Below are 144,179 nucleotides of genomic sequence, written 5' to 3'. Positions count from 1 at the left end.
CAAAATACAAACAACAACAATAACAACAACTTTGTCACATGAGCACATTGGGAGAAGACAAGGATGCTTGGATGTAATGTAATTCACACCGCCCCCCCCCCCCCAAGAAACTGACCTGCTTTAAGCATGCTAGGGCAGTTCTGTTTATGTATGTTAAATTAGTATGCTACCAGAATGTTTAACTTCATAATTCCCAGGCATGGACAAGCAGATGCCCTACCACCACCATTTCCAATTCTGTAATAAATAAAATGAATTTTGTGACTCAAATTATTATTATTAATTTCCCATCTGTCCTCCTGTGGAAGCGCAGGTTGGCAAACATTCTAAATGCAATTTTAAACATTCTAAAAATAGTTCAAAACTGATTCCAGGATTGCCAGAAACAGCGTCGTTTAGCCACCAAATGCCTGGGGAATGTTTAAGAATCCCTCCTGAAAGTTAATAATGAGGAAGACAGATGCAGCTCACCAGACTCACTAGAGAGGGAATTCCACAAATGGAGAACCACCACTGAGAAGGCCCTATCATAGGTCAACGATAAATGGGCAGCCCCCAATGGTGGCACGACCATGGTTCAGCAAGCGTTTACTTTCCTGTTTTGTCCCACTGACTTCAGAAGCATCTAAGATTGCACAATTTTGCCCCACTTTAAGGATTTTATTTTTATTTTATGCATTATTGTTGTTCATAGAATTGTAGGGTTCTATGGGGTCCAAGGGTCATCTAGTCCAACCCCCTGCAATGCAGGAATCACAGCTAAAGAATATCCGACAGACAGCTATCCAACCTCTGCTTGAAAACTTTCAAGGAAGAAGAGTCCATTCCTACCAAGGTAGACCATTCCACTGTCAAACAGTTCTTACTGTGAGAATGTTGTTGTTATTATTAATTTTATTTATTTACTACCATTCCTCCTTAATGAGCTTATGTATGTAATCATGTATTTATATGTATTTACATAACTTTATTTATGTATTTATTCATAGCACTATCAATGTACATGGCCCTTTACAATGTACAGGAGAACAGATTCCTGCCCTGAGGAGCTTACAATGTTAAATTTGATATGGCAGGCACAGAGGAAAGAAAGAAAATGGAGCCAGGCCAGATAAGGAAGGGGGCATACATTGATTTCTGGAGAACTATGCTCAAATGAATGGAATATTAATAGATTGTTGAAATTCTTTTTCACCTACTCACCAAACTGTTTCCCCTCCCCATCTTCAAACATGGAAATCTGCATTTCATAAATGTCTACCCTCATTTCAAAGCAATGATTTACTGAAATAGTGTAATTCAGATACAAGGCTCCCCACTCCTCTATTGACACATACGAGAAAGAGTGAGAGTGTGGGATAAAAGAGTGAAAAAGCACATTAAAAAACTGAAAAGAATTAAAATATCATCCACTTCCATTAGGCTTGCAAGCATTTCTTCTGAAAAAGAATAAGCTTGTAAATTGTGGAATGACTAGCTGTGACCAAGCCCAGGCTATTAGCATTACAAGAAGCAATTTGTGGGAAGACAACATCTTAAAGTTTATTGGAAGTGGAGACAACTCAAAGAATCTCAACGATAATAGAATTTAAGAATATGTTTATCTCCTTACACTCTGTCACAGTCATCATGGGCCACTCTTTAACATTCAAGAAATGACAGAATGAATGCATAGCAGTTATTCAAAGGTTGCAAGAGTGGCACTTCATGGAATGAATTCTTAAATATGCATGCATTTAAATAGGTTAATTAATATGCAAATTTTACTGTGCTTTTCTGCACCTGGGTTTTTAAATTTTATTTTCACTCATTTCATTTCTGCAGATGAAATGATTCCTTCTGGAAAGGTTTTTCAAGAAATGGAAAGCAGTAATTATTTACCCAATAAAGGCATGCTATATAACCTATGGTAAACAGTATTCAGTTACAATGGCAGCACCTGCTTCTCAAGAAAACCCTACTTTTCCTTCATTTTGTAGGTTGATAGTTTACGTAGTGCTGTAAACACCAATTGGCAAAGTCTAAGTTTTAAGGTCTTCTCTTTGCATGAGCTCACGGGAACCACTGGTCACGTAAACACATTTTCTAGTTGTTAACTAAACTATATTATGATTCTGCTCCTCTTTGGAGAGAAGTGGGAGTTAAGGGACCATTTACACTCCAAGGCTGCCAGACTTTTGAAGCACATTTCCCCCCAAAGAATCCTGGGAAATTTTAAGCTCCTCGCCTTGCCTGGGAAGCCAGGCCACCTCTGTGTTCTGGCTTTAGATGCCCTAGGACGCGGCTGCGAGTTTTCATGGGAATGTGAAAAGCTCCACAAGGTCTCACACGAGGGCGGTTCCAAGGGTATGAGTAGAATGTGTTTTTGCAAATCTGGGGGTCCCTTAAAGAGGGCACGTTTTGTGTTGAGACCTGGCAACCAAACCCTGTGTTGTGGGTGGGTCGCTTGATTAGCCACAGCACCCAATTGGTAGGTCCCTTGATGCTGGGTTTAATCAGGCCAATGGGACGCAAGCTAAATGGATCGAGGGACCTATATATACTCATGCACATGACCCAGAGCTTCCTCTTTTGGTGTGTGCTTCGGAATACCCACCCACCTCCCCCTACTTTTAGGGCTTTTGCACTTGACCTTGCTATGCCATTGTGCATCGTCTGTCGTTGGGACAGGGGCACGGCAATAATTTTCCCCACTTGGCTGATTGGCTGGTGCCATTTGGATTTCGCCTGCCATGTAGCAAATTGCCACAACTTGTAAGGTTGCGGATAGGCTCTGGTTCAGGTGATAGCGATGGGAGAACGCTCTCACCATCCCTATGTGAAGGGTATTCCGTTAAAAGAATCCAGGGATTCAATGGTTTGGTCAACCCCTGAGAGGGGGTTGTTCCCGTGCTTGAATCCAGGAGGACATTTGGGTGGCAGAGATAGCCTGTTCCCGGCTTTCTGCTTATCCAGGTGTTCACCCTTGGCTGACCTATGCTGGAACCCGGGGTGCATGGCAGGGAGCTAGTCGAACCAGAGCCTATGCAACCAGTCACTTTCTGTAAGCAATAAAGTTGTGGCCTAAATTCTTCCAAAAACCAAACCAAAATTTGAGTCTTGTCTGAATTTATTTAAGGGGGAGGTTTAAAGGTTTGAACATGCAAATAGGCAGAACCCTTTTCACTGAAGCCCCACATCAGATGTTGTATTCAGAGGCACCTTTCCTCTCACTACATCCTGTGGGAGCTAATTCCATAGCTCAACTAGCCACTGAATGAAGAAGTACGGTACTTTCTGTTCTGAATCTTCCAACATTCAGCTTATGAATTACACTGCTATTCATTCTTTGGGGTTAAAGATGCTAACATATGTGGTGGCATTAAAACCCATCCTTCAAGACAAGTTGCTTTATTCTGGTTTGTGGCTGTTGTCTTACAGAGAGCTGATTTTTGACTGTGATGATCAGGAGATGTAGGCAAAGAAATGCAAAAATGGAACAGATTGTGATACAATGATCTTGTCTTCAGCACTGAACTTACTCTTGATAAAATATGTTGTAAATAGAAAAGGATAAAATAGATATGCCCTCCTACCATGAAAGCATTTCCAATGAATTATCTTTGTTTTAATTGTCCATGACATGAGAGTAGGTGAGTGTATTAATGTTTTAGACTGCATAATTCCACCCGCCCCCTTGGGTTTTGCATGGAAGAAAGCTAAAATGGTTGCCAAAGAAGTAGTTGTTTCAATATATACCTGTAAGAAAAGAAGAGGAATTAAAGTTTAATTACTAAATGCATTAAAACCTTGGTATTAATTAAGTGGTTGCTACTCATGGCAAATCAGGCATCAGCACTTTTCTCTGCTCTCACATTTTGCTGACTCCAGGCAGTAATATGCTTTCAAGCTCAGCACAGGCACAGTGAACACTCAAAGCAACCAGCCAGGAAAAGCAGCCAACAAATTTTGTCGATGTTAAAGACTAGGGCTCCTTCCCAATTATGTTAAAAGTCAAGTCTGCAATTGCTTCTTGACTATCGAGAAAGCAAAGTAAAGTGGTTTCTGTGGTAGAGTTTTTAATTAAGGGTTTGGAACATCATACCTGAAGCCCCCAAAGGTCTATAATCAGCTAGATCTCTCTCTCTCTCTCTCTCTCTCTCTCTCTCTCTCTCTCTGATAGCAAACATGAATTAAGAGCTGTGCAGGCAAGATGCCCAGTGCCCAATCAAAGATGGCATCTGGGCAAGAACTCATTGGTTGATTGACTGGCTTTCCAAAACAGCTTTGAGATTAGGCTGGGAAGACTGGCAGAGATGAGTTTTTTTATCTGGCTGGTCCAGCTTTTGTTGTAGTCTTCCTAGGATGCTCCCTCTGTTTCAGTCTAGACTCAAAGGTCAAATTAAAATCTGAATTTTTTTAATGGCAAAAGTAAAGAACAAATGAAAAAGAGCAGACTGTTTTAGAATCTCAGAGAAGCTCATGGATGTGAGATTGATGAGGAGCTTCCAGGATAAGCTTTTTCTCTGGCTTTTCACTACATTCTCCAACATCTGTAGGCTTGTGCACTTCTATTTGGACTTTCACATATTCAGTGCAGAGGTCTGAAGAGGAGCCCACAAATTTATGGACATTGAGCCCCTACCCTTCATTCATTCATTTTATTCATATGCCACTTTTCCACAAAAAATAATAATCACTATGCTCAGAGTGACTTACAAGAGAGATGCATTTCAAACAAACACTACAAAAACTATCTCATAATAACATTGCAAAAAAAATAACATAGAAAGTAACATAAAAAATGCATTTCAGTACTATAAATATAACAAGATTACATAACACGGAGCATCCAATAGCAAAAATGACAAGGGAGCTTCACAATTTCGCCTTAGTCCTAGAAACATCCCTCCCATGATGTTGCTCACAGTCCGTCTTCTGCAGCAGTTTCTTAAATGGCTTCCAAGAGCAAAGAGTGAGGTAGCTGGAAACCCCCCTCCCATGATGTTGTTCCATGGAAAAATTTCTGGGGGAATAGATACAGTTCTGAGTTTGTAAGTTCATCATTCCTGTTCTGCAAGTTGTCTGGGTACTAACTACAAAATCTGCCATCATTTAGCTCTAAAGTATGCTTTTTCAATTTCCACTTTAACACCATTTACCGAATGTACTTCTTCCTTCTACCTGTATCCTCCTGAAAAGTACACTCTGTTGCTGTTGAGCTTTGTATTCTGAGACCAGAGATTTTTTTTCAACAGCATTTTCACATACCCATCTGTCAAGACTTGTACATTCTGCTATGGTAGGTGGGATAGTGGTATTTGTAAATATCTTCTTCTAGTTTACTGGTTCTTTACATATCCCCCCTGGAATATATGGGGTGTTAGGGAAGGTAGAGTACCTCTGGTGAAGGACATGTCATTCTCCTTCTGAGGTATGTTTGTCCACCTTTGGTCCCCACTCTGTACTCAGATCTCACCTGTGGATCCTAGAAGCTGTCAGCATGCGACAGTGGCCACACCCCAGGAAACAGCTATCAACTGGTGGTCTAAACCAGGTGAGAGGGGCAGATGGGGGTCATCAACCTGGGAAAGTATTCCATCTAGGAGAACGAAACTTCTGGTTGTAAACCTCCTCTGCTTTGAAGCTATGCTCTTTCAGGCTTCAGGAGTGAACCTCAAGGAAAAATCCGCAATTGCTGCCTTGCTAGAAAAGGCCGACAAATAACCCTACACAAATCTGGCATGAGGTCCCTCAGACAGTTGGATGGTGCTTTGTACATGGCCTTCTGCCAACTCCCAGAACCAAGTTGGTACCAAATGTATTGTTCTGCTTTTCTTTGGACCACACCAGCAAGGCCAAGAGGGGAATCTTGTCATCTGGGCAGCCCAGAACCTCCCTATATACTGCCCAGGTTTGCACGCTGGAGTGGTCACTATGTGCTCCCTGGAGGTGCACTCCCTTGTCGCTTGAGATAGATGGATGTCAACAACCAATGACAACATTTTTTCCAAGTCATGGACCCCTTTGAGAACCTGATGAAAGCTATGGACCCCCCTCCCCAAAAAATATACACACAAAAGTTTGCATGAAATTTATTTGATTGCATTGGGGGGTGGGGCCTTTTTCCAGTTGACAGCCCCCTGAAGCCCATTCATGTACCACAGGTTAAAAGCAAAGAAACTCAATCATATAATGTGCAAATACAAAGGCTGATTTCCTTTTATTTTTTTAAAAAATGTTTCACATCAGGAGTCTTGAAACAAAAGTGATAAAAGTGAGAAGAGTCATTTGCTTACTCTTGAAATTTCTGCAGCTGGAGGCAGATAGCCAAAAGAGATGCAAAAAAATTTCTCCTCAGTTTCATCTAGCAAAGCCATTCTTTCTATCTCCTTTGACATTTTCTGTAAGGCAATTAAATATAAGTGGTGACTGGCAGGTCAAACCGGCAGAAACAGATTGTTTGTTTTTGAAGATGCATTTGCAAAAATCAATATGAATCTATTCGAGAAAGGGGAGCAATTTAGAGAAATATCCACTTTCCTCATTTTGGTTCTGTCCATTTACCAAGTATACCGTGTGAAACAATAATGAAAAACACCAGGTACCACTAAACATCTGCAATGAATAGCTTGTCGGACAGAAACATGATTGTGCAGTTATTATCAAACCAACGTTTCTCTCAGGTTTGGTCATTTCCTCCCTTTATACAAAACTCACTTGAGGAGGCATTTAAACAAAACTGCCTTAAGTAAAATCCTGACATGATGTGGTGAAGTTGACTCTGTAAACTTTGGCTAATTGCCTCCAACTTTAGTGTTCTGTTAGCAAGCAGCCTATTGGGACTTAACAGAAGAGCGGTTGAGGCAGATTGGTTGCAGCCTTTATGCACTGCAATAAAGTCTTTTAGATTCACACTTGAGACTCTTACAACTGCAAGATTAATATCAGCTCTTTATAAATAAATAAAAAATCCTTTAGTAGAGATTCATGTGGAGGCTGAGCCTTCCCCAAAGACCATGCAGAGTCTGGCTAACTCAACTCATTCCTGGGATCAGATTGATCAATGACTTAAAAGCAATAACAACAAAACTCCCATGGGCATTTTCTCCCTGACCTTTCAGATCTTATGTTTCTTCACTTTCCAAGCCCTTCTATCCAAAAGAGATACACTCCCACCCTCAATGAAATGAATTAGATATATGCCCACCAATATGACCCATCCATAATTTCAATGTTCATGGCTTTATCTGCAGCATTACTGACCATGCAGTGTTTTCATTCATTAATCCAGTCAATTATTTCACACCGTTTGAGATATTGTCATGTCAGGCCCAGTTTGCATGTTCTAGCTGCCATGTGGAGGCCACTTTAAAAGGTTAACGTTTCCTGGAGTGTGCAGTGGCACACAACACCCTGGCATTTTCATGGAGCAATAGCTTGTCTTAGGAAAAACTATCCTGCTAGCTTCTGTGCACAACCTGGTTATCACCACAAAAAGTCACCCACAATTTAAAGTGGCATGTCCACTTTCTTGGCAGCTGGAATGTGGGAAAAACAGCCCTTGCTGCTTTGTTTTGTGCCATATTCTCTGAGAACGGCATCATTTAGGAAGTAATTTCATTTGTTTCCCCCCTCACTTTTTGTTTTCAATATTACATTATAGTTTCAAAATAAATTGACAAATGCTCTGTACGAATAAATAGATGAAACATTAGGTATAAAGTTACAAGAGCTGTAATTTCACTTACAAAATTAAACTCATTTAAAACGTTTCAGAATAATTATGAATAACCGCAGTAAATCTCTTTCCTTCATTATTCAGGTTATATCCCACAGCAGTTCTTCTCTTATATATGAATATTGATCTATATTTAAGGGGCTTAGGGATCCTTCTCTAGGATCTGCATAACAAATAAATCAAGTCAAATTAAATTAAAAAACTGAAACATTTACCATGTCAATGTGAGGGAAATGGGGCCATTTTCCTGTGACAAGAAAATACAACCATAAGTCTTGTAGTATCTGCAAAGTTCTATTTAGAAATATAGGTAGGGAAATTTTGTTCCCTTTCCCTTTTCACTGTGCTAATATTGATGCCTAGTCCTTGGGTCAGTGATGTGCAATGTACTTCCTTAAGTTTCTTTGGTTAATGGGTGCTTTTCATGGGGGTTGAAAATGTTTCCAATACTGTATATTGGCTACTTTTAACATGTGACTAATCATTTGTTTGGAGCATATGGACAACTGGGTTTCCAACAGGATACAACCACAGTTTTTCAGGACTAGTCCTATCATATAACAAGCTGGGGGGGCTGCTTCTGGTGGCAAAATTTTGGGGCTCCTTTTTCAGGGCAGTGCTCTCGCAGGACAGCAGCCATTTTTAAAGTTCTGCCAGTTAAAAACCACTGTCCTCCAAATGTATAAAATATAGGAGAATGAGAATTGATGTCTGGCAAGTGTTAGCCCTTCCATGGTGGCTTCTGGCATTAACTATGTGGTACAGGTGTAGGCAGCATCTACAGATGTTGTGGACCATGGATTCCAGCATCTCTGAGCATCATCTATCCTGGTTGGGGCTGTTGGGAGTTGTAGTCCACAACATCTGGAATGCATCATGTTGACTATTACTGATGCAGTCACAAGAAAACCAAAAGGAAACACACACACACACACACACAACAACAACAACAAGGAAGCAGCATCCCAAAGATGCTGGAAAGGATGGATGTTTATTCTGATGAAGTTAGCCCATTTAGCTAATTTAATAACAAACACTAATTCTTTCCAGCAACATTTCTCTTTTTTGTGGTGCATGGCTGTCAGAAAGAGAGAAAGAGAAAAGATACACAGATAAACCTGAATTCCTAGATCAGCAGTAGGAAATGATCTTGGGTTATAGCTCCCATCAGCTATAGCCAATATGGAAATAGTCAGATGGGAGCTGTGTACAAACATCATCTGGGGGGCAACACATTAGCTATCCCTGTAGATGGATGGTCTGTGGGGAGGTGGGCTGAAATATCAGCACATTTTATGCACAATAGCCTGGAATTCTTGTGTTGCTGGGTCGAAGTACTATCTATCTGGAGAAGCAAAAGCAGGGGAGGCAAGCATGGGATGAGGTTGTCAACTGCAATATGGTTCAGCTCCATCTGAATGCAGATGTCTGTCAGAGAAAAGGAGGAAGTTAAAATTATAGTATGCCTGGGCTCCAGTTACCCTCTCAGTGAACCTGTTCAAAGTAATTACTTCTTTTAAAAATAGTCTGTTGGGATCTGCTCAGCAAACAGCGGCTGAAGCCTCTCCTCCCCCGATTGTAAAACTGTCTGTACAGAATGGTCTCTACTAATGAGGTGCTTATGTGAAAAAAGGTGAATGATGAGGTCTGTTTCCCTTTGCTTGTTAAAAGAGATCCTTGGACATCAATCAACACTCCCATTGTTTGGCTTGTGTGCTGCTTTTAGCTGTATCTCTGAAATGGTCAAACATGCAAATGTAAAACAGGAGGTGAATAAGTATGCAGAAGGATGCTGCTTTTGTGATATCAAGTTATAGCTTGATAGGGTATCATATCCTATCATGAAGGAACTTTTATTTGCATGTAGGTGATTTGAATAGGAGCATTAATATAATGTTATTGAACAAAATTGCACAGTGAACTGTCCCAGGCTGGCTACCAAACACCCCTCTCCATCCTCATCTAGTTCTCACCGCTTGTGAGAGAGTCCCTCTTTTATACAGACACAACACTAGGCCGTATCTCTATCAAGCGCGCTCTAGCAGTCTGCTGCTGTAATGGAGGCTAACGTATCAGACTTACATTGTATTATCAGGGTTCAAGGGCATGCTCCAGCCAGGCAAAAATATTTCCCACCACTTTAATATCTATTCCATATGCATGAAAGTGCACACATGGAAGGCATGGCTTCCAAGCACTTGGGCCTAGAGTTATGATGGACCATGGGGTACACCTGGTATACCAATACAGGGGGCGGACAGTGGAGAACAGCAATAGGACACAGACTCTAACTTGGATAAAAATGAACAAATAAAGGTTTGTATTTATTGAAAAACACAGAAGCAGTTAGTAGATAGTTACAGATATACATGCCAAGGTTTCATCTTGATAACATTCTGCCTGGTCTACCAGCTCAACTGACCAGTTCTATGGAGAAGAGGAGAGAGAGATGTGTATGGAGGGTATTACTCTTGTCCTATAGGAAGAGAGGAGGGTACTAGGAATTCAGCAGACTAACGGAGACTTAAGTACAACTGCATAACTAAAAATGTAAATAACTTGGGTATAAGCCTTACGAGGTTTGAATGGTGAGATCAAAAAAATGAGAAAGAGAACTGGACAGACTGAAATGCCAATAAACTGGGCTTCAGGTTCTTAGCTCAGACAGAAATGAAAAGAAAGAAAAGAAATGGAAAGCAGACAAAAGTGCAGGGCCATGGGTTTGCCGAATGAGAAGGTAGAGGGGCATCATTCATAAAACTGAGCACGGAGCCTAAGTTCACACTGATCTTGACCATTAGCACCTGTCTAATGCAAAAGTACTTAGTGCAAAAGGGTTCTTCAGACCTGACACGGAAAATCCTTAAGAAATGCAGATCTGTTGACTAAATATAGTCGAGGTAGGGACAGTGCTTGTTGGAAGTGCTTTTGCTCTTCCGAGGGCCAATAAATGACCAAACTGGAGAAGATACTTGTGGTGGCTGTGTACGAAAGGAGAAGGGTGCAGAGTAAGTCACTCACATATGTCTGGACTCCTCGAACTTTGTAGAAAAGAAGCGTAGGCGTACTCCAGCCACCTTATCCTAGAGGACTAAACCATGATTTGCTTCCTCTGTCATGTTGGGCTGCTATCATATGTAGAATGAAATGTCAGGAGACTATTTTAATTAGGAGATGATGATTATTAATCATTGTATTTATATCCCACACATTTCCTCCATGGAGCTCAAGGTAGCACCCATGGTCTTTCCCTGCCCCTCCTCCCATTTCATAGTCACAACAATCCCAAGATATATGTTATGTTGAGAGATAATGACTGACACAAGCTCACCTAATAAGCTTCATGGCTCAGTGCAGATTTGATTTTGGGTCTCTTCAGTCCTGCCACTGGATCTCAGCTATGATCTGGCTAGTAAGAAATGGTCTGGTCTTCTCTTTTGCCTTTAGATCAATTATCAGCTGATTGATCTGAGGATATCAGCAGACAGAGCTTTTCATGGCACAAATAATACACATTATTACCTCCTTCACACAATGCACACATGATGGAGGTCCACAAATAAGGCAGGGAACAGGGGAATGATGCTGGAAATGCTACCTGAAATTTCATGCAGAATTCATCCCCCTCCCCTTTTATTGTCAGGGAAAGATTTTTCTCTAATGTGGCATTGCAGCATAAATGAAAATGCATATGAATAAACCTCCAGCTCCTTTATTAAGACCACCAATTTATTAACTTCACCAATCACTATCCTGTATTGATTTTGGATGATCTTGCACCAGGGCAGTGCCTTGTTGTGATTGTGTACTCATAACTAAACATATTAAAAATAATTTGTCAATTTAAAAAGAAATTTAGATTGATTAATCTTCAATCATGTCAGCAACTTTATTCATATTGGAGTCAGCCTTACACTTTGTAACTCCAAGCAAAATTTGATGGGTCTAGGCCTCTCAAACAGCTGGCCCACATTTTAGTATGAAATAGGCAAGTCAATGCACAATGTTAATCAAGAATGTTGACACATATTTCTAAAATTGCTTTTTTCAACTCATGCTCAAATGAAATTGGCTTTAATTTCAATGGGTGTATGGATAGCCATTTTTATGCATGTTTCCAAGCTAAGCTCCCCAATGGGAGAAAGGGCCAAACATAAATCAATCAAACAAAATTCAGTTGTGCACTGAAACACACAACCTGTGCCCAATGACAATGTAAAATAGGATAGCACAATGCAATTTTATTTCTCCACCCTTCTCTTCTTCCTCTTATTGATCTTCTAAACAGATCTGTGCAAATGCTGTTATACAAGATCAATAAGCCATGCTCAGAACATGTCACAAAATATATTGACATTTTCATCTTGGCAATTATAAAGAAGCTGCATAATAGCAATCAGAATGATTGGCATCAAACAAAGAACTGGAAACACAATTGTGTGAGGTTTATCATCTGGTATGAGGCTTATTGATACATTCTTGGCTGTGCTTTGTTTTGTTTGGGATGTATTGGCTAATTGCTCATGATGCACAAAAAAATGCTACAAGTAGGTAGCATACCTGTCCCATTGGCCCGATAGGATAATGTAACTGTATGCTATATCTCTGTGCGGAAAGACCAACAGAAGTATGTTTTTGGAGCAGAGACTGTAATAGAGAGAGAGCTGAGATGGGAGCTGTAAGCTAAACAAATCTTGGGGTGCAAAAAGGAGCCATTTCCCAACCAACCAATAAAAGTCTATTGTATTAGCCACAGAGCATTACAGTACATTCAATAGAACTAAATTCTCTACTTTTAAATCAACATTGTACTCTTGATTCACTTCAATTTGTAAAGGAAAAGAAAAGAGGGAGAAAGGAGACATATTATTAATTGTGTAGATTACCACTTTTCTTAATACTTTTAGAATTTAAGCTGCTCTGGCTGTGGAGTAAGTCTATTGTTTGAAATATATGTCACTGGGAATGAGAGGCTGTACATTTAATATGACCTTTGCAACTTTTGAATAGTTTCCAGCTGACTTCCAGTCTTCAGCAATTTCTCTGAGAAAATACCTCCTGCTTAATTAATTGAAGAAAGTGTTAAAAGTAGCCAGTTGCTTGACCCTCAGTTTTAGTAGGTTAATACACCTTCTGATAAGAACCACTATCTGCTTTTCTGGTATATCAATTTATGGTAATAGCACATTATATTCAACAGTTTTCAAAATTAATCAGAAACATTTGGTCAACACACATATTTCAACAGATTTCATTATTTGATTGCTTTTCTAAGTCAAAGTTATTGCTGTACTTTTTTGTTTTAAAGATCTTTAGTCTGTGGCTGTAGTTACTAAGTATGGTACTGTACACCATATTTTTTGTCATTATACTGTCCTTGAGAAATTCGGGTGCCTATTTGGGGTCATTAATGTACTCCATTTATGCGGGGAAATTTTTCTTCAGTTCATCCAGTGTTTGTTTTCCACTACATGTGGAAATTGTGCAATACACATTCAAGTGTCCTTAAAAATATGAATATTGGAATATTATGAGGATTGTCTTTGTGTCTGTCATTCAAGGAAGACACTGGAAAAACTAGCTCATATAGCACTGTCCTTTGTCCTTTGAGACAAGACAATGCCATTGGTTAATACTTACTGTGGATGACATCGATCTTATCTCTTTCATAACCAAAACTTGCATTTTGGGTGTTAATCCTGGAGAACCTGCTTGCTGCCCTGACTTCAGCTACAAAAGCTGAGGCTGCTGAACAGAATATTGGGCAGGAGTTTTGTTTATGGGTTTTTGTTGTAGGGTCATTGTTAATGATGTTACTTTTTGTATCTTTATTTTGGATCTTATCTTGATTTATGTGGAAGCTGCTTAATTTGGTTGTGTACTTTTTCGTGCTTTGTTTATCCTTTTGTTATATTTGTAGCTATGCATTTTTTTAAAAATATGTTGTCAACTACCTTGGCTTCAACTTTGGAAAGATGGCGTACAAATAAAATGATTGATTGGTTGGTTGGTTGATTGATTGTTTGATTGACTGGTCTACTGATTGACAAAGATTCTGAAAGCACAAGATGCATGGCATCCTTTACTATGACAATGACTAGAATTAAAGCAAAGTGTGAAATATTTTGGCTATTATTTCCCAATTTATTGACATTGTGACAGCTTTTGAGTTATTGGGTATATCATTTTATTTTTTTTAATTAAATTATTGTATGCGTTGATCATAGTACATATGGAACAGATTTTTGAAAGTGCTGTGAAGTGTATTGTTGTGGTTTGAAAACCCTGAAGCATGAGTTGGAGGATAAGATTAGATTCAAAACTTACAATTACCATTTGTATATAGTCCTCACCTATGCAACAGGTTAAAATTTAAAACTTTGTGTTGGAATTTACAAGTTGAGAGCTCAAAATCCAGATCTGGATTTTGAAGCCGAGCCCCACTCAAATACTGTTAAATACACATCTTGGCATTGATTAGGAAGTCAAAGTATATTCACATTATGTGTGCTGAAAATGGAAGGACTGGTGTGTTTCCATTATAGCTCACATTTCTTCAAAGAACACTTATCATATAATCTCACTCACACAGTGATGTGAAGTAAGAAAACAACACTCAATTAGATATATTGTGTAAAGAAGTGGAACATGTTTCATATAATTTTCTTCCCTTTAATTTTATGGCAGGAAGTTTATCAGCCTCTGATGGGAAATCACTTTTAAGTCATATAAAATCTGTGCAAATAATTGACTCCCTTCAAATTCCTTTCTGGAGAAATCTTTGTGTCAAGCATTTTTCTCACAATATATTCCATAAATTAAAAGTTAAGTGAACTGTATGTGAAGAAGCCCTGAAAACACGTGACCATCAGTGTCAAGTATTAATTGAATGGTTTCTGTTTCCTCGTAATTTGATAATAAATCTCCTGGCTTTTAAGTGGTACAAGCTAATATCAATGGAAAAATCATTTAGTTCTCAATAAGGAGAGGTTATTTCTTCTGCTCTAGGAGGTAATATCCTGACCAATACAAAGAAGGTAGTAAATATTCTTCTTTGTCTATAAAGCTTTAGCAGACCAATCACTCATTGTCAACATGCGGACTTTGAACACCAATCTTGAATGATACATTATTCAACTGCCAGGAAAGGAAGACTGTACCCATCATGGGCTGAGTGATTTCCACCTGCTCAGCCTTGCTCCCTTGCCTCAGAAAATTTTGGTGGAAGTTGCTGCCTTGTATGACATTAGGGAACAGCAAGGATGAGTTCTGGAAATGCCACAAGTTCCATATGGGCACCATGCAATTTTTGTTCCTGTGCTAGATCTGAGTGCAATTTTATGTTAAGAATCTTCTGTAAGTTGCTTTGAAAGTCTCTAGAGGCTGTAAAACAAGCTATACATGTTTTAAATAAATATTCATTCATTTCCATACAGCTTATTCAGAACCAAGAATTTTCTGAGTTAAGCAATTAGTCAAATGTTAAAATCTAGCTATTCGTTTTTAGTATAGAATATCTTGTACTGTGGACACAGGCCCATGTTTAGGAAACTATACCAAATCACAAGAGATTAGAAAGCATGTATGGGACGCGGGTGGCGCTGTGGGTAAAAGCCTCAGCGCCTAGGACTTGCCGATCGAAAGGTCGGCGGTTCGAATCCCCGCGGCGGGGTGCGCTCCCATTGCTCGGTCCCAGCGCCTGCCAACCTAGCAGTTCGAAAGCAGCCCCTGGGTGCAAGTAGATAAATAGGGACCGCTTACCAGCGGGAAGGTAAACGGCGTTTCCGTGTGCGGCTCTGGCTCGCCAGAGCAGCGATGTCACACTGGCCACGTGACCCGGAAGTCTCCGGACAGCGCTGGCCCCTGGCCTCTTGAGTGAGATGGGCGCACAACCCCAGAGTCTGGCAAGACTGGCCCGTACGGGAAGGGGCACCTTTACCTTTACCTTTAAGTTATATTTGGGCATGCCACTCATTTGTAAAGACTACAAATGAGTGGGGCTGAATGTGCTAAGGTCCTGCATACTATGCCTGTCGCTCTGCATGACTTGAAGAGCCAAATCTGAAGCTCAACCACTTGTGAAGTATCCCTATGTGATATAGAATCCTATTTTTTCAGGCAGTTCCTCACTTCAAACTTCACTCAGCCACTTGTGGAGAGCACCAAGTACAGCAACATAGCAGGGTGCGGAACTTAGAGCACTTGTCCCCACTTGGTCTGTTTGTGTGCAAACAGCCTTTACCCACAAGTAACATACCCAAATAGGGCTATATCTGGGGCCTAATATGAGGGCTGTGTTGAGGTGAGGCCTGTGTGCCCCATTCTATGCATGGACCTCCTTCACACGAGTAATATGTGAGCTTTCCATTCTTATAAGTGTTACACCAACAAATAGTCTCAAAATCTTCTTGCCAGCAATGAGTGATCACTAAAAATAGTCCCACGCTTACAATATTTGACACCCTGATTTGCCCAGCGTATACTGGCATTCAGGGAACAAGAGCACATTGTAAGGAAACTCTTCTCGTTGGTTCCCATCAGTTAGGGTCCCAAATAGCTCAGCTGGTTAGAGCATGGTGTTGATAATGCAAAGGTTGCAAGTTTGATCCCCCTAAGCTGCATATTCTTGCATTTCAGGGAATTGGATTAGATGATCCTTGGGGTGCCCTCCAACTCTATGATTCTATGAAATGTCTGCTTACCAATTGAAGAGGTTAGATCCAAAAAAATGCTTTTGCTGGCACAGGCAGAACACGGATAGGTTCATCAGTTTAATGCAGGACCTCTGTGGATCTGACATCCACTCTTTTCATATTGGATCATATCTTAGCCGAGAGACCTAGCCAGCCACTGCCTGACACTTCTAGCATCCCAGTTAAATGAAGGGGTGGTGGAAGTTGTTCGGTAATTATAGTAATGCAGGAATGACCAAGTTGTGACTCATAAGAAGTATTTCTCTCAAAATGGAATCAGCACCCTATTAATCAAGAATGCATTTGGGTGTATTTAAATGTTGCAAAAAAACCATTAATTAGAACGTTACTGCAAATATGTAGAGGAATTAATTGGTCTTTTCTCCTCAAATATACAGACAATGTTTCTCGTTCGCGTTTCAAGGAAATGAAATCATTAGTCTCCTATGCACAGAATTATATATGTGGTTTACTTATTACAATGGTTCCCAAACATTTCCAGCCGGCAGCAGGCCTTGAAATATGGCATGGAAGATTCCTGAGCCACTTGGCTCCTAAGCAATTCGTCTTGATGTCTGCTCAGATGTCTGCAAATTCCAAGTGGGAGTTTATGGCTGGAGTAGGGAATACATATATAATACGTTTATAAGGCAAACTATGCAGCAATCTTCCTTCTCATCCCCTGTTGTGACACCTCAGAGGCTACAACAAATTGCTGATTGATTATGGCAGAGGAAGGAAATATTTGTTTTGAGGGAAGAGAGCACGGCCTGTGGGGACATCTGTCTACCCTATTCTCAATAAGTTTAACACACATTAGGGTTGTCTTTAAGGGACTTGTCATGACACACAATATCTGAACTTCTTTCAGTCTCTGATCTGTCACATTTTCATCTTGCTCTTTCTCCATTTATCTTATCTCATTACAGCCTTTTGAGGTTGCTTAAGATATATTCCTTAAGCCACCAGGAAGATCTATATATGAGCATGGAATTAAAGCCAGTTTTTCCTAGCTGACAGTCCCCACCACACCTTTTTGTGGGTGTATTCTGCACCATGTCTGTTAAGTTGTGGGTGAACATATCAGACGACACAGTGATTCTCCAAACAGCTCTTGTTTATTCACAGGTCAGAACAGAACTGAACTGAAGGGTTCAGCCAGCCTGCTTATACAGTATAGAGCTCCACTAGAACACAACAGTAACCATTTTCTGTAACTATCCAATCACTGAACGTCACTTTCGATCCTTTATTTGCATATGTGGACCTGAACTATCTACAGTATCCCCCTGCTGACCCAGGGTGAGAACTTCAGTACATAACAATGTCATTGACACAAGAACGCTACATGGCTACTGGACTGTCAACACCCTATTCCACTTTATTAATTGTTTTGTGGTGTTTCTGCAGTGTTACTGCATTATTGCTGTCTGGAGGGGCACTCTAGGAAAGATTCGAGATTTCAACAGGACGCTACAGGACATACACCAATCGGAAATGAAGCAGTATGACCACCCAAAACTATTGTAGGTGCAAACATTATTTATAACTGGATTACATATAATTGCCCCAATATCATTGTGAGAACAAATCATTACGAATGCACAATAAAAAGGTTGTCTGGAGGCTACCCAAGCTCAGCTCCCCATCTACACTTATCAAGTAATTTCAAGAACTGACACAGACAGACAGACAGACAGACAGACATACTATTTTTAGGTCAAATATTTCTTTTCAAGCCGGCAGCGAGATTTAGCCAAAATGTAAATGCTTACTGGTCACACATTAAAGTGTGTTCAGAGGAATGGACATTAAATCACTTTCATTTGAGCCACAGCTATTCCTTTGTTGGTAATATTTAGTTATTGAGAAACATGATTCAGCTTAATATTAGAAATCAGCATCTCTCCTGCCTCTAATTATTTACATGAGATTGATATTTTGTTTCTCTAAACTGAAGTTATAAAAATGCAATCTCAATACAAGTTTGAGCTAGAGTTGGATTAAAGTCATGACTATAAATCCTAATACCTATGTTTAAGCAGACTTCAACTATCAGGATGAACTTACATCATGCAATTGTCAAAAGAAAATGCTGAACAAACACCTGTGTCTAACATTGTTATATTTATTGCCTGAAAACAGATGGTCGATATTAGCCTGCACATTAACTAATAGCACCAATGATGCCCCTGCCCATACAATATCATAGTTAATAGCAATCATAATGTCTTGCTACCACAATAATTGGCTTCCTCAGAAATCGATGGACTCCATTTCTGACGCAGACAGAACAGTTGAAAAAAACATTTTGCATTTAGAAACATTTTGAATTTAGAAAAAAATAAGATGGATTTATTGGGCCGTCTGTATGTGTGTGTATGTGTGTTTGTGTAAATTGCTACAACATTGATGCATGAAAGCCAGTAGCAGTGCAGAAGAGTCTGCTAGGTTGGAAGTCCTGAAATACACTGAAATCCAGGCATACTTTGTTGCCCCATCTATTAAAAAATCATTGTTGTTTTAATAATATACTGTTTGTTTTAGACCACTTAGAGATTCTTGAAATATTTTAATATTTTTGAAATATTAAGTGGTATATAAGTGCTGTGCAACAAAAAATAAACCAGAATTTATACTTCTTGGGATCTAAGGTCTGAATTGACACAATTTGTTCTCATTCAGGTTTTGCCTACTTTCCCTCTTTCCTTTTGGACTCATGGCAGCTGAAGAAAACACAGAGATACTTAAGTGTCAAGAAAGGGCTTTCTGTCTCTCAACTCTGCCTGTTCATCTAAACAAAAATTCCTAACTTCTCATATACATTAAGAAGGTATGAAATGATGATAACTAACCAGGAATGAAATCTTGGGGTTGGGTGATTAGCCCAATGAAAATGTTCACCTAGTGAGTGACATCTGTGAAAATGGTGAATTATGTGTTCCATAAAACTACCAATATCATTATACCATTAAAGAAATCTATTGTGTGACCACACCTGGAAAATTGTGTACTGTTCTTGAAGAGCTGGAATGGTGCAGAAAAGGTACTGAAACAACTCCCTAGTGAAGATACCTTACAACATTTTGGACTTCTTAGATTAGAAAAAGGCAACAGGGAACACGATGGAGGTGTGTATGCACGATATAGAGAAAATTGATAAGAGATATGTCCCTCCCCACACCCTCACAACACTAGAAGCTGGTCCTGGGGTCATCCAGTGAAGCTGAATATTGGAAGATTTTGAATGAAAAAAGGAAGTACTTCTTCACACAGCACAAACTGGACTTCTATACCACAAGATTTAGTGATAGCTACCAACTTGAGCAGCTTAGAAGATTCATGGATGGTTAATCCCCTTGCTTAACAGCCATGAAAGCTGTGTACTGGAAGTGTTATGCCTCTGAACACTAGCTGCTGGGGAACATAAGAAAGAAGAGTGTTATTGCCCTCATTTCCTATTGGTGAACTTCTCATTAGCATTTGGTTCCTCACTGTGAGAACAAGATTTTGGACTAAGTAGGTCTCTAGTCTGATCAAGCAGGGCTCTTTTGATGTTATAATGAATTTGATGCAAGCTAACTTATCCATACACATTTAGAAATAATACACATAATTTAAATGGGGAATGCTGAGTGATCGCTTGGTGTGTTGTTTAGATGCTAACTGTTGATGGGCAATTTCCAGGCCTATGTTCTCCCTTCTTAGGGATCTTTATCTGGAAACTGGGCTTGGACCACACATCCCTTCAAACTGGGGACTATCCTTTACAGATGGCCACCCTCTAATCTTCTTGAAAAGGAAATAGGACTTACAACATGATGTGGGGAGAAGAGATTTAACATAAGCGAGTGGGCATCATCACCAAGCTAAATGATTTATTTTTTTAAAAAAATTAGACCTTAAAATGTTTAACCTATCTGACATAGGAGCATGATTTTTATAGGATGCTTGAAAAGATCATTACATTCAAATTAAACCATGCAGTCTTCTGCAAACCTTAATGGACAGGCTTCAAAACAGATGATGGATCTGAAAGACATGAAAGACTTCCATCACTATCTCAGCAGCTCTTTGCAGATGATGATAATAATTTGCTAACTGACCACATTTTAAAGTTCCGATCATCTTCTCTTATCCATGTTTCCACACTATTTATTGAGATCTTAATTAATTAAATGCTTTAAGTGCTGAAGTAAATCGACATTGATTTTTAAACTGGAATAGTAATTCCAAAAATAGGGGAAAGGGGATATTTATGAAAAGCCATAGCTTGATTCATTTATAGGTACTTTCTGGCACCAGCTCGTATGCAAGTTGTTAACCAGCAGTGCTTTGATTATTGATAGTATTGGGAAAAGAAAGCTTGCAGCTTTTTAAAGAATAAGTAAATGAGGTTTCTCTGGCATAAATACTAGCAGATTTTTTTTAAAAAAAGTCATAGGGCTTGTCTATATATACATTTTAGTCAAGATGATCACTCAGCATTTTACCACCAGCTGGTAATCATCCAAATGCAGCAGTCCCCCTCCCCACTTACTTGTATTACTGAGGCCCAGTCCTGGTGGACTTTTTTCTTTTACAGGTGCAGAAAAATATACATAGACAAAATATGTACAAAATTTAAATGAAACACTTATTCAACAGAGCTTCCCCCCTGTCCTTAATATCCTCTCCCCATATTCTCTGGCTTGGCCTCTGTTGCACAGTGGTGGATGCTGCTTCTCCGTGGTGTAGATTTCAGCTGGACAACAGCAACAGGCCAGCCAGATGCCCGCCTGCCCCCTAGAAGTCATCTTAAAGTGAGAAGTTAATGTCAAATGGGGTGGCAGCTGTCTAGCTAGGAGCTATTCTTCCTGTTGACCCAGCTCTCCACCTAACCCAGATATGGCAATAATGAGGAACAGCTTCCCCAAATAAGCACTCCTTCCCTGGTTCAGGGATTCAAAATCTGATGGGACAAACTGTTCTGTTGAGCTTAGCAATCTTTGGCCATGATGCCTCTCCATAACACCCTGAGACCTCTGGATATAGGGAGGTACAGTGGTACCTCGGGTTAAGAACTTAATTCATTCTGGAGGTCCGTTCTTAACCTGAACCTGTTCTTAATCTGAGGTACCACTTTAGCTAATGGGGCCTCCCACTGCCGCCGTGCGATTTCTGTTCTCATCCTGAGGTAAAGTTCTTCACCCGAGGTACTATTTCCAGTGGCGTACCGTGGGGGGTGCAGGGGGGCCGCACCGGCCGCAACATCTGGGGGGTAGGATTAGGGGGTGCAAATCCACAGGTTAGGGGGTGCGAATTACTTGCCTTGCCCCGGGTGCTGACAACCCACGCTACGCCACTGACTATTTCTGAGTTAGCGGAGTCTGTAACCTGAAGTGTCTGTAACCTGAGGTGTCTGTAACCCAAGGTACCACTGTATATAAATTCAATAAATAATAATAATGATAACTTACTACAGAAGATGCTAAGGGATGGTAGGGAGAAAATGAGGAATGCCTATTTAATTAATTAAATATTTTGATTGACTAAGACTGTATCTCAACTAATCAGGCAGCAACTTCTTTTTAAAATGATAATAGACAAGTAGTTATAAAAACTGCAGGTAGCGAATACCATTTTAATCAATGCATTTCCACTTTTCTCTCACAATGGAAGAGATGCCTTTTCTAAAATGATGCCTGGTGTGACTCATATGGATCTCACTTAAAAATAAATATGTATCTGTAATCAGAACTAATGTTTTTGCACACATGATTGACAGATTAAACAGTTCCATTGCAATCCCATGCACATTAAGAAGCAAGCCCCAATGTGTTCAGGTTTACTCCTAGGTAAGTTTGCATAGGATTGCAACTTTCATCAGCTAAAACATATATGAATGATCAACTGATGTGTCATTAATCGGGTGACAGCACTAGAATAAAGCCATTTAGTCACATGAGCAGTGGAAAAAGGTGACCATTTTTTGTAAATAGAAAATGCATAAATTGTCATCTTTTCGTGGCAGAGAAGGAGTGATTTTGCATTGAGTTTGTGCATCACACATCACATTGTTTATATGAACAGACCTCTCTTGTGAACACAGCCCCACAGCCATCATCATCCTTGGCATTTGAGCAGAACCAAACTCTCAGTAACCCTGTCTTGAAGGATGGAAAGAAACACTGACATGTGCACTTTGTTCATGCAATCAAGTACTGACCCTCGTGGAGAACAAGCTTCTGGGAGGCAAGATAAATCTGAAAACATTTGTATATAGTATTCATCCCATTTTCTCCAGGTATATCACAAGGTCTCCCATGGTGTATGCAAACATCCCATGTGCTGAGAAACACTTTCCAATTCTACATGTCCCATTGCAAATATTATGCACTGCAAGAGTATTATCCTCTTTGCTGCCATTTAGGCAACTGCAAATGGAATGTGCAATTTACTTCGCCAAAGCCTGGCATAAATCACCAAATGGAAAAGACAGAAAATTATATTTATTGAAATCAGGATTAAGCTGCACAAGTGCCAGATTTCTGGAAGCCTACAGAAACTGGCCAGCAGCCATAGACATTGAATTTCTGCTGAATACAGTTTTATGTGACCACTGCTGTAGAAGTAAGCTTGCCCACAGTTACTGTATATCATCCATAAGACTGTCAGATCTGTTTCTTTGCACACTCTTCACAAAAGCATCCATTTCTCCCATCTTATACTTCTTTCTTTTAAAATAGCTGATGTCAGATTAAGCCATCAAATCTGGTTCATTTTACCCCTAAGAGGGCAACAAAGATCACTTCTTTGCTTGTCAGCAACGAGACTCCATAGCAAAGTTTGAGGCACCTGTAGATCAATGAATGTAGCACATCTAAATATGAATGACTTGTTATCATAGCAAGAGAAGTACATCTTTCCTTTCTTTTATTACATTTGTACACTTCATCCGTTTTTGGAGTAATCTGTTGAGAAAAAAATTTCCATAAAGAGAAGCAGTCTTGATAAGCATGTCTGATGCTCATAATTACAGTGATTTTTCAGGATCATTCATGTCTTCTCTCACTTGCACTCATGTTTATTTTGCCATATTCTCCTTCAGCTGTAGTGGCAGATAGTAAAGCTCCTTAGCTGAAGGTAATCTTATAAACAAAGTATGTGTTGTATGACAGTAGAAATAATGCACAGTTACCACTTGAATGTTCTTTTTCCTTCCACTAGAATAAAAAGCCAAAGCTGCAGAAATAGGCCAGGGGTGTGGATTGAAGATTAGGCTTTGTATCTTGCTGATATAGTCCCTGAGATTCCTGCATCCCAGGGGTTTGGACTAGATGACCCTTGGGGTTCCTTCTAACACTACAACATCTGCCCTAAAGAATTTACACCTAACAGGCTCCAGCAACACATTCAACAAACTTTTTTTTAAAGCACCTCTTATGGTCTTTTCCTTTCTAATTTTTTTAAAGCCATCAGTGCATATCAGGGAATGACTTGTACATCTGCTAAAATGTACAGACTAGCCCTCAAATGTTTGTATAATAAAGCCCATAAGCAAACACATAGGGAAGGCAGAGTGATGTACGCAAAGTGGATGAATGACTGAGAACAGCCCTCCCACTAGGCAATCCACAATGATTTGTCCTTGTGTTTGGAGTTGGAACATCATGATGTGAGTATATTTGCTATTGCAGCAACATATGGAACCGCCCAATCAATACAATCGACTCTTCATAAGCTATTTGTTAGATTTAAAATTTCCTTTGGGGATTTGATTTCCCTTCACTACAAAATTTGGGGCTCCATGAATATGCTTCTGTCAGACAAAAGGTAAGCGATCTTGACATAAATTAACTGCTGCCTGTCATTGCAATCCTACAGATCAGCTTAACAACACAGTGCTACAAATAGTGAAATGCGAACCATTCCTATGTTTAGCCAGGCCAGCATCAGCACCTGGTATCCTTAGGCGGAGGTTGAGGCTTCTACACTCTCATGCCCCATCATTGATGGGTGCCCTGGGCTTCCCTTTTCCAGTGCTCTGATGAGTGCTGGGATGCCTCAGAGTCACAATGTAAACATCCCACAATGCCCTGGATTGCCCACATTGCTCCACCCATTTCCAGGGAAACCTGCCAAGGCTCATGGAGGGCACTGAAATAAAAGAGACCTACCAGAGGACACGGCTCAGAGAGTTTTCTTCAAACTTCAGATCAACTTGCTGCCAAAGAATCAGGGTGGTGTTAGGCAAACAGAGATGGGCGAAGAATTCATGGGGTCTGAATTCACCGGGGAGCTCTCCTTCCATACTAGTGTGCTGATTTGGATGGAGTTCACCTGAGGAATCTGTACCACAACAAATAGTTTGAGGTGGTCTAAGGCTGCCTTTCAAACCTTTCCATCTTTTTTTCCAGTCAGGGACACGGGTGGCACTGTGGTGTAAACCACTGAGCCTTGGGCCTGCTGATCGGAAGGTCAGCGGTTCGAATCCCCGTGGTGGGGTAACCTCCCATTGTTCGGTTCCAGCTCCTGCCCACTTAGCAGTCAAAGTGCAAGTAGATAAATAGGTACCACCCTGGCAGGAAGGTAAATGGCATTTCCGTGCGCTGCTCTGGTTTTGTCAGAAGCGGCTTAGTCATGCTGGCCACATGACCTGGAAAAACTGTCCGCAGACAAACACCAGATCCCTCGGCCAGTAAAGCAAGATGAGCGCCGCAACCCCAGAGTCATTCGCGACTGGACTTAACTGTCAGGGTCCTTTACCTTAATAACTGCATGGAGCAGTGAGCATTGGGGTCTTGGGTGGCAGCTGTCTTTCCCTCTATGTGATGCTACAGTCCATCATATCTTCCCATCATGGACCAGGGACATGTTGAGCCCCCATTTTCAGGATATGGCAAGAGCAGTGCTTGCTAGTTCCTCCAAGTAGCTGTTAACTGCTTTAAAAAAGTAAGAAAGAAGATGTAGAAAATAGACCACTATGTAAAAGTGAGTGATTCATTTTGTTTTGGGAGTGAGAGGGGCAGAATATAGTGTTGTTGTTATTTTTTTAAAAATCCAGCAACTATAAAAATACAGTACACTGCTTGATCGTAAAAAGCCTCAAAGTGGTTTATAAAATCAAGAAAAATTCACAACCACACTTTAAAACATACTAAAACATATTAAAATTACCTCAACTTTCTAAGCATCTGGGTAGGCTTGTCTAAAAAAGAATGTTTTTAGCAGGCACTGAAAAGATTAGTGCAGTGGAACTTCTTTGTGGGTAGAGACTACACCAAAGCCATGTTCACGTCCAGACAATGATGTGCAGGGATGAGCTGTAATGGTCAAAGAGTCATGGTTCAGTCCTCAAATGACGAACTTCAGAACAGCCACACTCCAGCTAGAGCAAAGCAAAGCACAGCACTTTAGCTGCTATCGTTTTCCTACACCAAAGAGACTGAATTAAACATGCAGCTTGCCAAACGTGTGACAGCTCTGAACACATCTTGGCAATCTTCCTAAAACATCACTTGCATGTTTCTTCTTTTTATGCTCTGATTTATTTATTTATTTTAAATAAAATCTAGGTGTTAACTGCATAGCTGTAGAGACCGAAAATAAAGAACAAAAGGCAATGAATTGAAGCATTTTCACCAAAGGGATTTACCATAAAATGGATCTGATAATTGCTAAGGAATATATAAGGAATGGGGGAATCATATTAAATAAGCAATAAAGAGTCCCCATATGGTCTTAATCTCCTGTCCCAGTAACCTACTGCAGAACTGAGAACTCAAATATCTTGTCTTTGGTGTGGATCCAACTAAGGCCTCAGCTACACCATACATTTAAACCTGAGTCATAGCTTCTCTCAAAGAAGGGTGATGTGAGATGTTAGGTGACCCCATTCCCCTCACAAACTACAATTCTCAGAGCAGTTTAACATTCAATCCCTTCTCTCAGGAAACAAAATTTCTGCCTCTGATTCCCACTTTCTCTTATCTGAGAAAAGTTTGATTAGTTCTTCCAGAAAGCAGCCTAGTAACATGATACATCATAGGTAGCAAGTTTAGCAGACAGAGAGCAAAAAACTCAGAATGACCCATGCAGATAAAAATTAGGTACCAGTGAAGCTCTCCAAGTTTGGGCTCAGAAATTAACTTGGGAGGCTTATTCCAAACTCTTATTCCAGCTCTGATTAAAATTGCAGAAGCCTTGGGAATACTATATCATATAGCATGTTCTTAGCCAGTACTGTTAGGGTGATAGAAAGTAGAATGTCTCTTTTCTATGTGTGCATTCACTGTTACACCTGCTACTATTGATTCAAGGTAAGGAAATATAGGTTTGGAGTGTTTTGGAGGAGTAAGGAATAATGAGGGTTGTGGAGAGAGGCAGCGTTTGTCCAAGACCCTGAGACTGGAGTGGAAAAGTTATCTGAGAACTTTGTCTCCGCCCGCCCCGCCCCTCTCTCTAATCTTCAATAATTGCTGAGTTAACCTGAAGCAAGTTTGAACTGCTTGTCTGATTCCAGCAAAGAAATGCTCTTGAGAAACCTATATTTATTTCAGTGGACCTTGTGTGGGAGATGGCCAAGTGGCCTGACCCTGAGTGAAACCCTTTGACAATCTGTCAGTTTGTTAAATTATTCCCAGACTATGAAAAATAGATTATAGTGATTTCACCACTACATACCAACTTTATGGCTCATAAGTGCTTGATACAATGTCAGCTGCTTCTGACTTACTCTAGAGGCTTTCAGTTCCTTAGTGACACGGTAGGAACATATAATTGGTGGCTGCTTAAATGTTGAAGAATGTCAATGAAATGGAAACCGCTTTACCATATTGATTTGCTTAACAAGAGGGTGGCACAACATTAATAGTACCCCATTACATGTGACAAGATGTTCAGAGACCAGATGTTACTGTAAGGCTCTGTCACTTCGGCTGTAATAAGATAGGGGCTTTGAGCATTCTAGCTGTAGAAACTGGCATGGTAACTATTATATTATCCTTCATGGAGAAGACCTCGTCACCATTTCCCTTCTTGAATATGTCTGGCAGGGTAGATGGATTATAAAGTGGCTGGCTAGGAAGGAACAGGACTTTCAGACAATTGGTTTTCAATTGGACAAAGCCTGGACCCAAGAGTGGGCAAAGCCTGCCAAATTACAGGCAGCTAAGCCCATGGACTGCCATGCTAGCTAGGCATCTTGAAAAATTGCCTGGGTGGTGTTCAACTAAGTTTTACTCAGAGTAGGCTCATTGGAATTAATGGATGTGATTAAGTCAGGTCCATTCATACCAGTGTGTCTACTCTGAGTAAAACCTGAATTTGAACCATACATATTGTCAAATCCACAATATTTTACAGAGGGTGCATTTGGTTTGGAAAGCTTTTTAATTCTAGTGGCTTGAAACTGAACAATTCTTCAGAGAAAATGTCAAGAAAATAAAGATTTTTTTAAAAGCCTATTACTTAAAGTCCATAAAAGTGTAGAATAGAATGGAAGCTTTCAGAACCATTGAGAGTGGACAGCATGTCTCCTTACATTGCTGATTTATAAAATAGTGCAAGAGTTATTGGTATTTTACAATCCGTTAACCACTTTATTGTAGTAATAGCAGGGATTGTACAATCCTCTGTGTCTTATAGCAGTAATTAACTGAAGCCTATTTTAAAGCCCCTGTTACTAACTGCTCGTACAGGCAGCTCTAAGTGTGATTTTCTATATGAATGCCTGATTCTTTATATTTCACTGGAGCTATTAATAAGATTTGGACAATAGGTACTCTAGAAAATCATTTGGGGCATGCATATTCAAACATTTTTACTCACAGTTAATGCCAACATGTGTGTAGCAAGCAGGGCCATGCTGAATGACTGTTCTTCAATGTATAATACAAACATCAGAAAATGACTCTGGGTGTCTACATGGCTCTACTTGATCTGGAACCCTAATCAATTGCTCATGGTTGAAATACTTCCATGGAAGGGCCTGTTCAGTAAGTCTCCACTTCCCATTCATATTGGTTTTAGCCATGTGTAGACCATGTGTCCAGGGCTTCCACTTGAGGTATAACCCTCAGTCATGCAAACTGGATGGAATAGCAAAAAGGGACCAGAAAAGATCAATGCAGACAACGTAAATCATGCTAAGGGGAAACAAGCTAAAAGCCCCAAGAGCTGATCAGATCTGAATTTGCTTTGACTGCTGAGGAAAGAGATATCTGAGTCATGATAGTTCACTGAAAGTGTACAGTGTTCAGTGGTAGTGAAAAAATGTGGAGTAAAACCTATGTGCATATGAAAGTAATTGCAGCAACACTCAGTGGGACTTACACCCAATTAAGTGTAGACATGATCACCACCTTAATGGAATTATTAGAGAAAAGACTGAAATTAATACAAGGATTATTTAGCTTAATTAAAAAATGTAGCCAAAAAGTGGTATACTGTGTGCAGTTCTAAGGGCCCCATTTCAAAAGGGACATTATAAAGACTTTATATGATCAAGTAGTTCCTTCCTTTTGCTTGTAGAGGCAAAGTATTTACTGCAAAAGAGCAACCTGCCATGATCTCTTCCATTAGACTAGTCAGTGTGCAAGGCAATATGGAACTTCAGTATGTCAGATTTAGGAGCAGCAAATACATGAGCTGTCACATCAGGAATCCAAGGAAAAGCAGCCAGAAACAAATATGACCAAAGTTGGATTCAACATGTCCTTAAGATATTAAATATATCGAATTTTAGATGTCTGCTCATTAAAAAGATTTCATCAAAGAACTTTGAAATACAAATTTGTCTCAGCTCCCACATTTCAGGGGATCTAGATGGATGCCTACAACTAACCAAAGTTGAACGCTAAGTTGAAGGCTATGGGTATAAAAATAGACATTTTGTCAAGGCCACTGAACAACATTCCCATGGATCCTTCTTTAGTGTGTATGAAGGCAGTGCTGTAACGGGCACCCTAGTTCTTTAGTTCAGTAGCTTGAATCCTAATATTCTCTCCCCTTTTCTTTCCCACATTGCTCAGGGAGCTCCCCTGACCCTGTGGAGAGGTGGGTGACTCGGGTGCAGACTGAGGTTTGGGTGGCTTGGGCTTATAATAATAATAATTCCTCAGCTCAGGCTGGCAGTGGCTCCAGCTGCCTCCTTTTTTTGCTCTCCAAGATATGGCAACCCTAATATATGTAAGATTTTCTGTTTTTTTCTCATAATTCACAGATTTTAATAAAAACTTTTAAGAATGAACGACGAATGGGGGCTATTATCATAATCTGCTCCTCACTGACTGTTGATTTCACACCAATAATGGCACAGGAAAATGACACCTGCTTTAACTGACATTTATTCAGGTTAGTTACAAATGTATCTGTTTCAACAGCCACAATATCATACTGAAAAGAGCAAAGCAAAAATCACACATGTTCCAGGCTGTCTTAAGAATCACTTAAGGCTGAGTGCTGCTTGAGGATTGAAGAATGCTGAATTTGAAAGAGGGTAATGGATGAGTGCTTTATCTAAACACCTGAGGGGAGAAAAAAAAGGTGTCTGTACGCTACCTAAAATGCCCTTTCAGGTGCAGTGGATAGTTTCCTTCACTTCAACTTCTCAGTTGAAGTGTTCAGTGCAGTGCAGTGCAGTCTCAGGTTCAGTGCAAGACTATGTGTATTGTTAGAGTTAAGAATTCATCTTCTAAATAAAACAACTTTCAGAAGAGAAGAGTGGAGATTAGGGAAGTTAATTCCATAGTCAATATAGTATGTTCCGTGCAGTATCTATCCCTACTGGACAGATGTCTATAACCCAATTGGAGAGTGGTCCATTAAAGCAGGAACTGAGCCTTTAGGGCTGCGACACCTTCCCCACTGGAATTCCTTCCCCTTGACTATTAGACAGGCACCATCTCTGTTGTCTTTTCAGCACCTACTGAATATCTTCCTCTTCCAGAAAGCAGAGATCTTTCCCTCTCTGCAACTGTGTTGGAATGATTGTCTGTTAACAGGTGCGCCAACTCTAGGGAGCCGAGGCACCTTCAGCCCCTTCAATATTTTTTTAAGGGGGCCTGCCCCCCTCAGTGTTGATGGGGCCCAGTTTGACATCACAGAAGGCTGCACTGGCCTGCTCAGCATCGGGAGAGGTGTGTGACTTCCCATGTGCAATGCACACTGGGGGGCCCCCAGTCTTGGGGGCAACCTGGCCCCTCTGCCTGTTAAGGTGGCTGTATTGTTTTAGCACTTGTTTACTGCCCTGGGCTTCTTTGGGAAGACGTAAGAGATATAAATTTAATAAATAATAAAACAAGCAATAATAGCTTTCTTTGCTTTACTTAAGAGTATTCTTATAAGTTTCCATAAGCATACTGAGATCCAATTCCCACATCCAGAAGACTCCACAGAAGACTTTTGTAGTTGACTCGTACTTTCAAACAGTGCCTTTAAACCCCAATTCTGCAATTCCCTCAGAGGCAAGAGAAAAATAGAAAATGGGTGAACGCAAGCAGAGTTGTGTGAGAAAGAACAAACTTAAGATGTGTAGACAGAAGATTTGCTGAATCCAAAAGCTCCCCCTCATATAACATGGCTGTTATCTCTACAATTTATCCTCTGAACCTTCAATGCTGTTCTTCGTTGTTGGAATCATGGCACTATTCAGCTTAATAATTGAGGGGCTAGGAGGGCTGCAATGTAGGACACATCCCTCAGTTACTGGGACAGGAGTCAGAGGGACAGGCTGTGTAGTTAGTACTGAGTCCAGGGCCTCCACAGTTCTTGCTTCAACATCATGGCCAGCATCCTCATTGGCCAGTGAACAACTGTCCTTTGTTTGCAGTGGCTTAGACTTTTCAAATCTCAGGGCAGGGCCAGAATAATCGTATTCTATTGTATCATCCAGGTTATCCTCCCCAAGACGGTAATGTCTCTCTTTCTTTGTAGAAATCTGAAAACAAATAAGAAGTTAGGTAAGTTCCATTTACCCCAGTTCCAAGAGCTAGAGCATAGATACCAGCACACACTCCATGAGAAGTGGAGACCACCATAGTTATTCCTCTCCTCCCAAGCACCAGGCGAGACATTTTAGGACCCAAAATAAAAAGGAGCTGTTGCCCATCCCCTCCAGGTCAAAGTGCATAGTACCCAAAGGTGGGAAAGTTTGGCATCCAAAGTGGAAAATCCAGAAGAATAACTCCCTGGGAGTAAAAACACCATAATGAACTAAACAACTAAACAAAAAACACCATAATGATTAAACAATGTCATGGTGCCAAAAATCAGCTGCTCTTTCATGACACCCAATATCAGTTCTCAGAAGTGGTAAGGTCAGCCCTGCAGGGCAGTAGATGGAATAACATGGGAATAGAAGAACTTCACAATAAGCCTCGACTACAAATTGCTGTATTTGCACATTATCCTGGCTTTCATTAAAGAAGTAGATTAATTTTAATAAATCTAAAATAAAATAGGATGGGAGTCCAGTTGATGTCCACAGGAAGGGCATTTAAGAGAAGTCTCTGTCTCTTGTACCTGCACATCTGATCTCATGTCAAGACAGCACAAAGAGCAGGGCATCACACATGGATCTCAATGTTTGGGAAGGTTTGAATGGGAGAAGGTGGTCCTTGAAGTAACCTGCTGCATGAGCACTCATGGCTTTAAATGAAAAGGATACTGCTTTAAACTGATTTGAGAAATTAGCCAGCAAAAGCAGAAGAAAAGTGCTCCTGGTTACAGTTGCTGCCAGGCCCAGGTGCCTCTTTAAAATGCATACCTGCTTCTTCAGGGGAACATAACCCTATCCAAAACACGTAAGTCTTCTCCCACATCACAAGAACCCTGCAATGCCTCTAATTTGTCCTTATTAACTTTTAACACCAACCATCAAATTATCACTCAAAACAGAAGCAACCTGGTGGAGTGGCCCTGCTTCCCTTCTCTCCCTCTGCTTCAGTTCCATGGAATGGCTACTACTGTGCAACAGATGAGGGAAAGAGGAGCTGGTATCATATTATATGTTTTCTGGAAAATGTGTGCCATTTTTTGTCTTATCCTACGGATGGTAAAAAAAGATGACCTAGAGCACAATTTTATCCCAAGTGAATGATTACACTTCCTTTTACAACTGCTAATGTTGGATAATTTTTTTCCTGGATAGGATCCTGCATGTGGCAGGCAGAAGTTAAAGCTTTTGCTACTGCTGCAAATTTTAATAGATGAATGTCTGTTTTTGCCTTATGAGGATATACTAATAGCAGATCCTCTATCCCAGTCCACTAGCCAGATACCCCTTCTATCCTAGTCCTTAAAGAGACCCGTTAATCCTTGGTTCAAGAGGGAGGGAGGAAGGGGAGAAAGGATCCTTACTTCTTCATCTGATGAAATATAGTCTGAATCCTCCATTTCTGTTCAAGTGGAAGCAAATTCTGAGAAAGAAGAATAAGGATAATTAGGAGGACTAGAACCAGGGCTTGGTTTCAGCTGGAACTCACCGGAACTCAGTTTCGTCACCACTCAGGTGGGTACCATTGTCATTACAAGAGAACAAGGGAGGTGTTCATGGTTTCTAGAAAAACAGCACTGCCTAGAACAGAAATATTAAAACTCAAACTCTCAAAGCATATCTTTCAAATTCAGTACTCAACTATTTAATATAAAAGTCCTAATAGGATCTAAGGCTCCATAAGAAAGCTTTATTATAACACAATGGAGGGTGGGGCAGGAGAGAAAAGCAGGATTGAAATAACAAGGATAACAGGTAGCATAAAAAGCCATCACAGAAATGTGAGTAACAGTGCCTGCAGAACACCCCACTTTTAACCTAGGCCATTGCTTTTTAGTGTAAGTAGAATAATAATTTCACCCATACAAACAACTAAGTATAAATGCCACAGGAAGGCTAATACCTTTACTGAGAGTTGCTGTCCCTTCCTATTGGCTTGTAGCTGTTCCACAAGGTTAATTATTTCAGTTGTGTGAAGTAATAACTGATCGTTCCTTTCACAAGAGGAACCTACTGCCCACAGATCTTACAAATACTTATACACTGAAGCACCATTTAAGTTAAATGCTTCCACCTGTTGTGTGCTCCCAGCTCTAATGACTTTCACATTCCAAACATCCCACAGAGTTCTCTGTACCAAGGAATCAGGCATGTTCAAACTAGCACGTACACCTCAAGACATCAAGGCAGGAAGAGGTTGCAGCCACCAACCCTAGCCTACCACACCCCCTACCAGTCACACATGTGTGAAAAAGCCAAACATGGGTGGACTGATGGACAAGGGTGAGTCTCCATATTGGAGAGGATCCTGCAGCTATTCAGATTTCCCCCTTCCTTATGTAAAGGTACACACATAGGTCCCTACCCATGCGTGCTGGCTATACAGCCAGAGTGTTTCTCATCTGGTGGACATGTCAGCAACAAGGGGCAGGGCTCACATGATATTTTAATGCATTATGGGGTTCATCTTAATCCTCCTCCTCAGACAACTAGCTTCCATGGAGAGATATTCACTGAATACATTTGAGACACTTATGAGCAGTTTGCCTGCAAAAAAAAAAAAAAAAAAAAAAGGATATGGTCAACAACTATAACACACCTGTGTGCTGTCAGGCTTGGAATCTTTTGAGTATTTAGCTCATCCCAAGTTTTCAGCCTTTTCTTTGCCTGCATAAAGTGAAATGGAATGTCACGGATTCCTTGCACCTCCATATTGACTGCAAACCACATGATGTGCAATGAGAAGGAGATGTTGTGAGGTTACAGGATTATTTCCATTCTGTTCCAGAGATTCTTTTCCAGCCTTGACTTTCAATACTATTAAAAGGAAACATCAGATAAGGTTAAGATTCATAGAACTGCAAGCTAGAGCTGAAATTAAATAATCTTAAAATTTCCAGTTTGACAACTTTACACAAATCAATTTTTTTATCTCAAAATATTACTATTTTTTTTTTATCTCTTTAAGGTTGCAGTCCTGTAGACATAACTTACACTCAAGGAGACTTATTTTTGATTTGACATGTATTTGATTGTTCTGTAAAGGAATGTTTCCCAAATAGCTAAATTGGCTCCAATGCTGCAATCCCAACTCTAAGTACTTGGAAGTACTCTCTATTGAATTCAATAGAATTTATGTCTGAGTAGACAAGACTAAGTTTGTGCTGTAAGGCTGCAGTCATAACCCTGCTTGCCTGAGAGTAAGGCCCACTGAATTGAATAGGGCTTACCTCTGAGTAGACATGGCTAGGATTGTGTTGCAAAATTAGCACTAAAGACCACTTTCACAAAAGGCTATTGCATGTCAGGTGTCAGATACTAAATAAACCTCAAGTGAGCTATTTAAAATGTTAACTACAAAGTATCGATGATTATTAGGTATAAAACATTGACATGAAATATAAAATATCCTTAGATGTCACAACAGCCAGAAATAGAATTTGAATGAACAGAACTTATCAGACACCAGCATGTACAGAGTTAATGCGTCGCCATCTACAAATGTGTGAAGTGATGTGCAATAAATACAAGCAAGCAATGGGGACTTTTTAAAATGTTGTATGCCCTGTGGATAGATGAATGAGGCTGTTCAGTGACTTTGAGAATCCATCTGTTCGGCTATTAAATATTAAACTATTAAGGATTAAAATCTCTGTGCTGGATCTTGAAAACTACAATTTGCATTTGATATTAAAGCTAGGTCTAGACATAGATATAGATATGCTATTATATAGATTATTTAAGAATCAAATTCCATAACTCATGAGATCTATTATAAATTAGAGTATTCCCAATAGAAGTGCAGTATTTTAAAGTGTTAGCGAAGATGCCAGGTATTTGTGAGTACTGTTTTCATATATGGTTCATAACGTATTAATGCAGAAGGGAGGACAGCCATTTTAAGATTGAAAATGGACATTCAGTTCAATGTGCCACTTCATTTAATTTACAAGCAAGGCGAATGGGGATACAGATTTTATTGTTGTGTGTCAAAAGGCACTGGGATTGGCTCAGCCACATAATTTAGCTTGTGTGAATTTTTTTGAATAATGTTATAATGCTGAAACAGGTTAAAATTACCTCAACATGCTAAGCATCTGAGTAGGCACTGAAAAGACTAAATGGAAGGCACTTGCTTGCTGTCAAGAGGCAGGGAGTTCCGAAGTTTAGGCACTGCCACACTAAATGTGGAGCAGGTATTATGAGGCACCTGCAGTAGTGCCAGTTCCTTCATGGCAGAGGGCTGTTGCCTTTCTCTCCTGCCTGTGGGCTTCTGTAGGGGATTTTGGACCAGAGATGGACTTTAGTCTAATTCAGCAGTACTCTTATCTTCTGCAGGCAGCATAAAGATGGTTTGTGGTTACATTCCTAAGGAAGGTTCACTAGAGCAGGCATAGGCAAACCCGGCTCTCCAGATGTTTTGGAACTACAACTCCCACCATCCCTGACCACTGGTCCTGTTAGCTAGTGATTATGGGATTTGTAGTCCCAAAACATCTGGAGAGCTGGGTTTACCTATGCCTGCACTAGAGAGTCAATAATGTCCACCAAACACAGTAATAATTACTTATAGGTAAGCAGGCATAAGATACAGGCTGCTTACACTGCTCTTCCCAGATGCCATCAAGAAAAGGTCTTTTCTGAGGCCTGCACTGGGGAAAATAAAGTCTAAACTAGTGCATTGTTTCTTGATTGTTAATCATGCAATGAGTGCCAACCAGGGACCTTTAGTAGCATCTTTTTAATTACTTGGTTGGCTTCTTGGTTTATCTTGAAAGCACCATCCTGTGCATCAGTGAGAACTTCAGATATGGCAATGAGCTTAATAAAGATTTTGGTCCCCAAACTATTAGATTGGTCCTGTTGGTTCTCTGTGGCTGTTCATAAAAAAGGCAGCTGTTTCATTATCTCAATCTACCCATGGAACCATAAAGAGCAAGCTAGCATTTAATCCATTTTTTTAAAGTCTTGTAGTAGGAGGCTATGTTAATATGCATTTGAGATGGAAAAGCATCTGAAGTTTAAATGAGTCAGAACTGCAGATTTCCCAGGATTGTGGGAAATTCGGGGGGGGGGCAGTCATTATCCACAGTCCCATTAACAAATGAGGGTTTTTTCTATGTATTTCTTCTACAGCTGAGGGAGCACCATGATAACACTGAGCTCCAGTCTTTCTTCTGGTTGGCAGTAGGTAAGTTCCACTTACCAATATCTTTCCACTAGATGGGTCCAAACCCAGTGATCACCCTCTGTCCGCAAGTACAAAAGTGACTCTGCACACAAGTGACTTGATTCCTTTTCTAAATTGTTATAACATTGCTTGGAAGTAAATCCCAGAAATAAGCACTTAAAACTGCATTAAAGAGAAAAGAGACACCTCTTGTGAGACATTTTGTGCTTTTGTGCTCCCTGAATACAAAAAGCTCCCAAATGCATTGCCTCAGGATGAAGGGCATACACCCAGATGCTCAGAAAGTTGTTGTGAATCATAACCTCTTTTAGTATTTTAACTTTTTGTATGTTTAAAACCATTATTGTATTCCCCCCCTTGATTTTGTTTCATCTTTTTGTAAACTCCTTTGAGGGTTTTTTTTTAAATAAAAAAAATGATTAAGCGGTGTATAAACTTTATGAAATGAAATGAAATAAATAAAATATTTAAACAGATGCATTTCCCCTTCAAATACACACAAGTGGTGACTGGGCAATAGTAGTTTGATAGGGAAAGCTTGGGTTTCTCCTTGTGTGTTCTTTGCACATGACTTTGGTCTACATATATTTTGAAGTGTGCTTTGAATATTTGTGCCAGTCTCAGTGCAAAGCACTGCATAAGAAGTGACCCTTAGCTTTGGTCCTTCCTTGCCCTATCATTAGGCTGACTGAGGCAGGCACTTCAGGTGACAGGTGCTGGGAATGAGGGAGTGGAACTGCGCTGTTGGAGAATATCACGGGCGAGGAACCTCCGCCTTGTGGGCCAGACTTGGTCCACCAGTCCTCCCCATGTGGCAAACAAAGCTAACGTCATCCATTATGCCAGGTGTGGGGGATTAAGGGATTAAGGGTGGGGTTTAAAAGGAACAATCCAGAGCTTGAAGTGGGATTCCAGTGGCTCATTTGCTGGAACTAGGCATGTTTCCAGCTGCCCATCAACTGATGGGTGAATGAAAGGAGGAACACCTAGCATGTCTAGCTCAAGGATGGTTTTGGGTGTTTTTTTTTGGAAGGTGCCCCATGCCAACCCTCCAATGTCTCACTTTCTGGGGTCTCCCACAGCAGCAATGGGTGTTTGAGAACTGTGCCATGGATTTTGACAGGTGGGTGCATGGGCGTAGCTAGGCTTTATGTTGGGGGAGGCAGAACCTCAGGTAGTTCTGTATTTTTATTTAATGATTTAGGGGGCACCTCCCCCCCTGCTGCCCCTTTGGGCTATGCTCATGTGGGCCAACCTATCCGTTAGTCATGTGAAGACATAATGGCACCATGTGATTGACAGGCAACCATGCCCATCCACCTGTTGAATTTGGCCTACAAAGCTGATCCTGATAGAGCCGCAAGGATTCTTCACCAATGAAGAAAATAGTTGCATAACCCAGCATTGCTGCCCCGCCCCTCCCCCAACCTGGGGCAGGATTTGGTGCATCTGGCTCCTGGCTTCCAGGGAGATTTTGCTGGAACCTGGAAGTCACCGCTGCTGCCCCTTTTCCTCACTTCTCTGGCGTGGGCGGGTGGAGGGGTAGGACATGCCTGTGCTTCTCTGGTGCCACCGCAGGCACTTCCCAGCCCCTGTCACCAGATAAGTTAGGAAAAGCGACCTCGCCAGAACCCAAAAGCTGAGTGACCCCGACTTTGGAGCAGAGTGCGGGTCAAGCAGCATTTCCCCATTTTGCCTTAGGCAGCAAAACGACGGGTAGGGTCGATCCTGGTTTTGAGCCTTTAGACTGCTTAGGGTTCATTTATAGACGCCTTTCAGTTGGTCCAGCAAAGAGCCTTCTTGGATTCATGTAATCCACAAATGGCAAAACCGCAGCCTAAAGGCAAGACGATGCCAATGCTCCGTCTCCCCTCTGATCTTATAGAGATGGGTGCTGCTACCTCCAGTAATATGGGGAAGGCGCTCTGTATATGCCCAGAAATATTCTCCCTCACCACCACCACCCAATCTTGCCTGGCTGCAGCGCGGATTGCAGAAGTGGCGCCTCGACCGTGCGCTAAAGCGACAAGGAAGCCCAAAGAGCCGGCAGAATAAAGCCAGAAAGTCACGCTGCTTTCCCAGAGAGGGGTTGTTGGGGGGTGGGGGGTGGAGGCAGCCGCCCGTTACCATCTTCTGCGCGGTGGCAGAAAGACAGGGAGCCCACCCGCTCCTTTCGCGATTTGGCACCGTCGCCCTCTTTTAATCGCCTATGCGGCTCTGGAAAGCCCTCTGCCTTGAGGAGGGGGCTGCTGAATCCGCGGCTTTCAGGACCCCCGCCCCCAGCCCAGCCCCCCGCCTCGCGCTCGGCCCCCTCCCAAGCTGCAGCGCTGCATTTCGCACCAGAAATCGATAGTCGCGGGGCTGGCCCTGCCCAACGCGGAGGCTCCGGGAGGCTGGCCGGAGCCGCTATATAACCAGGAGCCAGCAGCTTGCGCCTTCTTTCTCCCTGCGCGTCCAGCGTCTCCAGGCGCAGGCAGGCCAAGGCGAGGAGAAGGGAGACCTTGCAGTGCTTCCTGCCCCTGCTGCTTCTCCTCCTCCTCCTCCTCCCTTGGACAAGACGCTTCTCCTTCTCGCCCAAAGGGGTCCTGCAAAAAGGCGCGCGCTTCCTTGGCGCACGGAGATGCGCGCAGCGGCAGCGGGCAGGGCAACAGCTGGCTCTCAGGGATCTCCTCAAGGCGGCGGCTGCTCCTATAGTTGCTTGGCGCTTTGAAGGGACCCGCTTTGGAGCATCTTCCCCGCGGAGGACCGGCCGTTGCGCAGGCGTTGAGGGTGCCTGCCTGCCTAACCTGCTGCTGCTGTCACTTCGGGGACTTTGTTCAGAAGCCCAGCTTCTCTTCCCTCGGCCGCTGCGATGCTCCCTTTTCCGTGCGGAAGGCGTCCCCAGCTGCTGCTGCTGGGCTACTGTTGGCTGTGGGCTCAGAGTTGCCTCTCGTTGCGAGTCCTGAGTGGTGAGTTGAAGGGAGGGATGAGGAACCTGGTTTCTTATTTGGGGGAGAGCAGCGAGAGAGCTGGGACCCCCTCCAGATGTTTCTGGACTCCACACTCCCATCAGTCCTGACCATTGACCATGCGACCTGGGACTGTTGGGAATTGGAGCGCAACAACCTCTGCAGGGCCCTTTGCCTGCTGTATAAAGACCCCCGAAGTGCTCCGGCTATTCGGGTGCAATCCTTCCACCTCCCCCTTTTATTGCTTTTCAACTTGATCATTGAACAGTGGTTAGAGATTCCCAAACAGAAAGGTGGCTCTTTCTGGCGGGGATCCTCTTACTTTCAAGCGGGTGGCGCTCTATTGATTCAGTGAGGCAAAGGGAACTCAGGGAACGCAGTCTTGGCACTGTGTCACTGGCACTAGGGACGAGCTGTTTCCTGGCGAGTAAAAAAAGGCTAGATTTTTATCCCAAGTTGATGATTTGACTTTGCGGAAAGATCACATCCTCAATCCTGGAAACTCCAAAGATGAGATCCCCAATTCATATCTTTAAATATGGAGATAGAAAGTTTGAGGTCCCTTATATTGTGTCTCCTAAGTCAAAAGGTTTTGTTCTGACTTGTCCTCCATTTATAGAGAGTCTATTTGTCCCTCATTTTTAAAAAGTTCAGAGACTGAGAAGTAGGATAGAGGATCAAATACAGAGAAGCAGGATGGGGGCTCAAATGCCAGATAAAGAGTGGTGTGAAAGAGATGTCCATCACACCTGACAACTTTCTCAGTTCCTGCTTGTCTGCAGTAACCACCAAAATCCACATTCATGTTTGTGGATAAGGATTTGTGTGGCAGGAAAGATATCAGTGCAAGAATACCTCTGAAGAACCATGTGTGCTACCAGATGTAGACTTCCACCCTGAGTAGTCGGTGGTAGGGGTATATGGGTGGTGTCCTAAACTTCTGAGCTCGTACGTCTACTGAACTTTGACGTGAATCAGTATTGGAAAATCCTACAGCTTCCTCAGATGATCCCAATCTCCAGAGGGTTGGACTAGATGACCATTGGGTTCCTATTCTATGATACGATTGTCTTGCCTTGAATATTTCTTTCCAAGGAAAGAACTTCACAGGGAATTTGCTGAACTGCTCAATTCTTTATAATTAGGAAGCCATCTTCATATATTGAAAAGCTCCTTAAGGAAATTTTTAAGAAAATATTGATTAACATGCAAAGTTTTTCAACTGCGGTGCAAAGTTCCTTCCTTCTTATATATTTGCCATAAATATGTGAAATATGTCATAAATATGAGAAATATACTGTGCCTATCCATTCATTGCATGCAGGTGGTGGAGGAGCTGGAACCTGCCATGTGTGTCCTGCACATATACAGTGTACATAAGCAATAAAGAATCCAGTTGTATCTTTAAGGTCAACAAACTTACTATGCAAGGAGCTTTGATAGGTTAGAGCTAACCTTCCCTGGTGCAGATTCAGTGTGTGCCTATTTTCTAGATGTACATATTATTACCTGAGTGTGTTCTATAGGGTACATTTCAGTCCAATTCTAATGGTTTCCTGAAAGGTCAGGCAGGAAGCAAGGGACTAGAAATTGGATCAGGTGATAGTTATGCTCCAGTTTTCCATAACTAGAATAGATTCATGAAACATGAACACAAGAAGCAGGAACCTTTAGACCCCTCGTCATTGGACACACCACTTTAAAATGAAATGAAAAGAAAAACATTCCAGGGAATCTCTTAGGAATGGCTTAAATAGTTCACGTAACCTAGAACCAGTTCTGATCCTTTTCAGCTCCTGATCACATGCAGCAGCAATCTTAAGGTGCTATGTAGGCACCAGGGGGTGCCTGCTTGTGAAGGCTGCCACCACAGTTATGGGGACCACTGCAGATCCCCCCATCCCCTGTCTCTGCTTATCTGGCTGTTGTTTCTTGTTCATTCAGTGGGAACAACAAGAAGGAACATTGCCCTTTTGGGCAATGGTGAAGATGGTCTCAGGGAGAGGAAGTCAGTGACAGCAGTCACAGGGAAGCAAGTCCATGCAGGAATGGGGAAGTGTTGAAGGCATCTTATCCATGGGCCCCTCAAAATCTGGATTGTGATAATAGCTGAGGGGAGGGAGTTGCATGTAGCAAACAGGAGATTAATCCATGCCATCCCTTCTGAGCTTTGTGCCTGGAAGCCACTATACAAATGGAACATTAATCAAATCATAGGAGATAACACTGTCCATTCAGATGCCACTGTCCATTCAGAACTGTTAAAAGTTCTGTACCATCTCCAGGTTGCAAACTCTTTACCTGAAGACAGTGGCCATCCCTTTAAAAGTTCTAAAGTATTAGGCAACTTCTTCAAAGTACTGCACTAGTCTCTTTGTCCACCCACCTCTTTTCCACCAGAACACAAGGGGAAGAAAAGTGGAGTGGACTTTAGTGAATTAACTGTACAGGAGGTACAACAACTGTAGCCTTGGTGTAGAGCATTTCAGGAGTGAAGTGCAACCTATGGATGAAGACCTTGAGATACTTTTGGGTGCTGAATCCTTTGGTGTCTTCAGATAACCTGTTTATGAAGTACCCAACTTGATTTGTTTGCAGAAAGCTTGTGCTGCAGTTAGACTATGTCTTGTCTTTGTTGAGCATTTGTTTCTGGTGATGTTATATGGCCATGAGCATTCTTTCAAAATTCATCCTGATTTGCTTGCATGATGTTTATACATCGTCCCATGAATTGTTTGTTCATCCTACACTTTTCAGTGTAGATTTGTTGTGCCAGGGTAACAGAGTGCTTTGATCCACTTTAATTGCACACACCTAAATTTCTGGTATGGTTTGACTCCTTTCCACAAAATGCTGACACTCAGGAGGTGTCCATTGCCTGTAACAACCCAGGACAAATGCGAGAGTGAGAGTATTTGATGGAGAGAAATGATCATGGGATTTGGAGAGAGGGGCATTCAATACATTGGTAACATAGAGCTCTACTTCGTGTTCCTATCTTATTCAAGCAAAGCTTTAGAAGTGCAAAATATTGATGTCTGGGAATTGGGATGGCATGGATGAGGGCGAGGGAAATAAGTTCAGTCTAGATATGATGGAGCTGATGTTGCTGGGTAGTTTGTCTGGCTTGGGTTCAACTCATTCTGGGAGGATCGAACCCTACAAGAGGATCATATTTGCAGTTTGGTGGGTGTTGATTGACCCAGCTTTGTCACCAGAGGCCTACTTGGCTTAAGAAGCACAAAACATTTCCCATTAGCTAAGGCTGGTATACCAGCTGTGGTCCCTTTTAAGCAGAGATAAGCCATAGTCATCCTTACTTTGTGATTGCCTGAATAGGTTATGGCGATATGTTGTGTGCTGAGCTGCCTTTGAAACTTTCTGAAAATTTATGAATGCTGTAACTGAGACGAGCTATAGGTAACACATATTGCTAGTTCTGAAACAGCTTTGTTGTCGATCAGCCCCAAATTCTAAGAGCAATTTAAAGCCTGATAAGCAGTGTTTGAAATCCCCCAGGCGCCAGGCGCATTTTGAGACTGGCATGGGTCCAACTGTGACTATGTGGATGCCAGGTTGGTGACTGACATCTCCATCTGGCTGGTCCCTCCAGCTCTCTTAAGCAGGTAAGCAGAAGAGCTTTTTTACTGTATTTATATCCCACCTTTTTCTCCAAGGAGTATGGTACATGGTTCAGCACCCTCCTCAGTTAATCCTGAGAATGACCCTGTGCGGTAGGTTAAGAGGCTGTGACTGGCCCAAGGTCACCCAGTGAGCTTCATGACTGAGTGGGGATTTGAACCCTGATCTCCCAGGTCCTAGTCCGACACTCTAGCCACTACACCACACTGGCTTCCTATAGTATTTCTGCTATGGGGCAGCAACCTAAATTAAGTACCAGTAGGTAAATAAGTATGGGAAAAGCAAGTATGTCACCCAGAGAAGGATCTGAAATATTTTCCTTGAAGCTTGAATTTGCTTTATTTTGGATTGTTTCATTTGATGTTTTAATGTGTTGTAAACCACTTTCAGCTTTTTTTCTTTAAAATATAAAGCGCTATAATAATAATAATAATAATAATAATAATAATAATAATAATAATAATTTCACTGGGAAAACCATAGCTATGTTTTCCCAGTAGTGATGTATGGAAGTGAAAGCTGGACCATAAAGAAGGCTGTTTGTCAAAGAATTGATGCTTTTGAATTATGATGCTGGAGGAGACTCTTGAGAGTCCCATGGACTGCAAGAAGATCAAACCTATCCATTCTTAAGGCAATCAGCCCTGAGTGCTCACTGGAAGGACAGATCCTGAAGCTGAGGCTCCAATACTTTGGCCACCTCATGAGAAGAGAAGACTCCCTGGAAAAGACCCTGATGATGGGAAAGATGGAGGGCACAAGGAGAAGGGGATGACAGAGGACGAGGTGGTTGAACAGTGTTCTCGAAGCTACCAACATGAGTTTGACCAAACTGTGGGAGGCAGTGGAAGACAGGAGTGCCTGGCATGCTCTGGTCCATGGGGACACGAAGAGTTGGACACGACTAAATGACTAAACAGCAAATACATTTCACTGCAAAAAAGAAAAGATACCTAGACGTGCCATTGAAGTGACCGTGACCCAGGTTTAAGGTGCCATTTGGTGATTAGCTGATATATTTGAGTTTATAATAATAATAATAATTTATTATTTATACCCTGCCCATCTGGCTGAGTTTCCCCAGCCACTCTGGGTGGCTTCCAACAGAACACTAAAATACAATAACCTATTAAACATTAAAAGCTTCCCTAAACAGGGCTGCCTTCAGATGTCTTCTAAAAGTTTGGTAGTTATTTTTCTCTTTGATATCTGGTGGGAGGGCGTTCCACAGGGCGGGTGCCACTACTGAGAAGGCCCTCTGCCTGGTTCCCTGTAACTTGGCTTCTCGTAGCGAGGGAACCGCCAGAAGGCCCTCGGCACTGGACCTCAGTGTTCGGGCAGAACGATGGAGGTGGAGATGCTCCTTCAAGTTTCTCACACTGCTGATAAGCCTTGGGACCTCAGGGTCCTCTTCCTCTCACATTTCCTGTGTTAACATCAGAGTAAATTGACCTTTCTGGGATGATGCTGCTATTAGAGGTTAGATAGGTGTCTCTCAGGGAAAAAAGCCTTTTCAGCTGTGATGCCTCACTTATGGAACACTCTCCTCTTCAAAGGTTACCTGGTGCCAATTCTTATGCCTTTTCAGCAGCAGACTCTCTCTCTGTATATATACAGTAACATTCTCCAGATCTTTTTAAACATTAAGATAAAATTGATTTCTGCTTCTGGGGCCTCTCTCTGGGATAAACTTAGCAACACAATGTACAAAATCATAGTCTATAACAAGAATGTACACAATAGAAAGAAGTTGTGTTCTCAAAACTACACCATGCAACCAAATTCCAAACAAAGTACCTTAAGCCTTTAATTTTAATGGGATTAGACCTGCCTATTTAATGGACTTATTTGCTGTATGTGTGCAGGAAGACCAAATGAGGAGGTGCCAATCACAGAAGAAGACTTCCAGGTGCACAGGGAAAGGTTGATTAGGCCCAATTTGTTTTGGAATAAATCCTCCTTCGGAAGATTCTTGAATAATTGCTGTCAACCTGTCTATAAACCACTGTTGTAGCTTTTCCCACATATACAGCAGTATTCCTAATGATGTAGTCTTAAGCCTGCTTACTCAGACGTAAGCATCTCTATGTTGAATGAGACTGGCTCTTTGCTGTGGAGGACTGGGGATTTCCAAGCCATATTGAAAGCAGAGCTACTTGAAGTTTTGTCTGAGGGTTTATGTGCAGTCAAAGGATTTTTATTTTTATTTTGAACAGTTGACTCCCTCCTCATTGCTGCATCACAGACTAATTTTGAGATGCCTCTCAAAAAACAACAACAGTGTATTATGAAACATGATGGGAGAGGTGACAGCTGTTGGGGTGGGTGTGTAAAGCCCCCTTGGGTTCAGGGAACTAGTTCCATGGACTTACGAATACTAGTCAGGGTTGAACTGTAGGCCACAGTAGGGATGGGGGAGAATTTCGACTCAGTTGCCATTTAAGGGCAAACCCACCTCTTCTGTATTTGCTGAAGAAGTATGTGAACCAAAATAGAGGCATCCTTTAGAATTTGCTCTTTCCCAAACTGTGGAGGGCAGTTCTCCAAACCAAGTAACATGTACACAGATGCATACACAGTGGTACCTCGGGTTAAGTACTTAATTCGTTCCGGAGGTCCGTTTTTAACCTGAAACGGTTCTTAACCTGAAGCACCACTTTAGCTAATGGGGCCTGCTGTTGCCACCACGCCGCCAGAACACGATTTCTGTTCTTATCCTGAAGCAAAGTTCTTAACCCGAGGTACTATTTCTGGGTTAGCGGAGTCTGTAACCTGAGGCGTATGTAACCCAAGGTTACATACAATGCACTGTACTAGGGTGCATAAACTGCATGTACCGGTATATATTTGTGAAAGTAACACAGAATAATACATTATATTAGGGGTAATTGGACTGCAAAAAATGTTTATAATAGGCAAAATTGCATATTAGGAGAAATTCACACTAAAACACTCAATAATTTTCAAGAGTACTTTTTTTTTTGCTTTTAAAGGAAAAAGTTTAAAAATGAGAACAGAGAGAAAATGAAATGAATATATTTTCCCATCCCTGGTCACAGTGAACATAATCTTTGTTGGGTTCTAAATGAATGCTCCATAAAATCACTGGAAAGGTGTCTAATTGAGTTCAACAGGTGTGACTCCAGGACTAACAATGTAACTGCAATCAAATGCCATCTCTGCAAGTTAGGCCAAGGTCACATAAAAGGCACATTGGAGCCAATTGTATTTGTAGTAGCCCCTGATTCAAGTTTTCAGTGCACTTCTGATGTGTAATAGTGCCATTATTTTCTCTTCTCACCATGAAGTAGCTCCCCAAATTCACCTTTTCTCAATAGGATTGAAAAGAGACTGGCAGCTTGGTTGTTATCAGCGAATAACAACCACTATTTATTCAAAACTCTCTCTGCAACTGCAAGGGCTATAAGTATTTCTCAGAAAAAAAGGGGGGGGGGGAGAACACTGGTAATAACGTCAAAATGATAGAATGGTGGAGATGAAACGGATTTGATCTGTGGGCTTCATAAATGAGCTCCTGAGAACTGCATGCTCCTTATCCCTCAGCAGAACAAAATTATTCTATTCTGTTCTCTTATCTCTGCTAACTCATGATACTTCATGGTAGCTTGCAGCATTTTTACATTCTACCATGTCTTATCTCATATCCTCGTAATTGACCCTGTAGCAATTTTTCTCATGGTGGTAGTGCTATAAGAAGTGATAGGGAAACACATTATGCTTTTGTGTTCATATTGAATCATTGGCAACAATAGCTGTTTGCAATGCAGTAGTTCAGAATGTTGGAGTTGGCTGAAGACCAGTCCTTAAAAAAGAAAAGAAAAGTGAGAAGACAGGGTTAGGAAAAACTGCTGAGTGTTACATAACCCGCATTGCTGTACCTATGACATCATAAAGCACATAAAGTGATGATAATGCAGTTTGCAAAAATGCAATTACTTTAAGTATCTGTTGGGCAGGAAATACGAGAGCTAATCTTTTTACTAGCCACTTAACAACCAATGTATTAATCAAAGCCATTATGCCTTAATGACTGCTGTTTGCTGTCAGTTTATTTTTGCCCTTTTATTTGTGATATTTTCTTGATTTTGTCAAGTGCTCATTCCAATATTTATGTGACAGTACTCAAAATAAGATCTCTGAAGATAAAAAATAATTCATAGGGGTGTGTGTGTGTGAAGTTGCCATTTACTAAAATGAAAATATCAGCAACAGAAGTGTGGCACAATTCCAGAGATAGTTGATGTGTTAATAATGGTCAGACAATAACTACAGTAGCCCAAAGAGTAGATGGAGATACATATGTCAATCTGTTTCACAGTCCGTATGGAATGGTAGATCCCTCTGAACACTGTGGCATGAGCATCTGATCTGTGTGGACACTTTTTGCTTTTCTATGAGCAGTTACTCTGTAGCTGATCACATGAGTTCTTGCTCTAGAAACAGGCATCTCATGGAATCATAGCTCTCAAACTACTGGGGCAACATTCAAAAATGCCTTTATGTCTGCACATGCTCAGGCAGACTCTTGCTTTTACTTTTACTTCACACATTCCAGAAGAGAGCTCTGGAAGTCACACAGCTTCTGGAGTCAGCCCCTGGCTCACATTAGAGCTAGTTAAAGGCTTTCCAATATTGATCCAAGACATTTGAATTCACATCACCACTTCACGCTGAAGAGGAGGCTGTGACTTATGCTTTTCTACGAAGAATTACAACTGGCTGAAGCATGAAAGCATTTACAACTTTGCAATAAGCAATACTTCTGATTAGGGCAGCACTATGTCAAAATTATAGCTAATTTTAAGGTTGGTTTCCCATTGTCAAGCTTGTATCACCCTTATTTTCAAGATGTTGGCAGCAAAATAGATGGGACTAAGGTAAAGGTAAAGGACCCCTGGACAGTTAAGTCCAGTCAAAGGTGACTATGTGGTTGTGGTGCTCATCTCGCTTTCAGGCTGAGGGAGCAGGTGTTTGTCCACAGACAGCTTTCCGGGTCACATGGTCAGCATGACTAAACCACTTCTGGTGCAATGGAACACCGTGATGGAAACCAGAGTGCATAGAAACGCCATTTACCCTGCCGCCACAGTGGTACCTATTTATCTGCTTGCACTGGTGTGCTTTCGAACTGCTAGGCAGGCAGGAGCTGGGACAGAGCAACAGGAGCTCACCCTGTTGTGCAGATTCGAACCATCAACCTTCTGATCGGCAAGCCCAAGAGGCTCAGTGGTTTAGACCACAGCGCCACTTCCATCCAAGGCTATCTCACAACGTAGCTATGAGGAGCATTAGGACAGGCATTTGCCCAAGTCCTTGAATCCAGACTGCTACATCTGACTTCCCTCCAAACAAATAAAAATGAGTGTTCAGTAAATAGTTATGCTTAGTCACCCTGCAAACAAATTAGGATGAATGCTCAATTGGTGGCTTGGAAGTCACCCTCTGTCTCCCCAGTTCAATACTATAATCATGAGGCCACACTGACTCACTTTGGGTGTGATTGGCCATTTTTAAATATGCTTTTGATCTATTCACTTACTTCAGAAGATAGAGCAAACTAATGGATGAATATATGTTTTTAGATTCTTAATAACATTCTTGGAAGAAGCTTAGCACGATTTATCAAATCATGTTGCAAAGCATAGTTTGCAAAACAAAACAAACCTTGTTTCAAGACTTGAGCTTTTCTGCATATTCGTCAAGAGCTTTGAAAAAGCAAGGATCCTTCATGAAAGCATTGGTCCTCCTAAGATGTTATCTCATCCTCAAGCAAGAAAAGCAACATGGAAGTGTGATGCTTAACAATGTTTTCAGTTTAGAAAAATGACCCTTGATTACTGTGACCATAGAAAATAAGTGCAGCTGCTGTAGAGGATCTGCTGCTTCTGTTACTTGAAGTGAAATGAGCATGTTCCACTAGGTAAATGTGGGTTCCACTTGTGGGATGTGATATATAAGTAGCAGTCAAGTACAACATTCCTTGTTTTCCTAGAGTAGACATGCAGGGGAATGTTTGGCCCAGCCAGCTGAAAACGTACGGTTTACTCCTGTCTGGGACATACTTCCTTTGCATGCGACTAGAGGTGGGCATGACCTTACCTGTCCAGGTAACAAAAGGACAAGGCTGCCTCTCTCTCTCTCTCTGACTTCCTCCATTGTTGGAACAGCTTTTTAGCTAGAAATGCGCTGTTGGCTTTTAGCCTACAGATGACACTGGGATTATCCCCATATGAGATAGATCCACATGCATATACTTTGTAACTAAGTCTGCCTTCAGGAATCCAACTGTGAAATGATGATGTGAGTAAACTTCTTTTATGTACTTTAAACAAGATTGTGGCATTCTTATTCTTTAAAGAGAGATATAAGGAACTCACTAGGAACCTCATATTGAGAGGCTTAAACAAGCCTGCAGCCAGGTATCTGCTGTGCGTTTAAAAGGGGAATGTAAAACTCTGCTAAGTAAAGGAACTTGCTAGCGCAAGTTAGGAAGGATATTAATAAACTCTATATAGCCTCCTCTGCCTCCTTGAACATTCCTACGGTACTTGCCAGGCATCTTTAGATTGCCCCTGTTACAAGCAAATCTGCAGCAGGAAGGTAAAGAGGAAAGAGGCAGATTATGCTGAGAAAGGCAAGTGAACTGAATAGGTGAATTGGATCCAGAGCCAGCTTAAAAAACCATTGAAAACAAGTTCTCCCACTGAACAGAACATCTTCTACTAAAAAAAAGGGGGAGGGTTAAAAACATCACAGCAGAAAGAGAAGGAACTTCATGTGGATTTAGTAATACCATATTATTCAAATACAAACACTTTAATTATTAGTACAATTATCATGAATTTCATCTGAGTGACAGTAGAGAAAATAAACAAATGAGTGTACACATACATATATGCCATTCTCTGTTCTGTTGAACCAAGGCGCAGCTAGGGTGTGTTAAATAGAAAACCCCAAGGCTGAGAAGAACTTGTGTGCCACTTTTGACTAGACCAACAGAAGCCTGCACAGGAAAGCCATTGGTTAACCTTTAGCTTCATGTTTAGAGAGAGTGTGTCCCATTCTAGGTTTCAAGTTATACTTCAATATCTCTGTGAAGCCACAGATACCACCACTTTGAGACTGCTGGAACATTCTTAAGAGACTTCTGCTTAGACAGAATTCTGGCTGTCTGCCAGTACTGATCCTATAATTTACAGCTGCAGGGTCCATGAGATCAAATGGGGGTGGGGGAAAGCGTCTATTACAGAAACAACTAAATGGGTCTCAGCCTCACATTTTATAGCATATTAAATATATGGAGGGGAACTAATGCCAAAAAATAGACATTTTCTACTTAGAATGGTAAAGCTGTCAGAATTTTAATAGTTTGGCGCACAATTGCCTTCAGGAAATACTGTAATATGTAGGGCTTTTTCCTTGATAAAGGCATACCACTTAAACCAACAAGTAAAACAGTGTTTCATTTGCTCCTTCAGCATAATACCAATTTGCTGGTTGAAAAACCATTTATCGTGTATTGATCCAGGTAATTAGACTTCTGCGTTTCTTCTGGAAATCTGTGAAAACTAAAATGCTGAGTCTGTTTTAGTCAGATATGCAAATAAACTTTGATACAGTACTAATGTATGCTCAGGTCTGAAGAGCTCTGTTCTTTGTGGATTCTTTCAGAGCTCACTTTTTCTGTGATTGCTTTAAATTGGAAGTGTGACACTTTAGGTTATAGGTGATAGATGCATACTGCTCAGAACGGGTGCACACATCCATGTACATTATTTGATTTATCTGTAATTATATACCACCCAACTTTATCAACCCCTAACTAGGATGCGCCTCTTCTTGGATGTGCTCCTGGGTGAGTTATGTGACCCACACCTTGCTTTTGCCCTGGGTTAATGTGAATTTTGCTGAGGAAAGGCACTGTGTGTATGAGACTGTGGGACCTGCACAATAACAAGGAAAGGGAAGGGATTGTTACAGCATTTGAAAAGAGGCTGAGAAGATGATGACGAGGTGAAGTCATAAGATGTTTGATAGAAATAACGTTGAGAATATTCTGAGTCAAAATTTGTTTATGAGATAGTGGGACAAATCACAAGGCCAGTGCTTAAACTTTCCCCCAATTTTTATTTTTTATTTTACGAACAAGGAGAGTGGAATAGTTCCCACCTCTTAGCAACACAGAAAGGTCTGGCCCCACCTCTGATTGATTAATATTGATTAATTATATACCACTTAATGCCAAGATAGGCTTCCAAGCCATTTACAGTAGTACCTCAGGTTAAGTACTTAATTTGTTCCGGAGGTCCGTACTTAACCTGAAACTGTTCTTAACCTGAAGCACCACTTTAGCTAATGGGGCCTCCTGCTGCTGCTGCACCACTGGAGCACAATTTCTGTTCTCATCTTGAAGCAAAGTTCTTAACCTGAGGTAATATTTCTGGGTTAGCGGAGTCTGTAACCTGAAGCGTATGTAACCCAAGGTACCACTGTACAAAAACTGTGTGTAAAATCCTTAAAACATTCAACTCTGAACATCCATAGCTTAAAACATGCAGCAAAACAATAATCTTGCAGCAGAGTAACTAGAACAGGGTACTTGGATCAAGAGAATTCAATATAAGAAGTTCAGGATTAGTGAGTTGGAGTATACACTCTCTGCCTCTCTTCTCAGGGGAGTGATGGATAGAAAAAGTTCTCCAGGCCCTTTGTAGTGGTTGATATGAAGTACTTTGGAACTCAGAAGGGGCTAGACTGATTTAACTTTTAAGTAGGTGGACTAGAAGGGAGCTTTGGATAAGAGGAAAGCTTGGCTTCATTTGTTTCTTATCTTTTTAATTCTACATGGCTGTACTGTTTCTTTATTTCTACAAAGTTCTTTATTATCCTTATTGTTTTATTATTTCTTTATTATTTCTTTTCTTTATTTATTATTTCTTTATGGCATTCTTATTTGCATTTATAGTATTTCTCCTATTTTATTAAGCAGATATATAATTATTTCTCTACTACCCCTCGTGTTTTAAGTTTAGTTCACATGAGTTACCGTTTTCAGTGTATGGTCTTTTATTAGTGACTCAGCTGTACCCCTGGGGAATAGTTTTGAACCCAGATTCATTTGCTGGAAAAGATGGCCAGTGAGAGATCTCCTACCATAAGACTTGTGTCTCATGCGCTTAAGGGAATCTTAAATTCTGGATGCTCAGGCAAGATGTTCTTAAGTTCTGATTCTCTGGATGTAGCTAGGTGGGACATTTGTGTACTTAGAAAAAATATACTGGCAATATATCTCCCCAGTGGATCTTGCACTGTTTTAAATAGTCACTCTCTGACTCACCAAGTCATGTATGGTAGCTTACAAAGAATTTGATCAACCTCCTTGTTTTGCTTCCTACCTGAGACCACCAAAAGTGTGTGTTCTCAGGCACCAGGCAGGTTACTATACCTGGTTGGTCATCAGAATTCAGCTTTATGGGTCACATATTGTGCAGGCTTGGCAAAAGATAACCAGCTAGAGGGGTGAAAGACCAGCATAAATGTTGAAGCAGAAAGATGTTTCTTAGCGGAAAAGAAGCTATTAGTTTCCATATATTTATCTTACTAATGAATACAGAGTACAATTATGAAATTATGCTGCGGCAGTAGTTTTTGAAGAGACATAATGTAATGTGATTTATCCTAAAATGCAGATTAGAGCCCATTGATGGAACAAAAAAGAAAAAGGAAAAAAAGGGTATGGTGCAGTGAAACATCAATAGTACTTAATGCAATTCATCACAAGATTGGCTTCTGAATCGGATCAAAGTTCTGACAACATAATAGGAAAGGATGATTGCTAATCATATGATACATCATGGATGGGTCAAAATGCTACCCTAAGGATCTGTTCTTTCTATTTATCAGCTCACATCTTGCATTTTCTGTGGCATGTAAGCTCTCAAGCTGAAATTGTGTGTGACGTTTAGGTAGTCAGGACCACTTGTAGGATGAATAAAATAACTTTGGTACATTAACAGAGATATCAATGAATTTGTTATCTTCATTTTCAGCAACTGTGACAAGGTAGCATTTGATGGTATGGCTGTTAATTTAAAAAATGTCAAGTTGGTCTTTGCTCCTATTATTCCCTTCAGGTTTTTTCCCTATTGGTCTCTTCATTTCCGGATCTTCCAGGGATTCTCATACATCCCTCTTCTTTAAAACTCATGGGCATTTGTCAACATCACTCTTTGCTTCTCCAGCAAAACTCTCCAGTATCTTATCCTTCATGGTCCTCTTTAATTCTCTTTTGAAGCTGTCCAGATTGGTGGCAAAAATTACACACCCTCTGGTAGAGAATTCCTTCGTTTAACTAAGTGCTGTGTGAAGTAGTCCATCTTATTTGTCCTCATTCTTCCACCATACATCTTCATTGGAAAAATGGGTTCTAAGTATTATATGAGAAAGAAGAAGTGTATCTGAAGAAGTGTGCATGCACACGAAAGCTCATACCAAGAACTAACTTAGTTGGTCTTTAAGGTGCTACTGGAAGGAATTTTTTTTGTTATGAGAAAGAGAGAAAGACTTCTATCTGCAGTGGTACCTCAGGTTAAGAACTTAATTTGTTCTGGAGGTCTGTTCTTAACCTGAAACTGTTCTTAACCTGAGGCACCACTTTAGCTAATGGGGCCTCCCACTGCTGCCACGCTGCCGCCACATGATTTCTGTTCTCATCCTGAAGCAAAGTTCTTAACCTGAGGTACTATTTCTGGGTTGGCTGAGTCTGTAACCTGAAGTGTCTGTAACCCGAGGTACCACTGTACTTTTATACACCATGCATAATTCTGTCATGTTCCCACAGTTTACTTACATTTTTAAAATAAGTTTAAAAGTCTAAGTGATTGTAGCCTTTTCTCATTGAGAGGTTGCTGCAGCCGCTTGATAATTTTTACTGCTCTATTCCAGCTCTGTAGCATTTTTAAAAAAATAATCAGACTTATAGGCAGTTTTTCAAATGTGGTCACACTAGATTTGTATAAAGACATTTTGATAACGGTATTTTTAGTTACACAAGAGTCAGACAATGGTTTGATGTTTTCATCAAGTTGTCCACCATAACCTCAGATCCCATTGTCATTTATGTGGTTAGGATTCTTTTTGCTCCAATGTAAATCACTTTCTACTTGGACTTACATAGTGGTACCTCAGTTTACGAACTTAATCCGTTCTGGAAGTCCGTTCTTGTTGGGTTGAAATGAACGACAGACGAATGACAAGTGTCATATGGGAGGCATCTCTCGAGCATGTCTCGGGGAGTCCCTTTTATTGAATATTACAGCATTGCCACATATGTGCTTGTTGCTGATTGGTTAACACAAATACAATGCAAAGGTTGCATATAAGCATTAATCATCAATAGATTAAAGGTTGGGAAATGGAACACAGAATTGGACAGGCATGAAAACCTCCTTATTAAACTGTTACTAGTGATTGATATAGACATTCATCCATAGATGTGGTCAACCATGCATTAAGAACAGGTCAGGGTACAATGTTTCATGAACTCAATGTGAACTAAACATTCTAGGGTGAGGAAGGAATGCTTCAGCTTAGAACGGTATGCCAGAGTCATGTGCAGAAGCAAAACTTCCCATCACGTTCTGAAACAAAAACCGTTCTGAAACCAAGGCATGCTTTCCCTAATGAGGCCTCCCACTGCCGCTGCCCTTCCACTGTTTGGATTCCGTTCTTAGACTGAGGTAAAGTTCGCAACCTGGGATACTACTTCTGGTTTTCTGGAGTTCGTAAACTGAATAGTTCATAAACAGGGCTGTTCTTAAACCGAGGTACCACTGTACTTCTTTTAAGAACATTGAACAATTTGGGGATCATGAACAAATATGGATATCATTTTGTTCCCCCAGAACTACTGATAATTTATGAATGTTTAAAAAGCACTGGTCCTATACAGATCCTTGGGGGACCCCACTGTTCACATCTCTCCTTGATGCAGTCTGTCCATATATTCTTATTCCTGTTATTTAACTACCGGTTGTTTCTGATCCATAAGAGGACCTCTCCTCTTATCCCATTCCTGTTGGATATGCTTTCTCTTTGTGGAGTTGGAAAGTATTTTTATTCAATTCATTCATGAAAGCCAGCAAGGAATAAATGCATGCCTACCTTCATTCAATATTGCATGCTTTTGATATGGTATTTGGTGGCTATTTCACAGACGATGTGGTAGGTATAAAGCTTTCTGGTCTAAATTATATTTTCATGGGAAAATACAAAAATAAATAAAACAAGGATGATGCTGTGATTCTTTCAGTAGGCTGAGTCCACATCTGAGTTTGCAATTTGTTTCTTGTTTTCCTTAAACTATTCAGATCACCTTGTTTCTGTGTCTTAACTTTATACTATATTGTTAAACAGGGTGTTTATTATATTAATATAGATATAATATTTATTATAGATATATTTATCATATTAAACATCATATATATATGTGTGTGTGTGTGTGTTAGATAAATGTGAATTTGGTTACTAACAAATTTGGTTCCTTTGTCTGGATGCCATAACTCATGACCACAGCCTAGGGTTGCATACGATTTTCTGTTGCAGAATTGGGATCACACATGTGACACTGAAAAGTTGACCAGTTCTGCCATATATGGTAGGGCTAATCATGTGTTTGGGCATGAGGGACAAGCAGTGGTGTGCACATATCTCTGAATCAGAATATGCAACCCATGAATTAGATTTCTATCACACTGTCCACTTAATCCAGTAAAGTCAGATTAAAATGATGCAAAAATTTAGAACTCTATGACAATCAAAACCCAAACCTGGCAATTAAAATGCAGCTAGAGGTGGCAGATAACTGAACCCAAAACAAAACAAAAAATAATGGTTAAGTGATCAAGTTATAGTGCAATTCTATGCATGTATTCTTGGAAGTAAACCCCATTAAGTTCAGCAGGACTTGGGCTGCATTCAGACAGCACTTTATTGTTTCCCTGACATTTCCATACCTGATAATTTCTAATCTTTTATGTGGTATTTCACATGACATAAAAGCCACTTTTGGAAATCTGGTGGAGGTTTAGCACTTATTTCTATACTAATTGCTGTTGTTTTTTAATCTGTTTGCAACCCCATTAACTCGCAAGCCTGATAACTTGGAAAGCTGAGTTTTGTATTGTAGTTCCATGTGATGAAAAATGGGGCAATATCCCAGCAAGAGTTCTTCCCCACTGTTCAAAATTCAGCTTGACATGGCAGTATGTCAATCTAAAAGCCACAGTTCCATAATGCAGCTGGTACTGCAGTGCAAAAGGAACATTAGAAATTGGGTTAGAAACTCTAGAAACTCTAGCCTTATAATGTAAAACTAACACAGCAAACCTCACATTTGAATGCAGCCTTGCTTCCAGCCCATAACCATGTGTATTAGCCTAGCAAAGAAGTTTTGAGAAAGGCACTGAAAATGTTGTAAGGTGGGTAATGACATATCTACCTAGGCAAGGAGTTACATAAGCTGGGAGCCATCACAGAGCATGCCCCCTTCCACATTCTTACTGGATGTACTGCAGACAAAGGGAAGATATGCAGCATAACCTTATGAGATGTGCTCAGAGATAGAGCAGCCTAAAATGGAAGAAGGAAGACCTTTAAGTATTCTGGCCTCAAGCCTGGTAGACTTCAGTAGTGCCAGCAAGCACTTTGATTGGCATCCAAAAACTTACTGGTATCCAGCAAAGGTGTCACATGACCCAAGGACCAGCCCACTTAGTGCTTTTGCTGCTAGCTGAGGTTTCTCAAAGCTTCTCTAAAGCAGCCTCACATAGAGCACATTGCAGTAGCAGTTCATTCTTGAAGTAACTATGGAGCAATGTAGTGTAGATAGATATTCTCTTCAGAGTCCTTAAAGGTAAAGGTAAAGGGACCCCTGACCATTAGGTCCAGTCGTGACCGACTCTGGGGTTGCGGCACTCATCTCGCTTTACTGGCCAAGGGAGCCGGCGTACAGCTTCCGGGTCATGTGGCCAGCATAACTAAGCCGCTTCTGGCAAACCAGAGCAGCGCACAGAAACGCCGTTTACCTTCCTGCTGGAGCGGTACCTATTTATCTACTTGCACATTGATGTGCTTTTGAACTGCTAGGTTGGCAGGAGCAGGGACCGAGCAACGGGAGCTCACCTCGTCGCGGGGATTCGCACCGCCGACCTTCTGATTGGCAAGTCCTAGGCTCTGTGGTTTAACCCACAGTGCCACCTGCGTCCCTTCAGAGTCCTTAGTAGGGCTTTTTTTTCTATCTGGAACTCGCCAGAGTTCAGTTCCACCACCTCTCAGGTGGGTGCCATTGCCATTATAAGAGAACAAGAGAGATGTTCATGGTGAGTTCTGGCACTTCTTTTTCTAGAAAAATAGCACTGGTCGTTTGGAAACCATAGTTTCATGCTATGTCTGCTATGAACCTGTGTGAGCATTGGGTTCATGCACTTCGCCCTCTCATAATTTTTCACAGTCACAAGGAGAGGATTAGAAACATTCATTTCTGCTTTTGAACAAATCACAGTTTCTGGTTACTGGTGCTGGTTTTAGCCTTTAAAGCCCTAAACAGTTTGGGCCAAGGATACCTGAAAGACCACCTTCATCCATATGAGCCTCACCAGATGCTCAGTTCAACATCTGAGGTCCTGCTTTCTAGCCAATCAATAAACCAAATACTTCTATGTTCATATTCTTACATTTGTAGCCTACTTTCTTTCCATTATGTAATCCAAGACAGCATTCATGTGCTTCCCAAAGACAGTCTTTCATCTATTCACTGAGCAGAGCCAGAACTGCTTAGCTTCAGCAATGTGGTGGCCTCATGATTCTTCAGATCAGACCTTGGGCAGGCACCTTACACAGGGCATTCTCAGCGGTGTCCCCATACCCTTGAACCCTCTCCCCATTTTATTTTTATTTTTTATTTTTTGTAACTTAAAAGGTTTTGCAAGAACAAACCATGCTTTAGATCCTGAAGGGTGTATTAGAAAAGTATTTAAAACATGAATACTGGGCAAACTGGTTTGTTCTAGTTAAACCATAGTTTGTGCAAATCACAGCTCTCTGAATTCATAATGGAGGACTGTAGTTTGTTTAAAGGCTGAAAGGATGCTTCCATTGAAACTCACTCCATTTAAGCTTCTGATGAGGTCCTTTCCAGTTCCATTTTAACAGGACCAGTACCAGCATTTTGATGAGTGTTCAAATTACACTTGTCTCAGGACCTATCATGTGACATTTGCTCAGGAGACAGCTTTTGCTCATTAATCTCTGTAGTTGGATAGGAGCAGAGCAGTTAGGGTAGAGAGGATCAATGGAGGAAAGATGTTATTTTCATGTCATTCCAGTTCTTTCATTTTCCACAAAAAAATGTTCATGGCTCCCACAAAAAATAATAATGAAAATGTTTACATGATTCTTTGATTCCCCCCCCCTTTAGTCTGCTCTTGTGGGTTGTAACCTTCACAGATATTGTACCCATTGCGTCTCAAAAGTTATCTTATCAGATTCTTACATTTTTAAGGCACATAACATTTTTGAGTTGTTTATTAATTTTTCAATCATTAGCATGGAATTCTGGGAAAAGTTAAATAAAAGATGGTGCGAGAGTAGGGGAATGTACCCTGATGTCATTTATATGCTGTTTTACCATGAAATAAGTCTCCATTAACCTATAACTGCATGTCTCTATATTGGTGTGTGGTTGTTTTTTTAGGGCAAAAAATATGTTATGGTGATTCAACACACCCTTGCTACAAGATAGCCTATTTCCAAGACTTGTCCAGACGTTTGGGATTCCAGGAGGCTCGCCTGGCCTGTGAAATAGATGGTGGAGTACTCCTCAGCCTTGAAAGTGAAACAGAGCAAAAGTTAATAGAAAACATGCTGCAGAACCTCACAAAATCAGGCCTCGGCATTTCTGACGGGGACTTTTGGATCGGGTTATGGAGAAGTGGTGAGGGACAAACCACATCAAGTGCCTGCCCTGATCTTTACAAGTGGACAGATGGAAGCAATTCACTCTTCAGGTAAATATTTTGTGTCATTTGCTGTTGCTGCTGCTGCAAACAGAGACCAAAAGGGGATTTGGGGCTGCTAGGCAGACTTGATATTGCCCTGGGGCCCCATAATCCCTGAAGAGAAAATGGATCCTGTGAAATAAGAATAATGAATTATGTATTAGTAATTTATAAAGAAAGGTTTACTAGTGAAATACCCACCAAATGCTGGCAGCATGTATGGAAATATGACTAAGTGGGTAGATAAATGCTAATCTCTGTTTTTGTCTCACTTTTCCCATTTCTCTGCTCCATCACTGAATCTAGCATAGTATTATTTATATCCAGGGCAGTCAACATGCTGTCCTTCAGATGATGTTAAGCTGCAGCTCCCAGCTTCCTTAGCCCTTGGCTATGTAGGCTGAAGATGATGGGAATTGTAGTCCAACAACATTTGAATGCACCATGTTGGCTACCTCTGGTCTTCATAGGCATACAGTGGTTTTCCAAAGCTTCAGAATGAAGTATTTCTCAGTCCTTGCTGGGAATTGAACCTTGGATGTTTTGCCTGCAGAGAATGTGCTTTATCACTGAGCTACTCCTGGTCCCTTTTTTAGATCCAGCAAAGCAAAAACGGACTCACAAGCAATAATAGTTTTCTAACTAATTTTTACTCTAATTTGTCTATTGTTATAGAAATTGGTATACAGATGAGCCTTCCTGTGGGAGCGAAGCTTGTGTTGTGATGTATCATCAACCAACTGCAAATCCTGGCTTGGGAGGGCCTTACCTTTACCAATGGAATGATGACAGATGCAACATGAAGCACAATTTTATCTGCAAATATGGTCCAGGTAGGAAATGCTGAAGATGAGCTTCAGATGTTATGTGTGATTTCTGGTTGACTTTTCAAACCCTTGAAGTCCTGGTGACTTTACCCTAGTGCAGGCCATGTATCTCATTAAGACAGGTGAAATTCATAGTTTAGTTGGATTAGTGTATAGAAGCAAGATAAAATGTAAACAAGGGGGTTACTATGTTATTCTGTTACTAAGAGGCAACATCACTCTGCTTCAAATTTTAACAGAAGGCCTAGACTTTAGCAGAAGTTAAACTAATCATTACACACTATTTTATTTTCTGCCTCAAGCATAGGATCTTGCATTAACTATCCATACAGTAGTATACATATCTCCTTATAAATAAATTCCATTGAGTTCAATGGGATTTATTCCAAGGGAAGTAGGTATAGAATTAAGTACTTCTTAAGATGCTACAGGACATATTGTGTCCTTAAGTACAAAAATCTATCCCACTGAACACAATTGTCAACATATGGTTTTAAGTATCTGAAAAGCTGCTTATTTAAATTTAGGATTGCCTGAAAAATGTAAACAACCTATTCCTCCCTGCCTTGTTTATATATTATTTTAACAGATGACATCCTAGAAAAAGAATTAGGAGACAGAGCAGATCCAGATTATGGTAAGAAACGTTTGGATTGAGTTGCAATGGTAAAGCAATAGAATCTCATCCATCATTTCCAAAAGCAAAACAATCCATAGATTGGAAAAGCAGAGTAGCCATGGAACAGCTGAACAATGAATCCTGTAGAGAATAATAGTTACCATGTATGTTTTTATAAGTGAATGGATACATTTTGGAATATTTCAGTTTGTAACTCTTATTCCAGATGTTATCCCTATGTTACAGTAAAGTCCTTAGACGAGTTTATCACCTACACGTATTCATGTTCAAAACTGATTAATCCTGTTGCCTTTGGAGCTTTTGCAAAGTGCAGTAATATGTGCAGATGTCCCAACACAGGAATTCGATTTTGTTTTCTTAAAATATGTAATTACTTTCACAGAAGCCCAGCCAACGGTGCCAGCAGGGAAGCCTCACGATTCAAGCAAGCCAGAAGATCATTTTCCGGTGGTTGTTACTGAAACTGGTAATTGATGCATATGATTCTGATATCTGAGTAATATTTAAATATAAAGCATAGACTGCAGACATGCAAACCCCACTTATTCATCATATGAATAAACTGGCTGTACTCCCAGAAACTAAAATGAACCTGAGCTCTGGGATTTTAAAAAGAAGAAGAATTCAAGATGTCGTTGCTGCAGGGCAAATAGCTCCACTTGGGTTTTTAAGGGGAAATGCTTTTTGTCAAGGATAGACATCACATCGCAAACAGCCAGAGTCAATATGCCAAGTATTTTCTCCCACAGTTTCCTCTCATTCTTACTCCAGAGCCACACACAGTGAATGAATTGCAGGGGGTTCTGCATGTTCAAGTCTTAATCTAGTCCATTAAGCTTAATGGACCGCAGAATAACTAATTTAAAAAATGATCTAACAAAACATTTGGTTAATGAACAAGTTTTGGAAAGTCAGCTTTTTACTAAAGTTCTGCACCTTCCCAATCAGGTTCTTGTTTTGTTTGTTTGGCTTTTATAAATGGTGGCTGGTGAGGTTGTTTGCTGAGTACAACTGCCTACAGCTATGATGCTGAAGTAGGGGGCATGCATTTTCCTCTACATTTTTAGGTAGTGCTGGAGGTGGGGTACTATTGAAGCAACCTGTCCCTGTGCTGGGTTGACCATCTGGTTACCAATCATACATGGGACTGGGTTCAGCACTCCCTGCTTCCACTGCCACCGCTCAACACAGAAAGGAAATGGTGAGAACCAAAAGCCCTAGCCAGGATAGAAGATAAACCCTGGAACACTCTCAAAACTTTTACAGTTGTACTTTATGTGGAAAAGTCTTTAGAGGCAGGCAAGTTGTCTTTCATGTCTTTGTCATGACCAGTTTTTTCATTGAGGCCTTGAAAGAGTCTCAGGGTAGTGTTCTGCAGCCTACAGTTTGAAAATTGGAAGAGTAGCGTCCTTAAGATTGGATACCTCTTGGGTTGTAAGATTTCATGGACTAGTTCATATGTGTGAGCCATTGGCTTAAGAGATCTCTGATTGTTGTGATTGACTGGTGCAGTACAAGAGAATTTGTGCAAGCAGAGCCTATGATTTCAAGCAAAATACAATAATGAAACCCTTTTTCTTGTAGGTTTAATTCCCAATTTAATTTATGTTGTTATACCTACTATACCACTGCTGTTGTTGATATTAGTGGCTTTCGGGACTTGCTGTTTCCAGATGCTGCATAAAAGGTAACTATTATGACTGGACAGAAAGAGTGTCTTGGAACTTAAGCTCATGTATTATAAAATTAATCCTTCCAACTGACTCGTATTCAAGGCCATTCCACACACAAAGCAAGGCCATTCTCATTTGCACTTGAAAATGAACATTATTCCAGTGTTAAGCCTTGACTAAAATGGCAGGAAGTCCACATTTAATAATGTAGCCACATCGTCAAATATATAATGTGTTCAACATTAATAGCAGGTATATTGAGTTTGCAAAACCTTTTGTTCTAAGTAAGTTAATGCTGCTCTCATGCTAGTGTAAAGAATTCGTTGCTTTTGTAGTTTAGTCATGGGGAGCCTTGGCCTTCCAAATGTTATTGGACTACATTTTGCATTTTTGTTGCTCTTTGGCCATGCTGCCTGGGGCCAATAAGAGTCTGACAACATCTGGATGGCTGCTGCTTCCACACACCTGTTGTATAGTATAGAATCTAGAAAACTAACATTTAAACCCAGTGCCTAAGCAAACAGCCCTTAGATAGAAAAAAAAGGTCCTTGTTGTGTACTTGATTACAATGCAAAACTGAACTTACTACTTTTTCTACCCTGCTCTGATACCTGCCTAGCTTTTCCTTTCAAAAGTCTGTTTAAGAAGAAATCAAGGTCAATCATACTCAGTGAGTTTCCCAGCTTTGAATATTTGGTTAGTTTCAAAAGGATCACAAGAACAGGCTGTTTTTTAGGGCTGAATCAGCTGAAACACTTTCTTTGACACAGGCTGTGTACCCACCAAACATTTAAAGTACATGACACCACCTGAAGAATCCTGGGAACTGTAGTTTAACCCATCACAGAGCTACAATTCCAGTACCCTCAGCAAACCAAAGTCCCCAGGGTTCTATGGGGGAAAGTAATGTGCTTTAAATGTATGATGTGCACACAACCACAGTACGTAGTCTTGGAATATTGTGGGCATTGTTCTCTCTGCACTGCAAGTGAGGGCGTAGCCACTGCTGCTTCTGCTACCTATGCAGAAGAAAAAGCAATGGCAGGAACAGAAGGATTTGATCCCATGCTGAGCTTTGTCCTCATCCCCATAAAGTTTAGTTAGTCTTACATCATCCCCATTTCCTTAACCAATCGGCTGCAGTCAATTATGTGGAGCTGAAGTGGGCTGGGAAAACAACACAGGCATATCTGACTGAAAGTTGCAAGGAGAGGTAGGAGTTGACGCACAAATGCCATTTCAGCAGCAAACTTATGTCAAGAACACACCAAGTTCTGCTCCAACAGGATGCTCTATTGCTCTTGCTCTCAAAGGAAGAAAAAGTTATGATGGTCCCACTGGTAGTGCTAAACCCAAAGTAAGGCGTGAGAAGCATCCACACCAAGCATTTCTCCTGTGCTTTATGGCAAACCAGCAACTCATTCATGCTTAGTGGCTTTCCCTTTCCTTTCTTCTAGGGAAGCAAGGAGAAACTGCTTCAATGACTCATCTCCATTATCATCTGAATGCCTTGCAGAAAGTTTAGATTCTAACTTGGTATATTTCTCAGTTTCTACGATTGTATTTTTAAGGTAGAGCTAGGGTTCCTGGCAGCTCCTGTGATCTACAGAACGCTCTTCCAAGAAACTTTGCACAGGGACAGAATCTCCTCACCAGGGCTCGGTTGGCTTCATTTAGTTCGGTGGCCTTGAAATTATGTTGATCTATATCTATGGATATAGTTCAACCTATGCACTTGGTTCAGAACATATTTTTGCTACCTTTGTTCAGATGACATCCCACTCACAGTGTCCTTTAAAAGCAGCAGTACTGGATTGGGAGTAACTTTTCCTTGCTTCATTCCATGGCACTGTGGCAAATTCTAAAGGTTTGGCACAATGTGGTTGGGACCAATTGTGCTTTTATTATCAGATTGTTCCAACCCATGCATCTCAGACGACTAATAGTTGTATGGGAAGGACTCAAATGTATTGCTAGGCTTTTAGCTGCAGTGCCTTTGAATGGAGCCATAGAAAAGAAACTTCTGCATTATGGATGTAGTGCCCTTAGGATAGCTGAGAAATAAATGCATACTGCAAAACTGGTTTCAAAGTATAACACTGCTAATGGTGGATTGAAGAAGGAAAGCCACTGGGCTGATTCAACAGCTATGGCTATTAACTACCATTAGGAATTTTTGACTCAATACAAAGAAGCTATAGATCAGGTAATGAATAAATGTACTGTAAGATAAATATGTAAAGTACCACATGAAGCTTACTGGGTCTAAGCTTTAGACTTTAAGGTTTGCCTGAGGGTGGGCATAGATTTTGAGGATCATATAGGTGATAGATCTGTGAGAAAGCACAGCATTGATAGGCTCATCTTGTATACTTCCTTACCAAGAAAAACATCCTGTCAAGTGTGAGGTCACTTTCCAGCTGCTAAGTGCATAATCTTTTTACAGGAGGCCAACCAAGCAACTTTAGTAGCAGAGACCATTTGGAAAGCCTTTATTTTTGTTTATTGTGCACCGTCACCCATCTTTCATTGCATACTTACATGAACATATGAAAGGAATAGATGCATAATAAATGGATGTATATACAATTGTGTTTCTGATTTTCCAGTAAAGGAAGAACAAAAACCAGTCCGGACCAGTCTACGCTATGGATTTCTAAGAATGCACGGAAAGACAGCAGCATGGAGGTATAGAGATAAGACTGAAAAGAAAGCAGGAATAACACTTTTCCATTCAGGATCTATTATAATGTCATGTCAGATATTAGCTTGGAATGGCTTGGAATTGCAATGGATCAGCAAAATGAACTGGAAGCTCCCCCTTGAGGCAATTGTTCAGATCATTTTTATATGCAATGTTTGATTTTGAATTCAGTAGCAAAACATGGCACTCCAAAAGAAAAAAAGAATGCATTTATTTTGCTATGGAAAATGACTCTGCTACAGATAGTAATGAGATGGAAAGAGCATTTGGAATATATATGGAAAAATGTCTACTGTATATGTCACTTCTAAACAGTCATTCTAGTTTAAATTTTAACTCCCTCCTTGTTAGTTTCTCATACGTTGTATTGTCTCTTATTAATGGGTGTGCTGTAAATTCAGTTAATATAAATTTACAGTGTAACAAAATAATTTATCTTTGCATAAAAATTTGATAAAAATATTGACTGTAGGATTATTTATTTGAAAAAGGAGGTGATTTTACTGTTGTTCTTTGACTTACATTACTAAAGACAATTGGCAACACTGTGCTATTCTGCAAGGATAAACTTCAAAACCACGGGGAAACAAACTGATGAACTGTAATGAGTACACTTTGGTAGCAGAAAGGGTATTTTGATATTATGCTTGTCCAGGGGCAACTTGAGTCATTCTGCCCATGGCAAGTTATTCATTCAATCCTTGGAAACAAAAAAAAAAGGGGGGTGGATGGGAAGGCAAAGATCGCTAGTTATTGCTGTGCCAAGTAACAAGATTTTAACAACAATTGTTGACGACCTAAATAAACAAACTGTCCCCACCTGTGTTCTGCTATGTCAGGAAAGGCAGAAATGTCCAGGGTCTAGTATAAAGAAGCCAGCCACTGGCACAGGGGGGGCATTTTGTCTCCTTGTTTTGGTGTTTTTCCTCTTTCCTGCACTGGGAGAGAGAAGACATTGTCCCAGTGCATCATAGTTTCTAGGTCACTGATCCTTTCAAGACCCTGGGCACAACTGCTATTCAAAGGCAGTGGCAGTTGAGGGAGGGATATATGTGGCAATTAAGAAGAAGCTTATATGAACAGCTTCTTACAGTACAGTATCAGAAAAGCACAACTACAGTCATTCTAATGATTCAACGCCAATGGAGGTTGTGTAGGTATATCCTTGCAGTAAGGAAGTGAAGCTGTGTGGCATTTTGACCTTCAGAAATGGATGGCTCTGCCAAAGTTGCCTGTTCCAGGAACAAGTTTTTGACAGCAGAAATCTCTGCTTCTACCTCAGCATCTTAAATAATACTTCAGGACTGAGATTTCCAGTAACCAAAATCAACAGAAGGAAGGCTTACTTGCAGCGTCTTCAGTACTTTATTTGTGATGAGAAAAGCACAACGAAAGTTAAGCAGAGAGAGCAGGCATGAACAATATTCAGTACTACAAAAATACATTTTAAAGACTATGATTCCTTCATTGCAGGGGGTTAGCTTAGATGTCTCTTGGGGTACCTTTCAACTCTACAATTCTATGATGGTATACATGTCACAGTTGATGTTTCAGGGTAAAGAGGTGCATTTATAGCATACAGTGATCAATGAAGATGCAAGACACTTCTCTCTCAGGAGAGAGTTCTACCATTTTGGGGCTGCCATGGAGAACACTATCTCCTGGGGTACCGTTCTCTGCACTTCTCAATGTGGTGCCCTTCTCTGCTGATCTTGTAGTCCTAACGGGACACTGTTGTTCTGTTAAGTTTCCCCAGGACATACTTATTGTGGAGGGTGGAAACACAGGGGGAGAAGAGGCAGTGGAAGTTCTTCTGAACAAGTGGAAATCCTTGTAGTAATGGAGTGGCTTTGTTGAACATAACCCTCTAGTTTTCCATATATATATATTAAATGGTGCTAATGGATAGTCTTTTTTATCCAGTCGACAAATTTCGAAACTTTCACATAAACGCCGGGACGATTTGGCAGAGCACACTGACGGCCAAAGGATATCACGCCAGCGAGTAACCACCTTTCATTCTCCTGACACATCAGTGGACCACCAGAATCTCCCTGGAATGACAAATATTGTTACATACATTTGTTTTTAATTGGAGACAAAACACTATGTAAAGCTAAAATGGGATTTGCTATGGCCTTCAGCATTCACTGAGATGCCTGTCAGTTATACGCAGTATTAACAGAACCCTCTTCATGAGCTTCTACTTTAAGCTAAATTCTTTGAGCCAGCATGAAAGTTGTGTCAGAAGGGTTTTTGTAAGCATTGGAGAAATAGACATTGCCTTTCTTAGACGGCAGAATATCTTTAGAAACAATCTGAGGATGACAGCAGCCCATGGCCTGCAATGCTATCAGTAGTTGCTTTGTATTCCCTTGGAGGTGACAGAACCTAGAGGTTGTTGTTTCTCTAAATAAATTCAAGTATGCTAAGGTCATAAATGAGAAGAATTGAAAGCAGTATGATAATGATGATGTTGATAATGATGCTGTCCTTAAAGAAAGCTCCCAAGTTAAGTAATGCTTTTTCCATATATCAGTTATCAAATTATGATATAGAACATTTAGCACCATAAGTAATGATCAGAGAATTAAAAAATGTGCCTAATAATAATAATAATTTATTATTTATACCCCACCATCTGGCTGGGTTTCCCCAGCTGTATTGTAGCAGAGAAGACATATGTTATCAATTTTACCTGACAGGAATCAGTTCCTCCTTCATCATATCCTGCACATATCATATTTTCAGTAATATTGTACTCTGGCATCAATTGCTGGCATTTCTCATGTGTTATAAGAGGGACTTCTGCTTCCTGCAATATGCTTGCCACAGAACCTGTTTAAACATATGCATTGAATGAGCCTGATGCATAATGTAAAACAAGTTATTCAATATTTTCATTCATTCTAACATTGCTCGTTTCCAACGGACAGTTTATAGATGCCTTATACTGGGTGAGAAATCACATTTAAATTTGTAGGCTGTTAACTGAAACTAAACTATTTTAAAACTGGCAAATTTATGTTGGTTGCACTACCAAAAGCATTCCATTTAATACTGCACAAAAATTTAGCTAAAATATTTCTCTATAGAACAATGAAAATCATCTTTAACTTCTTGCAAGTCACAAAAATTCCTAAAGGATAACTGTATATCTGTTTGAAAATGTGTGACACATTCAAAACAGATTTATTGTGGCACAAGCTTTTGTAGACTAGAGCTGCCCTCAATTTACAGTTTTTATTGTTTGTAAACATCTATGTGTTTGCCAAATGAGGAGGATACTTGATGCATCGAATGAAATAGGCTCAGGTCCATAAAAGCTAATGCGACAACAACGCAGCTAGTATTTTTAAAGTGCCAGAAAACTCTTTGCTGTTTCTGATTTATTGGTATCTTTAAATATAGCCCCTTGTTTATACATATAATTGAAAGCATAGGCTAGAACAGAGGGCCTGTGGGCACGTTTGCAAACCAGAGAAACTGTTGTGGGCACACCTCCTGCAACCAAGCACACAGCACAACCTCTTCCATTGTCTACAATAAAATGCTTCTTTCAGGATGAACCTCAGTGGAGAGAGATACCTTGTGAATGACAGGGAGGGTCTTTGTAGGCACATGTGCATCTGCCGGTGAACCATGGTCTAGAAGCAGAGGCCAACATGCAAACCAACATATCAGAATGGAAAAAATAACTTTCTTCTCCATGGAGCAACTTGATGGGATTGGTAGGCATTTGTGAGAAATGAGGCCTTATGTATTTGCATCATGTATTGATGTTTCCTGATTTCCTTAACCCTGGCCTTGACTGCATTCTGTCCTTTTTAACTGGTGCAGATCTATGCATATTGGTTCCAATGTGCATTACTTATTCAGGGCTAAACTACATGCCATGCATTATTGAAAAGCAGTCACCTTGATCTGCTAATTTGATTGGAGCAGGTGGCTAAATTACAAATTCTTTGCGCAACATTTTCCAGATAAAAATATCCACACCCAACCTGTTGTTTGCCCCACAGAGTAAAAAGAAAGGCTTATCTTTTCTTTTTATGGCCCACACTTTGGTCCAACAGCTCTCCTGGGTGGGGGGTATAATTTGTTCCATTGCAGCTAGTGCTATGACAGTTATAAGAAAAATATTTTTCTGCATAGCAACATATATTTACTTCAAGTACCTTGTACTGATTGCATCATGAAAATACCAAAACACAGAGACAAAAAAACACAGAGAAAAAGTTCTGCTCTGGATTTTAATAGGGCCTTTTAACAGTGTGATGACGTACCTTGATTTGTAGTTCTTCCCCAGCCAGCAATGGAGCAATTAGTTCCTGGCAAAAATTGTTTTGTATTTTCTGGGAAGCAAATGGGCTGAATGTAATCTGTGAAAAATAAATGATCAATCAGTTTCAATTCCAGTGTCCATTATGTCCATTTTGTGATGTCATTATACAAGCAGCTCCTCCACAGCAATGAGTCCAGAATGCGTCCATTACTCAGGTCTATTTTATTATTTTATTGGAAACATGTAGTATCTTAACTTTCCAAAGTTATTCCAGATTTGACTCTAAATCACTTCACCATATGAAAGAAACCAGGAAAAGAAAATGATCCCACCTGTGTAATTCACTCGGATTTGAAGATGCATCAAAGCAATGTCACTATCTTTCGTTCGCTTATTGTAATGGGGATTTATGATGATTTGATCGATCTCTTGAATAACTATTTGAGGATATGACAAATTCAGATTGTTATGCGCACCTAGTACGGCTTTCCACTGAGATGGTTTTAAATTCCTCCTGAGGAATTACAAGGAATATTCTGAGTCAGAATCAACTGTGATCAAATAACAAATCTGAGCAATTTGTGACATGTAATTTCTGTTATTTTCTACTTTTACACCACTTTGCACAATGTCCCAGTCATTTGAATGCAGCTGGACCATGCAATGGGCTCTTACTGTATCATTTGAAATTGGTATGGAGGTCTGACAGTATTGTTGATATAAACCAGAGCATGCCAAATTTTTACAAGATTCCCACATATTAAAATTGGAGAGACATATTATTTTAACACAAAAATTACACACAGCCTGAAAACTGAATAAGCAATCTGTTTGCTACTGTGAGAAAGGTAATCTAATATTGTGTCCTGCATACCACCCAAAACTTTGTGGGATGTAACATAAGCAGTCAAGTACAACATTTCCTGTCTGCTCAGAGTGGACACACGGGGATGGTACTCCAGTCAGGAGGACTTCCTGTCACACCTGGTCTGGAGCATCCTCCCCCTGCCTGTGACCAGGTAGATGGGTGTGATCCTGTGAGACCCTTTTAAAAGGGTCAGTCATCTTCCTCTTTGACTCTTTTGCTGCTCTCTTCTGATACTGATGCTTTTGCTGTCTGCTGGCTCTCAGCCATGAGCCCAATCCTCATATGGGATGAACTCAATCTCTATTCTGTAACTACAAGCCTGCCTTCAGGGAGCCAACTGTGAACTGAATGTGAGAAAATTTCTTATTACTTTTAAAAGAAGACTGTTGTGCCTTTATTCTTTTTGAGAGGGATAAAAGGGGAAATTACCAGGAATAACCCAATCTGGACAATGCCAGATTGGATTGCTTAAGTAAAGAGATTCATACAAATATACCAACTAGCTGCCTGCAATACACTGGGGAATGTACTCTGCTACTGACTCACTAGCGTGAGTGAGGAAGGATAATATTTAATCAATATATCCTCTCCTACTATCCACAACATTCCCACAAGCCTTCCCTCGGTCAGTTGATATTGGGACTATACTTTCCTTAATTGCCCAATAACTACAGTATGAACTGGACCAGTATATGACAGTGTAGTTGTACACCTTCCTGGGGATACCTCTGCCCATATTTGCTACCCATCTCTCTACCAGATGTCAGGGACTGGCAGGGTTCCGCTGAATGTGTGATGGAGGAAGGGGGCATAGAGGCTGACCCAGGAGAGAGGGCAGTGATTTATGCATTTTGGTGCCACCCGCAAGGCAGGAGCCAGGATTGAAGCAGTAAGAATTGGAGGAGGAGGACAGGGCATGTCAGAAATGGAGGTAAGAGGCAGTTTGGGTAAGGGACCTGATCTCTCCTGCCCCACTGCCCCCAAAGGGAGCTTGTATAAAAAAAGCACAGGGACAACTTTCATGTCTCAGGTTGTGTCTGCGCACTCTGTCAGACAAGGCTACACAAACTGGAGTGGTGGTAGTCAGAGTGGCTTGGTCCCACAGTTGCTTCAACTACTTCACCCAGCACAAACCTGGGAAAGTTAATGCTAGCTACGTAGACGCTAGAAGTATGCGTGCGTTTCTATCTGGTGTGCTGTAATTGTGTGCTTTTGTCAATAAAGAATTTACTATCGGCTGCTTGTCTTCCTTGGCTGGGTGTGCACAGGACACCATGTCTGGTTTTACCACATAGTGAGGGCTGATCCAACAGGGTGGCTTAATTTTTCAAGTCACACTTCAGCTTCCGCCAAGGAACTATGGTGCCTGGGGATACCTTTATGGAATACACCAAAATGTTTGTACATTGCTTTCATATTTAAGCAGCATTTCAGATGAATTTAGATTATTTGTGAATAAAGAAAAATATGTTTGATAGTTACAGACTTTAATTTAACCTGACTTACCACTGCCTGTATTTTGTGTCTCATAGCACTGGGAAGTGGGGTATCATCAAAGAGGTAAGGATAACTGATGCATCTATTCCACTGCAGAGACATGATCACCTTCTAGCCCAGTACTATCTATTATGCAGCTTTGAGAAAAGAGGGGTCTTTTTATAGCAGCCAAAGGAAGAGGGCTCAGGAGTATATTATTGTGCTTTTATGACAAAGGCTAAATGACAGCTTGGTCAGTGACAAATGGGGTGCTTGCTAATACCACTTACACTGCAGAGTGTAATTCATTGCTCTAGTGGTCAAACACAAATACCATGGCTTATTTTGCCTTATATGGATGGGTTGTATACTGGGCTGTGAAGCTGAATCTACCTTTAGAAGATATGAGGTCATTTCTTAATGACACCACTGGCAACATGTTGGATGAGTAATGCAGATACTCAAGTGATTCTAAATAACGTGGGAACACTTAGCCTGGTATAGCATATTTCATGTAGATAACTTTACATTAATCACTCGTTACTTGCTTATATCCCCTATTGTAACTGATGAGATATAAGGTTGCAAGTAAATTGAAGAATCATCAAACTGGATTCCATTTTTAGAAGTGAAGAGCTTTGACTGTATTAGATACATTGCAATAAATATGTTTACATTCTGATATACCATAGAAGGTTTTAGTAATATGTAATCTGATCAACACTGATAAAAAAACTGAACTGAACTGAAAAATAATCAGCAAAATGTTAAATATATGTTAATAATTTAGATATATTTACATATGCACACACACAAATATATAAATACTAGAAGGAAATGCCTGGCACTGCCCAAGTATTTTTGCAAACCAAGAAATATTGTGATTTTTAAATGAATAGTGTTGAGTTTCTGCTTGTCATGCCAAAAACTGGGTGAAGTCAATCCACTGATTGTCTCCAAAGAACCAAATTTTGACTCCACACACACTTTCCCTTTACACCAAGATGACAATGCAGTTGCTTCTAATACTACCATAGCAGTCTTTTAGATCTCCTCCAAAACCATTAACATCTCATTAACACATCAGCTCATAGTGATTTCAGCCCCAGAATGTAACTGTCAGTAAAACAGAGCTATTGCTTTGTGTCAGCTCTATTAAAGGCAGCATTTTGTTAAAGAAAATAAAAAGCAACAAAAACCTTGATAGAGGCAGCTAAAATATCTAAAAGATTGAGAGACCCACATGATGTTGTGGAAGTATGCTCTGTAAGATTGCCTAGTTTTTGGTTTTTTAAAATATCATTCCATATGCCAGCATATCCTTAATTGCTAAGGCACTGGAAAATGCCATGCTTTAAATAGTGCTAAAGTTCTATGTTATTGTTAGAACAGTATGAATAAATACAGCTGAGTAAGAATTGCCCAGAAGATCTTCATAACATTAATAAATCTAGATGGAAAAAATGAAGAATTATAACTGATTATGGCTATTTTCAATTAACCTTTGGGAAATCTGCCAGAAGAATTTACACACTTCTTTTGTCTATATAGCAGAACAATCTTCATTGTCTCTATGTGCAACAGTGCTTTTTTGTATAGTTCTTAAATGAGCATTACACCAAGATGCCTGATAAAACCTAATTGAAAGAGGGGGGCTGAATGTATTTGATTCATTTTCACTAGAAAGACATTTTGGCACCTGAGGCGAACTACAAAATGGCACCTTCCCACAAGGGATGAAGAGGTGAATGAATTTCTGCATTAGGAAAAAGGGGAGAATAAAGATCTACATTGGGAACAAGGTGGGGAATCCAATCAACCTTACCCAAAGGCTGTTGTGTGGGGAAAGGGCCCACTGAATCACACCAGTCAGGTGAAGATTCCAGGAGGCCCCAGAGGGACATCTTCACCATTTCTTCCCTAGGGAAGGGAGGAAATCAGTAGTGTCTCCTATACACCAAGAGGTCGCTGGTAGCAAGGTGGAGGATCCAGCTGTAGCTATTGTTGCTGGAGCAGCAAGAGTGGGCCAGCCCTGACTAGAGCTAAGCTTCATCCCAGGAAACACAGCATGCAACAAGGATAATGAGCCCTTTGCAGCACCAGGATTAAATGTTGATATAATGAAATGATATAACATGGAATTTCATATGATCCCTAACCCTGATCATTTATGTTGCTGAGTTTGAAGATTTGCCAGTTTCAAGGTCTAGGGCTCCCTCCACCCCACCCCCAATGATCTAAGATCAGAGTGGCATGGGCTAAAACAGGTAATGGGGTCCTACATTGCGTCATGGCCATTTCCCCCAAGCCACATCTACCTGCTCTATACCTGATGCCATATGACATCAAGTGTGGGACAAGTAAAGGCTGCAAAGAAATCTTTGGGAGCCTTAAAGTGCATTCTTGATATTACCCAGCAAGAAGGGCTGTTTTTGGTGTCAAAAACCTAGCCTGGCTGGATTTATGCAGGAGCTCTCAATCTGAGCTTCTGCAGTTGATTTCTGCATAGAGTGGTGCTGAGTTTTGACAGGAATATTGCAGCCCCAGCTTGAATTCAAGCCATGGCTGCAAAGATCCATCCTTTGCAAGCCCAGTTTAGCTCAGCTGGTAGAGCAGGAGACTCATAATCTCAGGGTCATGGGTTTGAGCCCCACATCGGGCAAAAGAGTCATGCATTGCAGGGGGTTGGACTAGATGTCCTGTGTGGTTCCTTTCAGCTCTATGTTTCTATGAAATTAAAGCTGGGGTTACAAAGAATGAAGAATCAGGCGTGTACCTGACAAAAGTGGCCCCTGAAAGATGGGTCAGATTCATGTATCCACTCAACCCTGATTTTATGTTAGCTTATGGCTCTCTCCGAAATGGCAAATCAAACACCATAGCTCAGTTGTAGAGCACTGACCTCTATGTGCAAAAGGTCCCAGGCTCATGCCCTGGTATGTCCCCATAGGGTTCGGAAAGACCCCTGTTTGAAACCTAGAGAACCACAGCCAGTCAGCGTTGACAATTTGTTTATCTATTTAAAGTATTTTTATACCTCCTTTTATTTGAAATCACAATGCAACATAAAACAACATGCTAAAATTACAATAAAACAACAACATAATCAGAATCTAAATTAAGAAACAGCGTCATACAGAAGCCAAGGAAGACTAAGCAAGATGCACCAATGGTCTGACTTCGTATAAAATAACTTCCTAAATTCCTAATTCCTGCTAAGCGATCAGAAGCAATAATATTATGACAACAAAGAACCAGATACATATTACAAATTAAGGATAGAATTAAGCTTACCCATAAACACAGTGTGCAGCAGAGACTAGCCATTCATTGCTGACAAGAGATGCTCCACAAACTGGCCTGGAGTTGAAACGTAACGAGACCATCCAAGGCCAAGCACCTTCTGGAGCATCAGAACCACCTATAATTTTCATTCCATGTTCCTGAGTAATCAGCCTTTCCCCACATGCTACCATTAAAAGAAAAGGTTAAAGTTAAATCCATGTCATTTGTGGGGCTCCAAATCTAGAAGGAAGTATAATGACTTTCCAAAGTGGTGGAATTTCATTTGAGATTGCCTTCTTTATGAACAGTTTATGATCTCCAGAATTACCCAGAGCTACATTATTTGAGTTTACTATACAGACAGATGTCAGAGACAGATACTTGGGGCAACTGCCCATAGTGGAAATCCTTTCTCTTAGAGCCTTCACGTAGCATGAAGATGGATATTTTCTGGAAACACTTAAAGATTATTTTATTTGTGCTGCCTTTTGGTGTCCTAACTTAAGCTAGGATTTACAATACTTTTTGTTCCTGTGAAATCTATTTTATACATGTTAAATATAAAAAAACCATATTGTTACATGTAAGAGAAAATGTACGTGGTGCAGGCATTATGTGTTAAACTTTTGAATGTTCATACACTCACGTTTATTGTTGCATTGCAGGTGAATCACTGAATTATTGAGACAACTTGCCCTAGAATGAGAACACAGTAATTGTATTTAAGCTGTTTAGCGAAAACAGATTTTCATTACCTGTTGGAACACCATAAGGTTTGAGACATGGTGCTTCTCACCAGATAAATTTTTTTTTTAAAAAAAATATACAAGTATCTTTAAGGATTATGTAAAGTCTACACGGCATAATCTACAAAAAAGCCACCCCAAACCCTGTACTTCCTTAATCATTAGTATTAGGAAGTATGCACATTTTACAATAGTCTATAGACTCTCAGTACTCTAGTAAGAAAACAGTATTGCTTTCTTATATGTTTACACAGTCATTTGCCACTAGAGATCAGTGTGACCAAAGATTTAAAAATGTTAGCTTGCTAGGAAGTAATACCTACATAGATATAACTCTGCTCTGTCGGGACTATCTTAGCTTTGCTCAGAAGACTGAGAAATATTTGGTCAAGAAAAAAAGAAGATAGATTCCAGAACAGTAAAAGACCACAGATCAAAACGACTCTAGTATTTCTGTGATCCAGGGGCTTGAAGAATATTTCATTAGTCTGCAATTCATCTGAGCCCCAGAAGCTGTGACTGTGCCATTAGTTAACACATCACAAATCAGTAAATATCAACAAGCATCATGGATAAAAATTTGCAGATAAATAGAAGACAACTGCACAAATGGAAAAAAAGAATACACACAGTGAGAGACTAGGACAGGGCTAGGCAACCAAGGCCCAGGGGCCGGATGTGGCCCAATCGCCTTCTCAATCCGGCCCGTGGATGGTCCGGGAATAAGCGTGTTTTTAGATGAGTAGAATGTGTCCTTTTATTTAAAATGCATCTCCGGGTTATTTGTGGGGCATAGGAATTTTTTCAAAATATAGTCCAGCCCACCACATGGTCTGAGGGATGGTGGACCAGCCCACAGCTGAAAAAGGTTGCTGACCCGACCCCTGGACTAAGGGCTTCTGCCCCTGCTTGCATTGCTTGCCAAGGCTGCCTCCTCCAACCAACCCCTTACTCTATTGCCAACTCCCTGCTCACCCAGGTAATCCCCTAGAACTTCCCACCTGATGCAACTAGTACTATTGGCCCTGGGAACTCCCCTCTCGCCCTATCCCCAACCATATGCCCTCAACCCAGGTCATAGCCCTCACTGGCCTTGCTTCACACATTGCTTGTGAGGAGAGTGGTATAAAAGGAAGATGAAAGGCAAAGTCAACAGGGTCAAATCTCCAGAGGACTCACAATAAGCTCAGGTAGAATGTATACAGCAGTTCAAGAGGTACCACTAGAGCCAAGAAGATACCACAATAGTTAACAACAAGAAGAAAAGGTAGCTGTTAGAGGCAAGAAGGCCTCCTTCAGGAAATGGAAGTCCTGACCACATAGGAAGAAAAAGGAAGACTAACTTTGACAGAAGAGATGCATGCAAAAAAAGGGGGGGGGAAGGATGTAAACCCCACCCCCCACTATACCATTGGGACTGACCTGCAGATTCTGCATAAGCCCTCTCCTAATGCCACTAGCATGATCCCTTTTTATAAAAGATGACAAGCTGAATTTAAAGGGGGGGGGGAAATAATGTGCCCTAAGCACAACTTCAATTGTTCATCATCATAAGTTTAGAATACTTACTTGGGTGTTAGTATTAAACTGTTGTTGACTGCTTTTGTAACTTCCACAAAAAGTCCTGCCCGATCAAATAAGACAGGATACGATCTATTCACACTTCTACAAAGGAAAACAATGCTTGGAATATATTCTTTAAAATAATAATAATAAACCTTCAGAAACAATTATGCCAAATGCCTTATTAATATAGCAGTGGCTATAAGAAATGGTCTGATGGATTTCTTTCTTCCTCTTCCTCAAGGAATCTTCCCTTTATAGATACATGTCACACAACATCTGTGATGTATGGAGAAATGTGGCCAGTAAATTGAGCAGTCAGAATACGACAGCCAACAATTCCTGTGATCACAATGGTACTTTGGCCAGCCAAGGACAAAAACTGCTGTACCTATCACTGTGTTGTCCTGTTTCGGGAATGGGACTACATATGAGCTTGCTAGACACAATCCATTTGAGAGAAGGGAATCAATCCACTTACCTTCTTCTTTTTCCTCCCCAAAATGAGAGATTAGTGGCATCAAAACTGACAGTGCCAAATTGTACAGTTTTCATCAGTAACCAGTGATGATAGTAAAATTCACTATGTATTCTGAAAATGTTCAGTTAGGAAGGATGCTCTATATAGACCAATGCACTCCCTGGTTTCAGTCCAACCATATCAAATGACGTATTATTATTATTATTATTATTATTTTACTGTACTTGACTGTAGTAAACAGCTACAGTCACATAATCTGTGGGTGAAAGCATTACAAATGAAATCATGAGCTTCTATACCTAAAGCAGGCTTTGGGGACTAGAGCAAGAAAGTATAGTGCAAATTTTCTCCATGAAAGCTCAAATATTTTTTCTTGAACTCCATTCCATTTTATAAATCCTAGCATGTTTTAATTTAGGTGAGCAGGAGAGAAGGTTAATGTCTAACCCTTAGAACTTTCATTTTACTTACCATTGACTAAAATAACATTTAATTTTAGAAGTTCTGTATGATGGTTCAAACGTGATTTGCTCTTGTGTATTGTGGTGGCAATACCCAGTAGGACTCTTCATGCCCATTGTGATAAAATATTGAAGAAATGAAAATATAGGCCAAATATCAGCAGAGCTCTAGAATGCAAGGCTAAACATGCAGAAGTCATTGGGCGATTGGCAGAATATCCTGGAAGCTGAAAACTAGGCTAGCTAACACTAGTGTGGAAATACAGCTGGAGAACAATCCCACACTTGGCAGGAAGATGGACTAAGTGACCTAGCAGGTCTTTTCTATCTGCAGTTTCTTTGATTTTATGATTGACTTTGCTCTTGCCACTTTACCAAAGTGCTTGGAAGCAGCAGGATATGCGCAGAGGTTTGAGGGTCTGGCGGAATACAATACATCCATTATAAAAAGAATACAACATAGTCATCTTCCCCCAAAATTTCAAGCAACGGGGATGCTGTTGGCAGTTAGCTGAAGCACACACACTGTGCTAAAGACAGCCCTAAACCACTCTTTCTGTTAAGCTGGTCAGTTTTACACACTGTTCCTCAAGTCATTATCAAGAAGGATGATGCTGAGCACATGCCCAGCCCCTCTGATTTACTTCTCCTTGTCACCATGGGAAGACCAGACATTTCCAATTTGATCAGCGGTTAGTCTTTTTCTTCAGGAAAAGGCTAGGTAAAAAGTGAATTTCCTCATAAATCTCAACTGAAAAAAAATGAACTCCTTTAAAAGATCTGCCTGCTCCACAAGCTGTTTTAGCTGCTCAATTCAGTGCTGTCTCCAGTTCAGTGCAAGAGAGAAAAAAGCTAAAGCGCATTGCTTGCAAGTCTCATTAGCTACTGGACAATGTTCAGGAGGACATCACTGGCATCAAATGGCAGCTCCCTTTGCTCATGCCCATGCAGTTTTTCAAATATCAGGGTGGTATTCAGCTATATTTTATTCAGAGTAGAATCATTGAAATGAATGAGCATGGCTTAGGGAGCAAGCCAGATCCAAGATCTGCCAGGATGTGACTTAGGATCCATCATACCATGCAGCTAGGGACCTAGGCTGAATCTTAACTCTACTCAATCACATTGCCTGACACCCTGGCAGACAACGCCTGACACAATGGAAGTCAATAGAGAGGGCCCAATCCTCAGAAATCTGGCCCTAGCTCGTCCTAATGTCCCACACCACTCTGTAAGAGCACTTGGGTTCTTCACAAACACTGGGCACTCTGAACACATTCCCAATGAAGTGCAAATGGGGAAGAAACAATATTGTCATGCTAACATCTCTTTCCCAAGCTTTTTCTCCCCACAGGAATGCACCAGCAGTAGCAGCTGCAATTTGGAGATCCAGTAACAGCAGCAACTGCCCACAAGGAGCAGCAGCCACAGAAACCAAGTTCAGTTCAGGTAGGGGGATCTTCAACAGAAGACCAGGCAACACCCCCATTCCCAGTGAGGAGGGTTGTTTGCTAGTGTATCTCACCAAACAACTCATGGTTGCTATTGATCCTCTTAGAGAAAGCCTCTCTGGCCACAGCAGCCCCACTGTATCCTAAGAAGAGGTTCCTCCTCTCCCAACTGGTCACAGCTGATGCCAAGATAATGCTGTGTGCCTGACAGGTGATCCTGCCAAGCAATGACAGGTCATCCTGCTGTGAAAACCATTGTCCTTAGCAGCCTACCCTACTTGGCTTAATGGCAAAGGACTGGAATGATACCTACAAGAACATTTGAGGCTGCCCACCCAGGTGGCTGTGGTGCAAAGCCTGTCTCAGGATGAGCTGATCCTCGGTCCAATCCTGTCAATGGAAACCATCTGTGGGGTGGATTTCCTAACAGGTGCATGTCCCTGCAGAGGAGATGATGTATAGAGGGGGAGCTGGGCCTCTGAGTGCCTGGCAGCTACAGGATGGACGGGCAGCCTACTTCATGCTGATAGCATCCTTAAGATTAAGATGATGGTGGTGATGATATTATTATCAATTGTATGTTATAGCATTCTGTACTTTTCTTTAAAATAGTGCTACTAATAGATGCTGGTAATAGTCCATTTAAGAAGATGTCTTTTAAAACTAAAGAAAGAAGGCAGAGTGCATTGGCCAATGCAGGTTTTCTGAACGATGCAGCATTTGTTATGAAAGTTTCATTTATTTGTAATAGACTTTGCGGAACTAAATCAGCTATACTCCACAACACATTCAAGAGGGTACCAGTCTTAGGGCCCTTCCTGCATCCCTGCTCTTTCTCAAAGCAGTGTCATAAGCTGCCCACTGCCCTTTCTGAGAAGTGCCCTAGTGGAAGAACAAAAATATAAATATATAACCTCATAGTATTGATCCACTAAAAATGATGCTCTGTATTAAGGATGGGAAACCTATGGCCCTCCAGATATAACTTGACTTCAGCTATTGTCATCCCTGATGATTCAGCTAGAGCTGATGGGAACTGGAGCTGAACAACATCTGGAGAGCCATAGGTTCCCTATTCTTCATCTACATTTTATTGGATAATCACACATGTATGTATACTGTCCTTTGCAAAGTTGGCCTATCTTCTACCAGATATAGCTATTATGAAGCATATACAGTCTGAAACAAAATGAATTAAACAGCCTTACTTACCCAAGTCCCAACCAGTGACAGACACTGCTTGACAATTGTTCAGCCCACTCATCTGCACAAGCTGTGTACCATTCATTCTCAACCTTGAACTGGACCAATCCATTGAAGCTGAGAGAACCATTGACCAAGCGCACTGTTGACAAAGTAAATAGACTCAGAAGTAAACTTCTAACAGTGCACTATAGATTGTAGGATATTTCCACTCATGAAGAGGAGGCATGGGCTCAACTTAAGGCATCCTAGCCAAGAATGGGAAGAGGGAACTAAGACTTGTGCTCAGACTTCTCCCTAATTTAGGTGTTTAGAAAGCTACTCTGAAGCCAGCCATAGTGTGTGTGTGTGTGTGTGTGTGTGTGTGTGTAAAAGTTTGGGTCCTGAAGCAAACACCATTGCAATCATGAACCCATTACCTGTAACCCAAACAGGGTGGCTGTACCATGGTTAACTCCTGAATGGCCAGTAAAAAGCTTTCATCTATCAGTTTCTTGCAACTGTATGTTGCTTAGCATCCCTTAGGTGGATCTGTGGATGGTATGATAAGTACACTGTTAGAGGAAACATATGGACAGACGATTTTACGAATGCCTTGACCAATAAAAGAGGAACAAGAAAGGTCACGGCAGTAGCAAAGTATATGCAAATAAAGTATTTCATATTGCACTTTAGGGATAGGTGTTCAATTAACCATAACTACAGCCACAATTTTATGGGAGTAAAACTGAGCAAATAAATACTTGCATTTTTCAGATTTTAAACCTTCTATAGAAATTACTGCCACCATTTGCAGGTTCATATTTGTTAAAAAAATAATAAAGTATAGTTTTTAAAAAATAAGCTTCTGCTACAAAAAGTAGACTACCGATAAAAATGTCGTCTTCTTTAAATATAGCAAGATAAGATGTATTAGGAGCTGTATTTTGCCTTTGGACACATATACCACTAAAGATATAGCCCAAGATACCTGCCAACAGATGTCTAAGAGTTTCACTACTAACAGTTATGATTTATCTAACATAAGCCAAGGAAATACGTGTCTCCAAATCTAAACATCCACCCACAGAAACGATTGTGTCAGACAGCTCTTTGTCTGTGAGAGCAATTTCGTTTTTTTAAAAAAACCAGACCCTAGCATCATTTTAACATCAGTTCTGCATATAAATTGGTGCACAGAGACCATTATTTCTGTTTTATGAGAAACAGAGCTATGTATGGAACATTTAATTTTGGAAATAACTACCTCCACAGATGGTACTGTGACAACAGCTGTCATAGTTGTCAAAGTAACCCGCATATGTGTTGCAAAAGAGTTGAAATGGTGCTCCCCCGCAGCTGTTTTATGCTCCTGTCAAACACTTTTATCAGGCTTACACTTGATCCTAAACTCGTTTGCTTGAAAGTGAGCTTGAGAATTTAGTCCTAAGCATGCTTTTTAAACAAACATTGAAGTGAATAAATAGGACGTTGCAGAGGCAGTAAATCTACAGCTCCTACGTGTATATACATTCTGGTTCAAGATACTAGGCTGCAAGTCTCAGTCCTCAATAGTTTCTTCTTTCAGTTCAGTGGAAACAGAGCTGCACAAGGAGTCTAAGGGATATCATGCACAGATCTCCCTTTACCACTAAAGTGAACAGAGCTCACAAAAGATCATGTGTATTCTCTGGCCCAGGGCATACTAATTCAGAGAGGGTATGTGCATAGATACTGAGCATACAGAGCTCAGAGTACATTTGGCTCTTCACTCTGTGGCCTCAGTCTGCTTTAAATATTGTATATGTATAGATACAGCAGTATGTAACATGGTTTACATTTTGGTCGAGAATCTTGGCCTGTGTGAAAGTTTCAGTAGGCTCAGTGGAATGAAGCCTATTAAATATCAACCAGTGGGTAGATTGTTCCCATGGAGATAAAGCAGCTTGTACTGCTTCACATTAAAAAAAAGCCCTTCACCTACCAGAAAAGTAGATGTGGAAGTGGGGCATATCTACTATGAAACAGTACATCTTTCCAAATGTATGCTTGCCTACTTGTGCCATCCAGTTTGGTTGTTCTTATAATTCCTTTGCTTGATCCTATAATCCACTCTACAGGTATATGAGCTCAGGAGTTATAGCACTTGTCCAGTGAAAGCAAAAATCCATAAAGAATTGTTAGGATGACTTAGTTTTCTAACTAGTGATCTCTGTAAACAGAGTTCTTAGTTCCTCACATTTTTTGAGGGAGAGATTAGCACAGGAAAGGCGTGGTGATGTCACCGTCAAACAAGATAAAGTAACTGCTATAGAAGATCAAGGATAGGCATATTGTTCATTACACTTAGGTAAGAAAGGTTTGTGAACAAGCTGTGATAGTAAAGCAAAGTTTTTAACATCTACTTTCCTCCCTGAAGATATTCTATATATCACAATTTCTTATTGAGGTGGTTTTTTTTTAACTTATTCAAGAATGTCACATGTATTAGAAGTGGGTAGCTGGTTTTTGTTTTTGAAATAAAGATTTACCACAGTCTGATTCATCAGAATTATCTTTACAGTGCTGTGATTGATCACAAAGGTAAACCAGCAGGATGCATTCTCCACTTCCACACTGATAATAATTGGGACCACAGGGATCTGTAAAATAAAAATATGTATCATTGGCAATAAAAATGTAGCATTTTAATTATTGTACTGAACTCGAATTCTACATAATGTTAATAAACACAATCTGAATCCATTTTATCTTTAGAAACTTGAGGCAATTTTCTGGTCTCTCATGTGTAAGGGCATTTTTGCAACTCCTGCAAGAAGGACTTACAGTTCAAAAGGGCTTAGTTAACCTCTTCTCGTGAAGAGATACTAGGTTACCCTGATAACCAACATTAGTCCAACAGCCACTTCTTCGTTCCTCCATCTGTCATCAGAAGAAGGTGATTTGCAGTGGGGAAAGAGCAGGGAGGATGCTTAACCCTTTTCTTCATACTATTTCCTCTCTGAAAGCCCATGATTTCTTAGACCAATGTTTTTAAAGGCAAACACAGCCTGGCATCCCACAGGAAACAGAAGTGTATGGAGTTGACAAGGAATCTCAGGGGAAAGTGAGAAGAGGGCAATTCCCTCCCCCCCTCTGGTTCTCTGCAGCAAATCATCCCTGCTGAGCTTCTTTGGAGTACAGAATTAGCCATAACTGAATAACTGAAAGTTAGTGTGTAAGATGTAGATTAGTTCAACAGAGGTCCTGATAAATGTGAATTACATTTGAAGGCTTTAGCCTTATACACTGTAATAGAGGAAGCTCCATTAAACCCAATGAAACTAAGTTCTAAGTAGACATGCATAGGATTGTTCACAGTTTCATGTGCCCTTTTAAAATTTTTGATTAAAAATGTGTAAGTGTGAATCTCACCTGGCATGCCTAAATGGTATCCTGTAGTGAAATTGGCTGCAAATCCTTTCTTAGTTACAGAATCGTCAGTAATAAAGAATACAGTCATCTGATGAGTCGTAGAGAATATATCTGGCACCGGGGACTTTCCTGTATATACAGCTACCCATAGAGAAAACAGAAATATGTATATTTTAGATACAGGTCAAATGCTTTCTGCTTAGAAATTGTGTGAAGTGTTGTTATACATAAAAATAAGAAGAAAAAACCCAACCCCATAACTTTATGAGTGAAAAAAATGCCATTGTCCTTCATCTATATCTAGGGGACACAGTTTTTAAAGACTAGTCTAGAAAAAGTATCCTGAATTCTTTCAATATGTTTCATCCACATATATTGGTGAATTCTGCCCAAACTGGAATTTGTGGGGAAATGTACCTGAAACAGGACCAACATCTGTAATCTATTAGCAGTTCTGGTTCAAGCAAGTTGTGGGTTCACTACTAGAATCTGCCACATATGCATGGAAGCCTCTCTACCACATTGTGGTACAACATGCTACAATGGTGCTACAACAATGCCTGACACACTGAAAGCCTTACTACACAGAAACCTATGGAGCATCATGGGATAAACGGCATTTCAGAGTCCAGAAAGACCTCTCTGTAATTCTTTTAAACTATACCAGCCAATTTGGAAGTTTCAGTGAAGTCTGTGTGAAAAGCCCACCAAATTGTTTCCAGAGTAGAACCTGCCCACTTCTAGTTTCACCTGTATTGTTGCAGCTAGTGTTATTGATGTTATATTTTTAACTCTAGCAAGGATAAACCATCAAAATATTATCTCATGCTCAGCTCAGTGAAATTGTCACAAATGTACTATAAGCAACATTCATTGTGTATTTTTTTAAAAACTAACTAACTAAGGTCGCCTGTGTTTTCCAGAAAATATGAAATACTGCTCAACCACACACAGTATTCTAATTCTGCATAAATTTGTGGGTTATACTTGCCTAAAAATAAAGAACCAGTTCCTGTGCCATCTCTGATTTCTACAACGTCATTAATATTTTCCAGATCAAGGTACTGGAAATGAAGTTGGATATTTTTTCCTTTCTCTGCATTTAAATACCATACACCTAGGAAATAAAAGACAAACAGTCCCTTTGTTTTATAGATATACTAGAGCTTTGATTTATCAACATCTCCACACAGAGAGATATGAGTAGCAGCTTAAGCAAAGAGGAAAACATAACAACGTTCTCTTCCAGTCTGAGAATGAATATAAAACCAATTCCTGCCTCATGTGAAGTCACTCTGGCATGTCACTTCTTCCATTTATGCTCTACCTTTCAGTATGAACATCTTTGAACATACATCCTACAATCATTTACTTGGAATTATCTGACTGTGTTCTATGTAATACAGAGAGACACAATCAAAACTGCATTTTGATTTTTTTTGGAAATTGCACCTTTTACTGCAGGCTGTGGGCAAAGGGAACCATAAGTAAAGAACCATGTTATTTCACACTAGGGACAGTGAAGAAATTTGATTCAGTTTGCATTCAGAGGCAATCATGCCTAATTCATACTTTCTGATACAATGAGAACCAAAACACAGGAATCCTTGAAATTCATACTTTTCTTAATTGTGCGATACAGTTCTCCAGTCAAGCAGTGTCTACAAAAATGCATATATCCTGTGTAAGTATACATAAAAATGAATATTTTGGTGAAAATAACAAACAAACAAATGAACTTTATTAGGGAAACTGCTTGCAAAAATATGTACACCAGTCAAAACTGCATACAAAAATGTGTTTATTAGAAAAAAATAAATGCTCATAATTATTATTAGTTTTAAAATAGCAAATTACTGCAGAAATGTGGGGAGGAGTTTAAGACTGGAAGAATGAGAAACTGAGAGAACTGAAATTAACAGTCCAGTCCACCCCTATTCCACACCAAATAAAAGGGGGAATGCAACCATTTTTGTGTAGTGTTTAAGCACAGTGTACCTTTCTAGGCTCCTAGTAGGTTCATAAGATTTTCCTCATGTATAAGCACTGTTCATGACCACATACCATATTCCATCCAGTGTAATAACAGCTTATGATGTAAATTGCTTAACAGAGTTTTGTTGATTGAGTGGTATATAAATGTTGTCAAACAAGCAAGCATTTATTAAGTTCTGAAGTTACAGTACTTACAAGAGGCTAGGTTGGGGTAATTATTTGGATAATTCATGGAGCTAAATGTAGTGTTTGGTTCCCACAGGTCAAATGGTCCACCGCAGTCAGCTGAAAGGGGAAAAAATGATAAAGAAATGACAATCCATTTATTCATTGACTAGTGTATATCAATACAGTTGTTTACTTGGCTGAAAATTTAGAAGCTGTGCTCCAACCTTGCTCCCTCTTCTTCCATGTAATGCTGTTTGGGCATATCCTTATCTCATCCTTAGAAAGAGTATATGCACCATACATTGCTGCGCACTTGCTCCAAATGTGTGCATTTGCAAGGCACAGGATACATGCTTGCATTCATTCATTCAAATGACAAAAGCCCCATGCCTTCGCGAGCCTTTGGTTTCTAAAAGTATAACTGGATTAATATATTCCAAAGTGGTGGAATTTCAAGAGCAGTGTTGCTAACAGAGACACAGCCTCACTGGATTTTGGAACTCTTGGCTTGGCATCCATTCTTGCACTTCTTAAACACTGAACACAAAGAGATTTTTGGAGAGTGGCGTTGCTGACCTGGCTGCTTTCTGAATCCCAGGACATATCTTCCTGGGATAAGCTTAGCCTTATGACTTGTAAACTCCCACTTTGGTTTTCTGTGCTCCTCCTCATCTACTGATCCTTGACTGGCAAAGTCTTGACTGAGGAGAACTGCCTCCCTTTTGAACTTTCCCTGATGCACAGGAACCTTGCCGTTGTTAGCTTTCCACTGCACCACGTCAATGTCCCTCCTTTCCCTTGAACTCTAAAGCATCACAGCCTTCTGGACATTGCAGTCATCTCACTTCTTATCCTCCCTCTACCTTTCTTTTATCTGAGAAAGCCTTCAATGTATAATTTTCTACATACCTTACAAGGGCATCCCAGTATCTAGACTAATTCCTTAATTGACACTGACTGACCTGTGCATTTTTGTAAATGTCTCCAAACCCAGCTCTACCAGATGGATAGTGACCTCTCTTCCAGCTGAAAATGCCAGGCATGCAGTAGAAAAAGGACTGCACTAGACCTAACCTCCCTCTTGGGTTTGAGAAAGGCTTATTCCTGAACACAGGAAAGCATTTTTGGATTTACGTACCCCAAGTAAACAGGGAAAAATATTATTTTGGGCTCAATAAGTCCTTTTGGCTAAGACATTCTAATAAAAAAATAAACAAATATTTCTCAAGGGGCTAAGAAACACAACATTGTATTTATAATAAAATCAGCAATGTCACAATCCGGTCTACTGATTTAAAATCAAAACTGGGGATTGCTAACCCCTGCCCTGGAAAATGGATTAGGTCTCCACACTAATTGTTCTGTCCTTGCTAGACACCACAGAGTTTGGGGGCAGCGGCAGCAAAAGGGAAATTAAAACAGACACAGAGCTGGTTGGGCAGAGGGGTTAAAATCTCTTCACTCAGCTGAGGGCCCTAGCAATGTTTAATTACACAGAAAGAACTTGGGAAGTTCAAAAAGTAGTCTGTTTATCTTAAGATGGTTTTTATGGTCCTACAGAAAAAATATGGAGAAGGAAAGAAATGTCATGGGCATTAATGAGCCTGGCAAAATTACTAAGCCTCTCTAATATCTATAATACATACTAAGTAGAAGATGTATTTTTAAATAATGAAGACCCAAGTTTTAGAATAAAGTATAATTTTACGCTGAACACCTCACCAGGCAATGTATCTTTTATTCTTTGTCTAACAAGATATATTAACAGCTGTCTAGGTACAGATGGCTTGAAAGAAGCACTTACAGGATCAGCTATTATAATTATAATGATACCATTAAATCTAATGATAATTTGACTACTCTGCGTGGAACAGATCTTCCTCTATAATATTGCTTCATGCATCCTCTTATACTATGCTATTAGATATACTAATCATACAGCGGCAGAATAAGCATTCAATGGAGAAAGGTTGAGAGCTACATATTTAAAGAAAGAAGCCTCACTCTGGACTGTCTGCCCTAATAACCTTCAAATGGCGAGTCACAAGGTGGTGGGGCAAAGCTCAGTTTTTAGTACTTCAGGGGTTGCTGCTGAAGATCAGCATGCTTAGCTGTACAACAGGCAGCTTGGGTATCTGTTTCAAAATAATTTGTTTTCTCTAAGAGAAGTTGAGAAGTGTACCAGTGAATCAATATGTTTAAATATTCCATAATTGCAAGGGGTCCAAATAAGAAAACTTTTGGAAGAGAGAAATAAACTTGGTTGACTATTTCATGTTACTGATTAGTGGACTTTAACATCAAAGAACATCCAGTCACCTGGGTTCTTAGGAAAATTGTCACTGCATAGAGAGAGCAATACAATGGATATGTATGGGTAGGAGGGGGACAATCTGTGAGTGGCAAAGCTGCCACTACTTCCTATGTCCTGCTGGTTAGCAGCGGCCAGATATTGTATCTCCCCCACCCCCGGGTCTCTCCACTCCTAAATTGATTGCAATAGGAGGGTATTAATTATGCCTGCTCTGAGTTGGTATAATTAGGGGACCCGCCTGGGACTATGGTGGGGGAATGAAGGGGCTTAGGATCCAGCAGATCCACTGTATCCCCACCTGGAGTGCCCTGTTTTCACCCCCAATGGGACATGATCACCAGGTGGAGTTTTCTATTGCTGCATCAGGGGACCTCTGGTGATGGACCTCTGGGCACTGGAGAGATAGATCAGCAGCATCTTGCTGTGCCTCAGCCACCTTCCCTTGGAGCAAAGGATTGTTCTCACAGTTTATTAACTGAATTACTCCCCCCCCCTTTTCTAGGACAGAGTAAGATATGTGTCAGGACATTCTTTTTTTGTTCTCATATGCCAAATGCACAAGATCATACCCTTGTATGTGGCACTAAACAGAAAAACTGCAACTCCCGAGTGACATATTAATAACCATTTGCACAGCAGACTCATCATTCACCTACCTGTGTCATACTCTTGACATGAAGTAGATCTATCTATGGCTGCCAAGTGTTTGTGAAGGGCAGTAAGCTAAAGTTCTAAAGATATTGTAGTTACCATTGTTACCAGCTACTGTTGCTACTGCTGTTCAATCACTGCTGAGGATAACACAGTAATAAGGGATATTCTAGGTATGTGCATTTGATTCTAAAATATGACATCCCAAAGAGAATACACCCTTATTTAATTTTTTTTTTAAAATATACAAATCCCACCATTTTTTCCTATGCATTTGTGGCACATTGAGGCTGAAAGATGGTAGCACTATGGTATCAATCTTTGTTTTACATTGAGTTTAAACACTATTTGCATGTATTACATATTTCAATTTGGCGGAACAACTGGATATATAAGCCACATAGGAAACCCTCAAGAAACCTGACATCAAGCATAATTTAAGCAGCTCTTGGTTAATGTCCTCCATGGCTAGGGCTATAGAGACCAAGGTTATTTGAACTGTTTACACATGGATTGGTCTCCCCATATTGAGACATATGATGTTAAGTGAAGTGTACTCATACAAACAGCCCCAAACCTGTCTCAACAGAATGCCCTCTTACATCCACTGAAAGTTTAAAGAAATTTGGAGCGTGGTCCTGTGAAGATGCGCCTTGATTGCCTGTCAATTTTTTTGTTTTATGAACTGCTGGGTGCTACAATAAAGAATAGACTTCTTTTCATTTTTCAGTGTTGGCCAATCTATATGGTTTTCTACTTGACTGAATTGCCACGTCCAGAGATAGCAAAAGATGTGCAATAGAAAGAAGGTACACACCAAGTGACATAAATTTAATGAAGATATTGATAGAACTAGAGGCAGGGGAAAACATCAAGTGAAGTCCATTCTCAACGGATATAAATCACTGGCATTTTGTTTTGGAGCAGCTTTTTAAGGCTGGATAACAAGATGAGGAAAATAGTGTCTCTCTGTGTGTGATCTGATGATTTAAACAGAATCATAGAAGCAAAGTCAAAACTTGAGCTTGGCCAAAATTTGATTGTGTATAATTCCTGTACACTAGATTTCCTATTCATGAATAGGAAACATAGTTCTATTTGCAAAAATAATGCTTTTATCTTGAAATGTACTTTCAAGATTGTTCATAGTACCTTCCAAGCCATCAGACTGGAAGATACATCACTTTTCTATGTTTATTTTGAAATTGCGAGGTGATCCAAAACTAAATAAAGGAGTAAGAAAATGTCAGGTATCATTGTATGTGCACAGTAAATTACTTAGGGACAAAAATAAATTCCCAACCAGATGCATGCTGAATGGATCTTCAGTGTCTGTGGCCACCCAGAAAAGTCATATTGGATCTATAGATGGAAGCTCACAGGAAATGTCATCTGACTTCAGTGTTAAGAATTATTACGAAAACAGAATCTCAAGAATGACAAGGCCACACAGTCAAATTTGGAACACTGTGTAAATGGAGCAGCTTCCTTTCGAGGAAAAGGCTAAGGCACTTAAGTGTTTAGTCTGGGGGAAAAGCTGAAGATGGTTTATAGAAGTATGTAAAATGAAAATGAATAAAGAAAGATGACAGATGCTGCCAAGTAGGGCTGGTTGGGCAAAGGATGGGGCATTTAAGAGCAGGGGTAGGAAGAGCCAGAGGTCAGAGTAGGTAGAGCAACCCCACCTTCTCTGTCTCACACACAAATTTACACAGAGTTTAAGCAATGGGAAGAGAAGAAAGAGCAAGGCAAAAGGCTGGGAAAGGTGTGGTGAAGAGTGCAAGCACGACCTGCCTTTATGTTCAGTAGGTGGACCAGAGTGAAGACCAGCACCTGAAGTTTTCACTCTGGTCCACCCAGTAGACCATACCCGTCTTTCTTAGAAAGGAACTGCAGCAGCAGCAATGTGAATGGTTGAAAGCATTTTGAATGAATTCTGATTGGTTCAGCGACACCCTCAAGAGTAACATTATGGGAAACATTTTGAAGCTGACTAGCTGTGGAAATTAGTTTGCAATGGACTCTTTTCTGCAAATAGCAGCAAATAACTATGGGTGGTGTCCAGCTATATAGTTTTGTTACTGCAAGGACATTTTGTGTGCAATGCAACTTCCATCTCCTATCATGTCCCCATGTAGAACAGAATCTGAAAAAAGAGCGATAGATATTAGTGATATACTAAAAGATGGTAAGGGTATCCCCTTCCAATGATTTTAAACACCATGCCCTGTTTTAAAATTTCACTAATACACATCCTTTTAAAAACACACCATATATTTCACATCTGGAAATGGGAATATTACAGCAACGTGTAAAAGATGGCCTATCCAATTCCTTTAAAATCACTGATGCTTTGCTATTGTCTCCATTGAGTGCTGCATTACAGCTAATGTTTATTGGAGTAGGCTGAGGTAGGCTCAGGTCCTTTTTGTCTGTTGTTTTTGGCAGAACAGATTTAATAATATCAGTAGCATTATAAAAATGTGACAAGTTGAAAGATTGAATTTGATGGTATTCAAGATTTCTGATAGCTCTAGAGGGAAAACAATTTTCAGCATGCTTTAGCAGAAGAAGGAATATAATAAAACTAGACATATTAGCCATCTTTCCCTGGCCGGAGTTAGTATAGAATATGCTATTATTTCATTATGTGAAGCAATCTGATCCTGCCTCAGAACCTCATTAACTGTTTCATAAGCATGTATGGCTGACCCTTTATCCTTTCCACCCTTGTTATTATTTGTCAGTTCACTGAATGTTCATGAGATATAGGTTAGTGTTTCTCTCTGAAATGGACAGAAATTACTCATGTGCATCATCAACTCTGTGTCTTTCAGCATCTAACACAGCAACAGCAGCAAAATTGGAAAATATGTGAATTTAATTAAGACATCCTTATTTCCCCCCTGCGCACGAAAGTCATATCCTATCAATGCTTTTGCTGAGATTTTCAGTGAACACCAAGTTGTCACATAATGCAATAAATGGGATTTTACATTAGTGATGATCTGCAAAGTGATGCCATGGATGAATTTGCATCAGTGTGTGACGTCAGTAGGAAGTCTGGATTTTAATAGGTTACAGTTAATTTGGGGATGCATTAGAAATATTACACTTTCGTCTTAAGGCCTACAGATATCTTCCCGTTCAGTACATTGGCACCACATAGTGAAATATCCCTCCTTGCTCAAAAACTGGCTTCTGTGTGGCATAAATCAAATAGCCCTACTATTTCCCCCATCCTCTGCCATGCCAGAGGGTTGAGGGCTAGCATGGCACTAGCTAGTTGTTTGGAGTCAAGGGCTCAAATGTGCTAAATTAGCACAGCCAGTCCCCAAAGAAAGTCCTGGGCAGACATGCCATTCAAAATTTAAAATAGTGGAACAGCAGAGCATTATAACCCCTTGCACCACATAATTGTACAGTGCTGAGGAGAGCTATAGTGCAGCAATGCTGATAAGAGTCCAGCCCTGGCAGTGCTAAATCCTTAATTCCCACCTTGACTGGCTGCAGCAAGCAGAACAGCCATTAGGAAAGAAAGAGATAACATAGGAATGGCAGGTGAAGGGATCTTATTCCTTCTTCAGATATTATGCCTCTAGCTTTGCTTTGTTTTCCTGTCATCAGCTGTTCCACTTACTATTGAGAGCCCCCTCCAAGAATACAACATAGTAATCCAACCTATAATGAAATGCTTCTGTGATCACAGAAAACAATAATACTTACTAGGCAGCTGAGGGGTCGTAGGGACTGTGGGGACCAAAGTAGGCTCTGGATAAACAGTTTCATTGCAGCCTCCATTTGTCAGACCAATATCATCAAGGGCGATGCCATCCCATCCTGGTCTTTTAAAGGCATCAAAAGCAACCTGTTTTAAAAAATCACATAAAATGTTATACATACCGTTTCATTTTAGATTTTACTTATTTATTTTACTTATTCTACTTATTTACACATAATTTATATATCGCTATTCATAAAAAGATATAAGAGCTATCATATATAAAACCACACAACACAGACACATTTTTAAAATCAGACACATATGGGAGTAAGAACCATGGGATTCAGTGATGGGGCTTGCTTCCTAGACATGTATGGGATTCCACTATTATAGAAGGAATCTTTCTACATTTCTAATTTTAATAAGTAGAAATGTGAGCAGTCATCTATGTGGACTTTTTAATGGCTTTACAAGGAATTCTACCTCCCCTAAAAGGAATCACTACACATTCAGATTCTCAAAACATCTCTAGCCATTTTTGCTAGCGACAGTGTTAGTGGATGGAAAGATGACATATGAATACAGTAGAACTTATGGACCAAATCCATTTTTCAGTACAGGAAAGCTGAAGGAACAATTCTTCAATAGAAAGGTTCTGTTGATTTATTGGACACGTTAGGCCAGTGTTGCCCAACCTTTTTTGGGCAAAGGCACACTTGTTTGATGAAAAAAATCTCGAGGCACACCACCATTACAGCCCCGTGACGTCAGCGCGCAGCGTCACGCCGGGAGGGACGCACGAAAGTGTAACTTTCAATTTTTTTTCCTCCCCCTTGCCGGGGAACCTCCAAGCTTTGGGGGTGGGGGGGGGAGGAGGCAGCAAAGCGAGGGACTGAGGGACTCCTCCAACGACAAGGGTTGGGGAAGAAGAGAAAGGGCTATTCCGCTCCAGTCACGGGAGGGGAATATGTACTGGCCCAACTGGTGTGCGGTCTTCGGAAAGCGGGGTGCGGGAAGGAAGCCTACGCTCGGGGTCCACCGACCTCGGCGGAGAAAGGCAACAACCGGAGCCGATTACGAGCCGGCGCGTGCGTGCAGCGGCTGGTCTCAAGCTCGGGAAGCTGCACGCGGCGATGTTGACGCGGGGCGCGCGAGAGCTTGGGGGCGGGGCGGGAGAGAGAGAAAGAGTTGGCAGCACCAGGCGCTGTTACTTATTGCGCTGCGGACGCTGCCAGCAACTGCAGTGGTTGTGCGGCGGCCGCCGCCGCAGAACGTCCTCGTCAGTCAGCTGAGCTGCCTGGTGGCGTAGGGAGCCGAGGGGCGGGGCTTCCTTTCTGAAGGAGCTGAGGGTGGGGGTCCTCCGGCGCCTTCGGTGAAACGGCGCCGGCCCAGAGCGCTTCTAGGAGGCTGCCTTTGTGCGCGACGTAAAGCCCTCTTTCCCTCCCTCCAGCCCCGTGTCACATGTGGAAAAGGAGGCTGGATCCAGTGACGCAACTCGGAAAACTGTTAGGGAAGCCAGAGCAGGAAAGTGAGTGGGAGGCGGCGGCGCCGCTTTAACCCACGTTTCCTTTTTGAAAGAGAAACCAGTGTTTCCCAACCTTTTTTGGACTCGCTCGCGGCACACCAGGCAACATCTCGCGGCACACTAGTGTGCCGCGGAACACCGGTTGGGAAACACTGCATTAGGCCAATAATTTATAAACTAGATCTAAGCACGCTCTCTTTAGAAGCCAAGTTTGACAATGTAAGCATAACCAAGTCCTAGAATTGCTGTTTTGGAATCGAAGGGTCCCTGGTGTGAGTCCCAAAAGAAATTGGGGAGGGGGAGAGAGACTTCATATTGCGTTCCTATATGAAGTACTTCAAGAAAAGCAGGTAAATTTCAGTTGTAGATATATTTCATCACTCTAGCCAAGGGTTCTTAGCTGGTGACAAAGCCCAAGACAGAGAGAAGTTTCAGTGTTCCAACATAATCATAATAATTTCTTCTGTCAAAAACATACAGTCTGCTCATACTAACTAGTCTTGTGTGCTATAACCATTTTTTGGCAGACTGTAATGATAAAGAGTATTCATTTTGCAGATATGAAGATTGGGATAGAAGATTGGGAATGGTAATAAAGGCCCACTGAACTCAGTGACCTGACTACATTCTTTACTGATGATAAATAGCTTGACATACTTTAAAATTAGATGTTTCATTTAGTGTTATTTGCCCATAGTTCCAGTTATTTCCATAATTTCCTTCTTTCTGGAAAAGTGTCCTTTCAGTGTTCTGATCGTACGTGATGGTAATGCTCAAACGATACACATTAATACCATACATGTGATACCTGAATTGGAAAATGAGAGGTAATTATTCATTCTGGCATATTAAATTGAAATCCACCTGGTATCCACTAGCACAGCAGACTTCAGCTTGTGCGGTGAGCTTTTCCTCCCCTCTGCAGCCCCTCGTGGACCCTCAAAATCTGTTCCAGAGGGTTGGGGGATTCTCTGGAACAGATTTTGAGGAGGGAGGAGAGAGAACTGACTTTGCTATTAGTACATATGGTATGTTCACAATACCAGAAACTTAGGCAGAACACATCTGAAGAGGGGACTAAGGATAAGCTTAAAAGTCGAACTCTCACAAGTCTGCCTCCAGACATCATTGGTGTTGAAATGTAATAGCCTGCAAGACAGATAATAATATATATTAGTTAATTATTAACTCCTTGTTCCACCAACTACCTAAGGAAGTATACTTGCTAATTTGTTGCCCCGAACTTCTACCCTGAACAATGGAATATACATTGAATAAATAATAATAAAATAATTTATACACACATAGTCCACTGGCTCTCATACAGATGCCTAAGCATGATGGATCACTTGGCTGAGGGGAAAGGTCCAAGGAGCCCATGCTTTGTAGCCCCAGGCCTGACAAGCTAAAACTCTCAGTTTTTAGAGCAGACATTGTTTCCTTTGCTAAATACAAACAAATATTCTTTATTTTGCAGATATAACAAAAAGGAGGGGGGACATTGTTAACTCACATGAACAATAAATATAATCCATCAGTTCTGACCTAAACATTGATATTAATATATGCATTCCATTGGTCCAAATAGGTATCCAAATGAGATTGATGATTATAAGATATATTGTCAAGTGTACAAAGAGTAGTGAGATCTTCAAGAGGGGAAAATATCCCTCCTGCCTTGCAAGACATTTCTATTTTATTTTGCAAAAATACATTGGTAAAAAAAGAAAATTCAAATCAATTCATGTTTTGCTCACATCTTAATTCTTACCTGATAAATTGCCAAATGTATGATCAAAGTTAGGGCCAGATGTAATAGGGAATGTGGGACCACTAATTCTTGCCCATTCATCATCGTCATCTAAATCTTGAATCCAGTAACAAAAGCCATCTTCAAAAGTGCAGCTAAGTTTCTGACTGTCTTGAAGCGAAATGTGAATAAATTAATGAAACGAAATTTAATAAATTAACTGAATGGACTGTGAACAATGACATTCCACCATGTACTGATTTATTATAATCCTTTTCATATCATAAGCAAAGTGACTGTGTTGAAAGTGCTTCCCATCCAACCTGAAAATACATCACCCAAATGTTAGCTTCTATGAGCCTTGGCATGGTTTTCTGTAGATAATCCACACACACTTATTTTCTGTACTAGTTTCATGGTAGGTTTAATGGCCTTTCCCCATTCTCAAAGCACTAAACATGAGTACTATTTCCCTCAACCGGCATTAGGGGATTGGTGTTCGACTGGATGACCCTTGGAGTCGATTCTCACTCTGCAGTTCTAGGATTCTCGATATACAGTAAGCCTGTAATGCAGATGCAAATCTCCCTCCATTCTAATATTCATTCTAATATTCAACCATGGACTTATCCACACTTACATTTCCTCTGCTTGTTCTAGGCGTGGTCCACGCTTTAAAGCTCTATGTCCGAGCACCCCACCCTTTTTTTTGCTCCAGAGCCTTTCCCCGCAAAACTCCACTCTTTAAAGCTCAGTTGGAACAAATGGCAATCCGTGGAAAAGCCAAATTGATATTTGCTCTGATGGAGCACTCAAAAAGCAGGTTTTTGTGGGGAAAGCTCAGGGGCAAAAATACCCCCATGCTCAGACACAGAGCTGGGTTGGGAAAGAGTTGGGGGAAAGGTAAGTGTGGCTAAGCCCTAGGCCCCTCTGCAAAGGAAGGCAGAAATGCCTAGGCAACTGGAGAACTCTCCCTCTCTTCAAGATCAGTGCAGCAACTTGTATCTTTTATGACTGTAAGGTTTGTTAATAGCCACAGAAGAAATGAATATTAAAGATACAGGTCTTTGTTTTCAGGGCCAGAGGATATTTCCTTCAAAATTACACATGATATTACAACTCAGCAGTGGTTCTTATGCATGAATGCCTACATTTAGTTTGAACCGTGTGTGTTCCAACAGGGTATGTATTTATATGAAGAAAGAAGACTCAAGTGAAAGCACTTAATGTCTTCTTAATGAATATAGAAGTTGTGTTTTTGCTTTTGTTTTGTACAACATGCTGGGCATAGTTGTTACCAGCTCTGACTTTTAAAGCCCTAAACAGGTTGTAACCCAGTTATCTTAGGGATCACTTGCACCCATACCAGACTACCCATTTCATGAAAGCTATGCCAGATGCCCTGATCTGATGCCTGCAGCGAAGCACAAGAATCAGAGCCTCCTGCCTATCATGCTTCTGCCTATCATGGTTTTCAATTTTGGAGGAATTTAAATTTAAAAGAATTTAAAAGACCTGTCAATGCACATTTTAAAAAATGCCATTTGGAGAGTAGAGCATGATGCTGGATGCTGGTTTGAAGTAACTGGATATTGTCCTAAAATGTGCTACAGAAATTTCTTAAACAAAGAAATATATTCTTGCATGCCACTAGTCAGACATTTCAATCAATTTAATTTATTTTTTCCCAAACCACGGGGTACTAACATCTAGGAAAAAAGTAACATAATATGTTAATTATCAAGGTGAAATGGGAATTAAATGGGAAATCATCTTCATTAATCTGTAAATCCTGTTAGTTGTGTATGTTCCTGGGTAACATCTCTAGGTATGGATACATTTTCCCAATTTTGATTTATTTTTTTTAAAGAAAGTCTAAAGAGTTCAAAGCTGAAATACAAGTAAGCAGCCTTGATGATACAGCACTTCTGGTATCTATAAGCAGCAAAAAGGGTAATGATATAGAAAGGGCCTGACCAATATAGAAAGGGATAATTATTCATGGGGTGTTTGGACAAGTTAAGTGGATAACAACACATTGTTACATTAGCACTTCAAAATGGATTTGATAAAAGAATACAGTGTCTGTAGCATAAGGCTATAGACACAATGTAAGACTAACATTTATGGGAGCTGATTTAATACATCCACTGCAAGTCACATGTGAAATCAGGTGCATTTGTCTCCATATCAGAACAATGTCACAGTTTTGCTAGCTGTGGCTAGATCTCTTCCCACCACATATACTAACAATGTGATATTTAAACAGAAGTTAGAAAGACTACTTACCTGTGAGTTCACTTGTGTTAAATGCAGTGTAGGTTGCATTAAAGCCATTATAATTTTCAGCGTAGTCTGTAACAAATTCTACAGTGGCTTTATTAGAAAATATGTAAATTGTACCAGGATCAGAACCTGAGAGGAAACCTACAAAGAAAGAGATGGCAAAGATATCTAAAGGGTATAATGCCACATACATGCAAATAATCCAAATCAGTAGTCTTCAGTTTACAGAAAAGTGAGCCCAAAAGTGAGCCCAAACACTTATGCTTTTTCTACTATTACCCATTTGTATACCTAAAAATGAATGGAGTTGCTCATATTTAAGCATCAAGCTGTGAGCAAGATTACAATTTGCCATTGGAATTGTTTCTGCCCTCATAAGAGTGTTATCCTAGAATATATCAGATTATCTTCTAGAATCTCATGATGAAAATAGACAGCAATTTATAATTAGAATTAGAAACACCACTGACTCGTAACTTCATGGAAAACAAACAAATCATTTATATGACATTGACACATGAAGAGTTCAGCATTATTGTGGGCACTGGTTCCCCATGGCTTTGGGCATATAGTAGTGGTTGACTTCTGTATAATCAGAACTTCAACTAACAGAGGCTTTGCATGTGGTTAGAAGTGCAACCTGGAATGCTTTTAAGCAGAGATACTGCAACAAGTATAAGTTGGACATTGCATTTATTATAATAGCAATTCTTACTTCTCTTGGAACTTTTGGAAAATGCAAATGGGACACATAAAGGTGTGATCAACTAAAAGCCTATTGAACTGACTAGCACATTTGCAATTGCCACAATGAAATTGTTGAAAGGAATGTACACAAGGTGCTATCTCTTCCATTCAGCTGAATGGGGAAGCCTGCTCATGAATAAAAATCCCTGCGTATCTTGAAACACAAAACTCTGGATGAAGAGCATCATTCTCACCACATGGGATTATAAAACATTGCATTGTAAAAAGAAAAGGATGCCTGGTTGCTGTAAGTATCACAGATTTAAAACAGTATTAAAAAGGTGTCTTACCTCTTAAAATCTTCCCTGGGCCTACACCTTCATAAATACTTAGAGTGTCTGCATACTGTTGTGTATCAAAAGCACTGAAATTCAGCTTAATAGACAGTTCTTGATTTACACTAAAGGGGGCAAAATATTCTGTTAATAGCTGCGTGGCTGCTGAATGCAGTAGACATAATACACAGAAATGTGAGGACGTATCTTGAATCAAATCCCCTCCACCCAGCCAGCAGCAATTTTGCTTTGCATTGCAAGCTAAGTGATGGAAAAATGCTGCTCATGTAAAGAGCATTGGAGCTCCGTCCAGATGTTCAAATAGTTGATTGCACATTTTATTTACTTACTTTATTGCTTTCCACCCCACCTTTCCTCCCAAAGGAGCCTATAAAGGTGCTCCTTGAATTGTATCCAAGAGAAGCAATTCAGGGATAGTTATATTTTGAAAATTACACACTTCATTTATTTATATTTAGGAGAGTATTTATATACTGCCCAATCATAAAATACCAGAGTGTTGTACAGCAATAGGAGCACATTAAAAAACATTTAAAACAATGCAAAATGATGATTGAAATGACTGGCTAGTGGCTATTCAAGAAAATGTTAAACAACCACATAGGCCTGGTGGGATAAAACAATATTCAACTTGTTTGAAAGTCAGTGTCTGCTGAATCTCTGTTGGAAGAGTGTTTCAAAACATGGGGCTGGAGACTGAATGCTCAACTTCTGATTGAGGCCAGTTGGGCCTCTGTAGCATAGCGGACAAGTGGTTGACATCCCATTCTAAACAGACTAATTTTGAAGCAAGTCCTAACGAATTCTATGAGCCACCTAATTTAGGATTTCAGTCTGAATCTGACTCCTGTTTAAATAAACTTTCTCTGTCCCCTCCCCCAACTTTGTGCAAATCTAAGTATAAGTTGCTGATTTGTATAACAAATAAATATAAGCATTAATTGTGCACTATCTGCTCTGAAAGTTTATGGCAATTTTAAAATTATTTGTTGGAGAGTATTGTTTAGATTATATTTTGTCAACTTGGAATTTAAGGCAATGAATTTAAGAAATCTGGTAATACTATGGCCACTTCACACATTACCACGTTAGAAAATGTGCTACATATGATGACAATGTATCCTGTAAAATGGGAGAAGATTGCAAATTTATTTGAGCAATGCATGCATCCTGGGTGGAGCTGGTCTATACAAAGTATATATGCAATGTACGCAGAGTTTTTAAAACAGGATACATTTTATCATTATACCTAGGAACTTGCACTACATCCATTATGTAACATGAAATGGAACTATACACACATACCCCTTTATTTTAGAGACATGCACGTTCAGAAAATGATATAAATCTGCTCCAGGATGTCATGTATCCCAGTCTTCTGGAGCAGATTTTGGGGGTGTATGAGGGCTGTAGGGGAAAATTCAGTTATGCAAGTGGAACTCTGTAGCATGAACAGAACAACAGTGCTGGAAAAAATGCATAGTGATTTTTTTTAAATAAACAGTAGCATCATCTCAGAAACAGTCCTCATTTCCATTGTCATGTCCTTCTCCTTTTAGAAACTAGAAAATCTGGAATACTCAGGATGTGAATACAAACTTCAAACTGGCAAACTGTTTTGAATTTACTAAATTACCTTTTCTCCCCTGGTTGCAGTTCCCAAAAGGAATTGAAGTATTTGACCACAACCATTTCAACATGCTTGTCAGAATCAATTTGGAAAGTGCAGTAGAGCACATTTTTAATGCAATCTGTAATCCTTTCTATTTATTCTTTTGTTAGCACTTGCGTAGATAGAAGAAGCATAGAAAATTATATCTGACAATAAAAAAGCTCAAGGAAAATGCTGGGGAAAGTAACTCAGTAAGGCATATTTGGCTAATTTAATATGATAGGGTAATTTGACAACAATCAAGTTATTTTTCTACATTTATTAAAAAGAATAACAATATTATATATTTCTGTTCAGGAAAGAAGCACAAAATTGGATGAGGAAATGGAAAATCTTCATAAAAGCTTAAGTCAGAAGAAAGCAACAAAACAAAACAAAACCCTAACAGATCATCTTTGTCCTGCTTCTGATTTACTTTTGAATCACTGACAACAGCACGTGCAGGAGTTCAACATGTTTATATCATCATTCAAGGACAGGAAGTGTCTGAGTAATTTGTTGAATCCTTCCACAAATATCCCACATGCCACTCAGCTCCTTCAAAATATACCCCTCCAATTTGGCTGGAGAAGAAGACTAGGGTGGAAGGGGAAGAAAACACCTAGGATATTTCATCCTATATCCTGAGCTTATGCTTGTTTCCCCCACCCCTCAGGTATTTAGCTAGGAGATTGAGAGCTAAAGGGCTCTCATCAGCCAATATTGGCCCTATATTGGGGAAAAACATATTCCTCCTCTGAAACAAGACAAGCAACAGCTGTACTTTGGAGATCTATGTTCATCAGTAAGCCTTCCCACCCCCTGACCTATGAGGTGCTCCTAGAGTTGTGTCAGTAGTCTCTGATGGCGACAACAGTTGATAGTTAGGTTATTAAGGAAAGAAAAGGAAGTAATTTGTTGCATGAGACAATGTTAATTGACTGATGCATAGAAGCAGGCAAACTGGATGCAACCCACCCTGAGGTTATGTATCAAGACCAGGGCCAGCCCAAGACATTTTGACACCTGAGATGAACCACAAGATGTCTTCCTGCCAGAGAAGGAGGTGTGAGTGAAGATCTACACCAGGAACTAGAGAGTTTGTGTGCGTACATGTGTGTTGTGATCTACATTGGGAACAAGGTTGGAAGGAGACCAGCAGTGCCTCCTATTCAGCTGCTGTTGAGGAAGCAGCAAATCTGGCCTCCAAGGAGTGCACTGCAGCTGTCGCTTGGAGGCCAGATATGTTGCCACTGTAGATTCTGCTGCACAAGGCAGTTGCCTCACCTTGTCTCAGAGATGGGCTGTCCCTGATCAAAAGAAGGAGAGAAGCTGGGCACGTTGCAGACAGTGGGCTGCTCAGTGATGGCTCAGTGCCTGTGGGAATCACCTTGAGGAGGAGACAACACAGAAAATGGCCCCTCTGGGGTTTCCCCTTCTGTGATGCCATTGGGGGCCAAGAATTGCACCCCCATGAAGTTTGCAGATAGGTGGTGGAATGATCCCGAGTGAAAGAGACCTCCGGTATAGGTTGGTATAAAAATTCAATAAATAATAATAAATAATAAAAGACAGGGAAGTGAAGATATTCCAGGGTGAGAGATGCAGAGGGAAGAAAGGCCCCCAGGTGAGAGCAGAGAGGGCATATTTCCTAATGTTTTATTTATTGTTTATGACTACTTTTATGTTGTAGTTATTTTTTTATGTTGCAAGTCGCCTTGAGCATGGTTTGTACTATGGAAAGTTGGCATCCAAATAAAATTATATACCATATGTATGTAAATAACTTATTGGTGCATATTATGCCCCACATTAACTAGAGTGTATAAAAAACAATGTTGAGAAAAAAGTGTTTGCATTTTATCTGCAAATACAGTCTAGTTGATAGAATGTTGTCAAGTGACTTACTGTATAATCCATTGGCAAGCAAGGTTTGAAATATAAGGCTCTGGATAATGAATAGAGTGGAAAGATCCAGTGGAGCCAGTCAAAATAAATTTTCCATCACAGGATGTAGCTGTAAATAAATAATAATTATCTTTTCAAGAAATTCAGTCTCAGAAAGAGATTGCTCCAGTCCTTGATTATAAAGAACAATTGTACTTTGTTTTCCAACTATATTGTCTCAGTAACACATTATGGGAAGAGGAAAAGCTTCACAGTTTGAGATAAATTTGGTTATATTAGCAGACAGAATATAGATTTGGTATTCCTCATTTTATTTTTACTGTCTTGAAGGGCTTAGGTTTCTTGTTTCCAGGGCTCCCCTTATACATTAAATTGATTTCTGGAGCAGGAAAAATTACCTCACAAATCAGCTGCAACCATTATTCTAAGACAGCGATAGCAATTCATCCACTGCTGCAGTTAGAGCCTCCTTTCTGGATATGCCTTAACTATCACTGGCACCATTGCAAGGTCTGGTTAGATAGAACTTGGTATACTAGAGACATGGAGCTCATTCGTATGAAGGGCCAGCCATACCATTAGCCACAGTCACAGAATCACGTCAGACAGCAGATGGTGGGAAGTGGGGTGGTATTCGAGAGAACTGTTTTTGTGCCATTTGCTCTACTCTAGCTTTCTATCCTCAAATTCAGTAGGAGATGCTATTCCATCACTACTGTTGATGACCCCATCTGCACTATACATTTAAAGCCATATCATACCACTTTACACAGTCATAGCTTTCCTCAAAGAACCCTGGAAACTGTACATTGTTCAAGGTGCCACAATGCCCAGAGTTCCCCGGGAAGGGTAACTGGCTGGCAAAGCACTCTGAGCTCTGTAGTTCAGTGAGGGGCATGGGGTCTCCTAAATAACAGCTCTCAGTACCCTTAACAAACTACACTTCCCAGGCTTCCTTGGGGAAAGTCATGACTGTTTAAAGCATTTAATAATGCTTTGAATGTATTGTGCAGATAGCGCCTTAGATTCAACTAATCTAATAGAATGGGGGAGAGCGCCATCTTGTCTTTTGCCTCAGACAGCAAAAATCCTCGTGCTAGCCTTGTGCCCATGAGGTAAATCCTTGTGTTGTGAATGTGAAGAAATACAAATCTGGTCACTCTTCTCCCCCAAGGGAGACCAATCTCTGGCCAAATGAGTTCAAATGCTCAGAGCATATTTTGTTTTTGCTTCTTTGCTGACTCATTACAGCAATCCAAGCACATTTTCTTGAATTTGTCCTTAGGATAATGAGGAAGGGTGTCCATGTCTTCACAGCCAATCCATGCTAACCAAGATATTTTGTTGACAGGTAGTTTCAGATACAATATTACTAATTCAGGCATTAGTAAATGGTGACAGTAAACATGCAAGGGAAGGCATTGGGGATGAGTGTGCTAGCATTAGTCATTTTGCCCCTCACTGTTTTCATAGCCTTCATGGAAGATGACAATTTGAAGCTGACACTCTTTGGTATCCATGGGGGCTCCCCCCACATTTTACAACCCTAATTTTGTGTCTACGTTCACTGTTTAATAATGCCTGCAGAGGGTGGTTGCTATAAACAGTATATAGCTGTTCAAATTTGTTGTGTTTAGACTTAGCTGACATCTCTGTCTTACAGTCATACAATCCACCACTTCTTTTAAATAAAGTAACAACTTAATAAACAAAACAAAACACTTTAGATTTCCCATATATCTCTGTCCTCTTTTAACAAAAAAATCTTTTAGTACCATGACTACTTCTACTATGATTACTACCTGAATTTCAGTATAGGACATGGTTCTCACTTTCTAAAGCTGAATTAAGGAATGGGGACAATGGTGGAGTCACTTCATTTCATGGCGATTTTATCATTAAAACTAGGGGACAGAGAGTTGCAATGTCACCTGTTGTCTGCATTTCAGCTGAGAAGCTAATTGATTTCACTGAACTCTGACAGCATCAGGAAGAAACTGTTAGAATTACACCCTTCCTGTGCTGTGGCTTTATACCTCTAGCATATGCTGAACTCAGTAGCACTAAAGGGAATTTTAATGGGGACCGGATGGTGTTGGACATAGGTTCCTTTGTGGACAAGAGTAGTTATAAAATGACTATAAATCCTGTTGTAAATTTTTCCAAACTTCACAGGCAGCTATTATGGAAGAGGTAATGCCCCTTTGGTAATGGGAACCAAGAGAAAAATCACAGACCTGGAAAGCTTGGCCTGCATTCTGACTGTGTAAGTGGCTTGGCTCACCTCTTGATGGTCTTTCTGCTAACTCTGCTAGAAGAACTAAAGCCTGGCAGAACTCTTCCTCACTTCCAACTATAAGACCATAAAAATAATGGTCAAAATGTCACACTGTTATCCCAACAGAAACCTATTCTCCTAAATTTTGTGGAGGGCAGGTTTTATCTACTTTTATTATTATCATCACCACATTTATATACCACCTTTGCTCCATGTATCCAAAGGTAATATACCCACTTTTCTCTCTATTCATTTTGTCATCACAACAATCCTGCAAAGTAGTTTAGGCTGAGAGATAGTGCGTGGCACAAGGTCACCCACTGGACTTCACAGGTAAGGATTACTTTTAATCCTGCTCTCCCAGGTCCTAATTGAATACTCTAACTGCTGCACCATGATGGTTTCTTTAGGGAAGCAATGAGCTGAAACAAACACTTTGGCCATGTAGTATGTTAGCATCTTATGCACATTTAACTTGTGCCATTTCAACCATCTGTGGCTGAAGGCAGGCTGGTTGAAATTCTCTTGGGGTTGCCTGCTGCAGAATGACCTTAAAAGCTATTTTCACATCGGGTAACCCAGCTTAGGGGGCAAGGCCCACTCTGACTCCCAGTTCTAGGATGCTCTCGTGAGATCTTGAGGGGCAATTTGAGTTCCAGTATGTGAACGTTCTTAGGCTTCCAGAGCCAGAGTGCTGAGATGGCCTTGCCTGGCAAACAAGGCAGTGAGCTTTAAAAGCTCTTTTCATGCCAGTTAAACCAAGCAGACCAGGCACAAAAATTGCTTTTAAGCTATTTGCCTGGTTTGCAGGGCACCCAAGCCCATTCAGCTTGCAAGATGTTCTTGAAAAATCTCGCTGGGTCATTTGAGCTCCCATGAGATCTTCTGAAAGCATCTCTTGCCTTCCAGATCCAGCATGCTGAATGGGCAGAGAGCTTAAATGCTCCTTATGCACCAGGTATCCCCAAGTGGACCAAATGCCCCCCCCCCAAGCTTTTAAACTTTCTGTCTTGCTTGCAGGGAAGGGCCCACTCAGCACACAGGATTTGGCAGTACTTTCCCCTGCCCCCTCACCCTCTCGCTGCAGGGTGGCTCCAAGTGTTTGATTATAGGTAATTTTCAAGTATAAGCAGAACCCTTTGAACCAAATCCCCACATAAGATGGGACCATACTGTATATGTATTGTGATGTGTCATTTCAACAAATAAAAAGAAGCCATCAAAAGCTTTTGTACACTGAGTAATAGCAATAGTCCAATAACGTCTCCGACTGGCAGTAGCTCACTCTGGCTCAGAGCTATTGGGTTTATTGAACTAGAAAGCTCAGAGGTTTATCACTGAACTGCATACATGCTAAGCATACCACGGGGATATAGAGCTAAGCTTAATTTTTCAATTCTATGCATATGGATTTTTCACAGACTCCCACTAAGCTGAAAGCTGAATTCTATAGGTAGGAAATAGAAAAAAAAAATATCCTTGTGTATTGGCTTAACATCTTTCAATGTTCCTACACTTGAGGCTGTGATATATTAATCTTGCATCTACATTGTTGACATACTAGGAAAGAGACTGCATTCATAGTTACTCCCTTGATGGTTTGTGAAGTTTTGTTTTAAATGTCAGGAAAAGAAATGGATTAAATGAGCAGCTTGTGTACATGCTAGCTTCTTAACATCTTAATATTAACACCAATGCTCTTGTTATATTGTCAACAGCAGAAACCTGAAATTTGAAAGAACAAAACAAATATAAATATTGAACATAAGCACCCACAGAGAAACATGATATTGGAACTGGGGAATAATATTTGATCGCATGTAACTAGAATACTTCCTTAAGGCACTTCCTGTAAAGTTTCACCCTCAGGGGCATCAATATGAGTTGTGGACATAAGTGAACAATCTCATAACCTTTGTTTGTGTAAGCAAACTATAGCTCTGGGTTATGTGAATATGCTCAGAGGAGTTGTAGTGGCAGAAGGTGAAGGTGCAAAGACTGAAGAATCAGATAAAAATACTGCTACAAATAGTAGTAATAGTAGCAGTAATTCCCTGTCCAACTGGACCACTCTTGTTGGTTTGCTTGTTTAAAAACCCCTGATCTCAACTGCTTTTTTTCCAGAAGGGTAAAAGAGACCCTCTATCATTTTACAACAGAAAAGCAGTTGTGGGAGGAGGGATTTTGAATGAGAAAATCATCTGCAGTGAAACAGTCAAGCATCTTTCTACCACTCTCCCATTCAAATTTCTAGCCCTTCCCTGGTTGTATTCAAGTAATAACTAATAACCACCACCACTAGACTGTTTATGTGTCTTCCATGTCTTAACTAGTTTGGTGCTTAAAGTCCCAACTGCTGGAATGTAATTTATTTCCCCACCTTATCTGTTGTTGGCCTGCTGATATTGAAATCTCAACACAACAGTCATCATACAATTTCAAGAAAACAACCCAACTATCCACCATAGACTAGGAACATAAGAAGCTGGCTAATACTGAGTAGGACAATCTAGTTCAGAACTGGCTACACTGACTGACAGTGGCTCTCCAGGATTTCTGGAAAAATGTTTTCCCAGCCTTACCTGGAGATGCCAGGGATTGAACTTGAGACCTTTTATATGCAAGGCAGATGCTCTACCATTGACCAATGGGCCTTTACCTTAAGAATGGGCTGGGAAAGAGGTGGTAGACTTATAAGGTAGAACAGACTACAGACAAGCAATTATATTTCTTAACGTTTCCCTGAAAATCAACACGAAAGCAGAAAAACACACACAGTAGTGACTGAATTGGGCTTCACCTTTTGACTTGGTGTGTTAGGGTTTTGAGACAAGAAGTATGCCAGATCCAAACTTCCCTTTCATTCTGGAGAGGCACCAAGGGAACAGAAAGGGTTGGGAGCTGCCAGATCCAAAACCATCCCCGATCTGCCACCCAAAACACCTCATCTGTGCCAATACTACAACTAGAATACCAATGGTGGGGTGGCAAGGGCAGCAGAGGCCTCCATGCTTGTAAAATGGAGGCATCAACTGGACACCTCCTTTTCCTCCTGTGGATCCACACGCTATCATATAGCCTCCAAGATGCCTTCCATGGGAGACCATCTCATCTTACATACAAGGCTTGGCTTTTCACTTCTATTTCTTTCTATTGTAGCCTCTGTCTGAAAGGAACCAGACCAGACTGAGGATATGAATGCAATATGAATTTAGAGCAGTGAAAGCTGGATCTTTGTTTCAAAGCAACACTGTATCTTAGCCTTTTAGATAGCATAAAACAGCTAGTCATTGTTAATTGCATAAATCTTTTTGTAGTCAGAATATTGCTTTTCTGTAGTATTTCACCTATAATTTCTTTATCATTATTCTTTTATTTAAAAAACTGGTAACTCAAGTTGCAAGAATTTCTTTCCCCTGATGGGTTAAAGAAATAATATTGTATTACCTTCCACATATTGTATTACCTTCCACACAACACTGCATGATGTTGAGAGATTCTGTAAAGGGTCAGAGGTTAATTGAAGGAACTCAAATTCTTACCACATGTTTTTTCATTTTCATCAGAACCATCTGGGCAGTTTGGTATTCCATCACAAAATGATTCTCTTCTTATGCAGCTTACACCATCAGCACAAAGCTCCTCAAGAGGTAAGCATTTCACTAAAATAAGTTTTTAAAAGGAAGATGGCATTATTCAGAAAGTTGCTTTGATCATACACAGTTTCTTGTTTAGATTGTGCACCAATTAGAGATTTTTGAAATATTAAGTTACATATCAAGCTTTAAAATAAGTAAATAAATATAGCAAGGGTGGTCTGGGATGCCCAATCCAAAATACAGTATTGACAGTGTTCCCTATACTTCCAGTGCAAACTTTACAGTGTACAAACCTGGAGCAAAAGACAGACATGCATTCTTCTCCCAGATGTGCTACTCTAGTCTTTCCAATAAGATTGCTACCTGTCCCTTTAACAGCAGTTTGGTTCTGCAGCAATCAGGAGGTTAAAATGTTTAGCTGTGAAGGATTGAACCTAGAACTGCATCAGTTTTACCTCTGAGTTACAAGCCCTCCATCCACTTAAGAGAACTTTGTGTCTTCATACTATTCTGTGAGCCCAATATTACCAGTGTCAGAGACGGATTATAAGTTCTGAGATACTTCAAGTAAAGGCATAATAAATCCTGTGAAAATAATCAGTAGTAGTCTGCAAAAACTCAAATAACTTGAGTTTTATTGATGTTAGAAACTGTGCTTATAAAGGACAAGTTTAAGTCCTTTTGGAATTAAACTTCAGAAAACTAAACCACAATGCCATCTACTGGGGAAAGAAAATGTGTTTTCTTCCATTACTGATTCTCTTTCCAAGTCAGAATAACAAGCACATCCAATCATCAACCTTTTTAAGCACAAATGTTCCTTACTTGTTCCTAATATCCACTAATTGGTACAGACACTGGTTACTGAAGTAGATGTATATTAGTGTAATGTGGCAGAAAGTGCTGCTCATAATTTGAACACAACTTTTAAAGCCTTATCTGCACAGGCTCAGTGTGGATCTTGTGGGTGGAAAAGTAAAGGGAAGTTTTCCTTCTGCACATATGTTTTCCCTCTGCACATAACTGTTGCATTATAGGGAAGCATTGCTTCTTTTCTCTTGCATTCTGGGAACTCTCGCTTATAAGCTTTCCTCTGTTTCTGCACACACTGTACGAACCTGTTCCAAACACCAAGACATTCCCTCCTTGCCCAGTTCATCTTAAGATCATGATGACCTGTTCTCAATGCATAGCTGACCACATCTACGGAACTCGATTGTTATATGTTATGATCAATCATTAGTAATTGTTTTATGCTATATTAATCTTTAGTTACAATTTAATTAGGAGGCTTCATGCCTGTCTAGTCCCAACCTCGTTTCCCAGCCTTTAATCTACCGGTGATTAATGTTCACATGTAATTCCCACCCCTCACATGTAATTCCCGCCTTGTATGTATGTTAACCAATCAGCATTAAGTTTCTTTGTGTTTGTATCAACCAATCAGCCACAAGCACACCTGTGGCAATGTTTGTAATATTCAATAAAACAGAGTTCCCGGGGCTTTCCCGGCAGATGCCTCTCACATGACACCTACTACTCGTCTCCCATGATTTTCATTCCTACAGAAAAGCATATGATTTACTTGATTACAAAAATACCTGGAATTTTTGATACAAAAAACACTATACCTTGCCATTTTCTGTCTACTAACCTGATGTTGTCAAAGGACTTGTACCAAATGTTCTGAAGTCTTCAAAGCAAAAAACAAAGAAAATTGGGGGGGGGGGGGAGAGACAGAAACTTATTTATAAAGCAAATGTTCCTTCCATTCATATTATAAGCTTGATAGTACAATCCTATGCAGTAATCCCCACTGAGTTCAATGAGACTTACTCCCAAGTAAATGAGCACAGTATTGTAGCCTTATGCAACAATGTAGAAAATGATGTGAGCAGTATATTACTTTGGTTGTTGCACTTCATCAATGACTTTTAATATTAGATTATATGCTTTGTATTTACTAACCTGATGTTGAACCAGGCAGAGGACCTTCTCAGTAGTGGAATTCACCCTGTGGAATGCCCTCCCATCAGATGTCAAGGAAATAAAAAACCATTTAACTTTTAGAAGGCATCTGAATGCAGCCCTGTATATGGAAGTTTTTTTTATGTTTTATGCTTCGTTGTGTATTTAAGAATTTGTTGAGAGTTGCCCAGAGTGTCTGGAGAATAATAATAATAATAATAATAATAATAATAATAATAATAATAATAATAATGCAACATGTCAAAATGATATTGGAAAGTGTGGGAGTACCGTATTTTTCACCCTATAGGATGCACCGGCCCATAGGATGCACCTAGTTTTTTGGGGGGGAAATCAAGGAAAACTTTTTTATTCCCCCCCCCCAGGTTTGCGCAGCCATCCCCAAGCTAAAAGGGAGACGGAGCACTCCGTCTCCCTCTTCTGCTTTCAGGGACAGCCTCTCTAGCCTCCGTGGGGCAGCGGCTTGCCCCGCTGTCCCCCGAGTTTGTGGGGCTGGCGAGGAGGAGAAGCAAGCTTGCTTCCCCCCCCCGCCAGCCTCGTGATCAGGTCAGGGAATAGCGGGGTGGTGGCGCTGCGCCTCCCCGCTGTCCCCCGAGCTTTTGGGCTGCAGGCTGCTGCCCGCAAGCCTTGCGAGCCCGCGGGACCTCCCGTCAGGCTTGCGGATAGCTTCCTGAAGCCTGGAGAGTGAGAGGGGTCGGTGCGCACCGATCCCTATCACTCTCCAGGCTTCAGCTAAAGCCTGCATTCGCCCCATAGGACGCACACACATTTCCCCTTCATTTTTGGAGGGGGAAAAGTGTGTCCTATAGGGCGAAAAATACAGTATATTGTTTAGCCATTGGAGATAATCAATTATTTTTCACAGATTTTCCTTTTAATTAGGCTGATATAACCTTTAGAACATATTAACTAAATGAATTGAAATTATGTTTGTTTTCATTTACTTGCTTTTTGGTGTTAGCTTCTTTGTTGGACCCATCTCTGCTATTTATTCTTGTTAAAACTGTTGTTTTTTTATAAAAAATGTTGTTGTTTTATAAACTAACTCCTCAGTGTCTCTCTATCCCTGCTTTATTCAAACCTCAGTCATTGTTTAAAATCTCCATTTCCCTCAGTGTCTCTTTACCTTTGCTTTACTCAAATTTCTTTCATTGTTTAAAACTACTATTTTCTCTCTCTCAGTGGAGAACCTTTCACACAGAGAGAAACACTTCTCCCCTTCCATGCCTCAGCAATACCTCCCCTTAACCACTCAAAGTCATTTATTACAGACACGATTGTGTCTTTTCCTTCTTGCCCCTTCCTCCTTTCTATGCCCCACCTTTAGAACCTTGGGAAACAGGCAATGAAAAGAGTGTGATGATGGACTAATGCAAATATAGTATATAAGAGAGAGAGAGAGACAACGCACACACGAGAGAGAGCGCAAATTTCTAACCATCCATTAGGAAAAAATAACAAGTAGAAAATAAGAAAATCACCCCAACAGTCTAATTTTGCCACTTACACACTGGTCTCACAGACTGGAAGAGAATGACCACTCTCATAAAGGACTATGTTTCTTTATTTCAACACCCCTACCCTAAAGCACTGTTTCTAGAGCTGCCTTGAAAAATAATTCACTGTGATTTCAAAATGAGAGATCCCCCACCTCTCTACCCAATTCCCTTTTTTCTACATCTTATCCCATCTCAAGCTCTGGTTGTTTGTCCAATCAGCTTGGTTTCATTTCTCAAAAAATGCTATATGATTTGTACTTGTATTTACTAACCTGATGTTGTCAATGGACTGTTTGTGCTAAACATTCCTGAATCTGCAAAGCCAAAACAAAACTGAATATTATTTCAGAAAAGGAAAGGAAAAACAAAAGAATAAAGTGTCATTATTTTTTTTTGGAAAAGAACAAGGAGAAAGAATTGGGTTGGAGACTCCCTGCTCCAATTTAACATGCCTTGTTAATTGCACGGCCCAACTTGGGAATGTGAGAATTTGCCCTGATTTTACCCTGATTCACCCCTACCAATTAAACATAAGGTCTAGCCAGTAAGGCTGATGCTAATTAGATGACTGTGCAACGAACAGCTGCATTTTCAATTAGTGGTTTCCATAACAATGAATTCCAGTTTGGACTTCAATTTCTGAATCTAAAACACACTAGGTATGAAATATTTACACAGAATATAACCTCTCAAGTGCAAGCTATTTTCAAATGATAGTTTTACTATGTGCCAAACTTAGAAGGAATGGCTGCTGAGGGGTGGGCAGCACTTGTGGCCTGTCGTGTGCTCTCCCCATGCCTGGGATGCAAAATTTCTTTTGGTGCGGCTAGCCACTGGGTCCTCCCCTGGTCAGATGTTTTGGATGGCGGGATAAAGGCCTTCTGCACGTATTTCACTCATCTCAGTCATCCCAATGCAAAGCAGGTGTACTTTCAGGGCACTCCATTAGAGGGGGCTAAGTGCAAGTCTCTGCCCTAAGTGTGGGGCAAATGGGCCATAGAGCTTCCAGCAGCAGTCAAGGATGGACCCCATCAGTGGACCTGCATCTTGCCATGGTCCAAATCCCAGGCACGACCATGCTTAACCTTCATCCCTCCCATCAGGTGGCTGATAATAGATATACACGCAATGCCTGAGTCAAACCTAACCTATATCTGTGATCAATAAAGTTGTGGCCAATTTTTAATTCCAGACTGTTGTCTTGTCAAGTTTGCTCCATCACACCATTGCTATTTGTTTCACCCTTTGAAGTTGGGGGTTCTGCAAGTGGGTCCACAACTGATATTGTATATGTAATATCCTGTCCTTTTTTTTTTTTTTTTTTTACATTATTAGATGCAAACTATTAAATACTACTGGAGGCAGAATACCCAATGTTGAGTCCCAAATAACAAATGCCAAATGATGAACAGTTTTCTAGTCCTGTCACTATGGAGATGGATTTGGGGGTTGTTAATTTGGGGTGGGAAAGCAAATAAATTGGGACACCAAATTTCCCTGTTATATTTTATTGTGGATATGCACCCCATTTGGAAACTTTCCCATCCCCTCTCACATCTTCAATGTACACAGTGCCTGAATTTCACTTCTGACTCATCTTACTGCACCTCACAAATTCAGTCATTTCTTTGTTTTTAGTCAGCCTTGCTGTGGCTGTTGTAGGTAAATACTTTAGGATGAGGAGTGCTGCTGACTCTTATTGACACATAAAGACTTGTCGGCAGGAGCAGGGGTACTTTGGAGAAGACACCACTGTTGAATCAGGAATCAATGGATGGTACGTAGTTGAAATAATAGCACAATGCAATGTTTCAAAAGGAAATAATGATTACCTGTTATTTCTATGCTGTTCACATCAATGCTGAGAGTCTGCAGAAGATCACTTTTATTTCTTTCAATGCCTAATGCAAGTTCATTCTTTATAGTTACACCAGGCACCCATTGTAGAAAGGAAAGGTTGAATAGTACAATAACACTGCCATTTCTGCCAAAGATCAACAACAAAACAAAATTAAAGTCTGCAAAAAACTTTTTTGTTTAGATAAATTCAATTGTAATACATACATTTATTTTTTTAATATATGAAAACTGTTTATTTCATTGATACTTTGATACAGTGGTACCTCGGGTTACAGACGCTTCAGGTTACAGATGCTTCAGGTTACAGACTCCGCTAACCCAGAAATAGTACCTTGGGTTAAGAAATTTACCTCAGGATGAGAACAGAAATCACGTGGCAGCGGTGTGGCAGCAACGGGAGGCCCCATTAGCTAAAATGGTACCTCAGGCTAAGAACAGTTTCAGGTTAAGAACGGACCTCCAGAACAAATTAAGTTCTTAACCTGAGGTACTACTGTAATTTTATTGTCTACTGTTCTTCTCACTGCTTTGATGATCAGTGGGATCATGGAAATTTAGGCAGTGGGCGAGAAATGGTGCAGATTTCAAACTCCAGATCAGGAGTTAGTAAAAAAAAAAGTCATTGTCCCCCCCTTAAAATGTCACCACACCAAAACTACATATAATGCTTGTTTATATAGTGCTTTAATGAAAATGCAAGATCTGAAATAAGGGAGAGGAGATCTTGAAAAATATATTTTTGTAAGATCCTGCAAAATACATGGGTGTTGACTCTGAAAGCAAGGGGGGAAGGATGAAAAGAGGCCTGTAAATGAATCTGGTGAATAAGTGGGTGTGCATTCAATCAGGCTAAACAAATTAAAAAGAAACTAGTGGCATATTTTAGCATATACCCTTCATAAGTGGGGAGAGTGAACATGACCTAAAATGCTTCCATCCTTTGCCGTTTAATCTGAGTATTGGGATTTTTGACAACATTAGTTTACCCAGTGGAAGTTTCTGCTTGGTTTCCTTCATTTTCTTTACTCTCAATATAGATGTCTCTACTTGTAGCAATATCTGGACTGGCGATGATGTGTGACTCTATAATAATGCTTACTGAAGTGAAGAAAGTTTTCTCGTGGTTAAAAATCAGCAGTGACCTTTCTTATTTCAAAGAATTCCTGCCAGCAGACTGTCACTGATACAGCTGTGCTTTGGGGTAAGAGGTGATTAATCCTATCATGGAGCAAAGCAGAGGCTGCGGCAATGTAGTGAAAGATTCTTCCCTTTAATTTCTTAAATGATTCTAACAACCTCTAGGCCATGCTGAGTAAACAAAAGCTTTTGATGCTATCTTTGTGACTCATCTGATTTCCAGGGATGAAATAAGAAATCGGATTGCCCTGAAGGATAGGGCAAACACTTTTCTTAGGAAAGCTGCACAAGGACACACTCTTTGAATCAAAGTAACAATTGAAGTTGGTCGGCATGCAAACAATGTTGTCTAGGAAAATTTAGGGCAATGCTGGTAAATTTAGGCCCTGAAATTCTGAAGTTGTGCTTCCTCCTTTATTGCCCTGCCCAGTTGTAAGGTTGTGGGGTTGGGGAGGACCTATTCACAGAACCATCATTAAATGAAGCATATAGGGAGGGCTTCTTGGCAGTAGCCTCTAAGTTGTGAAATGGATTTCTCCAGTTGCACCTTGCACCAGCTTTCATAAGCAGGTGAAGATACACAATTTTTGCTCAGGCTTTTGGAGCAGGGTGGTGAAGTGATGCTTTTAGCTCAGTGGTTCTCTGACTTTTTTCTCTGGGTCACACTTTCAGAATAATTTTTTTTCTTGTGCCACACAGCATTGATAAGTAACAACTGCTAACGGTGCTTGATTTATAACACAGGACACAGCTGCTTGGTAATATGATTGCGGCACATCTAGAAAGTGTAAAACATTGCAGCTACATAAGAACATGGGTAATGATTCTAGGGGTTGCTCATGCGTAAGTTGCCGCCACTCCTGGCTAGGTTACCTGGTTGAACCCTTTCTGTCTGGACAGCCTTTCACTTCGTGGCTGTCTCAGTCGCTGGCAGAATCCGTCAGTGGGCGTTTCTTGAACTTCTTCCAGCAAAGAAGTTCTTTGACGCCAAGTCTCCTCCTACTCTTCCTGCGCGGAAGTCTTCTGTGCAGGGAGGGTGTGGGCAGCGGAGTACCCGTGCTCTCCCCGTGGTCTCCAGTGAAGAGTCCTGGAGCCTCCTCTCCGATTCCCCCATCTGCCCCCCCTTCTCCACTGGTGTTACGCTGATTTCCTTCCCCAGCAGATGGGCAGCCTCTCTCCCTACTGGGACCCTCTCCGGCATCCCTCTGGAGCCTTCCCTCCGCCTCTACCTCCGATGGCAGTTCCCTGACAACATGAATCATTCTCAAAATATAATACTGATTGTTCTTGAATTTTCCAACCACAATTGCCATCCACTCCACCACACAGTTTGAGAACCACTGTTTTAACCAATTCCACCTTCTCTGTGGTGTTGATGTGCTTGCTGCTTGTACTGTATATTTACTGTGATTCTAAGGCACAATATTTTATGGCTTGTATCTAATGCAGCACATAGTAGCTATCCTGTGGGTGCAAGGATTTTTGCCTGAACAACAGGACTTTCCCAACTCTCCTCCTCCATCAGGTACCCTGCACCTTCTCTAAAGCTACTCTAGAGGGTTGGAGGAAATACCAGAACAGATTTAGAGATGTGTGGTAAGGGGGGGGGGGTTAGGGTTAGGGTTAGGGGGGGCGGAAGTCCCATTGCACAAGCAGAAACCCTTGCGCTATTGGGAAGGTTACTTGGTGCTTCATAGGATTCAAGCCAATATTTTTACATTTTATCCAGCATGTCCTGGTACCCTTGGCAGAGGGGCAGAGAAAAAGAAAACAGTGGGTGGGTAAACTGAACCCCACATCCCAGAGAAAGCCAAGGCTTATAGGTCAAGTGGAGAGTGATTCATCAACATTCAGGAAGTGCTGATTAGGGATCATTTTTCAGTGTTGAGTTGAGCAACCATTGCCTGTGTATGCTTGAGTATACATGTTGGCACTTTATCAAATGTAATCGATATGTGGAGGTGTTCATGCAGCCTAAAGCTTCATCGACAATCCGAATTACAATGGGATTAGATGTTCAAAAGATCTTAATTGATACTGCTTTGGTTACTAAAAACATTTATGTTGCATTTGGTTTCTCAGATTGCAAGTCAAAAGGTTCTGGTTTTACTTAATTTGAGTATAACTTGACAGCAAATGTTATTAAACTTGGGAATGGTGATTCTGTGCTTCATTAACATTGTCAAAGGAACCAGCCAGCTGCTGTAGTTAGCAAAGGGAAAATGTGTCTTATTTCTTGACAGATCTGCTGGAGAACTGATTAGAATGGCAGTCAGATATGCTATGAGGAAATGCACAGAGTAACAAAAATCTCGGAAAAATCAAAGAAACTTTCAGAAGAAATAAGCAACAGATGTTCTATGGCAGCACAGTTCCCTAGGCCTTGCTGGAAGTGTTATTATACAAGTCATGAAAGAAACTAAATAAACAAATCCATGTCTTAGGACCCATTGCTAAATTTGGAAGGTGTTGGGAGAGCTAGCACGCTCCTCCCCACATCACCATTCCTGTCACCCTCACCTTGTGGAAGGTATTTGTATGATATGGGCAGAATCCTGTATCTGTGAGGTTCCATGTGCCTTATGGAATTATGTGAAAACTGAGGATTGTAAACCACATTGTGATGTGTGGGTAGGGCTCCATGGATACAGGAGACTGCTTGCTTCACACAAGAACTTCCACAAGTTCAGAGTTACAAAAATGAGGCAGGGTGGAGCTAGGATGCTTGTTTCTGCTACCCCATCTCAAACATTTAATACCACATCGTCTTTAGTGGGCTAAAGAGAAGCATGAAGAGGAATATAATATGCTGTATTATTATCAAAATAATTTAGCCTCCATTCCTGTACACATTTGCATATATTTCAATCTGTATGATTTTAGCAGTATTTAATGTACATAAAACTGCAAACCCCCCCCCCTCTTTTTTTTGGGGGAAAAATACACCTCACCTGAATTGCAATATTTTACAGTCCTTGTAGTCATTTTGAAGTTCACTTGACTGAAATATATCATCCACCTAGATAGAAAAGGATGACATAAAATGTTTCAGCTATCTAGAGGGGGAAGGATGACAGGCAATTATGACAAAATATTTCAGTCAGTGCCTATATGCAAATTTATGAACTTTTGAGTGAGGTATAGCTCTGTTTAAAAGAAAAAGAAAAAAAGCTCTGGAAGGTTCTGTGGGTGGAGAGAGAGAGAGAGAGAGAGAGAGAGAGAGAGAGAGAGAGAGAGAGAGACTGAGAATAGGATCCACAAGTACAACAAAGCTATATAGGACCAGGTAAGAATATTGTTCTTGACTAGGCATCAAGCTTCATTTTTTTCTGAACTCCTGGTGCTCGACAATTGCACATGTGTAAGCATGGAGGCTTCTAGACACTGACTTAATATTGTAATTGGATCAATCAGTTATCATAAATGGGTCATTGGGAACAGGGTTTTTATTTAAATCAAATTTTCCACAGAAAGGGTAAATCTGGATTATTTGAAGAAAAAGTCTAAAAACACTCAAGGAAGATGCAGTGCCAGGGAGAGGTGTGGCATGGGGAGAATCCTGTGGGATAGATAGGGAGACCTGGAGGGCTGCATTTGATTCCTGGACATGAGATTTCCTATCCCTGCCTTAAACTAGGACACACTGCTAAACATCACCACTATTTGGCATTGGAAGGCATTCAGATATTGATGCCAATGGCAGTTTTCATTCTGTGTTAAATAGCATCTTTCAGCATATAGGGGTGCTTTTGTCCAGACCATAGCATCAGCTCCGTCCCTACAAGCCCATGGTGGCTACTTTAATGATAGAAAACAGCCACATAGTGCCATGTTCATGTACATCATTAGATAATAAACATCCCATCAGTCGATTCCAATTAAGTTTCTTTTTCGCCCCTTCTTGCAGGCCTCAACCATGAATCTACTCTGGAGGGTCCCAAACTCTCTGAAGCAGATTAGAGGTGGGCTGCAGGGGGGAGAGGATGAAGGGTAAATTTCATTTCCACAAATGGCTACCACAACTGGATGTCTCTCACTACTGATATCTGCATGTAAATGGCAGAGAACTTAGATAGATTTAAAACTGAAAGACAATATAGAGGAACCTGTGAAAGCTAATCGATTGTAATTTGGTAAAGAATGTATTGGTTGATACTTACCATTTGCTGAACATCAAAGGCAAGAGCTTTAAAGGCTGTTGATGATTTATCTTGCAAAGCCGGACTGAAAGATGCTCCTGACAGTATGGTGAATTTGCCCTGGACTGTAGTTCTGCTCACATCTGATATAATTAAAGGAGATATATACCAGCAAGGATACACTTCTCTCATTTTATTTAGAGCTGTCCTTTGCACTTTCTGTGAATTCCAAAATGGAACCACAACATGTTATGCTTATGTTATGCTTATAAGTTTCCTCACAATTTTGAAGTATATCTCTGACAATGGGTTTGGTGTAAATACCCAACCTTGCAGTAGCAGACCTTGGGATCTCAAATTTCAGCAGCTTTTGGGCAATGCCAATATTCTACACCCTTCACATGTCACTTTCAGTTCAAAATAATACTTGCAGTGTCCCCTGTGGCTCTGCTGAGGTTCAGCTACCACTGCAGCCAAACTCCCTTAAATCCACCTCTGCAACCACAGCCTGGACATAATGCTTTCTTTTATATAGTTACACTTCTACTGCAGAGGAATGATGGAAATTTCCTGTAGCAACACACACACACACACACACACACACACACACACACACACACACTGTGGTTGGCATCAGCTATGGAAGTTGTGTCACTTCTATCTAAGGAAGGGACAATGGCTAGGCAGCCAATTTTATCCCATATAGGAAATCATGCTGAGGAAATTGAATACTTTCAGGGTATTATAAGAACTAAGGATTAATGCTATTTCCTCTGGGCATGAAATAGATACAATTCTCTGATGTACCACTTTGAAAGAGGCTGCTTTGATTTGACACAGATATGTCTGACCTTTTCTGTCAGAACTCATGTATTGCTTTGGTGAATGTAGAGAATACCTTCCTACAGTCATTTTGATCTTTCAGATTGGTAATCTTATAAAATAAAGTTCATTTCAGTCATTTGAGATCTAAAAATAGCACCTTAAATATTTAAATTATTTAATCCAGCCTAAGATTTTTTTTCCAGTTCTGAAAAACAGCAAGGTTTGAAAAGCAATCTCTTAAATAAATCCAATGTTCCCCGTGTTGCCCCTTTAAATGCAGCTTAATTTGTTCATGGATCAATGCCTCTGCTTCATGTTCCTGGTTGTCACTAGCAGATGCAAAGAGACTGACATCATGTGGTTGGGCACGACACCGTTAGTGAACTATGTTATCTTTTTGATGTTGTGAGTTGCCCTAAGCATGGTTTATTTTCAAAGGTGGCATACAAGTAAATGATGGTGATGATGATGACAGTGATAAATCTCCCATGAAAATATAACTTCTGGTGACAGTTCTGTGGCAAATTTAACATGATCTCCAAATGTAACATGAGACTGGGACTCAAAGTGTTGAATTAAAAGGTAAAGGTAAAGGACCCCTGACAATTAAGTCCAGTCACAGATGTCTCTGGGGTTGCGGTGCTCATCTCACTTTACATGCCAAGGGAGCCAGCGTTTGTCCACAGACAGTTTTTCCAGGTTATGTGGCCAGAATGACTAAGCCGCTTCTGGTGCAATGGAACACCCGACACCAGAGCAGTGCATGGAAATGCCGTTTACCTTCCCTACCTATTTATCTACTTGCACTTTGATGTGCTTTCGAACTGCTAGGTAGGCATGAGCTGGGGCAGAGCAACGGGAGCTCACCCCATTGTGGGATTCAAACCAATGCGTCCCAACCAAGTGTTGAATTACTTATTAGTAAAATGTACCACAGGGGTACTGTCATATTAGAAACACTTAGCACTTTGCAGAATGTGGTGCCAAACATGCTTCAACAAAAGAACTTATTTTTCCTTCATCTATCTTTTCGTTCAATGCACTGTAACATTCCATTGATTTAAGCAAGTGCCCTATAGCTCATACAATCAATTCTCAAACTTGTAAATTAAAGGAATTCACACAAAAGGCTAAGTACAAAAGCAACTTTCATATCAACTTTAAAGTCACCCTGTTCTAGTCTGTCATTAACTCAGTGAACATATGCTTTAGTATTTAAATTATGGTCTAAGGGTTCACTACTTTTATGTATAATGATTCTTTTTCAAAGCAGCAGTACATCTGCCTAGCATCAAACATGACAAATAATTAAAGTAACATGAGCAGTTGACTTCAGAACTCAAGGTTGAATCCTACCTCCTTACCTTGTTCAGCTGGTTTACTTTCGAACCACAAAAGTGTTAATAATCCAATGCAAATGCATAATGATACTGTAAACAGAGCAGCAAACAAAATTTCATAGCTGGTAAGAGGAATGCAGTTTTTCTTTGATCTTTTTATCAGGTTCATTTCAGGATGGAAAATGGTGACAAATTAAGGATTGCCACCCGATGCATGTAAGAATAACAAGAACAATGATCTGCTTGAGCAGATATTTATATACCGATGGTGATTAGAAACTAATTGCAACTTTAATCTTCATTTACACTCAGTCATTTCAGCCCAGGTTTCTCTGTCATCCAGTGTAATGATATGTCCTCAAGAACATATACATAGTATGAAAATGTAACTCCTGTTTAGAAAGATAATATTTTTCAACATAACGCATGTAAAGAAAACACCCAAGGTTATAAATGTTAATTGTCAACTTTACATTATTATTATTCCACCATTTATCTGTCACCAGTGAAATTAATGTGACATTCTGTATTGCTACTAGGCTAGAGGTATTGGAAGCCTTGTGTCAATTTACCTTTGCACCAACAAGATATGAAATCAAAGTTCTAAACTGCTAGAAACAGTGGCAGTCAGCTTGGAAAGGTCCATTCACATTCAAACCACTTATCTTCAAACCACACACACAGTTGCCCAGGGTTTGCTGAAGAGATACCGTCACCTAACACGGTTTTTAAATGATCCTTCATTCCTGGATAAAGATAGGGATAAGTAAAACCATCATTTTCCCCCTGATTATGCTATTTTTGTATGAGTTCACCCATTAGTCTATCCCATCCCATTTCTACATGTGAAGTTCACATGGGCAGAGAAATCTGAATGGGGAGAGAATGCAGGCAGCTTTCCCCCCTTCTCCTTCATTCTGGGAGCTTTACAGCAATTTCCTTTCCATTTAGTTCATCAGAGTGAGCCTGAGGCCACTGGGGCTGGGGTGTGGGAAGCATAAAAAATGACAACAGTCATACCTCGAGATACGAATGCTGCGGGTTGCGTGTTTTCAGGTTGTAGACCGCGTCGAACCCGGAAGTACTAGAACGGGTTACTTCTGGGTTTCGGCACTCGTACATGCGCAGAAACACAAAATGCATGCGCAGAAGCACCGAATCGCATCACAGGCATGCTCAGATGCAATCCTTCAGACTGTGAACACTGCGGGTTGCAAACGAGCCTCCAACACGGGTCACATTTGCAACCCAAGGTATGACTGTATTGGGATTGAAATGGCCACATCTTTATTGATTACAGATGTAAGTAGGCTTTGGCAGAGGTGTTGGGCATGCACCCCGAATCAATGAGCCCAACTGCTGGGTGATTACTTCACCAGGGTTGATTTTTACTTCATCGGAGTTTAGAATCCCCCCATGACACACATCAAATAGGGAGATCCCTCCATGGTCATGTGGGAAGTTCTATGGCACTTGCTGCAGCTTCTGGACCAGATACAAGGGCAGACCCACATAAAGCTTGTTACGGTAATCAAGTCATGAGGTTTCCACTGTGGTCAGACTGCTGTGGTGCAGGTACTGTTGCAGCTGGAGTACCAGTCAGAATTACTAAAAAGCACTTCTGGCCAAAATGGTCACTTGGGCCTTTAGTGACAGAGATTGGTTAAGGAATAAACCCAGAACAAGTAATTGACCCATCTCTTGGACACAGGAACCACCCACCCTCCAGACCTCCATTTTTCTGGGATTCAAGCTCAGTTTATTAACCCGCAGTATTAACACTACTGTATCCAGACCAAAACTCCCATCAACACCAGGTTGGAGAGAAATAGCTTTTAAAGGGAAAGCTCACATTTTATAATGCTATAATTCCTAATCCAAACCCTAGTGCATGTTCTTTCTTCCACTAAAGAAAGTGTGGCGGCCTACTCCATCTTTTTTTCTTTTCCAAAACTCTTGAGCTCCTGCAATCAAAGAAAGAGCCATATTAGAAATCAGAGGGAATTGTGCCAGGTACATAGATTACCGTATTTTTTGCCCTATAGGACGCACTTTTTCCCCTCCAAAAATGAAGGGGAAATGTGTGTGCGTCCTATGGGGCGAATGCAGGCTTTCGCTGAAGTTTGGAGAGCGAGAGGGGTCGGTGCACACCGACCCCTCTCGCTTTCCAGGCTTCGCGCACCTCCCAGCAAGCAGCGGGAGCCGGCGCTGGGCTTCCACAGCTTGTAGAGAGCTGCCTGTTCTGGGGGCTGGGGTGAGGGGAAGCCTAGGGAAAAATATTTTTCCCCTTTATTTCCCCCCCAAAAAACTGGGTGCACCTTATGGGACGGTGCGTCCTATAGGGCGAAAAATACGGTAATCTTTTAAGGGGAGATTGGAAGCCAAAATTTTCTTGCTTTAGAAAACTGCCCAAATGGCAAGATTTTGTTTGCAAAAGAATGCTGCCCTCTGTAGAATTACATTAGCAGGGGTTGCTGTTATTTTTTATTATGGAAATTCAGCAGTAAGATGTAGTTCAATAAGACTGTCAGAACCATTACACAATGAAAAATTGGGAGCTGCAAAGAATATGCAGGAGGGGGTGAGACATGTGAGGGTGAATTAGGCCTTGAGGAAAGGTGTCCTCTGAGTAAAAAACCTTATCAGAAGTCTTATACGTTGTGAAAATACACCCTCCAAGCTTCTATCACCCACATTATTTTAAATGGCAAAGCAGAAAGTTCCTCACATTGGAAAAGAATACTTTTACTGTAAATCTTTATTTTCATATTGATCATTGATATTGCTCCATCCAGCAATACTACTGCTACACTACTACTTCTAATAATTTATTTATACCCCACCCATCTGGGTGGGTTTCCCCAGCCACTCTGGGCGGCTCCCAACAGAATTAATGGTGATGATGATAATAATAATAATAATAATAATACGACAAAATATCAGTCATTAAAAACTTCTCTAAACAAGGCTGCCTTCTAAAAGTCAAATAGTTGTTTATTTCCTTGACATCTGATGGGAGGGCATTCCACAGGGCAGGTGCAACTACTGAGAAGGTCCTCTGCCTAATAGATATTCACACAACACAGTATATATTTTTCCTTTGCTTCCCAGCATTGGAAGAAAATCATTTCCAATGTTCCATTCTAAGTCAAGGGAATCTCCATCCTACAGTAACTTCAAAAATAATGACAGTTATGGTAGAAACATGTTCCAGGGAATCCATCCTAATTCAGTTAAGACAAGCATACAGGTCCTGTTAGCTAGGGATGATGGGAACTGTAGTCCCAAACATCTGGAGGAAATCAGCCCTGAGTGCTCACTGGAAGGACAGATTGTGAAGCTGAGGCTCCAGTACTTTGGCCACCTCATGAGAAGAGAAGACTCCCTGGAGAAGACCCTGATGTTGGGAAAGATGGAGGGCACAAGGAGAAGGGGGCGACAGAGGAGGAGATGGCTGGATAGTGTTTTCGAGGTTACCAGCATGAGTTTGACCAAACTGCGGGAGGCAGTGGAGGACAGAGGTGCCTGGCGTTCTCTGGTCCATGGGGTCACGAAGAGTCGGACACGACTAAATGACTAAACAACAACAACATGCTTTATGGAGATCGAGAAGCAATAAGAGCTTTTGGAATGTCGCAGCAATTAATTTGGAGTCGCCATCTTGCCAAAGGATTTATAGCCAAGAGAAGGAATGGACTTGTTTTCAGACTGCATTCCTGGTGAATCTCCTCAGAGGTTTTGAGAAAGGAGGCATATTGGTGAAGATTAATGACACTAAGACTGTTTTGATGTATGGAAGTGATGTTACATGGAAAACATCTGGATATGGCTACTGGATAAAAATAATAATATCCACGCAGGATTACAAACTGTCTAACCAGCTTGTGGAGACTATCAGAGGTCACAAAGAGAAAGGAAAAATATATGAAAATAACAACAAGAGATGTGGAAAAACAAGAAGAAAAGACTGGATAGTACTGTGAACATCATAAGGTTAGATTTGTGGACATTAAAACAGCAGTAAGAAGCAAGAAGTTGATTGGATCCCCTTCAGAATTTGAAATATGGGTACCCCCAACAAAAAATTAAAATTTGGCTGTGTAATTTGGAATTTATGTAATTTGGTTTGATTTGATGTGATTGGTCGGTTAATAAAAAATATTCTTAAAAAAATAAAAAGACATAGAGCACATTTCAGTGCCTAAGAAGGAAATATAGTCTACCAATAAAACCCCCAGTCATTATAACTTTGAAAAGGTTACTTCCATCAGTTCATGCAGGTTACAGGTTAGACATATTAAACCTCTCCCTTCCTTGGAATGAATAAATTTTAGAATACAACTTTGAGTGCAATCTGCAGTCTCCTGTGCTGTGCAGATCACAAACAGGAAGTTCAGGAATGGGCAGCACTTTATTTTGGCGATGTTTGTCCATCATTACTCTTCCTAAGAAGCTTCCAGTTTCTGATTTGAAATATTGTGATATTGTTAACTGTTTAGAGCAACCTCAACATATCCTTGATAGAAAAGCTATCTAAGCAACTATACCTGGTGAAGGGACAGAATAAATACCTGAACTTACCTTTCATGTGAATGGACTCCGCTCCAATGATATCTGTTTTCTTCCATGTTGCCACCTACAAAATAAATGGTTATATTAATTTATCTTCCAGGTTATGTGCATGTTTATGTTCTTGTTTTCTCACACTATCTTTTTCGTCAGGAATTAATTGAAAACCTCAATAAACATTGTTTTTATTTTGTAATTTCTTTTTAGCGTTTCATAGGAGACAACCAGCCTCTGTGTCAACTACCGTTAAATGTCTGCTACATGCAGAAGGGCTGCCATCCTCTCAAGCACTGTTTTGTTAAGTGCTTTTCATAAACCTTGTCAGTGTCAAACTGGCCAGAAGTCTTGCTGGTTTCTTTTCTGAGAAATGTTTTACATATCTGAATCCCCACAGATTCATGTTTCGATGAAGTTTATGTTGGCTCAGCAGTATCTGCAGTTTCTTTGAGATTTACAGTCTCATTGTGCTGTTTTTATTTTCTCCTTTTAATCATGACTACACAAGCAAAAGAAGTTGCTGACACAGAATGGGAAAGCATAGTGGTTTTTTTGTTTTTTTAAGAAGAAGAATCCCTTTAATTCCAGATCTATGTGAAAAGAATCTAGTGCCTGACATATTGTTAATCCATCTGTGGGGAAATGATTTGGTTACATGCACAGGACTGTCTTTCCATTAGCAAGATGAAGTCAGACTCAGCTTTCCTGTGGCAGGTGTGTTAAATGATTCGATCCATTCTGCAGTGCTAGCTGCTGTGAAAAAAAGTGAATAAACTGCATCGACAGATCTGCGATGAAAACCTGGGAAAAAGTCCAGTTGCTTATTTTTGCTGACACTTAGAGCCTATGATTATGAAAAGAACTCTTAGATGGATATCCTTGCCTGCTGGGGGAATGTAAGAATTTTGAAATATAAGCAGGTTGGCCATTTGACACACATCCAAATTAGCACACTGTCTTGTTAAAAGTCATATTTTAAAAGAGTATTAGCAAAACACTAATTCTGCAATATGTTATTTTTATGTCACACACTTCTGTTAAACATTTAAGCACATCTGCTTTCCTTGCATAACTCTCATTGTGTCTATGTTACAAAAAAAAAATGCATTTTGTGCCTTTGAATCAGCCTCCTGCTTATGAAAGTTAATACGATTATGACAACAACCACTAAAATTAGCTGGTTCTTAAGGTGCCTTTCTTACTTTGTTAACTTTATGGGAAAGTCACTGTATGGGAAAGACAAGATCCTATGATGAAATCTAATAAATAACATAACAACAACAATACACAGAAGATCTCTTGCAACCACAAGAAAAGTGTGGCATTTCATCAGATTATCTCTCAGACCTTATATAAGGCCTCTATATTAACCCAAAACTATTTGGCTAATTATAGACTCTTTTGGGGCTGACTTAAAGGAGTTAATGGTGTGCAGGAATGTATAATGTCATGAGAAAAGACTGTGGTCTTTTGGTAAAACTACAGCATGAGTTTGGTAAAACTACAGCATGAGAAATGGGAAATGTGGGTAAAACCTCAGCGCCTAGGGCTTGCTGATCGCATGGTCGGAAATACTTCTATGCTTATTATTATTTCCCGAGAGAAACTTTTTTTTAAGTGTATCATATTACTTCCCATTTTCTAATTCCTCTGTTGCAGTATTTTATGTTGCTTTTCTGTTGTGTGAGAGCTCAAATAAAATGCAGAAATTTACCATTAGGGAAATGTCAAAGAAATGGAATAAAGAGCCATGTGAATGCAGCCTAAAGCATCCATTGCAATCTTCAATTAAGCAAGGGCAGTACTGGTTTTATATAGAATTTGTAATGTCTTAAGATGAGGTCACCAAACTTTTCCATTCTCCTGACTGGTGGCTTCAAAGACTGGCCAATGGCCAAGGATCATGGCTAATAAGCAAAGCCCACCACCCTTGCGATTGTACTTTCTCATGCTGTAAAAAGGGTAAAGGTAAAGGTACCCCTGCCCGTACGGGCCAGTCATGTCCGACTCTAGGGTTGTGCGCCCACCTCACTTAAGAGGCCGGGGGCCAGAGCTGTCCGGAGACACTTCCGGGTCACGTGGCCAGCGTGACGAAGCTGCTCTGGCAAGCCAGCACCTGCACAGCACACGGAAACGCCGTTTACCTTCCCGCTATAAAGCGGTACCTATTTATCTACTTCCACTTAGGGGTGCTTTTGAACTGCTAGGTGGGCAGGAGCTGGGACCGAAAGACGGGAGCTCACTCCGCCGCGGGGATTCGAACCGCCGACCATACGATCAGCAAGTCCTAGGCACTGAGGTTTTACCCACAGTGCCATCCACGTCCCTTTTAACATGTAGTTTACCGTAATATGTGCATTTCCACCCACATTACTTGGCTAGAGACCTGCATTTCAAAAGTCAGAGAAGCATGCATTTTGAATTATGTCTGCCTTTCAGTCTGCATATTCTTTCAGAAAGTGTGATATTTTGTAGATTTGCCATTAAAATCAAACTTAATTGCATTTCTCCATATCCCTTGCTGCAACCTTCTCTCTGGTAGTTCAAAGGCTTGTGCAGTCATATTTTGGCTTACTGTGCCATGTGCCAGTAAAAGGCTTATTTCGTTTTCATGTGGGTTGTGGGCAATCAGTTGTTTAAAAGCATTACACAAAGCAGAAGGAAGCTGTGGACTCATTAGGGCTTTTCTGTGTCAGGTTCACCTAGGATGTGAAACAGTTCATTGCTAGGAAAATATATGACTCAGTCCATTCACTAGGCACAGAATTCCAGGTCACAGAGTACTTAGCACCACTCTAAAAAAAGGAAAGCACTGAAATGATGAGGGGGAGAGGTATACAAGAACTGCATTTATAAGATAAGAGGCATCATGGATTATATAAATAAACATTCAGATGAGTCAAAGTCCTCTCTGCCAAAGGTAAGGGCACCAGTCACTGTGCTATAACTAAGAAAGAAACAGTTTCTTATCTCCACTGATAATGCTAATAGCATAAGAGACAGGCACAGCAGGAAGAACAAAAAGAAGCCACAGCAGCACTGGCGCCAAAATGTTTTTTGTCAGTGAAAAGCGGAATGAGTTAATAATAACTTGGTAATGGGCAAGGTTCTAGCTCAGCTTTCAACAGGTGATTTTAACATACAGTATATTACATTTTGCATCCATAGCTGAGGCAGCAATCAAGGTTAAGTACTCATCACAGATGATGCGAGCCCATTCCCCAAACCTAGGAATCTGAACAAATAAAAGTTTGGAGCTTTGGAAGGGAATTCTGCTCCACTTGCAATATACTTAGGGGTTAATGGTTTGGAGCCAAGGTACTTAAAAGACCTATGAACCTGCATGCATGCATGCCAGGAAGGGAGCTGAGGCTTGCAGGCTAGAGAAGCAGGGCCTTCTCAGCTGTAGAGCTATCTCCCCTGAGATTTACAATCAGCTCTTTTCTTGGTACTTTCATTGTTCCCACATCTGGCAGACTCCAACTGAAGGCTGATATAGCCCAGGCCACAGCCAACACCAGCTGCAAGTGCCTAAGTCTGTTCTAAAAACCTCATCTCTTGAGCATTATCATTACTCTCAAGGAGCTCTTTACTTGTGCAGTGAACATTGGGCTCTCAGGCACACACCATTGTTGGGTGGTTTGGATCTTCTGGAACAAATGTTCTGAAGGATACGGTGTTTGTGTGTGACTCAAACTTCCCCTCTGACTTGGCCAAAGCCTCTTGTGTCAGAGGTGGATCGGAACCCTCACCTCAAGGGTCCTTCTAGAGTCCCCTTTGGTAATAGACCTGGGTCTTCAGTCAAGGGGCTCTCTTTGCTCAGCTGGGCTTTTGATCATCAGGAGGTCCAGGTCCTTAGCAGAGGATTTTTCCATCGGAGCTTGGCATAAAAGTTTAAGCCACCTGGGTGGGTGGAAGGTGTTGATCTTTGTGCTTGGTAATAAATGATAATGGATTGGATCTAGACTGGGTTGGTTGCACTTACTTTGCATTCAAAATCAATGGGATCTAAGGCAAGCTATGACTAACTTGTCCCATTGATTTCAGTGAGACTGAAGTTCAATTTACTTAATCTGGATCCAACCCAATATGTCCAGAAGAAGGATCTGCCTCACTTTTAGTTTTAGTGCATGTTTTGCATAACCATATGAACCTTTGATTATGAAACTTTATGGTGCAAATCAGCAGTTATTACTGAAACCAAACCTTGTTTGTGTGCTTCCTGAGATACATAATCCTCACATAATTTAATATTGGTAGTATGCTAACTAACTGTGTTAGAATGAGTCTCATAAATTCCTAAGTCATAAGACAGCACTTGAGTAAACAAAGAAGCATAATAATTTTATGTTTTGACATAACCAACATGAAAGAAAAACCCACAAATCAAGCCATCTTACAATGTTCTTGAATATTTTGTGCCTTTTGTGTTTAACCTTCCTCTATCTTCATTTTATCACTGGAAGATTGATGAGGATAGGAATGCCTGAGGGATCTATCTGCCACCCCTTGTTAATTGTGGTAATAAGATTACAGAGGTACATTTCTGGATCATCAGGCTTGCTCAATCACACTTACTTTCTCTTCCTTGCAGGATCCACAATCAACAGGGGAGCTGAATGCTGAACAAGAGATAATTTATGCACTTTTAAGCACCTCATGAGGAAAGACATTCAGGTTAGACCTCTGTGGTAATCCAATTAACTCCTTGCTCCTAATTAGCACTTCACAGTGGACACTTGACAAGATGATTGAGAAATAAAATGATGACAGAACTAATGTGGTGGGCTTTCTGGTTTTCTTTTGGTCAGATTATGTGAAAAATGCACAGGAATTCTTAAAACAGGGGTCGCTTATTATATATTTGCCTACGGTTTTGCAAAATGTTTTTTTATCCATTTTTTTAAAGATGGAATGCCTTGGGATGAAATGAAAATCCTGCAGGAAACACAAAGCTGGCACTGATTATAGCAGGCTCCCTGTTCTTGCTTAGGAATACCTAGTGAAACATACCATACCACACCACTATTTGATTAAATAATAAGAATGCAAACATGAGAAACAATTTCTAGAAGAAATAACAAAATACATACAACATTTAAGAATAAGCACAAAATTAAGCTCCAAGCAATATAGAATAGGAATGTACAATCTGTCGCTCCCTAGTACATCCCAGTTCTGTGCTTATACAGCAACATACACAGAATCCGCTGAGTAGGTGCATCTGTTTGGTGCTCTTATTATTAATCTTAGTTGTACTGGCTAAGGAAATCTAAAAGGAATACCAATGATGCATAGTATAAAACCAAGTTCCAGTTAGAATAACCCACAAGGAGGCACTCTTCAGGCACTTCTCAGCGCAGGTAGCACTGTGGTCTGAATCACTGAGCCTCTTGGGCTTGCCGATCATAAGGTTGGTGCTTTAAATCTCTGCGACAGAGTGAGCTCCTGTTGCTTTGTCTCAGCTCCTGCCAACCCAGCAGTTCAAAAGCATGCCAGTGCAAGTAGATAAACAGGTACCGCTGCGACAGGAAGGTAAACAGCGTTTCCGTGTGCTCTGGCTTCTGTCAAGGGGTTCTGTTGTGCCAGAAGTGTTTTAATCATGCTGGCCACATGACCTTGAAAGATGTCTGCAGACAGACGTTGGCTCCCTTGGCCTAAAAGCGAGATGAGCGTCGCAACCCCATAGTTGCCTTTGACTGGACTTAACCATCCAGAGGTCCTTTACCTTTTTACCTAATTGAATTCAGCAGTTGTTCAAGGGAAGGGAGGAATTCCTGTTCTTGATTCCTCTGTAAGGGCATTGAACTGCTTAAATCCTTAGTAGAGAAAGGTAGGTTCTAATTAGTTTACATTTTTCATTTAAATGAGGTTATACTATGATCACTGAAAATGCGGCCTCCTGAGTCTACTGCAAATTTTTCTTAAAAGGTACATTATTTATTCATTTTAATAACCTCTCAGGATTATTAAATTTGGCAGACTGCTCCTACAATGTCTGTCTGACTGATATTAAAAGAAGTAGGGCCTGAGTAGCTCTTTATTTTGAAAGGATCCCCTCCCCTCAAATCATGTCTGTATCGCATGATGGACAGATCCTAAACTGAAGGGACTGAACTGCCAGCATGATGGATGATTTTAGATTTTCCAGATTGTATGTGGGCACATTAGTAAAAATTCTGACAAGTGTTTCTACCGACTGACTGTGCTGCAGTGCTTCAGTAAACAACATTGGCTGTGATATGCAATATTCCCTAATATCCATGGGATCTCTCTGGAATCTAATATTTACTAGTTTCTCAAAGTAGTGTTGGCTAAAGGTTTTAAAAGAAAAGACTACAGCGCAAAGAGAAGCAGAATGAAAAACCGGCTTTCATATTTACATACTAAAATCTCTGTTTGATATGCAGCTTCTACTATGTAATAAATAGTGCTTGCATTTCTTTGTTTTTTATTTGGCGAGGAAGGGGGGCTGCATCACGACTCCACCTGAAAAAAGAGGTGGTTGTAAAATATATATATTAAAATGGAAGTTTTATAGCTTTGTTAAAAAGCATCTGGAAGCCCCAAAAAGTTTAGCAAGTGCCTCTAAGGGACTGGCCAAATGGGAAGACAACAGCAGACTATTCAAGATTCAGGAAGAATGGTGTCCAGAAGTTGTGCTGATGTTATAGTAGCATTTCAAGTCTTCAATCTCACTTTGCAGACCATCTGTTGTATACGTTGTAAACAAAACTCTAAGGGGAAAAAAGGAAGTCAACACTATAAAAAAATCTAAAGCTATTTCCATGTGCGATAAAAGCCCCTTTAATGCATTCAAAAAGGCTGAACAAACATGTGGGGATCAGGGAAGTGGCATCGCCATGGCAGGTTCTGTCCCAGACCAACGCATATTCATTAAAACCTGTATTCAGAGTCCAAAGCATATTGGTATATGCTCTCTACATAGGGGCCTTCAGATGATATCCCTCAAGTGTTAAAAGCATGCTGGGTCACCCGTCTGCCATACCTGCTAGCCATACCCTCGCCACTAGCTGTGTGTTCTGCGATGATAAAAAAAGGATTAATGCATGTAAAAAAAGTGTAAAGGACCCATGGATGGCTATGCCCAGTCAAAGGCGACTATGGGGTTGCAGTGCTCATCTCGCTTTCAGGCCAAAGGAGCCGGCATTTGTCCACAGACAGCTTTCCGGGTCATGTGTCCAGCATGAATAAAATGCTTCTTGTGCAATGGAACCCCGTGATGGAAACCAGAGTGCACAGAAATGCCATTTACTTTCCCGCTGCAGCGGTACCTATTTATCTACTTGCACTGGCATGCTTTTGAACTGCTAGGTTGGCAGGAGCTGGGACAGAGCAACGGGAGCTGTTGCGGGGATTTGAACTGCCAACCCTCTGATCGGCAAGCCCAAGAGGTTCAGTGGTTTAGACCACAGCACCACCCGCTGTACCAAAATAGGTACACAGAGACCCTCATGATCCCCACTAGGAGTTAGTACATTCATAAGAGCCCCTTCTCCCAGCTGTGGAGCATGGGGCTGGTGGATGCGATGGCAGCAGAGACAGGACTGGTGCTATTATTTATGTATTTAAAATAATGCTGTCAATTACAGTTTCTCTCATTTTTGCAAGCTTAGATTTAGTTTGCCACGTTTCTGCATCAGAACTGTTGGAACAGTTATAACAATATTATTTGCACATCTTAATCACAAGCCTAGAAGATGTCAATATAAAACAGTATATGGTATTAGCTTAACTACTCACTTACAGGTTCCTTTGATAAAATGTGGATCTTTTAAAGCAGGTACACAGAGGTCAGGTAATATTTACGTATGTAACATATTTCCCCCAAAAAAGATATTGTTTGTTTTCATTATAATAAACTATGGTCAATAATTCCAACTATACTATATGCTTGAATATTTGTTCAGCAGAAAATGTAAGTCAAGTGCTCTTGTTTCATTTTAGCACACAGAAAATTGCTGCTGTTGCACTGGGAAATATCCTAGAAAAGAAAAACCTACAACCCACAGAGTTCTATAAATATTTTACTGGCCATTTCACTTCTATACCCCTGGGCACCTTCAAAGTCTCAGATCAAACAATCCTTTTCAGTCGGTAAGTACTTGCCGTTTGGATAGTTGGGAAAGTTTGACTTTTTGCTTTGCATTTAAAATCCTGGTAAAGCCTGAAGATTCGTGCTGGAACCAATGCAACATATATTTGACATTACTAATACTATGTCCAGAATTGTGAACAGTCTAAAAACTCTTTCAAATATAGCAAACAATATTACCTTAAACAGCATTGTACACACACATATACACATACACCCCTTCAATCCATCCATAAGCGGAGTTGCTGTTGATGTGTGGCTAGATTATCATCAGTTATGTAGCTGGAAAGTGGATCTACCCTATCTATTTATGTAGCAGGTTTTCAAACTTTACTTACTTCCACTTTTGACTTGTTTGCCACACACAGCTCCCGTGGGCTGCAGAATATTCTGCATTCGAAAGCACACTCATATTTAACATAGACACAAGACAGGCATGATAGAGGTCATATCCTAGCCATTCCCAACGCATGTCTGTGTATTCCAGAAGACCAATAACATTGAACAATCTTTTTTTTAAAAGGGATGTTTGTCTGCCATTATTAATCTATAGGATTCAGTAATAAGCTTCTGAGAAACCCTAAGGTCCCACAGAATAGAGTGTGAAAACAACTGCCATAGGTAATTTGACTAGATAAAACTGAAACACGGCTGCAAATGGAGTGGCTCTTAGCACACCGTGGGCTACAAATAAGCATGGCAGCAGCAATCGTACTAGAACAATGAAGTTTCCCTTTAGAGAGAAAGTTTTCATTTTCAGTTTTGATTTCCAGCATTGTTTTATTGTGGCTGCCCTACTTTTATGGCTCATTTTCAAATATAATGGGGGGGGGGGGAGAGCAGTTGCATTATAAACTCTCAATTTAGGGTTATATTCTCCTTTGAATGCATAATTCCCATTAGTGCTAATGAGAATTATGCGCATGCACCTAGGGAAGAATCATGTCCCTAAGCTCATTTAATAAAAAAAAGCAAAAGATAAAAGCAATTGCTGCTGCTGTGCTGTTTGAAAGTCTTTGCTCTGGTGGCCTGCTCTTTTTTACTGAAATTCCTGGGTGGCGAAGCTCTATTGCATACAAATGAATATACTTTATTCCACTTCAGTGTCCTTTGGGGGAAGCAGGGAGCAATCATTTCAATTTATTTAGAGGAAAAAGAAATGTGCAGATGTTTTGAATGGCACAAAACTCATTTTTTTCTCTATTTTCCTTTAATGTTTCTGGAGTTGTTGGGATCTTGATCTGCCTCTGTAAACAGCAGAGCTGGTTTGTTGAAAGGTCAAATTTCCATGTCGTATATCTTCTCCTTTAATTATGCTACCTTTTAAAGAATGTGCCTTTCTTTCACAATCAGAGAGTTTGTCTAATATGGCCCTGATCGTGAGATTTTCTGCAGAGTAAATCTCTCCACAACCTACCTGAACCCAACACCCACTCATACACACTGCTGGTGACCCATATTTGCTAGACTCACCTCTGTGCACGATGAGCTGTGGCTTCACCAGGCTAACTCTTCTAGTCATCTCTCATCCTGAAGATGCAGCATGCATAGCTAAAGTCTCACAAACAAAAGGCAAAACCTAAGACTCATTCACATGGCAATATGAGCAGTTGTCAGCAACAGTGTTTTGTCTGGTTTATGCTGGATTTTAACCCTTGCTGCCAAATGGTAAGTTGGTCAAATAAAAGTCACCGGCTACCACCTGATATGTGCAGAGCAGTTAATGTGCTTTTACTATGTACTCCAAAGCTACAGGTATGATGATATGCATGCAAAAGACTTATTAGCACTTAACTCATGGTGGGTGGTTTTCACTTTCACAAAATTATCTCAGCTCAGAGCAAGCTGGGTGAAATAATTGATCTTCTTGCTAAAGAAAATCCATAGTCTCAAAAGAAAAATAAATGAAATGGCCCTTGGGTTTGAACAATTCATATTGGTCACCTCTAGGTCCATATGCAGAATATAGGTAAAGGTAAAGGGACCCCTGACCATTTGGTCCAGTCGTGACCGACTCTGGGGTTGCGGCGCTCTTCTTGCTTTATTGGCCAAGGGAGCCAGCATACAGTTTCCGGGTCATGTGGCCAGCATGACTAAGCTGCTTCTGGCAAACCCGAGCAGCACACGGAAACGGTACCTATTTATCTACTTGCACTTTGACGTGCTTTCGAACTGCTAGGTTGGCAGGAGCTGGGACCGAGCAAAGGGAGTTCATCCCGTTGTGGGGATCTGAACCGCCGACCTTCAGATCGGCAAGTCCTAGGCTTTGTGGTTTAACCCACAGCGCCACCCTTCCCATATGCAGAATAATTAACATTAAATGGTCACATGGGCATCCTTCACAAGGTTACTAAAAAATCTCATGATTATGCACAAAAGGACACTTCGGGAAATGTGAAGTGATCCATAGTGGAGTATGATTTGTTGAAATGTCTGCCACAAATTGCAACAGAAATTTTCAATTTTGTTATCAAGTCAATTCTGCTTCATCTGAATTCCCATTCTTTCTATCATATGCCTAACAATTTTAAAATGACACAAAACATTGCTAAAACTGAGAGGCATTAAAAAAAAAATTAATGTGCAGCACCATATCATGCATGTTTACTCAGAAGGAAAATCTCAATGAATTTAATGGCACTTACTCCAAGGTAATGTAGAGGATTTCATCCTTTGTGTAGAAGATTTCACCCTTTATCTTGAATCTACAGTATATACAAGCTGTGTCAGACATTAATGAACGCTGCTCACCCCCTCAAATCTGAAATGGCGCTCCTGAAGCTAGACATAATGATTCAAATATTTCCATGCATCTCTATCATACAGCTAATATGGATGTTTCTTTAGAATTGTTTCGACTAACCACCTCATTAGCAAAAGGTCAGTTTTTGAGGGAATTTCTTCCAACAACCAAAAAAAAAAAAATAATTGTCATGGATTTTCTGATCCAATACAAATTCCATATATATGTGTGTCTGTGTATTATGTTCTTATGGCTACTAATACTTATTGCATTATGAATAGAGAGTTTGAGCAGCCAAATTAGAAAATATGTGGTTCAAATGAAACATGATCTATGAACTTTACATACTTTCCAATTTGCAAGAAATTGAACATGGATTCCTAGGGGATGGAACTGTTCAGAAGCTTAAAATGAAATGCTTATTATTGGGTCCCTATTGAGGCATTCCCAGCTTGGGTCTGACATGACATCCTTTTTCTTCTAAATCATAGCATCATAGAATTGTGGAGTTGGAAGGGACTCTGAGTCCAACACCCTGCTAAGCAGGAATCCTGCCCACAGCTATCCCTGGGTGGGCTCGAACCACAACCTTCTGGTTAATAGGTTGATGCACTAGCCCACTGTGTTACTGGCTTACTATGATATCAGATGCCCAAACAAAACCACCAGTAAGAAGATAGAGGATTCACAGTCACCCCTATGGACCAATCCAATATTTCTAATTATAAAATATCAGGGTCCCATCATATGTCAGAATCAGCTAAACACAAATTGGGAGCATCCTATGTACATGCTAACATGTAGCGTCCAATGGTGCCACTCCAGCATTTGGAAAGAATGACAGAAAAGCAATGTTCCCTTTCCCAGAGCTCCAGTGTGATTCCACTCTTGAACTCCAGCCCAGAACCTCACTGCTCTGGACTGACTTGACTTGACCTGGCTATAAACATTTCTGGATCAGGTATTGGACCCAGTTAGTCTTCTTAGTGTGGCTCGACAGTTTTTGTCTATACTCTTCTTCCTACTTGCCTGCCTGCCTGTCCCTTGATCTCTTTGCACATAAGGTGCAGGTCTCTGTGATACAGATACTCTGGTAATGGGACAGAATACAGACAAGCTACAAAGAAAGAGCTTGAGGTGGACTTCACTCAGTTTTGATTATCATGGAGGCAGACCTTAGCAGTCTTTGATGGTTCCCAAGTGGAGCCATGGAACACAAGTTATCTGTTTAACCAAGGTATATGTCTACCCACCGCCAAAGAAAAACAGGTGAAGAGGGGAAACTGCATTGGCACTCTCATTGTTTAGCCCAGATGCTGAGGTCCAGCTCTGAGGACCTTCCGGCAGTTCCCTCACTAAGAGATTGAGACTATAGGGATCCAGAAGGCCCTTTCAGTAGTCACATTGGCTCTGTGGAATGCCCTCCCAGCAAATGTCAAAGAGTTAAACAACTATTAATTTTTTTGTAGGTGTCTGAAGACACCCTATTGGGAAGCTCTCAAAGATTGTTGCTGTTTTTCCTGTATTTTTGTTGGAATCCACCCAGAGTTGCTGAGGCATCCCAGTCAGATCTGCGGGATATACTGTAAGAAATATGATGATGATGATGATGATGATGATTACAGCTGGCCTGAAAGTGGGGGGACATTTACAGGCAATGAACAATTTGCAATCCTACATGCACACTAACCAGTCCTTCTGCATTTCTATCGGCCTGGCTACATATCTGCCCAACGTTTTCCCACATTACTGAATCTCCACTCCAACCCTTTCTGGACAGACCTCTTGATTTATAAATCAATCAATTAAGTAAATTAGGCTGCAACACTTGCCTGGGAGAAATTCCCACTGAACTCAATGGGACGTGTGTCTGAGAAAACATACATAGGCTCACACCACTTGTCATATTCAATGCTTTTATGTCTATTTTTCTCCACTTTAATACAACAGTAGCCATAACTGAGAATACTGAAATGTGGGGAAACTTCAGATTGATTTTAGATTATGTGGGACTGTGGATTGATGTTGATATGACCCTTTAAACAAACCTTTCTTTGCCAGCATTAACTAATAGGTACACATTATATAACAGACCTCCTTAAACGTCCTGGGAGGTTAGATAAGAAATTGGTACTGCCTATGTTGATAGTATCTCTTTTTGCATCTTACTGTGGCCAGTGCACAAAATATTTTCTATTTTGAATTACAGGTGTTATGGCTACTTCTCATTTATTTTAAATAGTATGCTTGCAGAAGACTAACATATTAATAAGATAAAATTCATATATCATAAACATAGATAAAAGCAATTATGTTTCCTTCTTTCTGTTTGCTTTTTAAGGAAGATATTTGTGGACTTTGTCCAGAATTGATTTCCTCCTATATGAAACCATGGCTCTTATCTATCTCACTACACTGTAATCTGTAATTATATTGGCAAGCAACAGGGATTGCAAACATACCCTATTTCTCACAGTGCCCAGTATGATTTAGGATCAGCAAATAAGAGAATAGATCCATCTGAGTGCATTGCACATCTTTAACCAACAGCAGACGTGCTGACAATGAAAAATATTCCCCATAATTGTACATAAATGTAGAATCACTGCCCCTCTGAATGCTATGGCAGTTACTTCTGAGTAAGTTCGCACAGAAGTGGAACATACTGTAAGAATGTCTACTCAGATGGCTGCATCAAATTTAATTGGGTTTACTCCCAGGTACATGGTTATAGGAGGAAATCCTATGATTCTCTGAAACTCTCAGTCTAGGGAACTTTGGGAGTGCCTTCAATTAACAGCAAATACCATTGTTGGGATGACAAAGAAGCACAAAAAAACTGGGATAAAGATGCAGAAGCACTGGCATGTGTCAAAAGTGTTCTTGTTGTCAATTTTGATACTGTTTTCTGACCCCTGAGCCATCTGAAGGCAATCCTGTATAGGGAAGGGCTTTTTTATGTTTCAAGTTTTATTGTGTTTTTATATATGTTGGAAGCTGCCCAGGATGGCTAGGGCAACCCAGTAAGATGTATAAATAGTAAAATTATCATTATGGAATGGGACGTCCCTATTTTCATTGGAGAAATGTTGGGAGGATATAAAAGTGATATGGTTGTATCCAAATTTAGTGATATTCTGAGTAGACCTATTGAAATTAATGGACATGACTAGCAAAGGTACATCAATTCCAATGGGACTACTCTCGTTAGACAGGGGTCAGCAATTTTTTTCAGCAGGGGGCTGGTCCACTATCCCTCAGACCTTGTGGGGGGCCGGACTAGTTTTTTTTTGGGGGGGGGTGAATGAATCCCTATGCCCCACAAATAACACAGAGATGCATTTTAAATAAAAGGACACATTCTATTCATGTCAAAACACACTGATTCCCAGACCGTCCATGGGCCAGATTTAGAAGGCGATTGGGCCAGATCCAGGCCCCAGGCCTTAGTTTGCCTACCCATGGATTAGAATTTAGTTGAATACATCTCATTGTTTCATTAGGATAGTCAGAAAGAATGTCATTTTTATGCCACTAGTATGGCAAAATCTTGAACCTATGTAGAAGAAAAGTTTCAGATGATTGTACTGTATATTAAATTATTAAATTACATGCCATTAAACAAAAGCAAAAATAAACAATAGCCATTAAAAAAATACTGTAAAGGAAAGGAAATTCAAAATCCCTTTAACAAAGAATGCATATTACCACCAGGGGGCATGGGTGCTCTTTCTCAACATTCTCTGAGCTGGGATTTCAGGTTTCTGTTTCTTCATGAAGAAAGATAATATACAGTGCTAGTAATATTATTTCTCAGACAATTCACAGTGTAGAAAAGCTTAGACCAGCATTTGTGCTTAACAACTAGCATATGTTGCAATGTATATGGAGAAATATTGCTAGCAAGAACTGGATAAAGGGACTATACTGTCCAATTTTCTGATGAGCTCATTATTTCTGAGTGTCCAGGTTAAGATAAATTGTACCCAAGCTTCAGAATTGCTGAGGATTAAGAGCTTTGATTAAAACCAATGACTGCTAAAATAGGAGTCATAGCTGGGCACTTGTATGTTTCAAAGAAAGCTATTCTCAAACCAACACCCTTTTTTAGGAATCAGAATTATCTTTCATAGAATCATAGAATCATAGAGTTGGAAGAGACCACAAGGGCCATCGAGTCCAACCCCCTGCCAAGCAGGAAACACCATCAGAGCACTCCTGACATATGGTTGTCAAGCCTCTGCTTAAAGACCTCCAAAGAAGGAGACTCCACCACACTCCTTGGCAGCAAATTCCACTGTCGAGCAGCTCTTACTGTCAGGAAGTTCTTCCTAATGTTTAGGTGGAATCTTCTTTCTTGTAGTTTGGATCCATTGCTCCGTGTCGCTTCTCTGGAGCAGCAGAAAACCACCTTTCTCCCTCCTCTATGTGACATCCTTTTATATATTTGAACATGGCTATCATATCACCCCTTAACCTCCTCTTCTCCAGGCTAAACATGCCCAGCTCCCTTAGCCGTTCCTCATAAGGCATCGTTTCCAGGCCTTTGCCATTTTCGAATATATTTACCAAAGAACATATTGCACCCAGTTTTTGAAACTTTACCACTGACTTGAAGGTGACAGAATTCACAAGGCCTTTTTTAAAAAAGTCCTGGTATTAAGCCTAGAAATATAAATATATGAGGTTCTGGAAAATGGAATGATCAGCTGGATATTCAAGAAATACTTCACATAAGGGGTTAAAGGTTGTACTTTGCTTTGGAGGCCAATTCAAGGCACCTATATTGGTGTTTAAAGCTCTAAATGACTTAGGCCCCAAGCATTGAAAAACCACCTCCAAACCTACTCTTGGTAATTGAGAAGGTGTTCTCCTGGTAGTTCTGTCACTCTCAGAAGTATGAGGAAAGACTAACCAGGAGATAGCTTTCATGCTGGCCACATGACCCGGAAGCTGTTTGCGGACAAACGCCTGCTCCCTCATCCTATAGAGCAAGATGAGCGCCTCAACCCCAGAGTCATCTGCGACTGGACCTAATGGCCAGGGGTACCTTTACCTTTAATTTTTGGAATGTTCTCTTTACAGAGGTGCACCTAGCATCTTCATTAGACAGCTTCCATTGTATGCTGAAAACGTACTTCTTATTTTGGCCTTTGGCAGTAAGGTATTTTTGTGCGACCTTCTGCTTTGTTGAATCTATACTCTGCTGCAATTTATTTGGAATTGTTTTAAGTTGTTTTTATAATTGTCTATAAATCGTTTTATTTATTTTGCCTGTATAACTCTGTAAACCACTTGGTGACCTTATGGGGTAAGAAATAATGTAACCAAATAAATAGAATTGGGTATGACTTCAGACACACATATACATAGACACCTCCAAGACTTAAGTGAGGAGGGAGCACCTTCTGTTTCCTTTCATCATTATCCCATCCTTTTTTTTTTTTTTTGCTTTCCATTTCAATCATATTGGCAGGCAATGGGATGCCATAAGAAGACAGCATAAGACCAAGATGTAAGGGCAAACTGGTGTTAAACCATGCCTGGAATAGAACTCTTGATGGGCACTTCTGCATGGGAATTAAGAATATTGTGCTGGATGGAGGTACCAGGGTTTCCAGAAACCAGGTGAAGATATTTAACTGAAATTATTTATCAGGAAGATTGTCTTCTGTGAAGGCTCTTTCAACCCAAAATAGTTCCCATGCTTCTTCTTAGAAAAGAATGGGGGAAATGGTATGAAGCATTTCAAAGCATACTCCTCTGTTAGGATTGTGGGTAAGGATTGTTTAATCCACTCACAGAATCACATGGCAGTCAGATTTTTAATAACTGATTTTATTTCTGCTTTAGTACATCCTGCAATTCTGAAATATTCCACAGTGAGAAATATGGAGAAAGAAATGAGTGTAACAATTACTTTCTTCAGTGCTTTCTTGCACTGAAATTTACAGTGGGGAGGAAGAGGGGAAGAACAGTTCTTTGGGAAAATAAATTAGTTTTAATAAGAAGAATGAAAACCTACTTCTATTTTCATCCCAAAGCATTCACAATTCAACACATTAACCCCTCAGTGCTGTGAACTCTAAATCCACAAATTTAATGTTCTGTCTTTTACTGTATAACACAGTGTACACTGTCTCTTTAGCATTAAGTATTGATTAAATACTACAACAGGAACAGTGGCCTCCCTATAACCCACACTTTTCACACCTTGTTGTGGACCTGGGTTCAAAGAGTTGTGTGACAGATGAAGTGGAAGAATGGCAAAATAGCCTGTCGTGTCTCTGATCCAACAATTCCCACATTTCTTGCAGGGATTTAGGGGGTTGGGAACAGTGGGCAACTGAACAGAACAGGTAAACAACTAGGGTTGATTTAACAAGGGGAGGAGAGCAAGTTGAGTAACACAGATTTAAAAAATACTGTTGTGATAAATCTCTATACAAAAAAATAGAAGAGAATTGAGGCTGATAAAAATAATTATCCGCAGGAGAGCAATTAGAGTCTCTCAGACCTGTCTATGTCTGACTATACAGCCCTGGGCTGGGATGTAGTTGTAGCCGCAGTCTCTGTTATTCCCTGGTGCTAGAGCTGCCGCTGGGTGATGGAAGACGGCAGCCCTTTTCTCCCTCGCCCACTTCTCAGGATGGTTCCTTTCATTCACAATCGCAGCAGTCTCCTCAGTTTCCTTTCTCTCCCCCCCCCCCCGAATTTCTCTCATTAGCTTTCCCTTTCTGAATCTTTTCAATGAATGCTGCTCAGAATAT

The 144,179-nt window shown here is 40.5% G+C and overlaps 2 protein-coding genes across 4 annotated transcripts; one reads left to right on the top strand and one right to left on the bottom strand.

Annotated features, from left to right (window-relative positions):
- Positions 1–38,922: 38,922 nt before the first annotated feature.
- CHODL (chondrolectin) lies at positions 38,923–65,093 on the top strand. Of its 2 annotated transcripts, XM_081908093.1 has the most exons (8): positions 38,923–39,529; positions 58,944–59,256; positions 59,923–60,080; positions 60,664–60,711; positions 61,097–61,180; positions 62,299–62,401; positions 63,845–63,923; positions 64,997–65,093. In XM_081908093.1, the coding sequence occupies exons 1-8, from the start codon at positions 39,433–39,435 to the stop codon at positions 64,997–64,999; spliced, it is 885 nt and encodes a 294-aa protein (XP_081764219.1). In that variant the 5' UTR covers positions 38,923–39,432; the 3' UTR covers positions 65,000–65,093. The 2 variants fall into 2 exon arrangements, with proteins under 2 accessions (XP_081764219.1, XP_081764218.1); XM_081908092.1 differs by lacking the exon at positions 63,845–63,923 and having other exon boundaries at positions 38,924–39,529.
- A 715-nt stretch (positions 65,094–65,808) lies between these two features.
- TMPRSS15 (transmembrane serine protease 15) lies at positions 65,809–122,337 on the bottom strand. 2 transcript variants are annotated; one of them, XM_081908088.1, is made up of 26 exons: positions 122,009–122,337; positions 119,841–119,962; positions 118,632–118,699; positions 114,516–114,667; positions 112,956–112,997; positions 110,850–110,888; positions 109,139–109,258; positions 103,319–103,427; positions 99,754–99,863; positions 98,720–98,857; positions 96,452–96,601; positions 95,724–95,829; positions 95,338–95,488; positions 93,158–93,299; positions 86,494–86,583; positions 85,295–85,420; positions 84,304–84,444; positions 83,421–83,531; positions 80,920–81,052; positions 77,321–77,416; positions 75,652–75,701; positions 75,015–75,189; positions 69,709–69,890; positions 69,378–69,473; positions 67,790–67,929; positions 65,818–67,145 (listed from the first exon to the last, which is right to left on the bottom strand). In XM_081908088.1, exons 1-26 carry the CDS (start codon positions 122,151–122,153, stop codon positions 66,990–66,992), a joined length of 3,090 nt encoding a protein of 1,029 aa, XP_081764214.1. In that variant the 5' UTR covers positions 122,154–122,337; the 3' UTR covers positions 65,818–66,989. The 2 variants fall into 2 exon arrangements, with proteins under 2 accessions (XP_081764215.1, XP_081764214.1); XM_081908089.1 differs by lacking the exons at positions 75,015–75,189; positions 75,652–75,701; positions 77,321–77,416 and having other exon boundaries at positions 65,809–67,145.
- Positions 122,338–144,179: the final 21,842 nt, after the last annotated feature.

Source organism: Podarcis melisellensis (assembly GCF_964234715.1).
Source record: "Podarcis melisellensis genome assembly, chromosome: 4".
NCBI classification, from domain to species: Eukaryota; Metazoa; Chordata; class Lepidosauria; order Squamata; family Lacertidae; genus Podarcis; species Podarcis melisellensis.
Note: the sequence above shows the minus strand (reverse complement) of the source record. Positions and strands in the feature narration are given on the sequence as shown.

Coding starts and splice junctions, on each gene's coding strand:
- CHODL (XM_081908092.1), top strand. CDS start 39,433: ATGCTCCCTTTTCCGTGCGGAAGGCGTCCCCAGCTGCTGCTGCTGGGC. Junction 60,712..61,096: donor CAGAGCAGATCCAGATTATG/GTAAGAAACGTT, acceptor TTACTTTCACAG/AAGCCCAGCCAACGGTGCCA. Junction 61,181..62,298: donor GGTGGTTGTTACTGAAACTG/GTAATTGATGCA, acceptor TTTTTCTTGTAG/GTTTAATTCCCAATTTAATT.
- TMPRSS15 (XM_081908088.1), bottom strand. CDS start 122,153: ATGAACCTGATAAAAAGATCAAAGAAAAACTGCATTCCTCTTACCAGC. Junction 95,489..95,723: donor GTGTTCTGCCTAAGTTTCTG/GTATTGTGAACA, acceptor TTTCCAATTCAG/GTATCACATGTATGGTATTA. Junction 85,421..86,493: donor TTACCCCAACCTAGCCTCTT/GTAAGTACTGTA, acceptor TTTATTTCCTAG/GTGTATGGTATTTAAATGCA.